The sequence below is a fragment of the Apteryx mantelli genome, chromosome 18 (assembly GCF_036417845.1).
Source record: "Apteryx mantelli isolate bAptMan1 chromosome 18, bAptMan1.hap1, whole genome shotgun sequence".
Lineage (NCBI taxonomy): Eukaryota > Metazoa > Chordata > Aves > Apterygiformes > Apterygidae > Apteryx > Apteryx mantelli.
In genome coordinates this window covers 19,332,226-19,472,312 of record NC_089995.1, presented here as the reverse complement: position 1 = coordinate 19,472,312, position 140,087 = coordinate 19,332,226, and the positions used below count along the sequence as shown (strand labels likewise).

Below are 140,087 nucleotides of genomic sequence, written 5' to 3'. Positions count from 1 at the left end.
TCTAGCTAGGATCAAGCACCTAGAGCTTAGATTTGTGCTAATATGTTGTCTGAATTTTCATGATCCTATATAGCAAGAACCTTGATTCTGTTTCTTACCCAAAGTGCTGACAGCACTAATCCCCTAAAAATACAATATAATTTTGTTCAGTCTGCTGTCCTGTTTGCCTGTCATTATATTTAAAGCTTCAAGTGTTCTTTGGTGTTTTTTTGCGGAGGGTTACATCTATCTGTCTTGAGAGCTGAGTTTTCAGTTGCTAGCTTTTCATTTATATTAAAATAATTAACTACATAAATGCTCTCTAGCTTTATGCAGAAAGGCTCTGTTAGCTGGTCTGCAGCATGCTCGCTTTAATCAGAATCACAGCAGGACTACCTTATAAACCTGAAAGATTTAGTGCCCTCTGGGGGCTAAAAGTTCCCAACCTGCTGGGGAACTGAAATTCCCACTTTGAGGCCTGTACTCTTATTGGACCTGGCAGGAGATGGACACTGTCACCTATTTCATCTACATTTTTTTTTCCTATCTGTCTAGCTTTGAATCAAAATCAAGAGGAATCCAAAGTGCAGTAAAAGAGTGGACCTTGCATTCATGAAAGTGTGATGTAATTTTTATGACTGTAGACAGAGGGACTCCCAAAGCAGAAAAGCTGGGTCTTCCCTACCAGATAATATTTTATGAAATGGATTGGATGAATATTAGATCTAATAAGGTTATAACATTATCTACAAGGCAACTTAAGCAGCTGATAGAAAGTAAAAATATTTATCCTATTGTTTTCATTGTTCTTAGCACGCAGGCTCCTGTTAGATAATAATGAATGAGCCTTGTTTTCCTGTAGTTATAGTGAATAGAGTACTTCTGTTTCGACTTGGTTGTCCTTCAAAAAGAAGTTAGGGAGACCAAATTTCATATCCTTGCAATTTTTGAAGAGGGAGAGTGTTTTCTTCCAATGCAAACGCTTTCATGCTTTTCTACCTTAATTAAAATATGAGATTAGGGTTAGTGCACTTTTTCTTGTCCCTGGCAAGTGACCTTAATTAGAAATTGTCAAATAAAATAATAGGTTGTTCCAAGCAAACTGTAAAGGTACATGCACTGCTTAAATGGGTTCCCAGCCTCTGCATAACTGCAGTAAGCAACAATACTCTTGTCCTCCAAACCCGAACTGGGGCTTTGATTCTGCATTCAGTGTGAGCAAACTTTAGACTGAAGGGTAGGAGAAGTCAGGGGAAATCGGGGTACAACAAGAATTCAAAATAAGCTTGTATGCTAGGTGGGTAAAAGAATTATCTTTGACTTCTGTATGCTTGAGTATATTGGTCTTCTGTTTGTAAAGCAAGAAGCTGTCTCAGTTGTCTTAGTTGATTTCGGATCCTTGATTTCCAGTGAAGCTTGTCTGCTTTCGGATCCTTGATTTCCAGTGAAGCTTGGCTGCTATATAATCAGTGGTCAGTTCAGTTTGGGCACTCCTTGTCTTTGAAACACTTGAAGATGTTTTTCCCATGAATCATGTTCATGGATCAAACAAGGTAGGATGTTGACATAGCCCTTGGTAGAGTTATTCTTCTATTCATTTGATGTTCTGTTTCACTAAATTGATTTCTCTTCCAGTTTTCAGAGTTGTTAAGTTGTTAAGTGTAATCAAATCTTTTGAACAACTTGTGAGAATTTCCTCAGTAAGTAGTGTAGTTTTGGTGTTCTGGTTTGCAAGGGTCAACAAAGGTTTGTATTCATTCACCTTATTTTTCTGCCTTTAGCCTAACAGAGGGACAAAAAGACCCCGTGATGAAGAGGAAGAAGAAATCAAAGCACGGAGGAAACAAGCTAGTGCACGAGAACATAGTCGCCACCGAGAAGAGGAGTCCGTTGCACTGGAAGAAACTGATGATGATAAGAAGAAGCTTCTTCAGATAATTGAAAGGGATGGAGAAGAGGAAGAGGAAGAGGTAAATCACTAGTGGTATGTGGGAAAGAGGAGGCTGGAGAGAACAGTTGTCCTTTGTTCAAAGGAATTTTTTGTCATAGCCTAACTCTTAAGAAGAAAAATAAATTGTCTATACCTGTTTGAATACAAAGTTGTCCCTTTTCTAAGACAGATAATGCCAGTATAAAACTCTTCATATTTGTCGTTATATTTTTCTCACTGTAAATAATTGGAGGGAAAAGAAGAAAATATTTGAGAAGGTATATTAACAATGAGAAATAAGCAATAACTAAATTACTTCTTTGTGATTTACATTTTTTGTTTGGATGATGAGACTAACTGATCACTTTCACATGCCACATACAGCTTAAGGTTGTGGTTTTACTTTCTTAGTTATTCAGTAATTTAAAACAGGGCTTCCCAAATATATCCTCTGAAGGTTTAAAGGGGGAAGGGTGGTTTTTTTTTTTTAAAAAATCTTTTTTTTTTTTTTTTTTTTTTTTTGGAAGCCTAATCTCTGTTTTGTGCTAAGAATACCTAATCACCTTCTAAAATGTGTGGTTAGGAAATAGCTTCTGTATTCTAATTAGTTTTGTTATTCTCATCAGTACACTCAGCCATCCAGCTTCTCCCACTCTCCCCCTCTTTCTAGCCATGCAGCAGCAAATAAGAAAACGTTCTTCTGTAGAAGAAAGGTCTTGGGTCAGAGGAGGGGGGTAGCAGCTGTCAAGGGTAAATGATTTCAAGCCTTGGAGACAGAAATCCAATGCAGCACTGGCCTTTCTGCCAAGGGCCAGGGAAAAGATCACTTTATAAATGTGACACATGGATTGGTATAAATCTAGAAGATATTTGCTTCCTGCTGCCTGTGTCCTGTTTGATTAAAAAAAAAAAAAAAAAAGTGATATTCACCACTGCAGAATCATGTGGGTTTGTAAAATATCATTGTCCTTTGTATACAGCATTGCTAGCATTCGTCTCTGAAATCTCCCATGTTTTTTTGATGTTGAACTATTGCCATTACAGTTGTTGCTGATAGCTGAGAAAGATAATACAGGATTTCTTTAGCATTTGAGCTCCAGGATGAATGGATATAGCCAAAAGCTCTGTTGACTGGCTAGTCTTGTGGATTCCTGCAGTGTGCAAGTCCTTTGTGTTTGTCAAGTACGGTTTACGCATCCAGGCATTTTAAGTGATAGAAGTCCAAGGGTTCTTTAGAACCAAAATCTTGTGTTTATTATCTTGGAATGTAGCTTATGTAGGTGCCTTCAAAATGCTCTTTTATTTCAGAGATACTTACTATATCAGTAAATTTGATGGAAGGAAGCTAATCTGTGGGACACTTTTAATACTGGACACATCTTAAATACAAGATATAGAGCAAACTGTAATGGATGTAGTATAGTAGAATTTATTAAAGAAAGCAGAGAATCGAATAAAATAAAAAAGGTTACAGTGTCAGCATCTGTGACAGTATCTATGCGGACTGAAATTCCATTGTAGAAAGAATATAGTTTGGGGACTATAGTATTGATTACTTGAATGGGATGGTGATGTGAACTGCGAAGTGCTAAGGCAGTTTAGAGTTGAGAAAGTAGGAAACCCAATAATAATGGAAGACTATCTTCATATTGCCTAGTGTTATTATTGTAATGGGGCCTGCTGGAGGAATTTAAATTTTAGATCTCATAAAAGATTGTTGCTTAGTCACTAATCAAAGAATCCTCAAGAGCAGAAGCAACTCTTGATTTGATCCTGAACTGGGGACGCATAACTTAGGTTAAGATGCAGAGGATCTTTTTTCTTGTCATTTTTTTCTATTTTGAGAATTTCTTTGTAAAAGTGATTGTAACATAGCCACATTCAGCATACTTGTAGAAGGGGGAAGAGGTTGCACAAAAAAGTTTTATATCAATGTTTAATTGAACAGGAGAATGTAAGTAAATGCCAATTGAGAAAGACTTCAGAAGGACTCCAAAAGTAAAAAGAGAGCACAAGAGCTTAAAAAAAAAAAAAGAGAAAAGACTTTTATTTTAAAGTGAAAGCTTGTCACTTGTGAAAGCTTGTCCAAGTGACAAAGTGAGGAAAATACAAAAGAGCATAAACTCAGGGCAGTTAAATGTAGACCTACAAAAGGAAATGATACAATAGAATTCTGGAAAGAAACTTTCTATTTAAAAACTGCTAATGCAGATTTACTGTAATATGTCAGTAGCAGAAAGACTCATGAAAAGCTGATGGTGCTGAGGGTGCTAATTAATAACGTAAGTGTAAAAGATAGCTCCAGGAAGATGGGCCACTGCAAAACACTAAATTTTTTCATTTGTATTCAGTTTCAGAAAGCATAGTGAAGCTCTTCTGGTTCTCTTACAAAGAACCTTCAGTTGGTAAACCTCTGATTTATAAAAACCCAATTTACTAGGGTTTGCTCTGGGGAACTTGCTCTGATCAAAGTTGGAGCAAATCAATAAATGAATGGTAATGGTGTATGAGTTTTGTCAGCTTTCTACAGTGAGACTTCCAGTGATTACAATTTGTTCCTTTGCTGTATCCCTAATGAATCTGGGCCTGTACAGTCTTATCACATCCAGAATATTGATTATTCTTCTGCTTTTTGCCAGGAAGTTGTTCCAGCCATCCAAATGTTAAGCTCTGTGTTTTGTAATTTAATTAGGAGGAACCTTTGGATGAAAGTTCAGTGAAAAAGATGATTCTCACCTTTGAGAAGAGGTCTTACAAAAACCAGGAGCTGCGGATCAAGTTCCCTGACAATCCAGAGAAGTAAGATCATGCTCAGCCCCTCTGTACTGCCCTTTCTTCCTTTGCTTTGTTTCAGCCCTAAATCAATTTCTTGAGTGTACAGATGTTTCTGGTTACATTAAACTTATGTAATGGCAGTTAATGCCATGTAGTTCTTATGAACTGTATTTGAAACTAACATTGTTAATTAAAAATGGCATTATTGGAAAAGTTCTGGTTTATTAAATTCTTGCTGTTTATATGTTAGATTGTGAAATTTCAACACTAAAATTCTAATTTGTTCTTTGCCTTTTGAGAGCACAAAAATTGAATAAGGTTTTGTAAATTTTCTTTTTTTCATTAGGTATCTAAATAAATGGCCTTGTTCTCAAAAGTGAGCTAACTAGCTGTTCCCAACATCAGTCTTATTACCAATTGGCAGGAGAGAATGATCAGCCATGCTGATCAGTATGTGATAGTCGGAGAAATCTAGAGATTTTTTTATTTTATTTTTTTTTAATATATATGCAGGGTTTTCTCTGTGTAGTTACAACTTCTTGATCTTTTTTTGGAAGTTCTATAGCTTTCAGATTTATGGAATTGGACTGGATCTACTTATTTACTCTAAGTATGTAAATTATATCGTAGGAAGGGTTATACTACTGTGTGATTAAACTTTACGGGGCAGCAGCAGGACAGAATGAGGCACAAACTGCTTATAGCGAGCTCTGAATTCAGTAACTCTGAGGTGACCAGAACGGCTCAGAACGGGGCTGTGGTACCTGGGCGCCCGAGTCTCGCCTGGTGCCTTGGGGAATGCCTTGCTCTCCCTGCTGAAGGCCTGTGTCCGCTAGGCACAGCTGAGGTACTTCTTGCCTCTTCATTAACAGTTTTTGTCTTGCATTAGGTTCATGGAATCTGAGCTGGATTTAAATGACATCATTCAGGAAATGCATGTGATTGCGACTATGCCAGACTTGTACCACCTGCTGGTGGAGCTGAATGCTGTGCAGTCTCTCCTTGGGCTGCTGGGCCACGACAACACAGATATCCTTTATTGTTAAAGCAGCTCTCTTGTGGGAGGCTTTTTACAGACTTTTCTGTAATCTCTTATATCCTAGTTTCAGAGACTACTGTATATATTTTTCTCTTCTTTCCCACAGCACTGAATTCATGTCCTTTTTCAAGTAAAAGCTTTCTTTGTTCAAGTAATACTGAGTTTTTTCAGTGGTGGTGTTCTCCTTTCTTGTTTTATGAACTTTTCATCTAAGTTTGAGTGGCTGTATTAGAGTATGGCTAGATGAACAACACAGGAAAAACTAAAGTATTGGCTTTGCAGCATATCTGACTACCTGTAAACTTTTACCTTGAATGGTCCCCAGTAAAAGTGAAATTGGTTACCCCTTTTTCACTGAGGGCTGAGTTGTCTTATGTTTTCAGCCACTTACCATGGACTAGCTCACTGTAATTTTACACCCTAATTTATAACTGTGATAAATTCTTCATGTGTTCATATATTTAATTTGGTCTTCTCAAAGTTTGAGTTTGTAGGTAGCCCCTCTGGTTATATGAATATCCAGAGATGTTTCCATGATGAATCAGTTCTTGTTTCACTGAACCTGACCCTACGTGCAGCTGTCTCTTGTTCCTCTTAAGATCTGAGGACATCTCAGAGAGAGATTTCAGTCTATACTGTATGTTAAAGACTCTGGTAATCCTAAACAAGGACAATGTTGTTTTTTGACTGTCTTGCTGCCTCGGTGCTTAGCCTTCAGCTGGTAAATAGAATTATATTTGGCTTACCATTGTGCAGAGTCTTTAAAAGTAAAGCTCAATCTGTGTTGCTTTTAAAATATTCCACAGTAGATTAAACTGAAAAATCGTGCCATGATTTGAGAGATCTTGTGTCTGTGTCCTAACAAATGTTAGTGAATGAAAGGAGCAGTAAGCCCAGTGGGAAGCGCACTGGACTTGGGACTTCTGGCGGCTTTTCTTTTTACCTTTTGTCACTTCATGACCTTGGGAAAATCATTTAATTCTTGACTTCCTTGTATGCTCTGTAAAGAGGTAGATGATGCTTGCCTGCTTTTCTGAGATGTTTTGAAATATGCAATATTAAAAGGCCTGGTAAGTGCTAGCTGTTGTGGTCTGCTGCAGGGATCTTGGTTTTCTTTTTTTATCACTTTTCCATGTAGTACTATGTACTAAAGAAACCATAATTCATTCTTTCTAAGTGTGCAGTGATTAGAATATAAAAAAACATTTCGCTGCATAGCAGTTTCCGTTACAAAACACTATTTACATGTTTGGCTATTTTGACTTGTGGCTAACTTAACCTTGGTAGAATGCTGATTTCTGCAAAACAGCAAACACTGCTGCTTGCCTTATCTGTGATCTATAATGGAAATTATTCTCAAGTAAATGTTTGTTAACGATTTACTATTTTACAGTGGGAATTGCCTGCTATGCTAACCAGTTTCACAGTCGTCATAGTTCAATATTTTATTCTTTTTGCCAGACCGCAGGCTTTTTGTGTACTATGTGCGTGGCATTAAAAGGTTATCTTGAATTTGTCATTTACAGAGTAAACAAACTACAGGGATTTTGACTGGGATAGTAGGACTGGTTCATAGCACCCTTAAAAGCTGCAGTGTACAGGAATACACCTTGCTTTATCCTTTCAGCCATGAAAAACCATGTCCAAAGGTCATGGCTGCTGTTGAGGACTTGTCAGTGTTTTCACTGTGAACTTTTTTTTAAATTGGTTTGCAACTTGCCTGTCAGTTTAGGGGTAGAAATTTGGCCTGTGAACTACAATTTTGGGAGAAAAAAATATTTCTTGTTATAAAACTGTTGACGTGTTTTCAGATATGTTGGAACCACGACGGAGGCTGTAGTAATGCCTTTTTTATGGTAATGCTGCTGCTTATTTACAGAACAGAAACCCTGTTGAAGTGAAGCATCTAGACCTATAGCCCAATAGGGTACAGCTCACGTTTTCTATTGACTTTTTAATAAAAACTTAATGGGAATAGATCTTAAAATGAGTTCTCCTAAGGGAATACTAAACAAGTGATTTTTCAGGTTTGATTTAAATTTAGTGTCCTGTGGGACTAATGCAAGGAGAGAAAAGCAATATTTGGGCTGGGGGATGCAAATAATCTGCTGAATCAAAGAATCAGGTAGTTCTACACAGAACATGTGAATGGAAGATGATTGCCAATAAGATTTAATTAATGAAAGTCAGGAAAGCCTCAAGTGAGGTCTTGTTTTTCCTTCTCCTGAATTCTTTAGGACCATTGACATTGTCATTGGAAGCCTCAATAGAAGCTACCTGGATAGAAATGCCCTAGAAAATGGACTCTCTTCTGGCTGCTGGAGGGATTCAAGTGCAGTTGCATAGTAGCTGGTCAGAGGTCAAGTTACACTTAACCATTTAAAATTCATTCTATGGATACAGCATTTATGTTCATGTCTTAGATGACCTGTCTTTAGCGCTAAATAGTATGAATGATTTTAAAAAAGGACTTCTGACTTGGTGTGGCTTGGCCTTTCTTCTAGGCTGGGCTACAGAAACAATTTCCTGTTGCATTCCTGTATCTCCTGTTACATTGGGTGCCTGTTTAGAACATTGTTAAATCATGGAGTAGTGTACACCGGATCAGAAACCTCCAGTGTCCCTTTCCAATCTCCTGCTCAATGTAGGACCAACTTCAAAGCTAGATCAGGTTGCTTAGGGCCATGCCCGACTGAGTTTTGACATTCTCTGAAGATGGAGATTCACCCACCTATCTGGATGTTTCCAGTGCTGTGCCATTTTTCTGAAGAGTTTTTTCTTTATCTAGTTTGAATTTCCCTTGCTGCAACTTTTATCCTTTGTTTCTCATCCTTTACTGTGCACTCTGAGAAAAATCTGGCTCAGTCTTCTTTATAGCACCCATTAGGTAGCAGTAGCCTTCTCTTCTATGGGTTGATCACACCCTGTTCCCTCAGTCTCTCCTCCTATATTATGTTAGCCCCATGACCACCTTATTTGTCCTCCACTCTACTCAGTCCGCTATATGTCCCTTTTTTGGGGTAGCCCAATTCTAGATGTTGCCACGTGAGTGCCAAGCAGCCAGTAAGTTCTCTTGACATGCTGATTTTGCTGTTGCTAATGCAGTGCAGTATGTGGTTAACCTTTATTGCTGCACTGGCACACTGCTGACTCATGTTCAGCTTGTCCACCAGGACTTCCAGATTCTTTTCTGCAGAGCTGTTACCTCTGCAGCCAGTCCCCAATGTATGGAGTTGTTCCAGCCCAGATGCAGGGCTTTGCATTTGTTGAACTTCATGCAGTGTCTGTTGGCCCATTCCTCCAGCTTCTGTTACTTAATAGTTGACAGATGTGACTCCTTGCACAATAAATGTAAGGCAGGTTGTTTTCTCTTTATTTGTTTATTGAGTCATGCCCTAACTTGCTTTTAAAAATTGCACCCTGATACCTTTCAACCACGTTTTTGTATAAGCATAAGTGCCTGTGTGCCCAGTAAGGAATAACCATGCTTCTCTTTGATTCCTGATGGCAGTTGTAGGTGGAAGTGATAGGGCAATCATCTGAAGATGCATCCACCCATTGTGAAAATGTACAGATAGCTTTGGCTTGGTTAAGGATTGCTGTAGAGTATAAAGAAAGTAGTAATCATACTGATGTATGTGTTCTGCAGTGCCTACACGTAGGTTAGCTTGGGATTGGAACAGGCAACTTTATTACAGGATTTCCTGAGACTAGATAAGTCAGGACTGTAACCTTATTAAAAATAGCTGTATTAAAATACCTTTCTTATTGCTGCTTGTGTGTCTGAGCAAATGCACAAATAGGAGACCTGGGAGGCTGGTTTGTTAGCCTGTGAATTTTAAAGATTCATCACAAAATTACCATATAGTACATGCTGAAAACTGCATATCCTGTTCTACCCCAGTGGGAATTGGGGAAGATTGATCAGAGTGTCTGAGAAAATAAGAAAGTGGGGTCTAATGAGATGGAATACGTCTCGTTGTACAAGAGAGCTATGTAGCAGTCAAGGGAACCATGTGTTATGCAGCCTGGTGTTAATGAGTGAAAATTGGGCTGGCAGAAGCTATGCTGTTCCTGTGAGTTACATGGTTATAGGAGCCTGCTGTCCTAATTGGGCCAGGCAGAAAGGGGTTATCACTTTTGCTTCATGCAGTGGCCTTGTTAGGTGCATGCTGTATCAGGTTAGCAAGGGTATCACTGAGAGGATAATACCCAAATCAGATTATTGTAATGCATTTCTCTGTGCTTATATTCCGTCTTGATAATGCAAGATGGTGAATAGTTATACCAGCTCTAGAATATTTGTTTTTAAAAAGGTCAGAAAGCAAATATCATCAAGCAACAGTAAAATTGCCTGACACAGTGAGCACACGATGACATTTGTTTTATCATTCCTAATTGTTAGCATTCCTTGATTTATTTATTTATTTTTTTTTAGTGTTCCTTAAGCCTGTCTTCTGAAGTAGTCTCTATGCTCTTGGATCTGCTGTTCCTGTGCCCCAGTTGTGTAATGCATTACCAATTGTTCTGGATCATGGCATGAGCATGCTGGCCTAAGAACAGAGAAGTGCTATTATGATGTTAAATGTGTCTGTCTCAGTGTTGGTTGTCCTTAACATCTTCCACATGTTTCCATAGCTGTGGTAGACTTGCTTCAAGAACTGACTGATATAGATACTCTCCATGAGAGTGAAGAAGGAGCTGAAGTCCTCATAGACGCTCTAGTAAGTAGTAAGCTCTAGCTTATTCTGGATGGTTGAACAGTGGCTGCCTTATACTGCAGAGCAGTGAATACTCTGGAACTGTCACGCTTTCCACAGCCGTGGTTTTATGTAATACTGACACCACAATGAAGTTACCTAATTCGTGTGTCTGTTTTCTTATAGCCGAAATGCTGTAATTGAGGCTCTGATGGGTTTCTTTAATGTAATGCCAGAGTTTGGGGAGTAGGCTGTTCTTGCAAATTGTTAGACCACTTCCTTTTTTGGAAGGAACATGCTCATATTTCAAAATCTCTGTAGGATGGGGGATTTTTTCATACAGTGAGGGAGAATAAAGCACTATCTCTGACTTGGATAGTGGTCTACTGAAAATTGAAGCTTGTTTGGCATTTTTCTTCCTCCTTTGCAGAAAAGAGTGATTTCTCTTCACCCTAGAAAAACTGAAATCTGAGGCAGAGCTCAGGTTGTTATCTGAAGAACAGCAGGGCCACTGTGATATTTTAGTCTAACCTCTTGCATAGGGAGACCAGCAGACTTCTACCCAGTAGCTGTTGTTTCAAGCACAATAATTTGTGGCTGAATTAGAACGTCTGTTACTATAGTGAGGTTACACTTTTTTTTCTTGTGTAAAAAGGAAGAAAAAGCTTGAAGGCTTTCAAGTAATAAAGCTGATACATTTTAAGGGTGGGGGAGAGTTTAGATTTAATGATCCTTTTTGCCATAGAGATTAAACAACCTATTTTCACTAGCATTGCAGAGTCTTGCATGCTCTCTGCCTAGTTAATATTCCTGAGCGCCTCTTGCCTTCTGTGCTGATGGACTTCCTCTTTTCTTGGCATTTGTGCTGGGTGCCTTCTGCTGTTAGACTTGAGAATGCCGAAAAGAGCAGAAGCACTTTGCAGACAAGCGATGCCCAGGAAAACTGAGGATCTACATGTCTGTTCTCCTTTCAGGCAGCTTCTGCTAGTGAATTGCTGCATTTGTGAAACATTCTGAATCAGTCTTGTTCTGTAACTATTATGTTGAAATTGGAAGACAGGGAATTATGGGTTTTCTTTTGTTTGTTTTCTTTATAGAAGATCAGGGTGAGAAGGCTGTTTTTCTTCTACAATCCTTCTAGTCCAGTCACTATAATGTTGCCTTCCAAAGGTTAATTACAGTGGCCCTGAGCCGAGTTCCTCTAGACGGCCTCAGGGCTATTCTTAATTACTATCCCTTGATGGAAAGATTGCTGGATGAATGAAATGGAAGAGAGGAACTGGTAGAGAAGATGTTTACTACAAAATGCACTGAGAAATAGTAAATCAAACAGAAGTTCTTCCTGTGTTTTCCTTGTCACCAGCCCACTGATAATAGCCAAGTTTCACAGGTTTTCTTTTTCTCTTTGAAAGAAATAGGTCAGCCATATCTTGGGAGAAATGTTTAGATATCTGCTTTTTAGATGACTTTTTTGGTTTTTTTGTTCATTGAGAAAGTAGATATAATCTTTTAGGTTTTCTGTGAAGATCATTGCATTGCCTTCCACAGCAACTGGTACCTATATTTTTCCATGGCTTCATCGTTCAACATTCAAAGACAGTATTTTGAATTAGAATGATAGTTTAAACTTCCCAGGCTTGCATCTGTGATGGAAAGCTCACCAAAGTCATAGTGGTCTTCGTCCCATTCCAGTTTTAAAAGCAGACAACCTGTACTAGATTTTTGAGGGGGCTAGAATCTCACTTGCAAATGTAGATTCCAATTCCTGCTGTTGATCTGTTGTTTGCGTTTCATTAGCTCACTCAAATCAACTTGGTATATCCACCTTACTAGGATTTAAATGCAAGGCTGGTGATCATGTAGGTTTTGGATTTAAATATGCATGTGTGACCAGTTTCTTCAACTTTATCAACCTCTTAAGATGGAAGATATAACAAAAATGCACATAGACTAGCAGTAAACAATTGAAAGTAGGAGAACTGCATGCAGAGCTGACAGCTAGCTAATACTTGGTGGTTTGTAGTGTCTAGTGCTTAAGAATTCAGAGGGATTATAAATCAGTTGGGGTGATTCAGGGAATAAGACTGTGACAAGGTTCATATTTTTCCTCCAGATGTTTTTGTTTCATGTGAAACACAATTTTCTAATGAAGAAAAACATTGTGATGGATTTACTTGATGAATCCTTTGCTAGCTCTGAGATTTTAGAGCAAGATTGTTAATATCTCCTGATCAGAGTCATGTTTGGCAGAGTGCTTCAGTAGTGATTACTGATTTTTCTGTTTGTGTGTGTGTGTATATAATCTGTGTGTATATATATATATATATGTATATTTTAATCCCTTTCCAGTCCCCCTGTTCTCCCTCTCCCTCATCTTACTTTTTCGAATCCTCTTTCTTATCTTTCTCATGACCATGGCAATTTAGGTGGAGGGCCAGGTTGTGGCCTTGCTGGTCCAGAATTTAGAGCGCCTGGATGAAAGTGTAAAAGAGGAAGCCGATGGTGTCCACAACACACTTGGTAAGTGGGTGTAGTGCAGCATCTTGCTTCTTTCTGTATTTTGTACAAAGGGAGGTTGAGTTATCCCTCTGCTTCCCTTCCTCCCTTGCCTTCTTTCTCTTGAACTGCCAGCACTGAAGTAGAGAAGCTAGTATGAATTTCATTCAAGCACAACTTTAACTCACTCATAGTAAAGCATAAATCTGTTGAGCTAGCGTTTTTGCGTGACTGCTTCCAAGGTGCCTCTTCCCAAAGCGATTATGTAAGAAGGTGCTGATATACAGATGAAATTCTGTGCATCACGCCAAAAAGTTTATTTTACTCACCATGTATTTATTCTATATTCAGTACAGTTATGAGAGCCGTTCATGTCTTAGTAATATATTTAACCTTCAGGTGGTAAAAAAAAATTACATTTTATAAGAATATATCATTATCCCTCTGCTCCCCAGTCTTAACTGTCAGCACAGTTACTGTTTTGCAGTGTGTTTCCATTAATACTCAGACCATCATCCACTCCTTTCAGTCACTCAGGATGGTAATTCCTTTGATTCCTTATGTGTCTGAGGACTGGAAGAATGAGAGATACTGGAAGTAAGAATTTTGGAATTTTTGCTGATGCTGTTGTGCAGGATCAGCTCTTGTTAGTTTAGGCTTGTGCAGTGGAAATTGCTACTGGAATAAAGGGAAGATATCTTAGTCGTCTTCCGGTAGGTGTTGGTATCACACTGTCTGAAGATAGAATGTGTTAGCAATGAAAAAACTGAGACAGTATCGTACAGCTGAGCTTAAGCGTCCATCAAAACCAGATAGCTTTGCAAATAAGATAAGTAACTTTGAAAAGAGCAGTGCAGCTGTAGGAAGGACCTGGCAAAGCAGTGCTGATACAGGTGAAGGCTGAACTGCGGATGGGGGTGCGGGGGGGAAATGAATGTTTTCTGTGTCTGTTTTCTCAGCAATAGTAGAGAACATGGCAGAGTTCCGACCAGAGATGTGCACAGAAGCTGCGCAGCAGGGCCTCATGCAGTGGTTGCTCAAGAGGCTGAAGGTGAGCTTATTTTCCTGTTGCCATTTGAGAGAGTTCATAATAAAAACTGACAGACCAGTGGTCTGGAATCTAGTGTATTTGAGATAGCCTTTGGCCTTTAATATTATGCCAGACACTATTATTGGCTCTTTTGGTTTGTATAGGTTATCTTTCTTTGTTACAACATTTGTGAATACAGTGAATTCAAAACTCTCCTCAAACTGGAAAATGTCCCTTTTAATTAATTATAAACTAGCAAAATTGAAAGAGCTGACTTTGTATAAGAAGCTCCACACAATGTGGTTTAAGTCTGTGAGTAGCAGTGATCTGATTTTTGTAGTGTTTGCCTGGAAGAATATCTGTAATGTTGTGTCTTCTTGAACACCTTTGCTTTTTGCCTGTTTCTGTGGCTGTTCTTTTTGGTAATGCATCCCTGATGGTGCCATGAGAACTATAGTCTTGCCGTTATTGCAGAGTTGGACACTTGACAGCACTACAAAACATCTCTTGGGCTGCAAGCAGTGATTTGATTATCCTGAGTAGCTGTGTTACCATTGTGTTCCTAGCTCAAGCATCAACAGTGCTAGAGTGCTGCCAGAACCTGCCTTCCTTTTGTAGACTAGTTAGTATGAACTTAAAACACCACTTAAATCAAGCCAGGTGGGGGTTGTTGCATGTGTTGGTAGAAGCCAAGTTAAGGACAAAAATGAAGTTACACTTCAGGGCTTGTATTCTGTGTTTTTAGTTTAAATGGACATACTTTATCTCCTGTGCCTTGTCTTACATTGTAAACTTCCTATAATAGAAAGTGTCTTTGTTCTGTTTGTGTGGTTCCTCTGTAATGGATTTCTCATTTATGATTAAGACCTCTAGGAGTGCAAAAAGCTGATCTGTAAGCAATGAAACTAATAAAGCCCATTTTTCATATGCATTTATTTCCTACACCTCTAACACATTCCTAAGTCTCAAGTGTTGTCTTTATTCATCTGGTGCTGTTGGCGGCTTTTTTTCTTCAATGAGCTCATCTAATTGCCTTTTGAATTCAAATATACTCTCTGATATTCTTAGCATCCTGTGCCAATGAGTTACACAGTTTAACTCTGCCGTGTATGAAAAGATACCTAAAACATTCCCTGGAAGAATATTCTAGGAAATGAGTTGATAGTTTTACTCATTTATAGAGTTACTGAAGAAAACTTAGTGATCAGATTCTGGGCTTTATCTGAACTTTATTAGCAAGGCATTAGGCACTTCCGCACTTAAATATCTTTGCGGTTAGGCATCTGAATGGCAAAATATATTCCAACAGTTTTCTAAGCATGAAGATATTCGTCTGTGCCCCTTATGTACTTATTAGCAAAAGTAGCCTGTAATTTCTGACTGCTGGTAGTAATGTAATTATGTTTCTTTTGCTTAAAACCAAAGAATAGTTAATTTTATTGCAGGCAGGTATGTACTGAGTGCAAGTCTGCTGTCTGCCTTGTAATTTTTCTGGCTGCTGAAAGACTTAGAAACTTGGGAAAGCAAGATAATCGCAACTTGGATTTCCCTGGTTGATGCAAGAGAACATGAATGTTTAAGGCCTGAGAAACTTGGTGCTGAATGTGTGTATTTTCTTTACTCTTTTGTGTTCATTTCATCGGTGTTTGGGGGAAGTGTGATCAGGCAGTGTTTTTCCTTGCTTACAAGATGTCATTGTGGAGGGATGCGCACTAATGAAACCTCCTTCAGTAACCTTTGCTTTTGGCAGTACTTGGTTTTGCACCTCTCGCCCTGACAGGCATGTGTTTAGTATTAAACCCCTATCTTGTCATCGGGGTGGAGCGTTGTGATGCTGAATGCTGTCTGTAGGATGAATTTTAAAATCAAGGTTCTGTCTGGGAGTTGGTAAGGACATCTGGCACACGGCATAGGATGTGAATTTCCATTTTCTGCCTACATTTCAAGTTGCATAATTGTATTCCGACTGTCAGAATTGCCTCAGAAGTTCAGATGGAGAGCTTGATAGCTTGCTTCTCCAAACATGAGCCTGGTTTGAATGATGCTTTGTGCAGTGTTCAGAGAACAGAACATTATTTCCTAACACTCGTCCTACGATAGCAGTTGGTATGTGCTGTAATAGGAGCCAATAGAGTTGTATAGCACCCAGCACCTGCCACCTTCCCCCTCTTGTACCACCTTAGAAGTGGTATGTAAATACCATAATCCATAGAGTTGTTTGGGATCTTTCAGAATGAAAAGCTTTATTTTAGAGTCCATACTTTATGGCATTTTGGATCTTCCTGCTTTTCATGTTTTTATGTTGCATGATGCTAGTGTATTGTGACCCTTGCTGGGGCAGCAGATTGAGATAATTGGCCCATATGTAGCTGCGTGCAGCCAGGTTCACTCAGTCAAGCTGTGGGTGGTCCTGTATTTGACAGGGGGGAATGCGGGTGACAAATGGTATATTTTAAGCCTAGCGCCTATTACTTTTTACTCTTTTTCTCTTGAACAGTGGAATACAAATAGCTAGTTACTGATTTGGTTTCATAATATGACTTTTTTTTTTCATTTTTGAATGTGGAAGAGATGTATGAACTGAAAGCTATGCTGCTGTGCAGACTAGCCCTGTCTCATGTTCTTCTGGTTGTGACGTTGTGGTCCTTATCAAAGTTTGAAAGCTACTAGTTAATATTACTGTTACGTGTTTTCTGGAATTCAATTTTTGGTGACAGGTGCAGACTTTCAGAATAGGGGTAAGCCCATGTACTTATGTAACAGTAATGGAAAATTTATGACAGGAAAGAGATTTTCTTGCAAACAACTGGATCCTTTTTTCCTCAAGCTTTTTGAGCCAACTCTGGCAAACCTAATTATGTAGGACAGTGTGGAGGATCAAAGTTGACTTCTCCCCCAACCCCGTCATCCCTGAATCCATGAAAATTATTATTATTTTGTTACTGAGTCATATGGCAAAATTACTGCTGTTGTGTTTTGGTTTAAACGTTGCTCATGCATTCAGTGATTTGATTAACATATTCTTCAAATCCAGTCAAACATAAAGTGTCCTGATGGGTTTCTTGGTCCTTCTTTCACCAACAGGCTAAGATGCCTTTTGACGCCAACAAGCTGTACTGCAGTGAGGTGCTGGCTATTTTGCTCCAGAATAACGATGGTGAGACATGCCTCTGACATTGATATCCTGTTAGGATAGGATCCAGGCTTGTTTCAGATCATGACAGTGCTCTTCTGCCTTTTAGCTTCCCTTTGCTTGCTCACACATTCTTTCTCTCTCTTTCTCCTTCTCCCTGTCTCTCTCTCACTCTGTCTTCAGCTTTTGTACTCTGTCAAGCCATATTGATTTTGTTTGCTGATGTATCAGTGTTAGATGGCTGTAAAATCTGACAGTTAGCTTCATTTTTCTCTCTCCATTTTTTTTTTTTTCCCCCCTCCTGTCTAGACAACAGAGAATTGCTTGGGGAGCTGGATGGGATCGATGTGCTGCTTCAGCAGTTATCTGTGAGTAATTTGCAAATACCCTGTCTACCATCAAGAGACTCACAGGCTGGGTGTGAGGGAGTGGAGCAGATCCTAGGTGTAGCACTGTCCTAGAAATCTCTAGATACTGAAGCACAACACTGCTTTATATTTAGCAGTGGCATAGTGCCTGAATAACTTCCACGCAAGCTTATTGACTGTGGTTGGTGAGGTTAATCCCTGTTTTACAGATATGAACGTTGAGGTACACAGAAGTTAAATGATTTTGTTATAACTATACAGAGAGTTGGAGATAGGGTTAGAATTTGGCTGTCTTTGACATTCTCCACGCCCGATGCCGGGGTGCATTGCCTCTATGATTTGAGCTAAGCGTAGCTAGTATGTTCTTTGCTCGCTTTTATTTCTTGAGCAGATGGTAGTATTGCCAGTAAGTTAGGGTGCTGTAGAGCAGATCCTTTGGGCATTATGCCCAGTAATAATAGTTTTGTGGTTTGTGTAATCAGTGAATATGCCTTTCCCTTTGGAGGCCCCCCGTTGTTTTTCAAGTCGTGTATTGAACTGCTGCTCATTTGGTATACAGTCAAGGCAGGAAAGGGGCAGTAGAACTGCAAGTGTGAATGCATCAGTGATATGTGTGGTTGCTGCTCTGATGACTGTGGGCTTATGCTTATCAGATGCTGAGGGCTTGTGATGTAAAATGTTCATGTATACGCTACATCGGTGTGGACCACATTGGGCCCTCCACTTTGGGGGAATTTTGTTTTGTTCTTTGTCATACAGGTGTTTAAACGACACAACCCTAGTACAGCAGAAGAACAAGAAATGATGGAGAATCTGTTCGACTCTCTTTGCTCCTGCCTAATGCTCAGTTCCAATCGTGATCGTTTCCTGAAAGGAGAAGGTCTACAGCTGATGAATCTCATGCTTAGGTACACAGATAACTTTGATTTTTCTCACCTGCTTTTGCCCTATCAACAGACGTTCTGGCTAGATATTTATATTTTTCCCTTTATAAAATTTGCGTGTGAATAACAGTGTAGGTCTGTCTGGCAGACACCCAGTAGAAAGAATGCTATAGGTCAGGCCACTGATCCTCTAAGGATTTAAGACTCCTGTGAGGGTAGGAGGGAAGCTTGGGATGTTTCTAGGGAGAATTTTTTTTTTTTCTTTATTCCCCAGTTCAAGTTTCACGGTGTTGTGTAGCTTCTGAGATGGTGAGTTTGTGGATGTTAATACAAAAATTGCTTTTGTGAAATGAGCATAAATGTGCTCTGTCACACCTTGAATCTCAAGTGCTCCTCTGCTACCTCTTCATTTTTACTTCCTAGCCTGGTACTGAATTGTATCTTCTCTGAGTTGACTGGCTTCCTCTAGACCTCCGAATTGCCCACAGCAGGGGCTTTGTCTCACTTTCCCTGGTGTTCTAAGCTGCGTGCAGTGCCTGGTTAGCAAATGCCAACAAGAAATGATGTATTCCTGCGGTGCATGGCTGGGTGATGTACAGCAGCAGGGAACTGAATAAATAACCAAACGTGGATTATTCAGATAGGAACGCTGGGTTTTCTTGAGGCTAATTAAAGAAAGCCTCCAAAACTAAGGATGAGAGGGAAGCCTCCCTCTGCCACTCATACTAAGCTAGCCTTGCAGAACTAATTACTTGAAGTTCTTCTGCCATGTGGGTGGGACTTAGCGTTTCAAATTTTAATAGCTTTTTTCCCTTTTTTGGGCTCTGCTGTTTACCATCCTCTGTACCAGGGCTTCAGCTGGAAAATTATGACAAGAGGAAAACTTCTGCCTGGACACTTCCCCCCCCTCCCCCCCCCTTCGTAGTCATGAAGGAATTCTGAGGAACAAAGTGTGATTTCACTGCCAGCAACATCTGTGCTGCTGTTCAGCCTCTACATAGAGCTGAAGTTCTGAAACGTTGAACATGTGAATGTACAGTTGGAAGTAACCCTGGAAGTAGGCCCCTGCTGTCATAAGCAGTCATGCCATTAGTTGCATCCATTGACATAAACTGTTTTAAGATGGAATATGGATGTTTTCTGATCTCCATTGTGTCTAATTGAAGAGTTTTCTAAGACCTTAGTCTTTTGATGCTTAGGAATCTAATTTATTCTCCAGTCTGTATGAGACTGGTAAAATGACAGTGGAAGGAAAAAAAGTTCATAGAATATTTTTTGGAAGTTTTTATCACTACTCTTGTCTGATAAGCAGGGACTATGCTGACAATTAGATTTTTTTCTTTTTTTCCCTCTAATCTAGTTCTGGTCAGTAGAAAATTTGAAGTTGTTCTTACCTGGCTGTTTGAGCAAATAATGTGGGTTGATAGGCTGACAGATTCTCATCCCCAAACCAGCTTTCTTTTTGGCCCTGACTTGTACCACACTGCAAATCTCATCTAGAGTGAGCAGTGCCTAGTTGGACATAAAGGGAAAACTTCTCGCTCCTAATGATGCTTTCAGATTAGGATTGAAAGTGTTAAGAGGAAACCCTTATCGCTGATATGTGGTCTTCCTCTTTCCGCGAGCTGCCAACCTCTTTTTTTTAGTATTTCACACTAGTCATCCTGTTGGCATGCCAGTTCACTCCTGTATCATAATACACAATGGTCTTTTTTATCTTAATATTCATAATGGTTGAAATTTCAGGATCCTGAACCACCTAATCATGCATGTAATTTAAAACAGGTGAAAACAGTGAAACTCTGCATATGCTTAAAGCTATTTTCATACTTAAAACTTTGGCTGAGTCAGTCACAATGCTAGTTTCCTGTCCCAAGTTTTTACTTTTGATAGATGTGATATTTATATTTCCTTATCAGTGCTATAAATTTGCTTCCAGTAGGGATTACACAGACACAACTGTCTGTGTTATTTAAGTAGTTAACTCAGATCTTCAGAACTGCAAGATTGTGGTGCTTATCTCTAATGTGTCTTGGCATCTCTTGGAAACTAACTTTTCAGGTTTTAAGTGTTTCATGTTTTGACAGTTAATTAAGTTAAATTAAGTAGTAAGAGAACGATGTTAGAGCTAAATGCTCTACAGATCATCCATTTGGGATGATTAAGGTAAAAAGATGGTTTGTGGTGATGAATAGTAGCAATAAGATGCCGCAAGAAGGCGGCTACATTAGGAGGAGAAACGTAGAACATCTCAGCTGCTGCCATGGAGGTTATGTGCTTACGCAGGTCTTGGTGTGGTCAAGGGTAGAAAGCTCTGCTGGACGTAGTGCCTTCGCTAAATAATAAATAAATAAAAGTGCTGTGCACACTGGTTACTGGCTGTGTGAATTGGTGAGAAAAATAGTTTGAAAGCTTCAGGGGGTGTACTCTCAAATGCCAAAGTAAGATGTGTCTGAAAACTGGCACTGCAGGTTTTTTAATGTTTTAGTAACAAGAAGGTGTTAAATGGCTATTACATAATCTTGGGGAATTTTCTTGATGTATGTCTGGAAGCTCTTACAGTTGCTCAGATTTTCTTGGACGCTACTGCTTTGGTAAGTGCAGGCTAGCATTGTAAGTAGGGGTCAACCTTGATAGCTGTGGTCCTGAGAACTTCATGGGAAGATCATACTTCTGTACCTTCTTGATATCTTAGTGGGAAACAACAAAGAAAAGAAATGTCATTCAGTAGTGATTGACTACTTCATCCATAAACAGGACAGAATATTTTTCTCTTCTGTCTATATCCTCTGAAGATTGGGGGGAGAGCTGTTTTTTTTTTTTTTTTTTTTTTTTTTCCAATTTACTTGAAGGAGGTTAATCATTGTACCATAGTCTGTGCAGATGAAAGGACAAATAAGCAAAGCTGAAAGTTTATTGATGTGAAGTAGATAAGCTGTATGAGAATAGAGATACCAGGCTTGAATCTGCATTACTGTCTTAGAGAATGTAGTGTTCTGTATCTAGTGCTTTCAAATACATTTAGCGATGCAGCGTTCCTGCATAGTTGTTCTGTTAATGGTTATGTGCACAGAACTTTAGAGAATTGTAGCATCTTTCAGCTGAACATTTAACTTAATGGATACTCAAGAGAATCCTTTGGGCAATAAAGTAAGGAAAATGGGACTAGTTCCCTTTATGCTGAGATTTAAACTTATGTCCATCAGCAAAAGATGCAGCTGTCTTGTGTGAATTTCTACTAGTTTATGGGGAGCCAGAAGTGGCATCTGAAAATGAGCATGATCCTGTTCATGCAGTTTGCATGCCTGACCGTAGAAAGCAATGACCTGGACTTGGTGCTGTGATCTCTGATTTGCACTGTTGAGGGGGGCTTGCAACAGGCCCTGGGAGTGCAACGTCAGAGAGGACCAGTCAGGCAGGCATGTGTGAGGTAAATAAAAGCGTCTAGGAGAAGACCAGATTAAGAAGGGCAGAGCTTGTGGACAGTAGAAAAAAAGTAGACAGTATTGAAGTAGGATGAGAGCAAGGATATATGCAATTATTCAAGGATTCACATCTCTGCAGCAGTGGAGGCTTGTTTGTTTTATGTAGTATCTTTATCAAAAATAAAATGTTTTATCAATAAGGTGGTAGCCACCAGCAGAAGGCTTGTGAATTTAATTCTATGTGACATTTTTTCTTCAACCACAATTCAACTTTATTTTATTTTTTTAGGTCAGGAAGCACTTTTTACTACTCAGTCTCTCAGCTCTGCCTTAGCAACCTAAATGCAGTTTACCTTAAAAAGCCAAAAGAGAGAGAAACAGAATTTTAATGTCAGTTTCCTTGCACACATTGACGGAAGCTTATTGCTTTTGTTGTAAAATTGTGTTATGGTTTGGAGGAGATGCTACCGCTGGATTCCCAGGGGAGGTGTCAAAAAGATTCCCTGTTGCACAGGAAAAATGCTTCGCGCGCTCTCAGTCGTTAACTGAAGGCGCGTGTGTACGCATGTAGACAAATGTAGCAAAGGCAGTTTGCAGAAGTTTGCATCACTTGGACAACGTGATCTTCTATTCTAAAGCTATTCAGTAGCTTTTCTTGACCTCACAAAAGCATTTGCTGCCTCTATAGCAAAAACAAAGTGGGAATGGGCAACTCTGTACTGCTCCCCAGAGCTCAACTATAGCTATTTCAAGGTATATTTTTCATGATTATTAAAATCCTTTTATGTTTTCTTGTCCTGCTGTTCCTAATCACCCCATAGAAACTTAGAATGTCTGTGCACTGAATCTTTTGGTTAATTAAACAAAACCATTTTCTACAGCACTTGTCCAGCAAACCTAGTATTTTGCTTTTGTTAGTATTTTGGAAAGTGAGAGATTGTGTTATGCTACTGTGGAAAGTCCAAATAGTGTTACTATCTCCTCTTTTTAAATTAATAGAAGTACCAGAAGAGTGTTCTCGAATACAGTGGTATTGAAAGGAGAAAAACAATGGTTACTAAATAAAGTTGTAATTCAGAGTTCTCTGTTAAGACTGAGGTCACTCCCCATTTGGTGATACTCACGTATGCTTGTCTTTGAATTAGTGTTCAGCTAAAAGTTGCTTGTGACTTCAATAAATGCAGATGAGACTAAGATAAACTGCTTGCCCTTCAGTAGAATAAATATTTCAAGTAAAATCAACTCTAGACAGTACAGTCAAACAGCTATTGATCTCTAAAAGCCTGAACTTAAGCCCAATGAATATTCCAGAGTTCAGCTCTCTGCAGCCTTCCTTAACTGTTGATCAATATGCAATTACTTGCCCTGAAAACATTTCTTATATTGTCTAGCCAAAGGAGTACTTTATTTCTAGCTTCCTGTATAGGAAAGGTGGTGTATATTGTGGGGGAGGGTATCAAACTCTTTATACTATTTTATACTACTCTTCACTGCATAGTTAATAGGTAGAGCTCACTGTTGCACAAGATTTGAGTTGAGTTTGATACTTTTAACAACCACTTAATGCCCATCAAAAGTATCGGTGGTTGCAGTGGACAAAGTAGCTTCTTTAGGATAGGATGTTTATGTGAAGTTTGCATGTTGTTATGGGTTCACAGAGACAGGTCTCTAAGGGGAAGATGTTTTCCACAACTCTCTGGAGCTTGGGCTTCAGAAAGCTCTGGGCTGCTTTGAAACTTAATTTTAATCTGATGCTGCCCCTGTCGTGACAGGAGGCTGCTGATGGACGAAGCCTGTGTAGGGAGCTGCTGGGTTCTTCTCCGTGTGCCGTGTTCGCACGCGAGAAGGCTGGTCCCGCACCGCGGGGTTTCAGGGGGTGCGTGGCCGTGACGGGTGCGCAAGGGTGGCTTGCGTACGTATGCCAGCCTCTTGGCTACCTCCTCGATGAGAGGACTTGAGTGATGTTTTGTTCTTTACAGTTTCTTATTCCACGCTCACCAATAAGAACTGAGAACCTTACAGTAATGCCGTGTAGCTAATGTGTGTCTGAGGATAATTGTTCTCTCATTGTCTCCCTAGGGGAAGAGCACATCTTGTTTCTGTGGGGATTTATTTTTAAAATATGCATATAGCTACATATTTGCTAGAGAACAAATTGTCTCTTGGAGAAAAGAAAGAGGAGATTACTATGCTTTTAGAGTGGAAGGTGGTAAGGCTTGTGACTGTCCTATACCTAAGGAAATTTATTCCATGATTGGACTGGCCTTTGAGAAAGCTGTAGATTCTCATTTTTCAGTTCACATTAGCTCCCACTAACATTTACCTGATCCATTCATTTTATAGACTGTGTTAGTGGCTGCTTTTTCATTTCATGTTTCACAGGGTATTTTACATATTCTCTTGAATTAATTATAAGTTTTTGTTTCTTATTTGAGAAGTATAGATTTTTAGACATGATTTTCAGAGTGTCTGTCTATCATGAATATGAATTGCCAACATTAACATTCTGAATTTTTATTAAAGCAGAAAAGGTGAAAATCTATCTGCTTGCCTCCAAACATGATTTCTGGAGACAGGATTTTCTTCAGTATAGCTGATGTCACTACCAGCAAGAAAATCTTGGAGAGTTCATTGCTAATGTTGTCAGCTGTTGCCTTATAAATACCAAACTGGGATCTTGGAATGTAATGACAAGTTTTACCTCAATTTCAGCCCAGAGTTACCTGATGGAATGGTGATAAGTGATTATCATTGCTTTTGTGTGGGAAGTTTATTTACATTTATTTTTAATACAAATAGTTATCTTTAAGCTGGTTCATTGTTCTGTGATATCCAGAAGGGTGTAGGAGATGTACTTTTTGACCCAAAACATTCCCAGTTCTGTTTTTGCAAATCAAAATTGGATATAGGCAACCAAGCCGACCACAATACCCTCCATTTTGAAAACCAAATTCCCATCCAGAAATAGTCTCATTTTAGAGTTAGTCAAATTTTCTTCTTTGGCAAAAGAAATCTCTTTATGATAACCTTGTATTGTGGGTACTTCGAGATGTCAAGGATGACTCATTTAGAAGTCTGTTATTATGTTACAGAAATAATTTTGTGCAAACTTTTCCAATAAGCATACAGTTAATAAAAATGTGTGTCTCTCTCTCTCTCTCTCTCTCTCTCTCTCTCTCTCTAAATATATATACAAACACACACACACACACACACACACACACACACACACACACATATAATGTCCTGTAAGTGTGTACAGGTTTGTAGGGCATAGCTTCACATAACTGTGACCTTTGTCAGTGGACCTTCCAAAGCATCCTAGTACATGGACTTTTTTGTTTGTTTGTTTGTTTTGCTCTTCTCCTTTCATGCTACTGTGAAACACATGTTACTGTTTTCAAGTCAGAGGATCTTTAAAGACAAAGGATATTGTTATGGGAATGCTGGAGAAATAATGGTAGTTTTCCATCTGGTTTTCAAATGTCATAGATTTAGAATTGTTGTTTTAATGATTTCTGGCTTTCCTGGTTTGGAATCCTCTCCACCAGAAATTGAACTAAGCTTACTCTTTCAATAAATGGAATTATCATTAATTCTAAATCTGGATCCTTTTGGTGTGACATTATTTATCTTGTGTACCCAACCCAATTTTCCCTGCCTGTTTTGTGCTACTATTTGTAAGGTGGTGAAGAAGTACATCTGATATACCTAAGAGAATATTTTGTCCTCCACCATGGTTTTGAAAAGAAAGTATTTGTTGATATGTTTTGGCTTTGGCTTTGCTTAAAGCTTGTACTTCATACTTGTCTTTGTCACATTAATTTTCCCTTTTTGTGCTGTCTTATTGAAGCAGTAGTTCAAAGCTAGTATAAACTGGCTTTGATCCAAAACTCCTCATGTCCCTGAGATGTTTAACTGAGGCTTTCTTTCACAGAGAGAAGAAGATTTCCCGTAGCAGTGCCTTGAAGGTACTGGACCATGCCATGATTGGACCTGAGGGCACAGACAACTGTCACAAATTTGTTGACATTCTTGGTCTGAGGACCATCTTTCCACTCTTCATGAAATCACCCAAAAAGATAAAGAAAGTTGGAACAACTGAAAAAGAACATGAAGGTAGGCCTGTCTCTAGATCCTTCTTGTTGTGATGGAAGAATGAATGGGAAGTAAGTATCTGCAAAGCCTGCCAATAAGGAGATAATGAGTAAATCACCAGTCCTTTCATTGCTCCTCCTGCGGCTTTCAAATCTAGAATAGCCTGTGCATTCGCTGTTGCAGTGCTAGCTGTTGATGACACAGCTGCCCTGCTTGTTTCAGTATCAGCAGTTCCTAGTGATTCCATTTCATGTACTGTTAATAAGTTATTTTACTCCTGCACACTCTGTTTGAAGCTCTGCCTCTTTGATGCAAAACTCTTTTGAAAAGAGTAATGAGGCAACTACAAATGTCATCTCAAAAACAGTGTTTTCCTGGCTCTGAGCACTGAAGTGTGACTCAATGAGCATCAGGCATTGCAGAAAAACACTACACACACTTAAAGTTCCTCTTTTCTACTTTTTTTCCTCTCTCCCCTGGAAAACTCTGCTGTAACAGAAATCTTCTGTGGAGTGTTACTGCAAGACCCATAAGCTGAACTGAATCTTGGGTCAGTCCCCTCCTGCTTCTGATGATATTACCTTTTTCCATTTTGTTAATAATTGACTACATTTTGGAAGAAAGTTTAAATACTGCTAACGTTGCTTGAGATTTTGTGCCAATTCATTACTATAAAGGATGAATATTGTCAAAAACTGAAAGAGGTATGGGTGGATCTCAGACTTGCCTAGTATCCATCTTTAACTATTGTGGTAACCTGGGGGAGAACAGCAAGGGAACAGCAACAAAATGGGATCTCTAAACCCAGATACAGTGAATTAGTACAGTCTTAGCAACTAAGTTATAATCAGATGTCTTGATATTCTCAAAAGCAAAAACAGAGAGAGATGCTGCCTCCTGCAGACCTACACTGAGCACTGGACTAACATCAGTTGCTTTCTCTCAGGACTGGGTATCTTCTTTCTTTGACATAGTGAGTGAAAAGCTGCAGAGCAGGTGGCGGTTCGGGGTGTGAGCCTTGTACTTCTTCTGATTCTCCCTAAAAGAAGGGGTAGTATTGAAAAGTGATAGATTCAGTAAGCAGCTGTTTTCTTCTTGAAAAATGTGCCAGTGGTGAGCTGGTAACAATACATTTGCTTTAGAGCACCAACATTAGGAAGTTGATAACATTTTATTAATGAAGGCAATGGCTTGGCCAGACAGCTCCTGGCAGGCTTGTTTAGGCTGTAATAGCTGCAGAGATGAGCTCTGCATCCTGAGTACCATGGGACTGAGAGGTGGAGATGATACAACAAAACAGGAGCTGGAAACACTGTGGGTCGGGTGGGTGTGCGTGTCTGCTATTGCTGCTTTCCTAGGGCATGTGCTTGGGGAGGGAAGGTACTTGCCTGCAGCCCGGCGCCACGCGTGGTAATGCTTACACAAAGGTTGCCAGTTCTGGCTCCCTTATCTATCTTGTATTGTGTTGCTTGTCTTTCATGGATTATGGTGAAGGAAGAAACGCTGTCTTATGTTACTGGGATTTGCGTAATCAAAATTGCAGAGTGCAGTTGCACTCAGATGATGGATTTAGGGGATGTTTTGAAATCTTAATTTGAAGTAGGAAAATAAGGCTGTTTCAGTCTTTTTAGCTCAGGCAAGAGTACGAGCTTCAGAGCAGAGAGATCTGGTCTGTTGCCCATGTCATTAACTTAATTTTTCAGTTTGGGGAAGTGAGTTAACCTCTGTCTCATCTGTTTCATCTGCAATCTCCAGATGAAACAGATATTGCCATCTTGGCTACTGTGAGGATTAGGTAGTAGTTTGGAAAGCCCTACAGAGGGGTCAGGTTATTAATTATTTGTGTTAGAAGGAAAGTAAATCTGCCCTCTGTAAAGCAGAGCGGTCCTTGCAAAGTACCTTCACATCATACCTCCATCTCATTAATACTGAGAAGAAATGGAGGAAATTAAGATGAGTCCAGAAATCAGTTTTATTAAAATAAACTCTCTCTAAAAAGCTGTGGTAGTAAGTCCAATTTTCTTTGTTTTGCATCACTGGGCAGATGAGTTAGTGAATTTATAACACTTGAAGTTAATTGAGATGTTTAACAGGGTTCGCCTGGAGCCTGTCAGAGGCATTGTCCTGATGTGCATATAAGCAGCATAGTATATACCCTTACTTGGCCAAATGTTGCACCAGCAATACAGTAATTATTCTGTGCTTGGGGGCACTGCTGTTTGGTGGTCAGCCGTTATAAGCTACTGATTGAACAGGAATACTAAAATGAATTCTTAGTGCCCACTTGTTTTAAGGGAAATCATACAAGTCTAGAACGATTGAGAATTAATGCCCTCTGTGCTGTGTTAATTCTAGGAACACATTTTTTTCCGTACATCTTGTTTATTTAGCAAGAGGAATGCTAATTGTCAGTCTCTCCTTGTCATCTTTTCTTGTAAAAAAATTTTCTCCTGTATTCAAACTCTCAAAAACGTGATGATCCTCTTCTGCTAGGAAAGTGTTCATGTGTATGTCAAATGAAGAAACATATTTCTTTAAAGGATTAACTGGAATGGCTTTGTAACAAAAGTACCAGTATTTAAAAAAAAAAACAAACAGCAATTTAAAGGCCTTTGCACTGTGAACAGATCCACATCGCACCTGTTGCTATTGAGACTGCATCCAGATAGTCGTTAGCAGTTACACTGCAAAGTATGAAAACCTCAACGGGCTGTTAACCTGAGAGCCTAATTACGACGGCTTAATTGACAACCTTGTTAAAGTGCTTTGTCGTTGGGTGAGGCATCAAACAGCTCTGTCGGTAGCGTTTGTCCACCGAGACGCAGCTGCTGAGCCTGTCTTAACGTTTCCTTTGTTTGTAGTTCCTAAGTGCTGTCAGGTTGCAGGTACCACCATTAGCTGGGGCTCGGTGGGCCCGAGGCTGCTTTAACAATAGTTAGCTGTAGAAATGCTCCTCTCATTGGATATCTGATGCTTCATCTTTAGAGCACAAAATGTTTCTTATTTTTTTGATGTTGATGGGAAAATACTCTTCCCATTGTCTTTATTTTAAATAGATATACTAGTAATGTTGTTTTTCACATGGGAGATAATGTGTAAAGTAGTGTTTATCTTATTGTCTTGAAGGTCTTGTTCTCGATATGAGTTTTTTTTCAATGTGGCTTGGCCAGCTTTCATTTATTACAAAACTTTATAATCCATATTAAATTTGATTAAAAAAAATAAGAAATACATTATAAGAAGTTATTTCTAATGGTGTAAAGGTGCCAGTGCTGGGTGAGGAGTAACTACATTTTAGTCCTAAATTTTGCAGGTGCTGTCAGTGTTTAAAATAATTACATAGGGTAGCATGTGACCAATTTTAATCCAAACTGCAAATATTTAAGCTTTATATGCATTTATATAATTAAGGAAAAAGGGGAAAATTTCCTTACCATTTTTAAGTATGATTTGAGCCTAAAGATTCGACCAGCGGTGTCTAACTGCCTACACAATTTACACCTGAATTTTGCCTGATTGGACAGATCGTGATATATGGCAGAGGGTGTCAGGTTGGGGAGAAAAAGAATCTCATATGAAGCAATTTCATTTTTCTGAGGTAGTGAAGCAATTCAAACAGAAATATTTTGCAATTCCAAACCGAAATGTAAGGGCTTAGAGTTTTCCTCTGTCTGTGGGGTCAAAATACTTTTGAGTATCCAGCCCGGCTGGCCAGTCTTAGAGAGACGGGCCAGTCGTTGTACAAAATAGTGTTTCTTTGATGTGGTCTTGTGGGTGTGATTGCTGGAATCTCAGCCCTGCTCAACTGACAAAATTATGGGGTAGAGCATTACACTTCTAATTTTTGCTGAGGTCAGGGAGCAAATGGTTGTATTTTTATATGCTCTTTTCCCAAGGAGCAGAGTATCCTTTGCTTGAGCATCCTCCTCTATTTGCTGTAAAGACCACAGAAAATAGATGAAGTGTATTGAATTGATACTTGCCAACTTCTTAAATATGTACTTGCGTTTTATAAATAGTGAGTTTCATTAGTTTTCTCAAACAATTGCAGCCTGAGTTACTTGGCTGACATTAGCCAGGCCTTCTTAGATACTGCTTGACATTGTTTGGAGCAAAGGAAAAGGAGAATGAAGTAAAGTAGGTGATGGAGAATTAATGAGAAGTATTACTGCAGAAGTGCATGTTTGATTCTACTAGAAGCTCAGTGTTTGTTTTTATGATTGACTGCTCCCTGTAATCTTACTGATTAAGGATTATGGTCCCTCTGCAAGTGTAATCCAGACAGGCTTCAAGTTGGCGACCGAACACAACATACAAGGTACAATATAGCGTAGCTTTGCGGTAGTCTTTTGTTGGCGGATAATGTGCAGGTGAGTAATATATGGGAGGATAACATAACCTGCTTATAGTGAGTATTGATAGAAAGATAAGAGCCAAATTTTGGAGAAAAATGTACTCTTGATCAGTCTGAGACTGGGACTGCATTAGACACTTAGGAGATAATTAAAAATGTGTGATCTACCATGTTAAGGGGGAGACCCATGAGTTCTGATGGGGCACCTGAGAAGAGTCTGGCTATTATAGCTTTAGTGAAACTAAGATGGAAAGGCAACGAGACAAGTATGTAGCATCTGTGATTACAGAAAATAAAAGTGAATTTGGGTCTGGGTAATTCTTGGGATAAATCTAGGGTAAGATTTGAAATAATGTTTTTTGTATTGTAAGCTTTGAAACACATTGGGAGATGCTGCAAGAATGTCTGTTCCTGAGTGCTGAAATGCTCACCATGAAAATAATAAAAAGCATAAACTCTCTTTTGGGGGAGGGGGCAGGGGGAGTAACAGAGAATTTCATCTGGCACAGAGCTAAGAGTCAGACAGTGTATCTTACTTGTCCATAAAGATAAAAGGATTTTTGTTGCTAAACAACACCAACAACAATCTAATGGAAGTGTTGGATGCTAACTTGAAATTCTTGGACAGCCTCAGTGAGCTAAAAATGGGAAAAACAAATTCATGGTGAATTAGAGAGTCTGTGGTGAAGCAATTGTAACTTGTTTGATAGGGCGTATATTCTCTCTTTCTCTGAACAATTGTTTGGACTCTAGTTTTGCTCACTTGCAGAGTCTAATGAACTATAAAAGGATGTTTGCTCAATTCATCTTAATTTAAATGCCTTCTCTTGACTTAGATGTCAGTTTTACTTAAGAAGACTTAATTTGATAACCTTAGAACTAGTTCAGCCAATTTTCAAATGAGAATTTCTCTCACTTTGTGTTTTTTGTTTTTTTTTTTGCCTCTTCACCCTCTTAAAAAAAACTCTTTTGGAGACATATAGCTATACATTTCCTTTAAAAGAATAGATTTCTTACTAAATACACTCTTGCTCCATTGTAACACACACTGAAATGTAGCAAAGCCCTTAGTTATGTAGCAGGTATTCATTCCAAGTTCCCTGGGCATGGAAAGAGTGAAAAGGCTATAGAAGAATGACCTGATAAAGCTCATCTCTATTAAATGAACACCTTCAGTTAGCCAGAAGAAAATATTTTTCATTGGTGGTCTTCTGAAATGAATACCTACTGAAGGCATCAGTCCGTTTAAACAGGACTTTATTATGTCGGTTTATTTTTACCATTAACACTCCAGAATACAACAGGAATTTGTTATTTGAATGAGTCATGATGCTGAGTACAGTGTTAAATTTATCTTAATTAAATTTAACATTCTCTGTTACAAGAACATCACAAAAATAAATTTCCAACCACTGAGGAAAGAATTTTGACTTATACTCAGCATGATAGTTGGATTCCAGCTCACGAGGGACAACATGTGCATACCTTTTTCAGCCTTTCTGGGCCTCAGTTTACATATTGGTAAAATAGAAGTATTTCTTACTACTGTCAGACGAGAGTTTTCACTGCAAAACATTTTGAGACACTTGGGTGGGGTTCTCTTTAAAAGTGCTAAGTATTAATGCATGTGAAAAGAGGTAGGCATACTGGATGCTATGGCATTTAAATAGCATGTCCTTAATTCCACTTGCAATTTCATAATGCACCAAAAAACGAGTGGGGTGCGAGAGTGGCAGGCCTTCCATGACTCTGCAAGTTGCATTGCAATACCTTTCTTTGAATGCATTTTGTATACCTCAGTAAGTGTGGAGAGGAGAAACTCCAGAAGTCGGCTCCCTGAGCACTCCTCGTCTCCTTTGGATTAGGCTGGGTTGGATGCCTAGCTGGATCCCAAAGTGATTCGGCAGTATCGGCCTCAGTGCTTCATGGGGGCTTCTTTCCTCTCTCAGCTGGGGAGCTGCGTTATCTATTAGCCTCTGCTCTTGGTGATGGGATGTATTCTTGGCATAGGGAGGTGTGTTTGAGCTTCTTACAGACAGCTTGTTCTCAAGAAAAATAGGCTGGCCTCCACTGAGTGAAGCCTGTGGGTTTGGTGCCTCTCAAGTCTTGATTTTAAATTCTTCAAGTGATGGCAGTTTCATCAGACTTCCTGATAAACTGCTTCCAGAGCTGATCATTATTACTGCTGGGGGGGGGGGGGGGGTTGATTTTGTTGTTGTTGTTATTATTCTTGTTATGCTAAAATCTGGAGATGGAGTAAAAGACTGTCAACATGGAAGTAACATCCTGTAGCAGATGCTATTTTGTTAACTGCTTTATGTTTCGGAGACTAAAATCACAGAATCTTTGCTCATGGATTGTTGTCTTCTAACAAAGCAAATAGTATGGTAGAGAACACCGAAACAACTGAGAGAAGAGGAAAAGCAACTCATGATTACGTGTTCATTAAAAAGAAAAATGACCCTCAGTGAATACTGAGTGGAGGGAGGGACACGTGCCGGAGAACTCGCACAGTACGTAGTAAATATCCCTTAAGTCTTTTTCAGGTTATAAGTATACTTTTTATGTTAGGAAATCATTGCAGCTAATGCGTGATAACTCATTGCTCAATCGCATTCAGACGGTCAAAGATGGAATGGATCACTGAACTGAAAGTTAAGATCTAATGCTGTTCTAGTTAATAGCAAACCGAGGTCTCTCTACGCTGGCAGTCGCAGTGCGGAGAGGAGATAATCTGGCTGATCCTGGCACAAGCACGCTGATCTGAGCAGGACTAAATCAGACATGTGGCGTTCTTTGCAGTGGTCACACTGCTTCTAATGTGTCAGCAAACATGTTTAAATCTAGCTGCAGGATTTCTCCTGTAAGAGCAGTTAGTGCAAGCGGCCTGTCCTTAGGATGTGCTAGTTCTTCCTGCAGTTTTTGGTGGCAAACAGGCTTGAAGCCCCAGAGTTTTGTGCACGAATCCATGAAGGGTAAAAGTTTCTGAAAGAAGTGGCTTTTTTTTTTTCTTGCACTTTCCTGCTCCTGATTAGAAACCACAACTTATCTTAAGAGTTCTTTACAAGGCAGAAGGCTTTTAAATTTGTTTTAGTGAGTTCATCAGAATATCTTTCTCTTCCACCAATGGCTGCTGTCACCTCTCTGGTTCCCAGAAGCGCGCACCTTCCTGCCTTTCTCCAGGAGGATGCTCGCTTTTATCTGCGTCAGTATTCCAGTGGAGTGTGCTTGTGCTCGGCTCTGCCTGGGAGAGCTTCCTCCCCTGCTAGGCAGATGTCCGTTATAATGAAACGTTAAAAAAAAAAAAAGGGGGGAGATAATAAAGGCAGAGGAGTGTAATGTTGCGGCTTGATTTGACAGGACCTCCTGCTGTTGCAGCTGCCAGTGCCAGCCATGGAATAGATTAATCTGTATTCCAACACACCACAGCTGAAGTCAAGATCGATGTAATTAGGGTATTTTAAACACTGCTTGCATTCTAAAGTCTTGCGTGTCTGTCTGGAGTGGAAAAGGCTCTGGAGAGTCCAAGCCAATACTAGTCTAAGGAGAACTATTGATGCAGATGGAGCATATGCAGCATGACCTGCCTAGAACAAACGACGCAGTTCGCCTTGCGTATCGCGCTGAAATGGGCAGGGCCCGACGGCACCTCGAGTTACAGGTACTTGCTGGATAGGAAAGAAAACAGTGTTATTCAGTAATAAGAAAGAGAAGTTTTTGTCTTCATGTATACGTGAATTTGCGAGCTCCTGGGGTGTTTATACTGAAAAAAGTTATTCTCAGCTGCCAGCTGATAACTTTCTTCTTAGTAAAGGAACCTTTGTTGATGCTGTGTCTGACTCTGAGTTTCTTTTTTATTTTATTTTTTTCCAAAAGAAATACGCGCGCACACACACACACACACACACACACACACACACTCACACTCACACTCTCTCGGTCAGTCAGTGGTAGAACCTGGGGATAGGCAGCAACCTTTGCCTGCAGCCTTGTCCGCTTCCCTCCCCGGCAGCAACCCTTTCCGGGCAGAAGTTCCCGGTGCAGTCCGAGTTGGTCAGGCTGCCCGAGGGGTTCCTGAGGGTCGTCTGCAACTGGAGGAATGCTAAAATGTGGCCTGAGAACAAAGCTGAGCAGCGGCAGATTTTACTTTGAGGGATTCAGAATAGCAACGGTTGCTAATCCTTTTCCAAAGATCCCACTGAGAGCGAATACAGGGGTTATGCTCTTTTGTTTTTAATTTTGCATATATGAGATGTATATTAGCGCAGTCCACTGGAAAATGGCAAGATCCCCACGTCTGCAGAAAAGTGCGTGTTCCCAGGCTAGCGCCTCTTGCTGCTTACTGGTTATGTAGATACTTTAACCCATCAAACAGTGGATTCAGACACTTACTCTGTAGTACTTCTCTTACCCCAAGATTTGGCTTGATTTTTGGCTAATGTTCTTGTGGTTTTGCCACATAGATGTTGGTGTTTGTTTGGCCATGAATTGCATTACAGTGTAATTGTGACTGGAGGGGTGGATATGAACCCCACTAGTACATTTTAAGAAGCTGATCAAGGAAAAAGTTTAGTTCAGAAACATTTCTGTAAAATAATTTTCAAACATTTGGGCCAGGCAATTATGTATTTCCTGAAGTGATGTGTATAAAGAATAACCTCAAGCGTTCTTAAGATACATACCTTTCTTTAGGCTTCTCAGTAGTTTTAAGGATTTTTATTGATAAACATATATAACCATCTGCCTGTGAGCACCAAAGCAAAAATGATGGCTAAAATGTGTTCTCTTGTGAAGGAACATTGAAAAAAATAATGAGGATATACACCATTGGTGAGAATACTACTACTAAAATACAGTGTCAACACTTCCCCCTAAACAAAAGTTGGGGGGGGGAAGGAATGAAATATAGAGGAGTAACAAGATCAGTTTTTGTCTGGAGTATATATTTTATAATTGGAGGCATTCGCTTTTTTTTGTCAGAGAAGTGATTAATATAGAACTTGAATGACTTGTATGAATACCCTTGTAGGGAACAGATGCTTGATATTGGAGATCCCTTTAATCTAGTGAACAGAGGCAAAACCAGCCAGTTGACTGGGAGTTGAAGCCAAAGAAATTCAACCAGGAAATAAAATGCGAATTTTAAACAATCAGTAGAACCAGCTATTAGAGTAGCTGTCAAGGGTGAAATATAATTTAAACTAACTCTAGGCAAGGTGTTTCTTTAAAAGGTAAATATGGGTTTATCTGGAAACTGTAGCCTTGATGCAGGAGTTGCTTTGTGAAATGCTTTGTGCAGTTGTGCCTATGGTATAAAAGAGGTTGGACCTGATGGGCACAATGTTCCTTTCTGGGCTAAAAAACCCCTATGAAAATAATTCCGTTGTTTTCACTCTGTCACCAGATCTGTTTGTGTTTCCCAGCTCGTGGTCCCACCTCCCTGGGTACTACTAGAAAAGGGACCTGAAGGTCAGGAGCCAATGCTCAGTGTGGTGGTAGGTTAAAAAGACTTTTTCTGTTCCCAGAGTAACTGTGCTGCTCAAATACCTGTGACAAGTCCTTAAAGGAAAAGAAGGGAATGAGAAGCTCGTCAAAATGGGAGAATGGGTCATTGCATATTAGGAGAGACCGTAATAGCTGCATGGAGCAGTCTCTGACCAATACCCTGATTTTTCCTTTTTACTCCAGGCAGAGTAGGTGAACCCTAGTAGACTGGAACTGCTGATTTCCTTCTAAAGCAGAACAACATCTGTTAGGATGTATTGGGGGGGGGGGGGACGACAACCCACAAACCCCCCCCCCCCAAAAAAAAAAAACAAAACCTTTTTTTCATACTTTTTCACCTTAAGAAAATAGAATCTTGCAAGGACTTTGGAGGCTTTTGCAGTTTTTTGTTTTGTTTTTAATGTAGACATCTAATTTGATATAGTTCTTGTGGAATAACTGTTTCTCTGCAGCAAGAGCCTGCACTGACATATCCAGAGCCATCCTTCACCTCCATGTTATCCTGTCGAAATGACAGAGCAGCTGAATGGTGCTGGCCACCAGATAAACCTGTTATCTCCTCTGCTCTTCCTGCCAGCAGCTCTCCCAATCTCTTTGGTACATGAAAAATTGACACCACCTCAGGCAGAAATCTGTTTCTAAGGAAGCTACATTTATAAGTAGCTAATGAAATGGTGTGTGCGCGTACGTGTATATATCCTCTTCTGTTTGCTGCCCTTCCCTAGTATGCAGATAATCTATGGGCAGACCCACAACTTGGGCAAGCGGCACTTTAGCCTTTGAAGGAAAGCTTAAGCTGGCAGGTAATGCAAACGCTCCGTGCAAACAGGTAGATGCCGCTTGTTCTTTGTATGCTAGTGCGATTGATCAAGGCTTCTCGTGGCTCCAGGCTAAGCAGCGCTGTGGAAATGCACGTTGAAATGGTTTAATGGCAATAAGATGATGATCCCTCTCCTCTGTATATCATATTTTTCCTCTCTGAAAATAACAAACCTTGGCACCCCTTCCTCCCTACCCCCACCTTAGGTGAGGAAATTTTTGTAGCCGCTATTTTTCATCAGTCTTAATCGACAAGATTAAAGTGAAGACATCTTGGAGCAGTTACAGTTTTGAATATATTGAAATATCTGAAACATGAGGTCTGTACTTAATGCAGACTTGTAGGCAGAAAGCAATACCAAATGATTTGGCAGGGGAGAGAAACTGGTGCCTCTGTCATTTGCTCTGTGCCTTTGTGCTCGGTTTTATTTCCCTATATTAAAATCATGTACTCTTTGATACCCTGCATCATTTCTGATGTTGGCATATGTTTTGCAAATGATTTACATCTCTGCATATCCTGTGCCCTTGTAAGAGTGATGTAAGGAGTGCAAATGAGTGCTGTGTATGTCCCACAATACTTTCTTTTCACGGAGGAAAACAAGACACCTTTATCTTCTATGGGTTCCTTCTGTGAACTCAGCCTTGTTTCCAGAAGTGAATCAGTTCCTGGGTGGGTTCCCTTTGCCTTTTTTTTCTTTTGTTTTTTCTTTTTTTTCTTTCTTTTTCTTCTCTGTCCAAGACATTGTTCACTGGCAAAATGAAAAAGAGCCAGAGCTTGTGACAGTTGCAACTTGAGGGCTTGGTTGGAAATATGTTTCAAAACCAGTATGATTTTATACATGCCTTTTATATAAATTGCATATAAAACTGGTGGATCCTTCTGAAGAAACAAGGACACAAAAGCACTTTTTCTACTTCCCTGAAGTCTGGTAAAGCTGAATACTAGTTTTTAAAGAAGCATAATACATCCTATAAGCATAAAGTTTTGGAACAGGGCATTTTGCTTCCTTGCTTTCTAAAGCGAAGAGCTCAGTACAGAGTTATGAAATGCTCTTTTGCCTGAACTCCTTGAATGTGTTCACTGCTTTGCAGAAACTGGCCTTTGATAAGGGAGCGTACCATATTTTGTTAGTAACAGTCTAGGAGAGATTCTGCTGTGATGTTTGTTCGAGAGGATCTTCTGAAAGAATCTTGCAAGGCATTAAAGAAGCAGTGCTGGGTGGCCCTTCAGGTACACCCTTTGATAGCCTCTCTATTGAGGGACATCTGCATTCGTAAGAAAAGAACTACTTAGAGCTCTGTCCTGCTGTTCAGGAGGAGACAAACATTGTTATAGATTTGAAGCACTTGGTTCAGTCACCATTCAAAGTGAAATTTTGGTTGGACATAAACACAGATGTTATCTTGTACGTGTGCTTGCAAAGTTGACTCTGCTTGGCTCCAAGGTTTGTGCTGTAAAATATGACCCCCCTAGGTGGAATCTGGAAGACTGTATAACAGATTTATTTGATCGTTTCTTGTTTATTGTGGCATATTCATATTCAATTCACCAGATTTTCTGTAAATAAGAGTGCTTTGTTTGAGGATTTTTGTCTAGCTAATAGCAATTAAGTCTCTGCAGGAACTGTACACTGGCACAGTTATTCCTTTCTCAAGCTTTTCTATTTTAATAGCTGTTTCCTGCTTGGTGACCCAAGGGTGATTTGAATGACAGTATCAGCTTCCAAATGAACCCTGGTTTGGGGCCAGTGTTCCTTTTAGCCACAAGGGAGGAAACAAAGTGCTGTGCCTTTAGCTGTGATGGCGAATGCCAAAACAGAATGTGTGCTGCTAGGCAGGTATGTCAGCCTGGGGAGCTGAACTGAAGTAGAATTTGTGCTTTATTTAAGTTGCTTTTCTCAGGATCGCTGTTGTTAAATCAGGCTTATGCCCAAACAGGATCAGTGTAGCAAGTGTATTACAGTGGAATCCAGAAGAGACCTTTCTAGTTTGGTTGTGATGGGAGAGGAGCTGTCTGTGTGTTGTCTGTAAAGACAGCTTACTACTTAACTCTCTGTTCTGTCTTCTATCCCTAACGTGATTGGTAAGAACCAGGCTTCCGCTTACAAACAGTTGCATACTGGAGTGTTAGTAGTAAGTTTAATGGCATGTTACAAAGAAAATAAGCCCCTATTTCTGATCTCAGCATGCAATTTTCATTATGTACCTCCAGAACATGTCTGTTCCATCCTGGCCTCCCTTCTGCGAAACCTGAGAGGGCAGCAAAGGACACGGTTGCTGAATAAATTCACAGAGAATGACAGTGAGAAGGTGAGTGTGCTGAATATTTGTTTGCACTCTCAGGGCTAACAGACTGGGGAAGATGCTTGATAATGGCAGGATGCCTATGTACACTTCCTAAATTACTAAAAACAGTTGTTATATCTGCCTATAAAGAATTGCATGCACACATGCCCTCCTTCTCATTCCCTCCTTCTCATTCATGTTGTTGTCAACAAACAGGAGAACTGGAAATGCCTTTAGTGCTTGGCCTCCTGGGTCATAGATGCTTTTGTTTCTTGGTGCTCTTGCATGTGATAGTCATGTTTCCCAGTCCTGGTTGTGTGTCTCTCTTGAAGCCTGAGCACATAACACGTGTGGTATTACATTGCGCTAGCTCTGTGGGACCAGGGAAGTACGGAAAGGTGCCAGTTTTTTCTAGTGAAGCTCTCTTGCAGAAAGCTTAGGGATTGCTTTAGTATACACTTAACATTCCCCATTCCTCTCCTAGAATGCACCATACTAGCGGTGTTTAGGAAATTCTTCCCAAAATATTTACGTGGTGGTTGATAGATCAAACAGCTGCAACACAGCAAACAGCAGTTCTTACAAACCAGTAATTCCCATGGGATTTGTAAATTCTACCACTAAGATAATATCCCTTCCTCTGTATTCCTCCTCAGTGCGTTTTTAAAGGTGTTCAGTTGCAGAAAATTTTCCACTACTAGAAAGGTTTTCAGTTGCTTAGTCCAGTACAGTGAAGCTCAGGAGAGCCATAACACATCTGATACATTTAACAGATGCTTGGTCATATACAGCATAGGCAGAAAGGTCCGTTTAAGAAACCAGAAGAATTGGAGAACCACAAAACAGGAGAGCAAGCAAGCTACGGACATGTGTCTATTTGTTTCTGTTTAGCTGGAGTTGATAAGACCATATTGTGATATGGGATTCCATCCAGATGCCTGCAGACTCAGCGTGCTCCTCTGTCCAACACTTGCCCCATCCTCCTGTAACGTGCTCGTTCTTGTGAGTGACAGAATTGCCTGTTATTTTGTGAAGACTGCAGCTGGGAGGAAAACAACATAGCATGAAGGATTAAGGATGATTGCATTGTTCTTTTATCTTGCTTAGGTCTATCTCTTCTGCGCTTGCAGGTTGATCGGCTGATGGAACTGTATTTTAAGTACCTGGATGCAATGCAGGCAGCTGATAAGAAGATTGAAGGAGAGAAACATGTATGTATTACTTTGTTCTATGCATGTTGCTAGCTCATGTCTGTGATACCTCATTCTCCTTTCAGTTCTTAACTCTCTTGCAGTGACTGAAGGATTTCTTTTAATTTAGCTTATTTGACTTGGCTCCTTTCTGCATGGCTTCTTGCAAACAGCTGAATGTAATCTCAACAATGGAGTGATACCCAAATGTCGTCTGTACAGAACTTCTGGCGCAGCCAGATCATTCTTCTGAGCCAGGCCTTCATACCTGTGCTGACTGTTATCTCTTAATTCCTGTTGCCCCACTCTCCAACTTCTGGTTACCTCAGATAAGACTGAGGTACTTTACAGCAAGTTCTCCTGGGTCATTTCTTAGAGTGGATTTCACTAGGAGGGCCTAGATCTATGCTGCAATCTGCCTTTGCTTTTACTTGGCTGAAATCTGACTTGGTTTGGCAGATGGGGAGTAAGTGAAATGCAGTGAGACAATTACATGATAATGTTCAAGGCCTCCTACCCTGGTCTTTAGACTTCTGATCAGCTGAGGGAAGGCTTCTATTTTGATTAGTTAGATGGGGCTGTAGCCAAAGTCTAGTGTGCTCTCTGCACACCAGCAGTGAATCGTTTTGAATGACATGAGCTTTGGTACCACATAGTACTTTCTTGGAACTGAAGCTGGAACAGACTTTTTGAAAGAGAATGAGCTGCTGGAGTCAGGAAGCAGCTTGCAGAGCTGTTAGTGAGTTTGGCCTGCTGCCTATGAGATTATCTGTGTCAGCGCTGAGGAGGGTGTGAAAGTGATTAGCAGTGACGGAGAGCAATCGCTGCGGGCACTCTCCGGTACGCAGGCGAGCGCGGTGGGCCGCAGGCTCCCGCTCCCCCCAGCCTCTGACAAACAGCTGTCTCTGCAATGCCAAGGCTGTTTCACTGGGCACCGGCAAACATTCAGAGGGCATTAGAGCTCAGCAGCATTGTTGCTGCTCAAAAAGGCACAGGGGTGAGTGATGAATGGAGTTGCTTTTGCTGCCAGCATTCAGGCTCCATATGGACAGCTGCAGCTTCACAAATGAATGGTGGCTGGAAGCAAACAGCCTTTATCCTTTCCTGTTATCCCTCCACTTTCTATTCATCCTTCTTAGAACAGAGCAAGAAATTATTTATTTTTTACATTTCAGTGTTGATGTGTGTGTTTTAGAACTCGGAAAGCAGAGCTAATGCTTCTGGCTAAACTCTTGCAGTGTATAGGCAGCTGCTATATGGAGCCCTTAAATACAATATGCAGAGCTCATGTGTGTAGTACCTTTGATCCAAAAACATCCTGAAGCATTCTGCAAATGTTAACACCTGTAGCAAACAGCAAGCTCAAAGCAGGGGGAGTGAAGGGAATTTGAGTCTGAAAAGGCTTATTTAGAAGCCCTTTAATTAGTATATATTTAGTATATAAATTTATGTAGAAAATGGGTTGATATTATTTCATGGATTTTCAAGCATCTATTTTCATAGATTAAACTGAACAGGAACTTCCTTGTGTGCACAGTAGGACCACGAGGCTAATTTGACTCTGTAAGGTTGTATAGTGCCTCTCAGATTCCGACCTCTCACATGGACAAGTTGAGCTGCTTTAGGCTTGGCTGTCTCCTAAGAGAGACTTTGGGGGCTATTGTGTCCTTAGAGAAGTTGTCCCACCATGGCAGAACTGTGCTTAGTTCTGCTTGTGCTGTGGCTTGCCGTGTTTCCTGGAACATGGCAAAATGTGAAACTGGAAGAACTCGGATTTTCCTCTCGCACTCAGAAGGCTGTTGTGCTTTTGCCCCACTGAAGGGCTCTGTAGGCTAGAACGGCTAAGATAAATGGATCTCCCAATTCTTCTCTTACTGGTGCTAATAATAGGATTTAGCCTTCTACAGTGTATTTCAACAGAGAATCTTAAAGCATTTTACACGGATTATCTCATGCTGCATGTCACCCCTGAGAAGCAGGTTTGTACTTTGCATGTGGAGGACATCTGTTTTTTTGTGTGTGTGTGTGTGTGTGTGTGTGTGTGTGTGTTCTTTTTTTTTTTTTTTCTCTCCAAAGCAGAGCTGTTCAGAGTCTATCATTAGAGACTGGAAGACTAGAAATTTGGAGCACTAGTCCAGTTCCAATCCTGATCATCTCTAAACTCCCCTGATGATACTAAGCATGTCACTAAGCTACTACTTTTTGCTTTATCTCTCAACTGTAAAAGGAGGATACAGATGCTTTCTTCTTTTGCAGAGAAACTGAGATTAAATATACTAAAGTATGTGTGGTGTGTTTGTTCTAGTGACAGGTCCAGGCAAGTGCCATAGACTTGAATTATGTCTAGTACATTCACCGCATCCTCCACAGCTCCGCTTTTCTCCCCAGATGAAGTGATTCCCAGCAGAACTAAAATCCTCTTCTGTTTCAGCATCTCATGCCATGAGTTGTCTTAAAAAACTTATTATTATTATAGTTGCTTTGTAAGGTCTTTTAAGCAGGGAGTGCGCCATCACAAACGTTTTGTACGCTATCTGATGCAAGGGTCTCCAGTGATAGGGAAGCCTACAGCAGCAATATATATATATTTTTTCTTGTTCTGTGTGTACTGGCAGGGCTATGACCTAGTGAACAGCAGGTCAACAAGCTACTTCTTTGAAGGTCTGTCTGGATATTGCCCGAGAACTCTCTTCCTTCCTAAGATAATTCAGTGCAGCAGGAATGGGCCTATAGGTTTACCAACAAATCTTGACGTAAAATATTGCTTCCTGAGAATGCTGATTCTCTCCTTAGGTGGAGGAACTTCCATATAGGCATAAAATTGTCCTTCAGTCTCGAAGAAGGTATTGCCTTTATGACCCTCTGGATCAAGTGTAGAGGAAATTGCTCAGGAACTTAGCTACCTTCCATTTACCAGAGTGCATCTCTCAAGGGAGGCCCAGAGGTAGATCACTGCATTTCAGAGGTATTATTTCTGCTTTCCAAAAATAAATCGCCTTTTTCTCCACATCCTGAGGGGAGATAAGAGTACTGGACACAATGTGCATGAAGTGTGGTGTTGAGGCTCCTTTCCTAGCTTGGAATGTTTTTGGAGTATTGATTGCTTTGTTTTGTGGCTTCCCAAAATGGTCAATGGAAAAAAGCGTGCTGAGGTCTGAAATGGTTCAAGTGGTTTTCTCATGCAGAAGTAGGCAAAAACCATGATTCTGTCCTTCAGATCAGGGAATTGTCTGTCTTTGACAGGATTTATGGGACACTTTAATGTTCATAGTTTTTGCACATGAATCATTGAAATGGATGACATGAACACTTGATCCTATAAAAACTGTGCTTTGTCACTTGGGGACTTTTGACCTTCCTCTTGCAGTAGAGGACACAGTACCAAAAAAAATCTGCAATACAGATCCTCTCCTTTCTTCCTGACCCAAAGAAAATGATACCTGTTTAGATTTTATGGGTTCAGCTTATAAGAGAGAGAGATTCAAGGCTGATGGACAGAGTATCCTGGTGTACATCTTGCATTACAAGAAGTGAAAACCTGATTATGCAGGGAATGACTGAAGATATCATACGTGACGTTTTATGTTTAGTAGTGCAGCTGGCACAATAAGCTCCTGCTCTTGCCTTCTCTCCCTCCATTCCTTTTTCTTTCTTTTAACTTGGCTTATTTTAGTGATCTGGTTTATAGCCCAGCCCTTCAGATTGTTGCAGTGAAGATGTGGGAATGAATAGCTGACAGTTGAAGGGAGGGGAGGAATTTCTTAAGCCAGATGCGCTACTGAAGAAAGATTACTATGAAGCTAAACTCTGAATCTGGACAGTGAGGCAGGATGTGGCCCAGGAGGGAACTTCCCTTCATCTTAGTGTTATCTAGTTGTTTACTTCTGTGGAATCTATTCAGAAGTGGTCAGAGGTGATAACTTAGCGATTATCCTAATTGCCATGTGAAACCCTGGAGTGGAGTCCATGTGAGTGTTTGTTTCCAACACCTGATGCCTGTCTTATAATTTTTCTCAGAGTTTTTAGTTAATGAAACCTAGAAAATATCAAAGCCTTTGCTTATGAAGAAAATATCTTGTCCTCTCTCAAATTCTTTAATCTGTTCTGTAGAAGATACAAAGCCCTATGGCTTTTAACTCTGTCTAAAATGAGACATAATTATAGGCAGTAGCAACAGCCTTAGTGATTCTAAAAAGGGCAGGAAAAGTCAGGAGATGGTTTAATATTTTTATAGTTTTGCAGAAAATTATGCTCAGCAGGTTTATTCAATAAAATATTCTCACCAGATACTTTGCACTATAATGACTTACAAATTACATGCTAATTGTGCTACAGTTAAGTTGTTCTATCCTTGAAAGAGAGGGATGGGACTCCTAGCATGAAGGCAATGTCCACAGATTTGGATAACTTAAATAGTAATTTGTATTAACCTAGCATTTGAGTTCAGTTTAAAAAGACTGAATTGCCTGGAATTGAATTGAGGACAGGAGCTAATATAGGTGGGAGGGGGTGGGTTAATGTAAAGTGTAAAGAATATAGCTCTCTTCACTGGAAGGTATGCAGATTTTGTAGTGTGGCTGCATTCATACTATCTGTACTGTGAGCTTTTTCAGGAAAAAGCCGAGAAGCTGAGGTAAGCTTTGAACTAAGATTGGTGGGTCTTTTTAGATGTCATGACTGCCATATCACGGCTCCGGTTTCTTGCTGCTGATGTTGAGCTCATGCTTTTGCAGGAGCTGCTGCTCTGTTTCTCCTGATTCAGTAGAGATGGTATGCTTTGTAGCAATCACAATGAGTTTTTCAGCTCTTGCAGATTGGCTGCTCAGTTTACAGATGCTCAACTATGTTTCTGCTTGTAAGGCAGAAATGAACAAAGCCCTTCTCACAGCAGACAGCTCGGAGTGTGGCTCCCGAGAGCTTCTTGGTCACCTTGGCATGACCTGTGCATCCCTGCTCTCCGGGTTGGAGTAGAGCCTGTGACTTGACAAGGGCTCAATCCTAACCTTTCTGTGTTTCAAGAAGTATGGTGGTCAGTGTGCTGATTAGATCATGTGGTCTCCAGTCTCTGCATGTGAACAGGGCTTCTGGGGAAATCATTGTCCAATTACACTGAGATGCCAGAATGCATAAAAAAAATACTGAGTCTCCGTAGTGATCCATATTTTTCAAGCACTAACATGCAGATTAAATGACACAATAACCTTCTTTGATATTACTTTATCAGACTTCAGGCACTTTTTTCAAAACCTCCATGGATTTGCCAGAGCCCGGCTTAATGCTTTTTAGAATCTTCTAAAACACTTTCTGCTAGGGGAAAAGATAAATTACTGGAACAGATTCCTGGTGTCATCTTGAAAGTTCAGTGTAAACAAGGCAATTTGTAATGCACTGGGAGACATGGGATAGGTTAGGCATTCATGGGACTGCATAATTAAAGCACAGTGCCTTTACTCCACTGCATTTGGAGAACTTAACATCATACCTCAAGGTCTGCATCTGGATGGCGTCCCTGGGATGTTCTCGGTACAGCGCTCGTCGATCACAGTAGTATGCAATACTGTGGCAAACTTGGAATTCCCCATTGCATATGGCATTTTTATGCATCAGTGTTATCTGTCTCACCTGTTTGCTTTAGATATTGTTCCAGCTTGCTTTGAGATGAGGTGTCTGTGAGCTGAAAGCAGATTGCAACCTTTTTACTTGGTCCTGGACAGTCCTTGCTATAATAGTCCGATTTCACCCAAGGTTTCTGCTTGCTCCTGCCTTGTTGCAAGTGTCAGTCCCTTTCTACTGCATGCCCTTTTTGACCAAGGGCTTAGCAGTGTCCTCAAATTTAGCTATTTGCTTGTATTTTGAAAGTGCCTCCTGAGCATGGCTGACTTCACTTGCCTGTCCCCCATAACACCAATAGCAAATAACAAGGAGAGAATCTGTACTTGTTGGTGTAGGAGGCAAGTTATGATAGCTGTTCTCATACATGAGCCATTCAGAGCCTTCTCATCTGAGATCTGTGATCATCTGAGTGACTTTGCTGTCCTACTGGGTGAGGAAGTAAAAATAGGATCCTGTAGGCATTCTTTATGGTCTTGGATAGTATCCATCCATTCTGCTCTGCTTCTGTCAAGTTTATCTTTACCTTTACCAGGTTTTGCTGGGAAAGGTGAATTGATACATAATGAAGTGAAGGATGCAGAGAACCTTTTTGGGCCCTATTACAGCAACTGTGAAGCAGATGTGATCTCTTGCACAGTAGCGGCAGATCCATTGTATCTTTAGGTTTCGAGTCTTCACTTGATGCCTCGAGGCCTGTCAGTCCTGCCTCATTACTGTGAGAGAAGCTCATTTTAGCTTCACAGAAGCCCATCTTATTGCTGTCTTCTCCCATCAGCAAGGGGCATCTCAGTACATATTGTTGGCAGATTAGAAATGGCATCTGAGTGCTCATTTGGAGGTTAGCAACTTGACAGCTTTGAGAGAGAGACAAAGTGGAAAGGTGGCTATCTGGTACTGTACTGGGAGACAGATTAACATTTAAAAGATGGTTTTGTTTTAAAAAAATAAAAAAGACTAAAAAAGCACCTTAAAACTGTACTTTTCTTCTAATACCTATCTGCTTAATTTACTGGCACAAAATCTTGCTTCTCTGATGAGAGGGGCTGTTATAGCTGCTGCCTTCTCCATGTAATCAAGACAACAGTTTCCTGGATTCTGCTCCTGTTATCATCATGACTGGATCAGAATACAGAACAGAAACAATCTTTGTTTTCTGCTCTGGTGATTCAAACTTCTTGCCTGTTGAGGTTTTTATGTTCAGGAATTTAACACTACCAGGCACAGTAGCCAATATGCCTTTGTGTGGTGAGTGAGCGAGCACTGATTTTGGGAACGAGTGCCTTGTCCTCTTTCTTGAATGAGGTTTTTGGATATTTCAGTTAGTGGCTTCCTATCTCCTGCTAGCCAGACTCAAAATTGTTTCATTTTAGAGATCAGATGTGATCACTGTCATTCAGTTTGACATGGATGTAGGATGAGGAAAGTCACTACTCGCACAAAATTGGAATTCTTTTCACTGGAAAGAACTTCCATGCAGGTTCTGCCCAGTCATGCCTGTGCCCGTGATTTTGAGAGCTTGGAGTAAATTACAGTTATGTATAATGCTGAAGTCTGAAGTATCTGGTGCTAAAGCATCCTGTAGTACAGCAAATGCAGTTGACTTTATGGCCTTGATAACTAGACACTGTTTTTAAAATGCAGCTTGTTCTTCCACTGGCAAGCTACATTTTTGGGAGGAGAGCAAAAGGATTGCCTTATGTATGCCGTAATCTGCTTTTCTTTCTCTCTTTTGGGGGACAGCTGTAAATAGCTGTAATTTCAAGTCATTTGGGTCTTAGTTGGACTTCTGCATGACAAGTGTCCATTGCATTCTCTTCAGTGAGAAGTGTACAGGGTTAACTTTTCTTATTGTGCTTAACAGACTCTACCTATAATCAAATTAGAGCACTGGCCTTGAAAAACAGGAAAACTTGGTAGTCTAAATCAGCTTTGGTACTGGTGACCTTGTATGTATTTGCCTGGAGCATGTACATGTAGAGGAAGTACTTCTTGTTGAGCATTACAGATAGAGTGCTCTTGCTGGTGGTGGCTTTAATAAGAAAATATTGCTCTGTTGGTATGTGCCCACCTGCCAGACTGCTGCATAATAAATCATACGAGCTGCAGCAAGCTAGCAGGGACTGACAAGCTGTTTCCTTAATTTAAAAAAAAAAAAGGAGGGGGGCAAAAGGTCATGTGTGACTTCAGTTATTTTGGTCTGTTGGTCTCCATGAAAATGGATGGCAGGTTCACTCTTGGTGGGCCTTTCTCAGGAGAAACTGTTCTGAGTTTATTGCCAGGTTGGTTTTGCCGGTGTTTTGAAGAAGATGCTCTGTTTGAACAAGAAAAATGGAATGACCTCTTCTATTGTACACTTGGAATCCTTTTGGGCAGCTTTCTCTCTAATGTAATAGTGTATATTCTCTAATGTAATACTGTATATGCAGACAAAGAAGGAACTGTAGCCGTTCCCACAGAAGCCTGTGGTCCTCCGATAATTTATACCAGCTGAAGGTTTGACCTTGTTAGTATTCCTAACAAATGAAGTTGGAAGAGCAAGACAGGAGATGGTAAAACTGTATTTGTGCAGAATCTGTTAGTCCTGTTTTCTCATTCATCAACTGATAAGAAATCCAGAATTCTGACAGATTTTTGAGTCTGTTGGACTCATATTCTGCATTGCTTAATAGCACCCTCAAATGGCCAGTAAAAGAGCAGGTTTTTTGTTCCATTTTGACAAAACTTATAAATAAATAAATATGTTGGCTTATTCATATTTCATATTCACTGTCTCTAATCACTCAGTTTAGAAAATGTAATTTGTATGTTTAAATTAAAATTTTAATTTGCAGATGGACACACTTCACAACCAGTGAAGGCAAAAGTTCATTCAAAATTGAATTAAATGTTTTGTGAATGTAAATGAATTAATAGTAGTACTCTTTTGGAGAGAAATTCATAGATGTTAATGTTTTGGTGAACAAAGCATTTCTTAAGAGAACTTGGATATCACCAAAATTTTGCCATCCTTAAAGGAAAGGATTCTGAGAGACAGTCATCACAATGAAAATAATGCGTTGCTTTACAGGACATGGTACGTCGGGGAGAGATAATAGACGATGACATGGAAGATGAATTCTATCTCCGTCGCCTGGATGCTGGTCTCTTTGTTCTACAGCTCATTTGTTACATCATGGCAGAGATCTGTAATGCCAATGTTCCCCAGGTAAAGCTATCGTACAAGGTCAGCAGGATCACCTGTGTTTCCATTCATGATACAAACAAGGCTCTAAATCCTTACATATGTTCCCTCACTGAATGGTCTTTTCTTAATTCTCTTTGGAGGGTAACATCCTATTTATTGCCCTTGTGTCCATACAGCTTCATCAGGTATAGCAATTAGGAGGGCATTAATAGGTACAGAAGCTGATCATTTTCATTACTGAGTTCATGTAACCTTGCTCATGGCAGATTTACAGTTTGAAATGGAAGCACCCTGTTTATATCACTACTGGGAGAGTAGTGGAAGGGGATGTTTTCTGAGAAAGTTTTCCAAAGGCACAAACTAAAGCAGGTGACTTTCTTGACCCATGCAGAATACTGCATCTTTGCTGGTATGAACATGTTGGTGTTTGTGAATGTTACACTGTTAGGTGCACCTGTGCTGCATACCTTCCTGAATGTTCCTAAGTAGGTGCTGTAGGACTGTGGACTAGGAAGGCTGAGCTGGTATCTGTGGCGTTCAGGGTTGCTGCTCTTCCCTCAAAGAAAATGGAAGAAAGTGGGATTGTGTGTGGGTTTTTTTGTTGCATTGAAGATGACTTTCTTGTCTTTCCTGTCCCCGATTAGATTCGTCAGAGAGTCCATCAGATTCTGAACATGAGAGGCAGCTCCATTAAAATCGTTCGACACATCTTAAAGGGTGAGTTGAGGTGTTCCTACTCATGTGTCTCATGCATCACTATTCAGCATGAGCCTTCATTTGTAATTCTTCTTGACTTCATGAGCATCTTGGGCAGCAGTTGAGGAACATTCTGAGATCTGGGCAGGGCTGGAGTCACCTCTTTAAGAGGCACCCTTTACCTTGGAGTTAGGGCACTTGCTGTTGTCTGATGTCAGTGCAGTGTCACGTAACACCACCTCACTCCATGTTACCATCAGCCACACTGACTTGGATTTGCTGCTGACATTAAGGCTAGAGTAAATATTTAAGGGAAGTGTATATGCATGCTAGATGGAAGAATAGTGGAGTTTCATCTTTCATTAACATGGCTCTGCACTTCACTATCTGCACCATATTAGTATCCATTGTGTATTTGTCTTGTTCTTAATGTCAGATTAATGTGGATTATAGCTTTAAAGTATCCTCTATAGCTTTAAAATGTAGCTGTTGTGATTCACAATCCCAGTTTTAAAGTACTGCTTGTTATTTTTAATGCTTGTGTTGAATTAAAACAATGTTTATTTGAGCTCTGGCTCTCCTCCGTAGCCTGCCTTCCACCAGCAGAAACAGCCAATTGAACTTGGGAACAAGAGGACAGGACTTGGAACTCTCTCCGCAGCCCCTCCGCGCTGTGGGCACTGGCTGGAATGTGCCCCCCGCAGGAGATGCCTTTCCTTGTTTAGCAGCGGGTTGTTCTGGGCCATGTCTGCTTCCGGGAGGCTGTGCTGTTTTCTGTGAGGGGTAGGGAATCTCTCTCTCCCTTCTGGAGAGGAAGGAAGCTTGGCTGTGTCTGGGGGGGTACTGGGCTCTGGGTTGCGCTGTTTGGATTTATCTGCTTTCTTTGGGGATAAGAATGATGTGCTCAACGCTGGGAGGGAAAGGCAGGGTTTTTTTTCCTGCAGATCCTCCTTTTCCTTCCATCCCATATGCAGGAAGGAAGAGCAGGATCAGGAAGCTGGCTGGTATGAAGAAATTAAGTTTTCTGACAGTGTGAGATTACCTGCAGTTATAGGCAATGTTTAATGCCTGCTAATGAATAGCGTAACTGGATAGGATTTTTTTTTTTCTGCTCTTTATTGTGGCACTTGACAATTTCTGCCTCCAAACTGTCCATCGCCAACTTGGTGCATGGCACATGTCCTCTTTTAGATTCCCAAGCTTGATCTGGATCACAGGTGCCTGAGGGATTTGTCTGCACACCTCATGTTTGCTACTTGGATTTGTTGATTTACATATTAAGCTTACCTTGCTGAATTGAGGCAGTTGCATTAAAATTGCATATGATTCCCTCTTTCACAGGCAGTGTGACTTGCATTGTGAAGCTCTCTTAATGGCACTATAACATCTTACAAGTTGCTTATAGAAAGTATGACTTCTACAGCAGTCCTAGTAGTCTCAAAATTGATGTGTCGTTGTCTTAGAGGCCACAAATGGCATGTTAATAATACAGGTGGTGGATACAGCATTTGAGGCTTTTTTTTTTTTTAACTCTTCCCCCACCTCTCATCTCAGTTTTAGAGACTTGTGCCATCATAGGTGTCAATAACCCTACAAATAGATTTGTTGGTGGACCCCTGTGAAACGATCGCACTTCTAGCAAGTAGGAATAGCATACAGCTTATCTGCAGTCCTTGCTGCTGAAACTTAGATTTGTCAATAGTTATACACCTATGTCCAAGTATCTTGTTGGTGTAGATTCACCAAGTTAATAGAAGTTACACCGTGGACAAATACTTGGCTCTCCAGAGGACTGAGATGGTTAAGCACAGCTTGCCAATTGGAGTACTGGGCTTGGTTGTGGACCGTGAAAGTGTGCCACCCAGCGAGACTGCGGGTCCAGTGGGGGATTTCAGAAAAGTTAACTGGCGCATGGAATGCAGGACTCTATTCCAAATGACTGAGAGTTTGGTACTGTATCAGTATCCCTTGAGCCTTGGCTGAAACATTTCCAGGCCAGTTTTCAACTTGCTCTCAGAATAGATGAGGGCTGGTTTAATTTTGCTTTTCATTGTGTTTTGCTCTTCAGTTTTTATTTTCTATTTTTGCATACTAATTAGGTGCTTGGTTTTTAGTTTGATTTTTATGGCCTACATATTCTCCATGTTTCTCTGGCAACCTGACAGCTGATGGATCCCTTGGGGTTTCTAAGAATTACTTATGATGCGAGTGAGGCAGCAGGGCTGTTTTCTTATGGTAGTACTTTCAAGAGGGAGGAGTGGGCAGGGAATAACTGAAGGCTCATTAAATAAATTTCTGCAGGCTGACCAGTCCTCAACAGTTTCTTTTTCTTGAAGATCAAGCATTGCTTACAATAGGATGGTTAGTTTATTCTTTGGAATAAAATGTCTGGATGGCGCTTGCCTTGTCTGGGAGGATGTTTGTGGGGTGGAAACTGATCTTCATAACAGGAAATGCTATCTGTGTCTTGAGGCAGTTCTTGGTCTCCATCTCTCTCATAGAGAATGGAGTGAGGCACAAACCTCTAAAAATAGGGATACTTGTCCTTGGAACGGGATAGCGTGCTGTTCATTACTGATCTAGAGAGACGCTTGTCTTTTGTACCTTCTCCCCTTTGCTCACGTTCTCCCCAAACACTGATAACGCTCACAGAGTTTGAGATGTCCTGGGGAGCTGTTGTCAGAGGAGCCATGTAGGAGTTAAGGTACAGAGGTCTATATCCAGAAGTACTGATGTGTAATGTCTAGTTAAACACCTGGCTTCAGTGAAGGTAATGGGCACATCAGGGAGCTGGGAAGGTGGAATACCTATTGAATGTTAAAACCAAACCTGGTACGTGTGTAATCAAAAGGAAAAGGTAGATGCTTAAGGATTATGCTAAATTTGGCCTATAGTCCCTCAGTATGTGCAGGCTTTATAGTTCCAGTATCCATTACAAGCTTCAATATTTCCCTATTGATTTTGACTGTTCTGTAACCATTGTATTTTGTCTAATGAAGCAGAAACCAATTTTGGGTCCTTTCACTTTGTGTAGCTACAGAAATGAGTAAGCTCTGTTTAACTGCTGGCAAAGAGGGAGTTTACATTTGAATTTTGCTTCTCACTGAAGTGGTGAAACTTTAACTAAAAAAGTAAATACATAAAACCTCAGTGGGTGATGATTTTTTCTTTTAAGGCTGATTCAGAAGGTTTAATGTGGTCTCTTCAAATTAGCATTAATAGCTGTTGGTAACCCAGTAAACAGTCTGGCAGGGAGTCACTGGGGTTTTAGTCTTATGAGACCTAAATATTTAGAAGAAAAAGTGCTGACCTTTTGGAAAAGACTTGAAGAATTTGTGTCTTGCGTTTGTCTGAGTGGTCTCACCGAGGCAGTAGAAGGGCAGTGTCATTAATGGCACTCTGCGATTTCCCTGCTCGAGTTCTGTGTTCAAATGCTTTCATGGTCCTTAAAGCAAAAATCTTTGCTGGGCCACAACCCTGCTGCCGTCTGTGCTGTAGGTTCTGCCACGCCGCAGAGAGTCACCTAGAGCTCCCTGTCCCAAGTCGGGGATCCAGGCCCCTTGGCGCTGTCCCAGCTCTGTGCTACCAGGCAGTAAGCTGAGAGATGAAGTCCCTCCTTTCACGTGGGTTTTTGAACTGTCCGGATGTAGTGGTAGTCAGGAAAGCGTTGCCTTTGGGCTGCAATAAACAAAGGCAATTGCAGATGCTGCATCTGTTTCAGAGGCGCTTACTCTAACAAAGCACACTGAAAGGGCTTGTTTGGAGGCTGAGCTCGCTCCTTCGTCATGCCTCCCTGAGGGAGCAAGGCTGTTCTACAGAAAGCTCTCTGATACTGCCAGAAGGTGACAGGAGAACTGGAGCTGAACACTCTCCTTAGCTGGCACTTTTTCCTGGGAAAGTAACCCTCTCTCTTCTGCACTGAATTTTTTCTCCCACAAGAGGCAGATACCAGGTTAGGATCCCGCTGACGCTGTGATACAACCCTTTGCTAAATCATGCAAATAAGCGATGGAGAGCTTCACAGCAGAGGTGAGGTCTGGGTGCTGGGGCCCTGCCTTTACTCCCTTAGCAGTACACAGATAACTCGCCGAATGTTTGGTGCCTGAGCTGGGGGCAGCTAGAACACTGTCGAATCCATTAGCTTGCTGCTCTCTTTGTTACGCTGTGATGGAGTGTTTTTCCTCCCTCTGAAGGAAGAGGGTTCCCTGTGCTTGGCCCTCTCCTCCCAGGACTGAGAGGAAGTCAGATTCACTTGCAGCAAACCTTAGTGTTACCTGCCTTCTCTTGTTACAGATACTGTAGCGCTTTATAAATATTAAAAGGATTCCTCCCAGAGGCCTTGGCAAAGAACTCTGCTTTTTGTACATAGAGAGAGGGAGAGGGAGTGCACACATGAGGGAAGACTCCCACATCAGCTAACTTCTCCTTGTCCTCACTCTTTTCAATGCTCTTATGATAAAGGCTTTGATGGAGCTCAGAAGCATGTAGCAGTGCTGAATGTATAAATATTAAAGCAAATTTCTACAGCAACTTACCATTCAGATGCTGAATACAAGCTGTTCTGTTTGTTTAGGAAAAAGGGAGAGAATGAGAGGAGGTGCAGGCTGGAAAACACTGTCTAACCAGGCAGTCTGCTTGTGATTTACTAAGATTTGTTCAGGTCCTTGCTTTTGCAGCTCAAAACCTGCTCTTCATTCTTTCTTTTTAAACCGCTTTTAAATATACAGGTTTTAGTGGCAGGAAGGAGAGAGCAGGTAAGGGAGTGAGAGCTGCCTGCTTTAAATGAATGTCAGGAAGTAGCTAGCTGCAGAGGAAGTTGCTGTCCTACAGTGTTTGGTCGTGTATGTGGATAGGCAAGCACTTGATCAGGGTCCGATATCGTCTACCTGAACGCGAGAAGCTTGCTTTGTAGTTAACTCTAAACTAGTGGTTTTTTCTTCACTATGGGTTAAGCACCCATAGATTGGGGAACTGGTCTCCTCTTGACAAATTGTATAAAAATCCTTATCCAGGTTGCCTGGAAAACAAATGAGTTAAAGGAGGACTGTTTTTTTTAATATTTATTATTATTAACAAATGTATAACAGCACCTGTTTGACCTTCTGTGATGATACTCAGTGTTAAAAGGAACCGGAAAAGCCTGTATTGTCCAGGACTGTTTTTTTCTTAGGTTGAAAGAGGCTGTTGATATGACTGTCCAGTTTAAATAATTGTCAGTGGGCTCCTCCTTTCCGGTAATAAGAGAAGTGGGAGGAATGCCTAAATTGTCACTTTCTAAATGTTCAGACTCTGGAGAATGCATTCCATCTCAAAGTACTAGTGTCTGCTTATATTTGTTGTGCTGTTTGATGATGAGAGAACAGCATGTTTCTTTTAAAGTCTCTATTCCCTACAAAAGCTCTTAATGAGGGGTCAGTAGATGTTTAACATGCAAAGCTTCAACCCTGGGGAGGGGGAAAAATCCATCAATGCTCCTTACATGAATTCCCATTCAGTTGTTTGCAGCAGACACAGATTTAGATTCTGCAGTGACATCTCTGCAACAGAAATTGCCCGTCTTTCATTAGTATCTTACTCAAAACCTGTTTTTTCTTTTTTTTCCTTTCTCTCTTTTTTTTCCCCTGCAGAGTATGCAGAGAACATTGGGGATGGGAAGAACCAGGAGTTCCGGGAGAGTGAGCAGAAACGAATCTTGGACCTGCTGGAGAATTTCTGAGACTCTGAATTGAATTCTGTGCTTCCCTCGAGAACACAGTTTCTGGGTTCTCTTTCCTTCAGCTGACCTCTTCCAACCTTGATTGCACGATAGAAGTGACGTTTCTATGAAACCACTTCTAAATGGGATTTTGGAGATATTAAAGATAGTTTGTTTGTTTTTTTTAATTCCTTGTTTGTTATTTAAGTAGTCTGATGTGAGTGAGGTTACAGATGCATGCCTTGCAGTAGGGCAGCTCCACATCTTTTTCTTTCTTTCTTTCTTTCCAAGTCAAACTCCTGTGATCAGAGCATGAAGCAATGTGACAGCATACCCCTTAGAGGAACAGTAAAGAGGAAGCCCAGATATCTCAAGAGATTGTAGCATGTTACTCCAGCCTGTTATGCAAATGAAAGTGCACAACCCATTCCACTGATGTAAACTTGGGAGGCTGAAGAGTTGGTATGTGTCCAGTTCAACTGCTCTTCAGTGGGTTGGCAGCCTCTGGCAGAGGGCAAACCAGGAATTATAACCATTAGCCATTCCTACTAAATATTTCCAAAGATGAGTCAGAATCAAAGGCATGTTTTGTGCAAGGCTGTTCAGGCTGTTACCCATCCTAAAGGGGATGGTTGAGTGATTCTGTCCAGGTTACACTCAGATGTGAAACTAAAGGGGAAGGTAAGTAATCAATAAAACACCCACACCTCCTTGACTTCTCTTCCTTTCTCAGCCTGCTTTAGGCCTTGGCTGTAGCTGTTCTGCAGAGCAGTGTTCTGATTCTTGAACTGGCAGTCTGGCTTTTTATAGCAGCAATAAGTTCAGCACTAGAAAAGGGAAAACCCCAGTAATACAGGCTTTTTCAGGTGCACTGTGGGAGTTACAGAAGGACCAAGTGAATTGTCTCTGACTTATTGATTGCAATGAAGCAGATCGTAGTTCATTTTTCTGTTGCCCTTCTGCAGTTGTAGTGTAACTTTGGATGTGAGCCCGCCAAACCCCGCCACTTCCCTAAACAGTGACTCCTGACTGGGACAAGAAGTAGCTGAGAATATTTTCCTTCATCCCTTTTTCTTCTGCTTAAGTTAATGACTGTCATCACAAAACATTGCAGCTCCAGCAAGCTGGGCCTTGCCTAATTTAGAGGGTTTGTTTGTTTGTTTGTTTGTTTGTTTGTTTGTTTTAATCTCTGAGAAAAATGCATTGTCAGGGAGGCTTAAAGGCTTCCTTCAATCATGACTTCAGTAGGCACTGCTGGCCTGGGTGGTATCAAATGCCATTATTCAGGGGATCAACATGGAAGTCATTGTTTCAGCAGGTACAAAAAGCTGCAAAAATACATTTTTGGTGCAGAACTTGTTTGAATTCCTCATTTCTTTCTTCATTTTTTTCGTTCTATTTTCAACTCCCTTTCTTAAAAAGATTTTTTTTTTCTTCTGTTGGAGATGGGTTTAGTTTTTGGCTTTATTTGAACCTTTGAATTCTTCCCTTTCCACACCATGGACTATGAATTTATGTTCAGTGCTGGTCTGCTGGTCCTTGTTTTATAATGTACTTGCATTTAAAAAACAGAGAAGAAAGGGAGAAAATATAAGGAGGGAATTTTGAGACAGAATGGAAGGAGAAACTTAATGTGAAATAAGTTTGGCTGAAAAGTGGGGGCCACGTGTCTGTAAAAAGGGGGGAAAAAAGTGGGGGTGTTATTGAAAAGAGTAATACAAACTTATCGAGTGCAACACCCAAGTTCTTAAAGTCCATTCTTTGGTCTGATTTCACTCAAGTTGCTGCACGTACGTTAGTAGATGCTTGGTCACTTCTGCAGGCAGTTGTTGAAACGGTGCGAGGTCACACCTCTGAGCTTAGCTCCTGTCATATGGGGAAGATTTTCAGCTGTGTTTCTGGCAGGAATAAAAATATCTCCCATCTTGCTGCTTAGGCTGGAGTTTTGCTTTCAGAAAGTAAATTTCTCTTTTCCTTTAATGTTTTCCACGCTGGTTGTTTTAGCCGAGTTACTAAATATGGAGCCTCTGGATTGAAAATAATTCCCTGCTGTAATGGCTGGACTGCCGGCTTTCCAGGAGCAATGCTTTTAGAGGAAGCTTAGACTGCTTGTAATGCATCCGCTTGTTTTTAAGACAGCCTTTCTTTGATTGTTTTTTTTTTCCCCTCCTTTTTGTAATTTGTTAGTTCTTCAAAGCGCTTCACCAAATCCTTTAAGTCTCTAGATAGTTCACTGAAAGAATTGGTATTGGAGCATTGGTGGTGCGTACCCTTAGCCTGCGATTATGTGGGGGTACGGCTTGTTCTGTCAGGATGAAAGTAGCTCTTAGAGCAGGTACTTGGTGCGAGAAATTAGACCTGAGCTTTAACAGCCCTGTTCTGGTTGTTCTGAGGTGTTTTTCTCCCGAGGTTTCTTCATTTGCTTGGTATCAATTGTTTCCACAGTAGTTTGTGTCAGTAAACTCTTGCCATGAATATTCATGTCGAGGGAGAGTGGGCGAAGGAGATCAAACGCTCTGTTTGAGGAAAGGTAGGTGGAGATGCCGTGACGCGCTGGTTTGCTGGACTCGCAGGTCAGCACGGAAGGACTTTCTGGCACTGCTCTTCTGGGCCTGCTGGAGGCTCGTGGTTTCAGAGCTTGGTGCTTTTCCCAGAGTCAAGATAAGAGTCCCTGTTTGGAATAGGGATAACAGGAGACCGGGACTTCAGCTTGGGTATCATTGCACATGGTGTTCTCTGTGCCTAGCGGTGCTGGGTGCAAAGGTGTGGTTGGAGCATGGGGCAGCTGCGGTCAAAAGCACTGCCCCCTTCCTAATGAGGGCTGCTGCAGGAGTACCTGGAGGCCTGTGCCGCAGTGCAGCGCGAGTCGGAGAAGGCCCCGAGGGAGCACGGGCCAGCCTCCAGGATGGGGATGGGATGTGCAATGCCACCTCCTGCCGCGCTCCTTGTGGTTCCTGCAAGGCCGTGGCCGGGTTAGTGGAGCACGGCCCTGCCCGTTGCGCTTTGTCGCACGGCTTTCCGCAGCCTCAGCCCTCCGGGGGGATAATCCTTGCGCCATGTGCTGATCTGTTAACTGGCTGCTTCGTTATCTGACCAGACGGACCATCCCAGGGACTCCCTTCAGGAATGACAGAGTGGCCTGATTGCAATGCCAGCTTACGCACCAGCGGGGCAGACTTGGCTTAGAAGAAGGAATGCATTTTGGCAGATTTTTCACTTTTTTTTTTTTCTTCCTGAGCTGAAGGAAATAGGAGATTATAAAAAGCTAAAATGCCAATGCTTACCTGAGCACAACACAATCTTTGTGTCTCTCCTTCGATAGGTAAGGATGCTCCAGATGTTGCTGAGGAATTAGCACAGAACTTGTTATTGCAGGTCAGGCTTTTATAACACAGATGAATTATTCTTTTCTCCTAATCTCCTAAGTATTTCAGAAAGGAAGAACCCTACTGCATGGAGGTTATGATCCTCTATCTGGTGGTCCCTATGTAGAGAAGGGACTGAAAGCAGCTCCTTGCCCTGTTTGAGATATGTGAAAACCTGTTATCTTGTACAAAACCCTGGTAAATCAGGGGAAAAAAAAATCCAGTGTCCCTAAGGACTGGTGCATGTTGGGGAGTCGAAGTGTTGCTTGAGGGTCCTGAATATTCACTACCTAGTTGCCACCCCATGCACAAAGGGAAGTTCAGAGCTTCCCTGCTTCTTTCTTCGCCCTCTGTGTTCAAAGGGCTGTTCATATCCAGGGGTTGGCATCTGGCAGGGGTTGGCGTTACCACTCTTGATGCTTGTGCCTGAACAACTGCCTACTCCATAAACGCTTTCAGCAGCTGAATAGTAAAATTTCATGAGGGGAAGGAGATGCACTGAAAGAGGGCGATGACCAATAAATTGCGATCTCAGTTTGGGACACTGGAAGCTAAGCTTCCCCAAAACAGACCGGTGCCTGGGGCAAGGAGTTTGCTTCATTCTGCTCCCCGGCCGTAGTGGAAGAGCCTGGAGAACCTCTTCAGTGCAGGGGGACGCCACGCACCTGCATGGAGACCATGCAGTCCTGCTGTGAGAAGCCAGTTCCTCTGGCTTGGCCATTGGGATGGGCTGGATGCCCACTTGGGCCCTCTGTTATTAATTAAGATAATTATTCAGCTTAATGTGCTGCTGCTGCAGGCCAGCTCATTTTTGCTCTAATGTTCAGCAGCACAGAAAAGCCTTGGAGGTACGAAGACAGGCGCCATGAGTCTTAGCAGCTGTGGTGAATGTCATTATTGTAATTGGGGGAGGATTAAAGGGTTGAGCGAATAACAACAGATTTTCTTAGCGAAGCATTTGTGGGTTGTAGACAGTAGGATTTGTTCTCTTGTTTAACCTGTTCAGATTTTTTTGTCCATGGGTTAAAGTTCGGAGGGCAGCGTAATCGTGGCTGGCTTTTGGGTTAAGCACGTTTGCTGCGGCTCCTGAAGGGTGAGCGGCAGGGGAGGAGGCCGAGCCCCGGCGGCAGAGGAGCTCCTGTCACAAGCCGAGCTGCTGGAGGAGACGGTGAATATATTCCTCACCGAGGTAATAAGAGCCAGGCAGCTTTGTCTTGTTCATTTACGAGCCGTTGGCAGGCCCATCAAGACCGTGCATTCCCCAGCCCACCCCCGGCGGTGGCTGGGTGCCAGCAGCGCCGTATGAAATACGAGGCAGTCCCGGGCGCTGGGAGGTGGTGAAAGATCTGATATTGGGAGCTGTAAAAACCTTCCTCAGCCAGAGATGGCAGGAGCAGCTCTGTGCTGGGGAGCAGGACCAGAGCTCGGTATGCGGCTGGGAAAAGCCTCCGTGCGGGTTTCCTGCTGGATGCAGGTCTGAGATACCTGCTTCTTCCCGCTCGCCCCCCTCCCTCCTCCCCGGGGCCGGTGGGCGGAAGGCTCCCCGGAGCCCGCAGAGGGGCTCGCGGTTTATCCACTGCGGTTTGCGGGGCGCAGCCCTCCGGCCAGCCCCGGGCAGCCGTTCCCGCGGGCTGCGCGTCCGGGGAGGGCCGGCTCCGCCACGGCAGCTTGCGTGACAGCAGCGCGCGGCGGTGCCATTTGTTGCACCGCGGAGTGTGACGGCAGCGCTATCACAAGATCTGTCGAGCTGTGATTTATGCCTTGCCGTGCTCGCCTGGCGCGAGGGCTCAGAGCCAGGAATTTTGAGCACGAAACGGGCACAAGCATTTAGCTAAGGGGGCGATGGGCCGCTGGAGCCAGGTCCACGGGAGAGCGTGTCCGTCTGGTGTCTGCATGCCGAGAGCGGGTGTTTCCTAGGAGAGGCTTCAACCAGCGCCACTGTTGGGAACCGGGTGCGGGACGGCTGGGGGGGCCTGTGGTTCCGGGGGACTGGACACCTCTGCCAGGCTTTGAGGTCTGCGTGTGGCAGGGGGTCATGGATGAGGCATCCGGGGACGTGAGGAAATGACGTGTCCAGTCCCGGTCGGTGCAGCGTCCCGGCCTCGGCGCCGCATCCCGGCTCCTGCTCTGGCTGTAACCACAACGCAGGCGAGAACAGGTGAAACTGCTCCAGTTCCCCACCAGCTGCCCAAGCAAGAGCCTTCGCCTGCGGAGCCGGAGGAGCTGGGCCTGGGGCTGGCGGAGACGCGGAGCAGGGGGCTCCCGGGCGGCTGCTGGGACTGTGCCCGCTCGTGGCTGCGCCGGCATCGCGCCGGGGCCGGGCTGCAGCGTGGAGGCAGCGGCGCGGGAGGGGAGAGAGACCAGTCTTCATCGCACCTCTCGCTGGGTCGTGTTTTCTTGTCTCTGATTGTAAACAGATTTGACTAAAGAGGTAAATTAGAAGTTAATTAGAAGGAACATGATTGATGAGGCACTCTGGCGAGGGGGAGCCGGAGCCTCGCGGGCGGAGGGGAAGCGGAGGGGAGGGCGTCTTGCAGCACGAGCGCCCTTGGCCCCGGCGCCATCCTGCTCAGTGCCGGGACGTGGTTGCTGCGGCGCCAGCGCCGGGTTGGGAAAGCGGGAAAGCGACCTGGGGCCGGGGAAGGGCTGTGTCAGGGCGTCCCGGGGGCGCCGCTCGTCGGCTCCCGTCGTGCTGCGCGTGGGGTGACGGCTTTGCCCCGGGAGCGGCAGAGCCTGGCCGGGGCGGGCGAGCGGGAGGTGGTAACGGTGCGTTCGAGCCCCCGGCGCGGAGCGGTGCAGCTGGCTACCGGCATCGGGACGGGCCGCACCTCCGAGCGACGACCCCCGATTTCCCCCCGGCGGGGGCCGGTGGGGGCCACGGGTCCCCGGGAGGCAGCGCCCGTGTTCGCAGGGTGTCTGAATCCATCTTCTGCTCGGCTCCCATCTGAACCTCTCTAAATGGGAGAAATGAGTGCAAATCATGACTGAGGAATATCTCTTGACATCCTTTACAGAGACCCAGGCTACACTAAATACAAAGAGGCACTGTCAAAATTGGGAAACAAACCTTCAGAAGCACAAAGAAGTCACTTAAACCACTGATATATATATATTTCAACCTTTGTTTCAGAGAACGCTTTTCTCATATAGTAGAAAATAACCTGGAGGGGGAAGGGGTGTTTCTTTTTTGGTTTGTTTTTTTCATCTTTAAAATAATGGTTTGGAAACGGCACTGTTGCAGAAATGATTGACAGCTGTGACAGTGTTTCTCTCCATTAGGAAATTGATGGTGGGTTTTGCAGAGGAGGAAGGAGTTAATGGACTGGAAATGAACACAAATTGTTCTCTAAAGAAATAATTCTTTTCAAGTAATTTTCTTCTCAATTTTATATTTGGGACAACGTTGCTTAGCGTGGGGGCTGCCCTTGGCAGAGACCTGCGGCTCACCGGAGCCACGGCGCAGTCGGAGTTACCGCTGCCGTTTCCTGCGGCACTGCGGGGCTGCATCCGTCCCGGGGGCGGCAGGAGCTGCTGGCTCCGGGTGTCCGTGCTCGGGTCAGGCTCTCCCTGCCCGCGGGGCTGCGGGCCTGGGCGATCCCCAGGGAGGGATCCTGCCGCCGGGGAGAGCTGCGCCCCTGGATGCAGCCAGGACCAAGTGCTGGTAGCGGTGCAAGGCGGGCGAGGGGTCGGCAGAGCTCGAATTTGAACCCGACAGCTCGAGTTTCTAGGACATGGTTCCCCTGATATTTGAGACCCTCCCGGCTCTGCTTCCCCACCTGATTTTTTTTTTTTTCTTCCTCCCCCCGCTATGGAGCGGTTTGACTGCATTCGCTTTCCTGAGTTTCCAGCCCTGCCTTCTCTTGATTCTTTTTAACACCTGCATTTTTTCAAATGCATGCTGTCTCCATGGCTCAGCTTATCGTGTCTTGGATGTTTTGTGGAAGAGAAGGCTGAAATTTTAGATGTTGGTGGAATTGTTTTCCTGCGGTGCACACAGACCTTTGCAAATAATCTAATAATGCAAGAATGTCAAACTTCAGCTGAGAGAGGAAATCCTTTTATACAGGGATTGTCAAGTCTCTAAACAAGTATCAGAAATGAGCTCCACTAGCAATATGGAGGGTATTTATTCTGCCCGTCAAAGAGATGAACAGCCCAATCCGCTCTCCTAGACGCGGGGTGCAGAGGCAGCTGTTGATATGAACATTTGCTAATAGACCCTGCGAGAGGCCTGTGTCTATCTTAATAGTTCAGCTCACCTGGCCTTTTCCAAGGTGCCCCCATCGCAGGCCGGCAGCGTGGGAAGGGCACACGGGCCATGCAGGCGGCAGAGCTGGGCAGCGCGTCGCTGAGCCCTGAGCAGCTCGGTGCATGGAGGCGCAGAGGACAGTGGTTGCGGGGGGGCCAGGTGCGAAGGCTTCACGAAAAGGCTCAAAGCTGGTGAGACACGAGGGAGCCCAGCCGATGGTAAAAGCCCATAAGGGCCTGTGGGTGACGGGGTGACCCTCGGGTCTCCAGTCACAGCGTGAAGCCAACTTCCCCCCGTGAGGGTCCTGGCGTTATTCAGTTATTCAGGCACCTTTTTCTACTCCTGTCCTGTTCCTCTCGCCAGCTAACTCTTAGAGCTGTATTCCAAAATAATTCACGTGTGGGGTTTGTTTGTTTGCTTGTTTGCATGCCTCCAGCCTAAGAGGCAGATGCCCATTTGCTCCCGAGGTGAGACGCTGGGCTGCCCCCACTGCGGTGGGGACCTGCGCTACAGGCACTAGCACAGGCTGGTCGAGGGCCCTGGGGAAGCTGTTGGGCCAAAGAGTCGGCGGCTGGGTGCGAGGTGGGTTTTGATGCTAGTAGATTTGCCCGAGGCAAGAAAGCTTTGCTGTTAAAGGAGAACATGTATTTTGGATTGCCTCAGAACAAACCTGAATGGCATTCTTATTGCTAAAATGAAGAATTACCCCTTGACACTTTGACTTTGAGTGTCTTTAACGAGTGCTGTGCCATGGCCACGTCACCATGGGATGGTGCCCTCCATCCTGGCCACAGCAAGCAATTCCTCCCGGCTCTGGCACGCTCGGTCCTGCGCTTCCCCAGCGGCAGCCCGGGCTGGGCACAGGGTTTGGTCACTTTTGTGGGCTACGGATCCCATCTGCAAGAACTGGAACAAACCGCGATGCCCCGGGAGCCGGCCCGGCACAGGGACAGAGCAGTCCCGCAGCCCACGGCTGAAGCCACAACAGCAGATGATGGAGCTGGGCCTGCAGCTGGGACCAGGCCGGGGATTAGAAAGAGGGAAAATGTCACTGTTTGCTCTTTTGAGTGCTGCCTCCAGCAACTGGCCTGGGGGCAGGTGAAACCACTCTCTGAACTGCACTCAAATTCATAAATAATTTGAGGCTAAATCAAATGGTCCCCTCACTCTTTTTTTTTTTTTTTTTTTTTTATCTCTCATCCAAATAATTAGAGAGCTTCAGTTCAGCCTGCAGCTTTGCAGGCTCGCTTTTGCAGGGCAACTACTGCATGGGCCAGAGAAAAGGCGCACACTAATTTTACAGAGTCAAAACCTGTATTCGCATGTGGAAGTGGTGTGGCTGGGGGCCTTGCTGCATCTCTGCATGGAAATGGCCACTGATTTTCTCTCATTTTGCAGATGCCCGCTTTGAGCAGAATTGATGGCATGCACAAAATTAAGTGGTGGGCAGAAAACCTGACACTAATGGAGATGAGAAATGCTTCATCCTTGAGTATGTCCCTGTGCATATTCCACTGGAACAGGAGTCCTGCAGAGGAGTTGCCACCTATTTTAGAAAAATAGCAAATTTTCAGATAACAGACCTATTTATGTCGTAAGCGCCAGCATCTGTCTAGTCAGGGAGCCACTGGCTCTGCCCTTGTTTACAGCGTACGTAAGTGACCTTCCCTCCTATCTATTTCAGATACACAGTGGTTCAACAGGACTATGTGGCTGCAATAGCAGACAGCATCTGGTCTAGTCCTTCTCACTGATGAATTAAATTTGAGGAGGAAAATGAAACCTTCCAAGTGTGCACAAGATGCAAAGATGCTTGGCTCTTCCTCTTTCTGCTGGGCCACTGCACAGGAGACTTATTGTCCGTTTATCATCCTGCTGTGGAGGCAGAAAATCAGCTGGAAATGGAACTTAATTCAGGCTCTGCATCTGGAGATGTTCCCAGTTCTAAGAGAAATTTATGCTCTCTTTGCTTCCTCATGGCATGATTTAAATATTTGATTATACAATAAAAGATCCAAGCAGGTTTTGCCCATTTAAGTGTAATTATGCAACCTCAGTATCCAGCCCCCCCATGGCTGCTACCAGGCAGCAAGGTGAGAGAAGACCTGAGGCTGGGCATGGCTCATGGCCTGGGACAAGGCACCTCATCAGTGTTTGGGGCACATGGTCCTTTTGCAGGAGGCATGCCTGTATTATATAAAACTCCACTCTCCTGCTACACCGGGAGTTCAGTGCTTTACAAAGGCACTGGTATCAGCTCCCCGTTTTGTAGATGAGGGAGCAGAGTTTGGTGATGGAGAGGTTTGGTCGGCCCAGGAAAACTGCCCTTATTTGCTTGCCCAGTCCCATCCCGGGGTGTTGTCCTCTGCAGTCGCAGACTGATGTTGCTGCAATCCAGCTGCAGGTGGGAGGAATCACTCTGCTGCTAGCGAGGCCATGGGGCTTTGCTGCAATGGGCCAAATGCTGGATATCCTCACCCTAGCACAGCAAAGGGCTGCCTTTGAAATGGGGAGACAGGTGACTCCCAAGCTTTTTCTGTAATCTGCTCTAATGGTCCTCCTTTCCTAAAGCAGCGCAAGCTGCTGCTGGCTTCCAGGAACTTTCCATCTGGGAACTCCTGAGCTCAGTCTTTGATGCTGCTGTACTTTTGATATTACAAAGTGAGACCCTTCTGAACTGCAACCAGCTGTCTGAGCAGCAGCAGATGCGAGCTGCGAGCTGCCTGGGCTAATCCATTATTGCACGCGCTTTCTCTTTCCCCCTTCTTTTAACTCTAGAGGGAGTAATGAACTTGAGCAGAGATCAATGCTATCTGGTCTGCTCTTATGTGGGCTTTATTTTGACATGCGGAAAACACTGCAGCATGTAGAACTTTTTTAAAACTATTGATTTGTAATGTCAGTATTAGACAGTGCAACTACTAAAATAGTGTGCTGTGCTCTTTCCAGGCTGACCTCAGGGGACCCTGCCTTCCAGGGTGGTAAAATGAAAAATACTTCTTCTGTTTCTGCTGGAAGAATCCTGCTGAGGGAAGGGTGAAAAAATACTGTTTGTATTTTCAAGTCCAATTTAAAGAATCTCTTTGCAGAAAAAATCTGTCATCTTATGGCAGAAAACACCTGAAATCTGATTTTTTTTTTTTTTACTGTTTATCTAGAGAGAAAATATCCTTCACATTCCTATGTAGCGCACAGATAATATCATATGAGTGAAGACCACATCTGAGACTATATTTCAGAGATGAAGCTTGGTATTTAGACTGCAGATATCCTGCCTTCAGGGTCGTCTTTACATTTTAAACTTTTCAAAATAGGTGTGTAAATTGTATAGGTCATGATTCCATCCTTCTGGGCCTGATTCTGATCTATCACAAACTATAGGTATAGGGAAAGGCCAGTGATCTCAGTAGGTTTGGCTTCTAGATTTATACAGCTGAAGTGAGATCAGGATCATGTCCATTATATTAAATGGTTTTCCTGTCAGGAACACGTTCACCATTCATAGCCTGGAAGTACGGTTGTACTTAAAAGCCCTTTCTTCTAGTGTGAGGATTGATTTTGTGAGCTTGCCTGTCAGTTCGTACTATGACTAGCAACTCTGCAGCCTGGGAACGGATGGCTGTTTGAGCCCACAACTACACAGGCTTGAGGTTTTTCACTTTGAGACAAATCTTGTATGGTCTGTGGGAGGCAATTCCTGAATACAGACTTAGGATTGTGCCCTTGCTCTTTCCTCAAAGTTTAAAAAAGTAGCAAAACCACCACCCCCCATCCAACGCATTTCAATAGTCAAAAGAGCAGCACTAACTCCTGCGCTGTCTCTGAATGGCTGCGGGGTGAGGGAGAGTCATGCAGCGTCACCATGCCTGGGCCATCCTGCGACAAGGGAGCAATGCCAAGGCTTTTAAGAGCCTAAGTAATGTTCCCTAATTATCTCATCATCTTATTTCACTATAAATAATTTATTTTCTGTTGTGGGAGGGGGAGAAGTATACCCGACAGCCTTGCTTCCTACAAAGCCCGGTAGTGGAGTAAAATGAGGGTAGTAATCACTGCTTCAGGCACCGGACCCCCCCAGGATCCCTGTCCCACTTGGGGGGGCTGTGGAAGTGGGGGTGGGCCCAGCCTGGTCCCTTTCCCGTGGGGGCTCTCCTGGGCCTGGCCTGGGCCTGGGAGCGGGATATGCCTGCAAGCTGCACACAACTCCCTGCCACCACCTCTGGCATAGATTCTCCCAGGGCTGCTGCACTGCAGGAGCTCAGTTGGGCAGGGCTGGGCTGAACCTGGCCACATCAGGCTGCACAGCGAAGGGCCAGACCGGGCTGGGCTGAACCTGGCCGTGCAGTGCTGAGCTGTGCAGCGCCATGCCTAGCTGGACTGGGCTGTGCCTGGCCAGACTGGGCTGTGACCGGCCAGGCTGGGCGATGCCATGCAGGGCTGTGCCGTGCCATGTCATGCCATGCTGTGCTGGGCTGTGCCATGCTGAGCTGGGCTGTGCCAGGCCATGCCATGCTGGGCCATGCCATGCCGGGCTGTGCCGTGCTGGGCCATGCCATGCCGGGCTGTGCCGGGCCATGCCATGCCATGCCGTGCCGTGCTGTGCCGGGCCATGCCATGCCATGCCGTGCCGTGCTGTGCCGGGCCGTGCCGGGCTGAGCCGAGCCGAGCCGAGCAGGGCGCGGTCCCCGCGGGCGCTGTCCCCGGTGCTGAACGCCCCCGGCCCCGCTCAGGCCGTGTCGGGCGCCGTCCCCGAGGGCGCTGTCCCCGGTGCTGAACACCTCGACACCCCCCCCGCTCAGGCCGCGCCCGGGCAGGGCCGCGCTCCCCCCACGGGGCCCCGCGTCGCTCGGGGATCTCGCCCGCAGGGAGCGTGGCCCGGGTCCCGTGAACCTTCCCGGTGTGGGCTCCGTGGGCAGCCACGCGTGGCCCCGGCAGGCAGCTGGGCGATGCCGGGGAAGAGAAGGCCCCGCGTGGACTCGGCTGGGTGGTGCTGGGGGGCTCCAGGAAGGGCGGTGCAGGGGATCTCGTCTCCGCGTGGGCTCGGCTGGGCAGTACCGGGGGGTCTCGTCCCCGCGTGGGATCGTCTGGGCGGTGCCGGGGGGGCGGCCCCGCGTGGGCGCGGTAGGTCCGGCCCCGCCCCGCGCAGTTTAAGAATGAAACGTGGGAAAAACTTTGGGGGTGTGCGCGGGGCCGGGATCCCTCCGCCGGGCGGGGGAGGCTCCGGGCGAGCCGCGGCACCGCCTCGGCGCGCGGCGCCCTCCGCGCGAGGGAAGAGCTCCGCAGCGCGGCGGCGCCGGGACCGCGGCGCAGCCCCGGGGCCAGGGCTCGTCCCGGCGGCGCCGCCGCCCCCGGGACAGACGCGCCCGCGCCGGCGGCAAGATGGGCGCCCTCGCCCTCGCCCTGGGGATTTTCCACTACCTGGGGCTCTACCTGCAGCTCGGCGCCGCCTCCCGGCACCCCCCGTGGGACGCCCCGGCGGCGAGCAGCGGTGAGCGCGGGCACCGGGCACCGGGCAGCGGCGCGGGGGCGGCGGCACCGGGCGGCGGATGGCTCCGGGCGGCGGCGGCGGCGGCGGCGGCGGCAGCGGCAGCGGCAGCTGCCCCGGGTGCGGTGCCCCGCGCCGCCCCCGGGGCTCGGTCCCGCGAGGGTTCCTGTTCCCGGGGGTGCGGGTTCCCAAGGGTGCCCGTTCCCGTAGGGCCGACCCGGGGGGGCCGACCCCGGGGGGTCCCGGCCCCGCTGGTGGCCGCCGTGTCGCCGCGCCGGAGCCGGGGCGCGGCGGAGCCCACTCGTGCGGGGCTGGCGGCGGGGCGGGGGGGGGACGGCCCTGCCCGGGGAGAGGGGGACGGGGAACGGGGGGCACCGGTGGCTGCGGCGGGGCTGGCGCCGCTGCTCCGGCAGCCCCGCGTCGCCCTCCGCCGCCCCGGCGGCACCAGGGAGTCGGGAGCCGCGGGTGGCTCGGCCGGGCTCTGCCGCTCCGGTCCTTGGAGCCCGGGAATGGCCTCTTTCTCCGCGGGCTGGGCTGGGCTGCCGAGCCCCGGGGCTCTGCACGGTGCTGGCCGGTGCAGGTGCACGCTGCTGTGCACTACCTTGTGCCCCTCGCCATGCATCATCGCACACTGCTGCGCGTTGCTGCGCACCACCATGCACCCTGGCTGTGTGTTGCTGTGCACCGCCATGCACCCCTGGCTGTGCATCCCTGTGCCCGCTGCCGCGTATCACTGTGCACAACACTGTGCACTTGCATCAGGAAGCAACTCGGTCAGCAAGGCTGCAGGGGCTCCTTTCCTGCCCCTGATTATCCACCTGCCGTGGCTACTTTGATGGCTTTGGTGCACAGCAAGTCTGAGGCGCTGCTTACCCTGGACTGGTTTCATCAGTAGAAATACCTGGAAAAGGGAGCCTCTTTCTGCAAACCTCCTTTGAAAAAGTCTGCTCTTGTCTGGGGGGAACTTCCCAGCTCTGGGGTGCTGAGCACGTAACGGGATGCAGAGCCACCTCGGAGGGCAGTGGTGAGATGTTCCTTGCTCTCTTTGTGAGACACTGGAGGCTTTAAACCTGAGGACCAGAGGAGCGTCTGCGGGTGTATGGAGGGTGCGGGGTGCTCCAGTGCACAAATCTAGCAATCCCTCTTGCGTAGCTCCAGAGGAGTAGGCTCGCAGCAAGCGCTGCGGGAGAGCTGGTCCCTGCCCTGAGGAGCCTCCAGGCGCGCTAGGTCTCGGGTGGCTGTGCCGTGGGGGCCCTGGGAGCACACGGTGTCCTGCAGCAGTTCGATATGTGGGCCAGTGGTTACCTGCTTGCACAGTGAAGGGATGTTTTGCCATTTGCGTTGATGGGGTGCAGGCAGGAGAATTTCCAGACTCACCAGCCTGGAGTGCCGGAAGGAGATGTGGGCAAACAGACTCCATTATCCTCTGCTGCTCCCCTCAGAAATTCAGCAATAGGCAAATAAATAGTGAAATGGTCGCTGTGAGAGAGAAGGGAGCGAAGGAGAAAAATATTCTGGTAGGGCGAGTGCGCTTAGGAGCCACATTACAGCTTTCTACTTTGAGCAGTTCTGCAGCAACTCACTTAATCACAACAGAAACCTTTATTAACGATACTGAAAAGCAGTGAATAAGTGGGTCATGTATAATAAGCCATTTGTGTTCAGTAGGTGAATACCAATTTGATAAAAGCTGTGTGTGCTGAAAACCTGTATAAATTGCTGTTTAGCAGATTGGATATTGATCATTTCATTATTCGCTGGTACGGCTTTCCCTCTGTACAGCGAGAGCACGGTGGGGTCTGGGGTGAGGAGGGAGAAAGGAGCTGGGGCAGAAGGGAAGGATTTGGGCAGGCGGGACAGCCACATCCACACAGCGCCTTACCTGGGCATCCTCCCTGCTCCCTGAGGCCCAGCTATGCTGAACCCCCGCAGGGACGAGGCAGGTCTCGCCAGCCTCTGCCCGGAGCAGAACAGCTCCCGGAGCTCACCGTCATCCCTGCCCCGCGCAGGCACCCTCGAGAGGCACCTCTCTGCACCGCCGAGGGTCCAGCGCAGCCGTGGAGCACATTCACTGTTATCTTTAACTTGTCCCCCAAAGACGCAGGGAGTGAATTGAATGAAAAATGTATCGTGAGCTCCACAGGCATCAAAGAGGGTTGTTATAAACACCTCCTTTCCTGGGTGAGGTCGGCTCCCCCATCCGACTTCCCTGCAAGCATGAGCAATGTGTTTCCAGCTCACATGGCAGAAAGAGCTGCTCTGTGAGGGAGAAAAAAAAAAAAGTCTCAGTCAAAGAAACTCCTTTCCCTGCCCCCACAACAAAGGTTTTTGCCTTTGAGCTAATATCTGGCTCTGAGTTGCGCCTCCGTGTCGAAGTCTGCCCCACGGCCCCCCAGGAGAGCGGCTGAGCTGCAGAATACCTCCCTGCCATCCCTCCTCTACAAACAGTGCTGCCTCTCTTCTTTCCTTAGGCTAGCTCCTTCAATTATTCATGCACCCCATTGCAGACAGCATGTGCACGCTGGGCTGGTGCCATCGGTTTTCAAACCTGTGCTAGCTGGGAAGCGCACCAGCCTCCTCCCCAGCCTGTCTGCTCCAGGAGCAGGGCAGGGAGAGCCATTTGGTAAACAGCTTGCATTCCCGAGGAGGAGAATCCTGTCTCCTTCCTTGCATCATTTGCAAGTGTTAGTGTCTCACCATCAATAAAGCTGCTAGTTGAATGGCTGAAGGATTGAGGGAGCCTGCCCTGGCTCCCTGGGGTGCTGCCCTTCTCCTTTGTCTCATCCTCCAATGATTATTCTATCAATTACTTTCATAAACACACTGCATTCTGCTGGATTTTTTCGTGCTTCCTGGTGGGAATTCTCCATCCGATGTGTTTTTCCTGCTGCCGTTCGTGCAGTCATTCAATGCAATTACTTCTGACACCTCTCCTCATCAAATGTCTGTGTTTTCTTTTTCCTTGAAGAGGTCTGACAGACGATAGGCCAGACACTGGGAATTATTATGTTAGGACATTGACAGCTAATTTTAATCATAACGTTCTCTGTGAGGGAGGCAGCAAATTGGGGAAAAACTGGTGCATTCCTGAGCGATCCAGGAGCCGGTGGGCAGGCAGGGCCATGGGTGTCGGGATGCGGAGGAGCTGGGACCCGACTGAGCCAGAGGCTGGGAGGCTTCGCTGCCCCCTTTGGCATGTGCGACTTTGGGTGCCAGGGATGGGTGATCTCCCAGTTGAGGACCAGGTCAGGGGCTCCCTCCCTCTCAGCTGCTTTTGGATTTTGGTTTATGGTGCAAGAAGGACTTGTGCCTCCAGGATGGATGGCCAGCCCTTCATGGGGATGGCTCTGCTTTGTCTGTGCGCCTCTTCTCCATTGCCTGGAGCCATTGCCTTGGCTGCAGGCTTAGCTCTCTGCTCCCGGCAGGCTCTGCCCACGGTGCGGGCAGCAGGGTGTCGCGTTGCCGCGTTGGTCTCGGCCATGCCAGAGCCTGGGCAGCGCTGCACGTGGCTGCCGGCGCCGCTGTGCTCCTCCCCAGCTCTGCACGGGCACCCGGTGCCAGGGCCTGCCACCACCTCCTGGGCCCCAAAACACCGGCTGGGCACCGCCGGCTCTGCGGGACGGGCGCTGGCACGCGCCTCTGTGCGGGCAGCTTTCTTCACGGCAGCCACCGATGCCGACAGCCTGTGATTTGGGTGCTCGGTGTGAGACCTCGCGGGCTGGATTTCTAGCAGAGCTGAGCTCCTGTCTGCCTAATCTCCGTTAATGCATGCTGCCAGGTGCCTTGCTCTCATAGAAATCATCCCCGTAACATAGATAAGCACCAAAACCATGTGACATCTGAAGGATAGGCTGTAAAAATTGTTGTCTGGGGTCCCTCAGGGAGCCATAGTAACAGTCCTTTTTTATTTCTTAATTTTTTTTTTTGCACTACTTATAGTATCAGATAACTGTTCTTCCTCATTCCCTTTGGGAGTGAATTGTCGGAGAAGCATTACTCCACAGAGGCCAGTAACCTGTGAGCAGAAAATCCCCTTGCTGGTGAAAACCACTTCTTAGCCAGACCTGGAGTGGGTGGAGGAGTCTCACTGTCCTGCATCTCTTTTGCAGCAGCCGTTAAAAATTGGGCCGCTGAAAGGCTAATGAGAGGGCAAGAAGTGTGGGCAGCAACCCAACCAGTAACGGTTAAAAATTAGAAATACTCACAGGTTTCAAGGTTAATTTATACTCCCTGGCAAGGTGAGCTCTGGCCTGAACACAATCACCAAATTAGTTGGATTTTTTTTGTTGTTTTTAATTTACAGTGCAAATCTGAGATGATTCTGCCGCTAATATGACAGCAAATAGGGTCAGAGAAATGGCTGTTGCGTCCCCGTTATGAAAGAGCAGCCCGCTCCCGGCCCTCGGTCGGCCGTCGCGGCGCTCCTCCAGCTTGACACTTCCATTTGAGAAAGGGCAGCTGCGTGATCGCTGGAGGAGATGGAGGCGTCTGGCGCTCGGCCGGCCGGCTCGCGGGGCCCCGGGGCTGCAGCCAGCGGGGCCTGGGCGAGGGCTGCCCCCGTGGGACGGGGCTGCGGGTCCCGCTCCGTGGAGCAGCGCCGTCGCCCGCCGGCTGCAGCCCTGTGCCGGGAGCAGCTGCCAGGTCCCGAGCCCGCAGCTGCTCCCGAGCGACACGTGCTCGCCGGTGCCGGAGCCCTGGCGCAGTGGGACCTTCCGCGGGGAAAAGCCTCCTCGCGGGGTTTTGGGCGGCAGGTGCGCTCTGCGGCGGGGATTTGTTGTTGCTCCGTTGCAGCCCCAGGGACGGTCTCAGTTTTGCAGCCGGCTACCCGAGCGGAGGCTGCGCGGTGCAATCGACGTGTCGCACGGCCCCGCTGGGAAGGGATGGGGTCGCCAGACCGCGGTGCCGGCGCCGGCTGGCCGCTCCACAAGCCAAAGCCCTTTGCCATCGCCGCAGCTGGTGACGCCGGAGCCACCCGCCTGGCCCGCGCTGCTGACACGGGAGTCGCACCGCTATGTTTATGCATCAGTTTGTTGCTGTGATGTGTTTTCGATGACCCAGGTCAGCATCCCTGGGCACAGGCTTATTAGAAGAAGGTTCATTCATAGATTTTAATAGGCAGATGGGAACATGAGGGGGATTTTAGTCCAACCTGCACAGCTCACGCCAGAAAACCTTGTCTCCCCGCAGCAGGGGACAGTGCAGGCACAACAAACTGAGCGTATGGCGAAATATTGAGTGTCCTGGCCTCGGGGCAGGCTGCAGCTCCCTCCCAGCGCTGGCCGTGCGGGAGACACCTCCCCTAGCCGTGCTGCTCTCGGCCGGGAGCTCTCTCTGCCCTCGAGCCGTGGCTTGTGGCCGGGTGCGTGCATGTTCCCCGCAGCGGCGCGGTGCAGACCCAGCCTGCGGGGATGTGCGCAGCCAGCCCTGCCCCAGGGACGGAGGGCAAGGTTTGCCACCGACTTGGCGTCAGCAGGAGCGGGGCCTCGCAGCCGTCCCTGGGGAGGGCTGAGCGCCGCTGACAGCTGCCGGCAGCGGCGCCGAGCTGGAGTGCATGGGGCCGGCTGGCTGGTTCCGCGGCTTCCTCTCCGGGGTGGCTCCATGCACACGCTCCGGAACGGGCTGGGGGGGAAATGGCTCAGCTCTTCCGGCAGCACCAGCTGCTTTTCCCTGCATCTTTCACCCATTGGCGGTGGGGGTCCTGGCGGCAGCCGCCGTGGTAGGAGCCGCGGTGGGGCAGCGTGGGTCTGGCAGCGGCGAGCGCTGGTGCACGGCAGCTCCTGTCGCAGTGCCACGAAGTGCTCCAAGGTGCTGGGACGCCACGCAGGATGCGATGGGCGGGCACGTGCCCGGCTGGACGGGCCCTGCCGAGAGAGGGGCCGCGTGCCTCCGAGCACCCCGGCCCTGCACACTGCTGGCCCCGTGTGCCCTTGCCCCGTCCCTGCACACCTGGGGCGGCTCTGGATCCGTGCCGACTCTGGAGCCAGTTCCTCCTCCTGGAGTCTCCTTATCTCCGGCCCTCCTGCAGCAGGGCGCGGGGAGGGGCGGCGTGGGGAGGGGATTAGCGGGAGAGCGAGGCTGAGCTGGCAATTAGTTCCTTGAGTGTCTTGACTCACCGAACCATAATAAACCATGAATTATGACTTGGAGCTTTGTGGAGGGAAAGAATAAGCCACACTTGATCGCAGCCCAAAACATAATAGCTGCAGTCAGAGGGAGGGGGCAAGCGGGAGTGGAGGCTGCTCTTGCTGCTCACTCCTGCACCCACCTCCTCTTCCTCTTGGCCGATGGGATTTTCCAGCCTCCTCCCCAAATCCCCTCTCTGTCCCTGTTGCCGTCCTGCTGTTTGCGCGTTGCGGCAGGATTTGAGGTCGCTGCTCACAAACGGGCTCTGCTCCCACCACGTCCTCGTGGCCCCGCGGCCAGGCCAGAAGCGCTCGGTGCCTGCTGCAGCTCGAGCCGAGCTTGGGATTTGCCGAATCAAACTCCCCAACACCTCGGTCGGTTGCTTCCGCTCAGGCTGGGGAGTGCGAATGAGCTTGTGTTTGTGTCCCCGCAGTCCAAACCCATGTTCTTGTACGGTGAGAAATTTTGCAGACCGTTGCTGCCCTTCTTTGTTCCCTGGCTGAGGGCCTTAGGGCCAGGCTTTGCCCTCCGACCGCGCGCTGCCGAACGCCGGAGCGGGGCCGAGCCACAGGCACGCGGTGTGCCTGGCCCTGCGGTCGGGGCTGCGGACTCTGTCCTCGAAGCTTTTGGGAGATCGGGAAAGTGAAAACTGAGCCGGGTTTGTGTGCGAGGGATCAGTTCCCCCAACTAGGGACCTGCCAGAGGAGTGAAAACCTGTCGCGAGCCTGATGCAGGCGAGGCGTGAGGCTGCGTGGCGGCTGCATGGAGCCGGTTCTCCGCGATCGCAGCCCGCCTGGGCAGGTGCTTCCCTTTCAGACTGGCTGCAGATCTGACGGAGAAGCTCTTGGCTCACTGAGGCAGAGGAAGAGGCCTGTGATTGACTAGTGTTATAATGATTCAGTGGGGTAAATAATTCACAGAGTGAGCTAGAGCTATAACTAGGTAATTAATATGCTTTTGCAAATGTCCAATACATATTTAATCACCCTGCAATGCATGTTTACACAAATATTAACCTCTGTGTGTGCCCACTGGTCTGTTTAAGCCGTGGCCTCTGCAGCCCCCAGGTGGTTTCGTGCCTCATGCAGGCTGTGGCTCACGGGGTGTGCTCAGCGCCGAGGAGCCCCGTGCCGCTCCAGTGTGCTGCTCCCATGCTGGGCACGCTGGGGCGATGCACAGGCACGCTGCGGGGCACGGTGCAGGGGGGGGCATGCTGGGGCGATGCACGGGCACGCTGTGGCACATGGTGCGGGGGGGGGGCACACTGGGGCGATGCACAGGCACGCTGCGGCGCACGGTGCAGGGGGGGGCACGCCGGGGCGGTGCATGGGCACGCTGCAGTGCTCAGTACACGCCAGGGTGAGCGGGAGACCCTGGAGGCGACGCAGGATGGGGGCCCCATCATCGCCTTGCTCAGGGTCTTTCTCCCCGAGCCGTTGTGGTGGGGCTTGGCCTCCTCCCGCTCCTCGAGGGATCCTGCGCCCGCTCTGCTGGCATCTGATTGCCAAAATGTTGTGCAATGGTTCTGGCAAAGCTGTGCAACTCCTGCCATCCTGCAGGTGCCAGCAGCGTTTTCCCCCCCCGCTCTTAAATCTCCTTAGGTTTGTAATTCTTGCCGTTGCCCTCACCATCCCCGCAGCTGCTGCACGCACTCCCTCCTCCCACGTGCAGGCGCTGCCTCGGGGCGCAGCTCTGCCACCACCGAGGCGGCTGCAACACGCTGCGGCCTCGGGGCTGGGAAAGTTGGCACGGCCCCTTCCAGGGTTCCCCCGAAGCGGCTGGCAGGCTGGGTCATAGGGAGCACGGGGTGACCGCCGGGATACCCTGCAAGGAAGGTCCCTGCTATGAGCTGTGACCAGGAGCGCCCTGGCCACGGCTGGCCGGAGGGACGATTGCAGGGACTCGGCACAGGCTCGTTGCATATTTTCCACCTCTCCTCCCAGGGTGACGGAGCGGGGCTGCCGAGGCAGCAAAGGCATCTCATTCGGAGAACTGCCGCGACGGCCCCGGGGCTCGGCAGCAGCCCCAGGGGGGTCACTGGAGCCACCCCGTCCTGCCCCGCAGGGCTGGTGCGAGGCACCGGGGTGAGCTGGGGCAGGGGGGGGCTCCGCACCCCGGGCGCCTCCCCGCATCCCGCCTGCCCGAGGGGACGCGCGTCCTCGCGGAGCCGGGCCCGGCGTCCCCTGCCTGCCACCAGCCGCCCGCCGCTCTGCCCGGCGCGGGCCGCCCACCCCAGGGGACGCGCTGGCTGAGCAATGAATCCCTGCCCCGGCGGGGAGATAGCGAAGCAACCTGTACATCTCGGGTTTATGAGAGCACCAAGCTGTCCCAGCAGGCGTTTTCAATTCCGTTTATCTGTGTTTCCCCATTGAGTTCATTTTATTTCCCCTGATTTTTGTTTCCTGGAAGATTTATCGATCCTGATTTTCTCAGTTTATGACAGGTAGCAGGCCATAAAGCACCGGGAGCAGCGAGCCCGTTACAGCCCCCCTCCCTCCGCCGAGGAGGACGCGGCGCCAATGTCAGGGAGGGAGAGGGAAGGCGCCGGGCGGGCAGCGTGCCAGCTGCTGCCGGAGGTGGCGAGCGCCTGCCAGGAGGGAGCAGGGCCCCGGGGCACGGCCGTGCGTCGCGGGGGCTGCCGGGCGCCCGGCCCCGCAGACGGGTCCGGAGCCCACGCTGCTCCGCGTGGCAGGGCTGGGGCGCGCTGTGCATGGGGCTGCGCAAGGGGCAGCCGCGGCGGAAACCTGCCCCCGCGCCGGGACCCCCTGCGCCGCCGCGGGGAGGAGCGGGACGCGGGGCCGCCTCCGAGGCCGGCGCGCGGCAGCGGCAGCAGGAGCCCGTCCTTGCGGCGTCTCGTCTGCCCGCACTGCCCGGGCCCGCGGTATTGATCGAGGAGGGCGCTTGGCACCACCGAAGGTGATTTTTTTTTTTAAGCTACAGTGTCCTAACGCACTTGCAGCCCGAGCAGCTGATCTGCAGGAGTGTTTGTGTGCTGGATTTTCACAGCTGCAGAAAACAAACTTCTTGCAGAGGCAATTTGCTGGCTCCCACGGGCTGAGCTGGGGGCGTGAGGGGCAGCTGCCGGAGGTGACAGGCCAGCACGGCCTCAGGATGGATGGCAAGGCGGGATGGGGACGGGTCTGCCGGGCTGATCATTAGGTGCAGCTCTTTCAGCCACATTTCTACAAAGCAGCCCAACAGCTCCCAGCCCGTTTCTAGGGGTCCGTGTGGGGCGGGGGGCACCTGAGCCTTCCCCGTGCAGGACCCCTCCTGGGGGGGCTCCGGTGGATCCCGGTCTGTTCCGGCTGCTGCGGTGCAGGCGGTGGAGATGGGCTCGCTCCGTCGCTCCGAACGCGAATCCCCGTCTCGCTGGCTCTCAGGCAGCGCGGCGGGCTCGGTGCAGGCTGGCGGAGGCTCTGCATCTCTGACCATGCCTGTGTTGTCGTCCCCTCCCCTCCGAAAGCTCGACCGGTTATGACTCGCCTCTGGAGGGTCCCCAAACTGTCCATCACTTTCATAGGCCATTCAGAAGCGCCGTAGCCAGCTGCCAAATCACTGGCTGATCAGAGGGTAATATCATAACAGCCCTAATTAAAGCAATTCTTTATTTTAGCTTTGCCAGCAGCTGCAGGTTTCTCCTGCAGGTTTGCTCCTGCCCTTTGCTGGGCTTTTCTTTTCCTCGCCTGCAGAGGCAACCCTTCCCCGGCCGGTCCTCGCCCTGGGGGTGGCGGGGGCTGCAGGCACCTCCCGAGCTTCTCTGTTCCTCTGTCCCGTCCACCCGGGGTTGCTCCACGTGACGCACGGTCACCTCCGACCACAGCGGGAGCCGTGTGCGCTTCGGCAGCTTCGTCTCTGTGATTCAAGCCTGCAAACGGTGCAAAGCGTGCGCAGGGCTGAGCCGGGAGCAGGAGGGAGCAGGCAGCTCCTCCTGCCCCCACCGAGGTGAGCCGGCACCGGCGGCGTGGCCGCGCTCCCGGCCTCCAAGGGCACCGACTTTGCGGTTATTAGAAATCCACTGAGCTTCTCCAAATATTGAATAGAGTTTAAGTAGCAATTAATGTTAAGCGAAACTTTCGCTCCCAACAGGCAGGATTTGCAGCCGTGGGGACCGTTGCTGACTCCCCAGCCCCAGTTCTCCCCGTGGCCGGGCAGGTCCGCGGGCGCAGGAGCCTCCGGACGCGTCCTGTTCCTGCTGCGGGCACATCCGAGGCCGAGCGCGGATGCCCTCCGCAGCCCTGTCCCCCAGGGGTGCAAAGGGAGCGCGGCGGCAGCGCAGCGGGACGCTGCTCTGTGTGCAGCCGAGCCCAGCCCCGGCTCCGGCACGCCGGCCCCTCTCGCGCCACACTGCTGCCAACCGCAGCTCCTGCGGCGAGGCGCTCTGGGTGCTCTGCCCCAAAGGTGATTAGCTACAGTTATTAGCAGCCTTTATTGCTTTCTGTGTAATATATCCAGTGATCTTTTCCAACTGAAAAGCAGATTGAAATGTGTACTTCCAGCTCCAGGCTCGCCTGCTTTCTGGGAACAGGGTCTTGCTCTCCCAAAGCATCTCCACGCCTACAAAATGGGAATCGCCGTCAGAAGCGTGGGGATGTGCTCTGCAGCCCAGCCTGAGCCGGGGAGCTGTGCAGCGGGACCTGCCTGCTTAGCGCAGGCCTTTCTCGGACGGGGCTCCGGCGTGGTGGCGGGGCGAAGCCCAGGCCAGGGGGGGTTTCTGCACAGGGCCGGGGCTGTGCTTGCTCCCGCCTGAGCTGCGGGAGGGAACGGAAAACCAGTGCAGGTGAAAAGAGCTTCCAGGGCGGGCAGGTCCCTGCACGTGTGGCTGCACCAGCCGATGGTGGCATGGGGACGGGGTGACGAGGTGGCTGGGCAGGGGCAGGGGCAGGGGTAGGGGCTGTCTGGTTGGCAGGGGCAGCACCGTGGCCAGGGGCACCTGGGCTCACGGGGGTGAGGGGATGCTGCAATGCACGGGGGCAGTGAGGCAGAGGAGGGGGATGAAGGGCTGGTTCGTGCAGGGAGGAAGGGGGCTGTCAGCTGGTGTTTACCGTCTCTCTTTTGCTCTCCACTGCCCTTCGCTGGGTGATTTCGTGAGCTGTGTGTTAGGAGTTTCCCGCCTGCCTCCTGGCTCTGCGAGCGGGGCCCAGAGCGGGGCGCTCCCTGCTCCAGAGCAGCCTTGCTTATCCTGGCTGGAGCAGCAGGGCCGCAGCCCCCCGGCTCCATGAGAGCGCCGCATTTTGGGTGCGTTCGTTGAGGAGTCTGGAGGGCTTGGAGGCAGCAGCTGGAGGCAGGCGCTGCCGGCTCGCCTCGTCCTCTGCTCCGGCGCGGGGCACCTGCGGTTTGGGGGTGGGATCCCGGTGCCGGGTCCGCGGGCCTGGGAAGCTGGGCCTGGAGAGGAGCCAGCGTCTCCGAGTGCCGCGTGATGAGAGCTGGCGGAAGGATGAGGCCAAGGACGAAGCGGCTGCTCCCAGGGAGCCTCGTCTGAAATGGCCTCGCCGGAACAACGGGAGCTGGTCGCTGTGCGGATCCACGGCGCAACGGAGCCGGGGAGATCGGCACCTCTGAGGCCATCGGGAGCGTCGAGGGCATCCTGGTGCCGACGCGTGCAGCGGGGCCGGGTCCTTGGCTGGAGGCTGGTCCGGCTGCCGCTGTCACAGCAGCAGCTCCCAAGGGCGCTGGGCGGCTCCAGAGGTTCCATCTCCCGGCTCCTTTGGAGGGTGGTGTCTTCAGATGCTCATTCCCATGGGTGAGGGACATCCCCATGGGGACCACGAGGTCCCTGGCACGAAGGGGACACGGCTGCCATGGCGAGGACATGGAGGTGACGACCAGCAGTGGTGGCAAGTCACCTGCTGCGAGCAGGATGGGTCCCTGGGAGCTGCCAGTGCCGATGATTGCAGCCGGGGCCTGGCTCTGTGGGGAGCAGGTGTTTCAGATACACAGCTGGAGGGAGATGGCATGAGAAGAGATCCCAAGACCAGGTTTTGCCCCTGAGAGCCCGTCTCCCTAAAGCTGCCGTGAAACAAAGCTGTGAGAGCCCCCGGCCCGGAACGCCGTGCTGGGACACGCGCCAGCTGGGAGACCGCGTTCGTCCCCATCGGAGCGGCGACGACCGACCACGACTGCACCAGCCGGAACAGCCCTCCGGAGGGAGCTGCCGCTCCGCAGGCTGGACACTCGCCCGGGGTCGGGATCGCGGCGCCCGGCTGGAGCCCTCCGGAAGCTGCCCCGGGAGGCCGGGTCCCTGCCTGGCCCCATCCGCCGGGCTCGGGGGCACCTGCGCCGGGTGACGCAGCGCTGCAGCCCTGGGCCCAAGCCCTGCAGGAGCTTCCTGCAACGCGGCTTCTTCGGGCCGGGTGGGAAACGGGGGCCGACGGCAGGGCGCTGGGTGCCCATGCCACAGCTGGCCGTGCCCAGCCGGCTCGGCGAGGGCTCGCACGGGCCTGTCCCGCTGCACAGGAGCGTTCGAGACCTCGCATAGCCGCATCCCGAGCGATTTGGGGTTGCCCGAACCCTGCCTCGCTGGGCGGCAGGGGGCTCCCGGGCACGATGTGCTTCGCGGGGAGGCCGGGCTCCACGGCATGGCCGGGTCCCCCAGCGCCGCATGCTTGGGTTCGGGGCGCTTTGAGGAGGCCGAGCCCTGAGGTTAATAGATCCATACACTTCCCAATTAAAATCTGAAAGAAAGGAGGTGTTTGATTCAATCAACCCTCTTCTCCACTCATCTGCCAAATTTCAGTCTGTGCAAGCTGATTTTAATTGTGTTCTGAGTAATTTAGACATGGGCTGGAGACCTCAGGCTATCCGCTGCAATGTCTGCTCCTTAAACTTGATAATTAAAGCAGACTCCCTGGAGGACGGCTCTGGAGAATGTTACCCAGGATGCGCGGGAGAGGCGCGTTTTGGGTGGCCGAGGGAGGTGGGCGAGGGGAGGTGGGCGAGCAGTGGGGTTTCTGCAGGGGGGGGTCCCGGCCGGGGCTGTCGCCTCTCGGAGCAGGGATTGCGTGCACAGGGCAGCGAGGCGCAGGAGACGCTGCGGATGCAGGGGACACCGCGGCTATTCTGCAAAGGGGCTTCCGTTCACGGGTCGGGCAGCGGCAGCTCCTTGCAGCCGGCTCCTGCGGCTGTGCCGTGCAGCGTTTAACTAAAGCCATAGCGGTGGTTAAGGACAAAGCTGCCGTGCATTAACAAGAACAGCAGACAGGGCCTTTGAACTGGGAGTTTTTGTAGGAGCCGTTCACTAAGGAAAGTTCTCCCAGCTTGCCTGATGTCACTTGCTGTCACGTAGCTTGATGTCAGCCGGGGAAAAGGAGGGAGATGCAACCACCCCGCAGAACTGGGGACGACGGCAGTGCAGCTGCAGCCAGGCTCCCGGTGTGACCCACGTCCACGCCGGTGCTCTGGCAGGGTGGCGAGGGGCAGTGCCCGGGCTCCTGCCATGGGGGACACGGGAAGGCAGCATCAGCTCCTCTCTCCTGCAGCCTGCCCGGCTCCTCTGCAGCTCTTCCCGGGCGGAAGGGACAGAAATTGCAGCAGTGCTTTGGAGAGAGGCTGGTGCAGGCAGGAGAGCAGAAGCATCCGGAGGATTTGCGAAGCTGCAGGGGCACGTGGGAAGGGGCGGTGGGAGTGGGAGCCGCCGGCCCCACAGGGATATCAGGGAGCAGGGAAGCCTACTGGCTGCATTTCCTGGAAAAGAAAAAAAGAGCACTGAGGGGCCTGGAAGGTAACGTCCCTGTTAGGCACTGGTTGGAGAATGTGTGCACAATTATCGCTTAATCGCTCCAAGGCAACGGCCCCAGCACTGACGCGTCAGGAGCAAGGAGCAGCCATTTGCCATGTGCCGAGGAGCCGCCGGAGCCAGGCGGCCCGGGGCCCTGGTGCTCCGCGCAGCCGGCTCGGGCGGTGGGAGCTTTCGCCCGGCCCGCGCTGCCCCGCGGCCCCCGGGGCAGGAGCCGTGCCAGGAGCCCCGCCGGGAGGCCGGGGCGCTCACTAAGCCCCTTACGCTCTGTAGCTTCCCCAGTTCCCCCGCTAAGATGGATTAAAGGAAAGCGATAAGGATATGGGATTTCCATGCGTCCGGAGGGACAGAGAGATATTAAAGGTATTAACTCTTCTGTCCGGGTGATAAGGAGCCGTTCTGAGCCTGGCTCAGGGCTCAGCGCGGCACCCCAGGGATTTGCGGGCCCCCGGCATTCCCGGCGCCGGGGCTGAGTGCCGGAGGGGCGATGGAGGGAAAGGGGCTGCGGGACCGGTCCGTGTGCCGCAAGCCCTCGGCGGCCCTCCTGGGGCGGGAGGGGGGTCGGCAGCCCTGGACCCGCCGCGCCGCCTGCAAGGTCCCGGCCACATCGGGGTTTGGCCCCCGTGGTCCCTGCGGAGACACCGCCGTGCATGGAGCCGCAGGCCGTGACAGCGATGTGTCCTGAGTGACCTGCGCGCCGGGGCTGGCTTTACGGAGGAGCAATAATCTCTCCAGAGGAGATGAAAAGAATTCTAATTACATCTGCGAACAATATTTGTTTTGAGAGAGGAAAGCAAACCATATGGCACGTGGGAGACTGTTTGGGGGCTGCATTAAACAAGGATTTGTTTTTCATTTATGCTCTGATTTAAGCCGAGATGCGGCCGACCATGTTTTATTTATTTATTGCATTTTGGAGGAGCAGGTGTCCTGCTCTCGCTCGAGGCGGGAGGGCGCCACGAGGCGACGCTCAGGGCCTGGTGGCGTGGGGACACGGGGGACCGATGGGCTCCTGCTCGCTTGCTTTCCTGGTGCTGGGGCTGCTGCTTTTTGGAAAGGCGCCAGGGCCTGAGGCTGCCCGCGCCGCGGCTGGGGCGAGCGGGGCAGGTCTGCAGGAGCCAGCAAGGACCTGGGGGTGACGGGAGAGCCAGGGCCACGGCAGCGAGACTTGTCCCTCGAGCAAGGCGAGCTGGAAGGGGCTTTCCCGCCTGCCGGGGGCCGGGATCGGCTTTGCTGGGGAAGGAGCAGTGCCACCCTCGCCCGCGTGGCCGGCGGGCGCCGCATCCCCTGCTCTGTCTGCCCGCAGCCCTGTTCACGGAGACCCCGCATGACATGACGGCCCAGGCCGGCGAGGACGTGGAGATGGCGTGCTCCTTCCGAGGCAGCGGATCCCCCTCCTACTCGCTTGAGATACAGTGGTGGTACGTCCGCAACCACAAGGACTGGACGGACAAACAGACGTGGGCTTCCAACCAGGTAACGCCCTGCTGTCCCCCTGCCCTGCATGTGCTGCTGGAGTGTGGTGTTCTCTCGCGAGCGGAGCCTTTCCCGCACCATCCCCATCACGAGCGGAGCCTTTCCCGCACCATCCCCCTCATGAGCGGAGCCTTTCCCGCACCATCCCCATCACGAGCGGAGCCTTTCCCGCACCATCCCCATCATGAGCGGAGCCTTTCCCGCACCATCCCCCTCGCGAGCGGAGCCTTTCCCGCACCATCCCCCTCATGAGCGGAGCCTTTCCCACTCCATGGCACAGGGCTGCACAGGCTTCGGCTGCGCCCGGGACCGGCCGCAGGGCTGGCGATGCCGGGCCCATCCCGGCTGCCCTTCCCGGTTAGCTCTGGGCCCACGTGGCTGCCCTGGGGCACGATCCCAGCCAGAGGCTTTGCCTTGTGCTCGTGCCTTCTCCCACCTCATCGCAAGCGTGTCCTCTGTATCCGTCCCTTCATCTTCGTCCCCCACAACCCTCCCTCCTTCGCCCCATCTCTCCGTATATCAGTCCTGGCAAACAGCTGTCTCTTTATTTCTCTTTGTGTTCACATGGAGATAAGGGCCAAATAATGGAAAGGCAGCTTTAGGTATTTTAATGAGCCTTTATTATTGTGTCTTTGGCAGTGTGCTGCTCCTGGCGTTACCATAAATTCAGAGAAGCGTCAGGGAAATGCTATCGCTCGGGAGCATTGCTGTAGGGCTGCAAGGAGGAGGGCCGGGGGCGGCGGGGATGCCTCTGCCCGGAGCGGGCACGGGCCAGGCTGCGCGGCGCCTCGGGGCGGCGTCTGCCGGGAAGGACGCAGGGCCGCCGCGCGGAGCCAGCGCCTTGGGAAACGCTCCCGGCAATCCGGGGGGTGCCAGGCTGGGAAGGAGCTGCGGGAGCTGGTCCCACGTGCGGTTCCCGCTGCCCCAGCCAGCCCCGCCGGGGAGGCAAGCAAAGCCCTTCTCCTTCCTCCTCCTTGCCCTCCTCCCGCGCCGCCCGGCCGAGTTCCTCTCCCCCTTCCCAGGCTGCCTTTGAAGCGCGTGTTATTGGCCGAGGTGGGAATTAGTCTGATGATAGGTTTTCTCCCTCCTTCCAGCCGAACTAATGGTTTCTCGTCTCCTCTCCGGTCTCCCGCCACCCCCCACCCCTCTCTTCCCGACAGCTAAAAGCATCGCAGCAGGAGGAGGCTGGGAAGGACGCGACAAAAATAAGCGTGAGTTTCGACAATGAGTCTTGCGAGGACTTTAATCGAGGGCACAGCTGTAACTTTTTCCCTGCAATGCCGGTAGTCAAAATCGCACGGATCTGCTGGGGGGGGGGGGGGAGTGTATTTTGGGTTCTCTGGTTTTTCCCCCCCCCCTTTCTCTCTCTGCAGAGGCCCCGCATGCCGGACACCATGGGCAGGGGAGGACGCGCCCGGGGGCAGCTCGCCGAGGGGCGCGTGGGGCTGCTGTGCGGCGCGGCGGCGGCGGCCGGGCGAGCGGGGTCGGCTCCGAGCCCCAGCTCGGCAGAGCACCCCAAGGGCGGGCGCCGGCGCCCCGTGCGCGACGGGCCGCGCTCTGCGGCTTCGCCCGGCTCAGGGCGGCAGCGTCCCGGGCGGCACAGCGCGGCGGCGGCACGGGGCGCCTGACAGCCCGGGATAGATCTTGTTTGATTTCTTTAGGCATCTAAGGAACAAGTTTACACTAAGGAGGAAATAATCGAATTTACTTACCGGATTAGAATTCCAAAGCCGTTTAGGCTCACGTGAACAGAATGAGGAGACACTAATTAGTTAAATAAAATAAACGCTCTTGGCCTCGCGCTGTTGCAGGCGGGTGCCGCTGCCCTCCATGCCCGGCGAGGCCGGGGCGCTGGCATCTCCTGGCTCCTTACGGGGCCGGTTTCACGGAAGTAGAACAATATTTAAAACAATTTAACTGCCTTGGCCATGATGTTGTGTGGGTAGTTTTTTTTAGTTTTCTCTTGTTAAGCGAGTGAGAGGAAGGGCAGGACACGTGCGGCGAGCGGCTGTGCTGCCGTGCGGCGCGGAGCCCAGGCTTCCCGGGACCAGGGCTCGCCGGCACCGGGACCAGACCCTCCGGCCGAGCCATCGCTCCGGGCGACTGGCGATAGGGCCGAGGCAGGCAAAGTGCCATGAAAATCTCGGGATTTAGGGCATTGTCTCTCTTTTCTCATCTGTGGGGATTAATGCATGTGAATTCCATGGCCAGTAACGAATTCCCCAGGGAGACAATATCCCCTCTGATCGGTTCGGTTCGTTGCTTCCCGGGGTTTGAGCCCACGGTTGCCACTTTTCCAGCGACGGGCCGTGTAACACTCCGAGAATTAATTCCCGAAGGCTGGCAGGTGCATCTGACCTCCTTCCCGCGCTGACACCTCCCTGCCTCCCCCCGCGCTGGCAGCTGGGTGCTGTGACGGTGCTGGCAGCTGCCGTTCAGCCCCCGTTTCCAGCACCGAGTCCCAGAGCAGCCCGGGGCCGGCGCCGGCGCGGCCGGAGGGAGCCGGCGGCAGAGCCAGGGCCGACGCAGGGGTCGCGGCGCCGTCCCGGGGCAAGGTCGCCTGCTAACCCTGCCATTGCGTTTTTCAGCATAATTAGGCAGTTAATTGCATGCCGGAATGTAATCAATGCATGTGCATGTGTAACTATGATTTATTTCGGAGCAGTCTGGGTGTGACGCTTTTGCTGTTTCCTCTGGATCAAGCCACCAGGGAGAGACCTGACTTTAAACCTTTTTTTTTGTTGTTGTTATTTTAAATGTGCTTGATTATTAAACGTTTACAGAATTGAGAAGATAAATGAACAGGGACGAGACAACACCACAAACGGTCTGATAAAATGTGCATAACAGAAAAAGAGCAAATTGACTGAAAACAAATGGCAGCATAAAACAATATGGAACGATGTAAATCATACGCAGAAACCATCGCATTAGGCACCCCCTTAGCCATTTTTTTTATCCACCAAAACATACTTAGTCTAATAATAAATAGCGTGTTTTCCTGCGAGGAGCCCCACGCTCGGATTTCGTGCCAGCACGAGTGACCGGGCAGCAGCCCCCAGGCGGGGGGGAAGCGCGGGACGCGCCGCGGGGCCGGGCGGGTGCTGCCAGACCGGCCCCGGGGACCTTCCCCGTGCTTTGAACAAAAGCTTCTTCCAGAGGAGCTGGTATTTCCGAGCTGCAGGTTTTCCAGGCCCTCGGGAGCCCATGTGGCATTTCGAGGGGAGGCAGAGAGAAAAACTATCGCAGCAATTTGGCAGGCGGTAGCAAATGCAACATTTCTTCTTCTCTTTTTTTTCCTTTGAATTGTTTAAAGAAATGTGGTGTTTGGCCGAGCCGTCGCGCGTTGGAAAGCTCCCGGCAGGGCAGCGCTGTGCCCACGGAGCGGCCACGTCTCCCTAGGGCGGGCAGTGGCGGTGGCCCCCGGGCGATCCCCCGCCACGGCGCAGCCCCCCGAGCGGCTCCCCCGGCCCGGCCCGGCCCGGCCCGGCAGCGGCCACTTCGCGCCTCCGAGCATGAAATGTCAGCGCTTCGCTCGCAGCTGGGAAGCCGTGAACATTATGAGCGGTCGTAAAATTACCCGGCCCTGCGATAACTCAGCCGCAGGATGAGGTGCCGCGACCTGCTGGGCAGCGGATCTGCCGGCCGGCCGCGACGCCTGCAAATTGGGCTTTGCTTTTCTTAGTTCTACATTTCCCAGCCATTAATTTCGTTAAGTGACTCCTTGTTCTGCTAATACAAAGATTTTTTTTTTTAAAGGTCCTTTCCTATTACGGCCTTGGTATTCTCGCACGCTCCAGACCGGAGCCCTGTGTTCACCCCTTTCCCAGGGGAATTAACCCAGGCGCCCGCTGCTGCAGGATGCATGCTCGCATCGGGCCCGGCCGCGCGCGGGGTTTCACGTGTGCGTGCAGGCGCAGGTGCTCGCGTGCGCTCACGGCTGCTGCAGCGCGGTCGCGGTGCCCCCAGCAGCTCGGCCCAGCGGGGGCGGCCACGCCGGGGCCCGTTCCCCGCTGCCGCCCGGTTTCGGGGTTGTCCCCGCTGCCTCTTCAGCAGGGAGTTTGTGACTCGCCGGCTTGCGGCCTCCAGCCCAGTTTCTAAACCCCATAAAATCTTCTGCTAACAAATGCAGTGGCAAGTAGAAAAATGGCCTTTGCCATCCAGTGTGATTATAGGGAACGGAGCCAGCGGCCTCAGGGCGGGTTATAAATCTGATTTATTGACCTAACCCAATAGCAGCTGCAGCTCTGGCTAGTGAGTAAGTCTTAAATTTCATTGGGTGATAAATACTGAGAGCGAATCAATTTGGTAGAAAAGCTAATTAGCCCGCGTGGTTCTGCATCGATCTTCGAGGACGGCTCGTCCGGGAGCGCGCCAGGGCTGCAGCCTTGCCGCGGCTGGGGCGCCGTCGCGGGCAGGGGCCGCACGTGCCCGGGCTTTGCTGCGTACCCCCCCCCCAGGGGGGCGGCTGGGGCGGGAGGGACGGAGGGCCCCGGCGTCCGGGGCTCCGGTGCCGCCTGACCCCACTCTCCGCTCTGCCCAGGTGGTGAAGGTGGTCGGCAGCAACATCTCGCACAAGCTGCGGCTGTCGCGGGTGAAGCCCACGGACGAGGGGACGTATGAGTGCCGGGTGATCGACTCCAGCGACGGCAAGGCTCGGCACCACAAGGTGAAGGCCTACCTGCGGGTGGAGGCGGCGGGGAGCGACGGGCACCCCCAGGACACCCAGCTGCGGGGCGCCCCGCTCCCCGACCCCGCCAGGCCGGGCTCAGCCCACGCGCACCACCACCACCACCAACACAAAGCCAGCAAGGAGCTGAAGAAGCGCTCGGTGGACGCCTCCTGCGTGCTGTAGCCAGACGGTGCCGGAGGGGACGCCGGAGCCCTGCTGCCCCCACCGGCTCCTGCCGCCCTGGACTCTGCAGCCGCGCGTCGGAGAGGGGCACGTGCTGCCCCATGCGCCCCCCTCGCCCGGACGCTGCCCGAGCCCTCTCCTCCCGCTGCCGTGCGGACACGGACGTCTCGGTCTCATCCCACGGTGCCGCCAGGACTCGGGTGCCGGAGCAGGACCATTTCCACGTTGGGAGGGAGGGAGCCCCCGCCGGGGCCGGTGCGGCCCCCTCTGGCCCCGCTCGCCCCATCCGGCTGGCCGGGCGCCCCGCTGCTTCGCCCTGCACCGCTAGCTTCTCTTGCCCGCAGCGAGCCCGGCTGGGCCGCCCCACGCGGGGCTCGTCCCCCTCGTCCCCTGTCCCCCATCGCGCTTCGCCGAACGACCCCCGCCCGGTCCCCCCGCAAGGCCTAGTTTAGTTGCTCAGTTTGGCAGCGCCCCGCTCGGTTGCGGCATCCCGCCCCGCCGCCGGCGCCGCACATCGACACCGACACCGACACCGGTCCCGGCCCCGGCGCAGCGCCCCGGGCAGCCGGCGGCGGCGGCGTCCCAGCCCCCGGAGCGAGCGGCGGCCCCTGCCCCCCTCCACCCCCCCCCCGCCCCCGTGTAAATACCCCCGGGGGGGCGGCGGGGCCGCAGCCCCCCCCCCGCGCCGGCTCCCTCCGCCCCGCCTGTGAGCACCAGACCCGCTGCAGCTAATAAAGTTCCTGAAACGACGCCGCGGCGGCCTCTGTCCTGTGCGCGGCGGGGCCGGGAGCGGGGCCGGGAGCGGGGCCGGGAGCGGGCGGCGCCCAGCAGAGCCCCGGGCTCGGCGCGCTTCGGCGGCGGCGGCGGCGGCGGCGCTTCGCCTGCGCGGGGCCCGACGGGCGCCAGGTGAGCGGCGGCGGCGGCGGCAGCGGGGGACCCGGGGGGCGGCTCGGCTCGGCGGCACCGGACCCTCTCCGTGGGGCCGAATCCTCTCCGTGGGGCCCGGGGGCTCCCCGCGGGCCGGGGTCAGCCCGGGCCTTTCGCGCTCTCAGCCCCCTCGCACGGCCGCGTCCCCCCCCCGGCTCCCTGCAGCCGTCGGGGAGCTGAACCGGGGCAGGCGCCGGTGGAGCTGCGGTTACCCCCAAACCCTGCCTAGCCGCGGGCACGGGCCGCTCGCCCGGCAGCTCTGCGCTCCTTCCTCCCAGTGCAGCCCCCACGTCGGGGCTCCCATGGGACCCCATCCTGGGGGGGTTGGTGGCACCTGCGGCCCCGCGGGACGGCAGAGGCGCTCAGACCCGGGCCGGGGCCGCGGGAGCCCTCGGCAGGGCCGACCTCGATGGCGCCGCACGTCGGGCGAGAGCTGGGCCGCGTCGCGGAGTCCCAGCGGTGCCTTGCGGGTTATTAATCCACGCAGCCCCGCCACGCTCCCCTCTCGGCGTGCTGGTATTAAACAATTTGTCATGCGCTGGAGTAACAAAAGCAGAAGCCCTCGGCCCGGTGCCGGTCAGCGCCAGCGGCGGAGGAAGGAGGCGGCTGGTAACCAAGTTTCCCCCTCACCACTCGCTGTGGGTTTCGCTCGCAGAATATGTGGTCGCGCAGCAGAAAGCTGTGCAGAACCCCATAAATACACGGGATACTCTGTCAGGGGAGAAATATTAACCGGCCCCAGGGAAAGGGGGCTTTTGTTGGAAACTCCGCTTTGCCGCAAGCAGCAATGAGCGCTGGCGTGTAGATCTTTCCCCGACAGCCTCTCGTGTTTGTGTTGCACTCTGATACTTCTTGTCAGGGAAACATATCTCTTGGGTGGGAGGAGAGGGAATGGGAGGAATCAGCCACCAGTGCAATAAAAACAATCTGCAAAGGAGGAAAAGGAAGGCTCGGAGCTGCTCTGGGGAGGGTAAAAGGCTGCAAATCTCCTCAAATGGAGGGTAAACAAATTGTAGTAATTTGTGAAACCTGGAGGCAAGCTTTTAAAAATAGCATCTTTTATTGGAAGAGATTTGTTTTGCTGAGTTATGTGGAATTTGGGGGGTGGGATACAGGGACCTGGACGCCTCCCTGGACCTGGCCACCAGGGTGCGTGGCTCTGTGCAAGCCCGGCCCGGCCAGCCGAGCGGCTCCGAGCCCCACGTCGTGCGTGCGCGGGGGCCGTGCGCCCCACGGGCCGCCGCCGTCACCCCCAGCCTCGCCGGGGCGGAGGTGCTGCCCCGCTCACGGCTGCCCCCGACCCCTCGCCCCGGTGCTCCCGCGCCGCTGCTCTGCCCCGCGCACGGCACCCAAACGCCTCGCGGTTTTGGTGGTTTCCCCATGGGAACGCTGCTGGCGTTGGGAGCCGCGAAAGCCCGTTCAGGGAGGAGGAGGAGGAGGAGGAGGAGGAGGAAGAGGGCACAGCAGGCAGGGGAAGCGGCGAAGCCCTCGCGCTCGTTTGTAAATGGACCCAGCTTAATATGCAAGTCACTGCTGGGGAAAAACCAAGCCTCATGAAAATGCCATTTCCACACAGTCACTCTTCTGACCATTATCCCACTTCAGACAAAAGCAATTTACTCTGCCTGTAATAAAGCAGGGGTGATAACGAAGCCGGGAAGAGATGTGACAGGCCGCCGTGAGTGAGACGGGCCAGCCGCCCGTCCCTGCTGCCACGGCACAAGCACAAGCGCAAGCGAGGAGAATTTCCAGCAGAGCCGTGAAGCCTGGAGAAACCATTGAGCTGCCTTTGAGGGCAATAAACCGGGCGGAGAAGCCGCGTATGGGAAGCCTTGCAGGCCTGACGGAGGCGAGCGGCGTGTAACGGGGGGGGGATGGCACGGACGTCGGCCCCGGCCGCGGCGGCATCGACCCGGGGCAGCGGGCAGCCGCCGCAGGGGCGCGCGGTCGTCGTGCGTCCGCTCGTGCAGCGAACGCGCCAGCCTGCTCCCGGCCAGGCGCGCGGCTGTGCCCAGCGAGCGCCGCAGCAAGAGAGGGGCCTGGGGATCCGTACGGGAAGGCGCGTTTGCCCGCGTGAGAGGCAGCGTCCGTGAGCGGGGAGGGGAGTTGCGGGAGGGACACGGCAGCGGGTCCTGCCTCGTCCCTGATGGGCACGGCGAGGGTTTGCGCCCTCGCTTTGCCTTCCGGATGCCCCCAGCGCCCCGAATCCCTGCCGGGGTGCTGCGGACACCCCGGGGCTCTGCGCCGTGCACGGGGTGCGTTACCCTGCGTGCGCGCGGTACCGATCCCGAACCCCCCCTTGGCTCCTGCCCCGAAGGCTCGGGAACGACCTGCCGCCTTGCCGTGACGGCCCCGTCGGACAGGGGCTGACGAGCGGCAGAAGCCCGCGAGCCATGGCAGCGTTTTCTCCGCAAGCCGGGAGTTAGTGCGTGGCCTGCGCCGCCTCCCGGCGCAGCGGGCTTTCGGTGGCGAGTGCTGGTTTAACCCAGAAGGCAGAAGGCTGGTGCATTGGGTCGCCAGGAAGCCCATGCTGGAACGGCAGCCTGAGGCCCCCGTTTCCGATCGATTGATGCAGCGGGTTCCAGTTGTTCCTCTGCCTCCAGCCCTGTTGCGCAGGGAGGATAGCAATTAAGAGAGGAATTGGGAAAGTTCCCTTATTGCTGCGGCCCTCCTGCCACCTGCGCTGTGCCCGCTGAGAAAGCGCGGAGTGTCCCCCCCCCCCCCCCCCCCCCCCCCCGCAGCTGGGGAGGAATCGCGGTGGGTGCCAGCACGCTCCTCCTTCAGGGTCTGCAGCCCCGAAACGCCCTGCCCGCCGGGGACGCCTCCGCTCACGGCGCCGCGCGGGAGTCCGGCCACGGGACCCGCCGACTGCCGTGGGGCCGACCGCGCAGCTCTGCCCGGTGCTGCCCCGGTTTTACCACTGCGTTTGCTTCAGGGTAGCTGGCGAGCGTCTGGATTTGGAGCAAGCATTGCTTCTAGACAGATCTCCTCGGGGAGAAACTGCTCCCGTTTGCTCCCCAGCCGCTTCCCCTGGTGCTGGTAACAGGGAGCAGTATCATGTCCCGTGCTGCGGCTCTTTGGGGCTGCTCGGAGCCAGGAGCCGGGCTTTGGGGCTGCTCGGAGCCGGGAGCCGGGCTTTGGGGCTGCCCGTGGGGCCAGGGGACGGCGGCAGGGCCAGGGGACGGCGGCGGGGTGTAGGGCTGCCCCGGGGGGGCTCTGGCATCGCAGTGACGGCGGGAGCTCACCCCTGCGTTTCTGATCAACAAAACCAGCCTGTGTGAGAGCAGGAAAAAGGTGTCGTGGCTTTCCGAGATGCACGAAATACTTCTAGCATCTACCTAGCATCTCCCGTCCAGCCTGGCGATGCCCCCTCTCCTCCTCTGCTCTGCCCGTGGCCGGACTCGTTCCCGAGCGGCAGCCCGGGGCTTTGGGCTCCCCTCCCGCTGCGGTGAGGGCTTGGACCTCGGCACGTCGCCCGTGTTTCCTCCTCAGACGCTTCTCCCCGAGTCCCGCAGGCCCAGGGCGCAGCCGTGCGTCACCGCGGGGGGATTCGGAGATGCTCAAGGCGATTTGTGTGCGTGGGAGGAAATGGGAGGGTGCAAAGGAGGGGGACGGAGAGGCTGTTTGGACCGCAGCAAAGGGAACAAGCGTGCGCAGAGGACACGCGGGAGCAGCGTTTGTCCTTCGGTCTCTTCCGAAGCTCCTCGGAGGGAGCCGAGCACCACTAAAGTCTCCTCTGTCTTCCAAAACCTTTCCACCACAGAGGCGCATCCTGGCTCCACGTGCAGCAAAGGCGTCGGGAGCACCGGCACCCCGGAGAGCGAGACTCCGAAGTGCTGAATCGATAACCGTCGCCCACCACGCTAAACACTGCGCTTTGCTTTAGGGAACGGGGAGGGGGAGCAGCTTTTGTTCATTTTCCTTAATGCATCAGCTCTTTTCTTTTGTTTTAATGTTGGCCAGCAGCTCTGTGAAGAGGCTCTGCAGCGCTGCTGGCCCCAGAGTAATCATGAGAAGCGCTGGCAGGGAGAGAGCAGCCTCCTTTTCCTCCTTAAACTACACTGATCTGTGCTTCTCTAAATCTTGCTGCTTTCCTCCAGCCCCTCGTGCTGCCGGCGTGGGGTAGCGTGCCCGCAAGGGACTAAGGTCTGCTTTGTGCTGCGTTCAGAAACGCCGTGCGGCTGATGTGCGCGTGAATCGCTTTGCCTGCGTCGCTGCTGCTCGCGAGCTGGATGTGGCACCGCGATCCTCTCGCAGAGGGAAAAGCCGAGGGGGCTGGAGGAAACGTGAGCTAGGAACATCACGCTGACGGGAGAACGGGTCCCACAGGGCTTGGTTTGCAGCCTGGCCCTGCAAACAGCTGTGCAGACTTGACTGGGAGATACAGAGCAGCGGGTGTGAGGCAGCGGTGGGGTCAAGGACTTCTCGACGTGGCACTGTTGCTCTTGAGCCCCATGTCTGTCTTGGTGCGTGATGATGGTGCGCCTTGGTGCAGACACATGATGGTTGGTGTCCTCAAACACCCCGCTAGATGTGGTCTGCAGGATCACCAAGACTGGGCTAGAACAGGATGATTTTTTTGGCGGGTGTTTGGCTGTGGCAGATGCTCTGGTAGCACTGTTGTGCTGGGTCTGTATTGAAGGGCCCTCCCGACTCTCCAGGTAGTCGGCAACTCCGGGTACTGGTGACCGTGGGGAGCTTTTATTCCCAATGTATGTGTGGTTTATAGGCTCAGTTGTCATGGAAGAAAAAAAAGATCATATCATGCAACTGCCTGTAAAGCACCACAGCCAAATTTGGGGCGAATACAAAAGCTACATGCCTGTTGGAATAGTTCTGGAGAGAGACGGATTAAAGCAAGGAAGTTGCCTTCAGGAAAGGTGATGTAGCCTCTGAGCTCTGCAGCACGAACAACCCTGAGGTGAAGCAGGCAAGGTTATTGGCTGTGCCACACCGTTGTTTTAGTCAGTTCTGAAGGATAACAGCAGGAGACGTGCTACCGAGTTGCCTTGTGGTTCTTAGGGCCACATAAAGCTTCTTAGAGGTCCTGTGCTAGAATAGAGCAGGTGCTGCACTAGCTTTGACACCCCCAGCAAACACCTAGTGACAGCCAGAAATGAGATTGCTGGCTAGCGTTAGTCAGATGTCATTTGGTTTTATGCTTTTCCTTACAAAAACATGTCTAACTTTATTCTGCAGGAAGTTAGAATAAAGCTTGTTTTTCTTTTAAGCTTGCCTTATGTTTCAGCTGAGGTGAATCTAGCAAGGCTGGGATGCTTCTGCTTCCCAGAGGTAACAAATTCAGGCACAGCAGAGCATGTGCAGATAAATCATTTGTCTTTCTGCAGCTGTGACAAGCCAGTGAATCCCGGTAATAGGAGGGGTGTTTCTCACCAGCCTGGTTTGGGGGCTGATTTGCAGGAAAACGGTTGAGGTTTCCCATAGCAGCGTTAAACTTGTACTTCTCTGGCAAGAGGCGCAGCCCATGTCAACCCCATGCTGCTGGCAAGAGAGAGGGCAGCGAGAAGTGGTGAGTGGAGAGACCAGAACAGATGGTTTGGGCTGAAGCACCGAGTGCCATATCTGTGCTGCTGGTTTGTCATGTGTGAGTTCCCCCGAGAACTAAAGGCAAACTAGAGGCAGGTTTGATGGAATGTGTGTATCTGACAGATGATTTTTATTAAGTACTATAACAATCCAGAAAATCCTGCAGCAGCCCCAGGAGTGCTTTGAAGACCAAAGGTAGTATTTCACCTTTTTGCCTCTCCCACCTCCCCCCATCAGGTCAACTTTAACGGTTCCTTTGTACAAAATCCCACCTAAAGTTAAGCACTTGATATGTATTAAAAAAGGGTAAGGGGTAAAAGCTGAACTGTAGCTCTGTCCCACTTAGTATAGTCACTGAACTTGTGTTTTTTATTGGAAAAACAACCAGGAATAAAGTCTGAACACAAACAGGAAGGAAAGGGGAAGACATATCAAAAGAGCGTGTGTGTGTGTGTGTGTGTGTGGAGAGGGGGTATCAGCAGCAGTCCCCTTGGTCCCAACAGTTGAGACAAGTTTTGAACAGTCACCTGGGATCCCTAACAGTGATGCACAAAGCTGGTTACATATAAAAATCACACTTTATTGCATTGTTTTTCTTATTTTTGAGCTTGCTTCCAAGTTTACAGTCAAGAATCTGTCCTTTTGCTTTACTAGCATAAAACTTGCACAAGTGTGTGTCATAAAGCAGCCTGGTGTCAGAAGTCATTCTGGATGAAGCTGACAAATCCAGGAGACGGAACAGTCTGAGAACAGCTGACCTAAATAAAGCAGCATCTGTGGACAGTCTCCAGGGAATGAGTCTGGAGGACTCGGGAGCTTCATGACAACTTCCAGATGAGCGGTAAGGCCAGTTCCTTGGTTCTGGAGTGAAGTCCCCTGTTGCAGGAGCAGATAGGAAGCAGGCCACAAAGCAATATTCTTCCTCTCCATTTACCACATTGCACTATACCCATTCAAGCAAACAGTCATGGCCCCAATGCACTCAGACCACATGTCAGTCTGCGTTGTCTGAACACCTGCACATATACTTGGCAGGCTATGCTGGGGTACAGGCAGATACTTCATCTAGTTCTCCTTGAGTGTTGGTATTAAAAATCTGAGAGGTCTAAGAAATAAGCTTAAGAATGGCAGGCAATCTGGAAAACAGGCCTTATGGAGACCAACTTAAAAAAGCCCTTTCTATCTAGTTTTACCAAGAGGTGAAGAGATGACTTGACTGGTGTCAAACGACTTGTGGGGGAGAGGTACTGGAGCAGGTGTTCTTCAGAGTAGTGCAGAAAGGCAGAAGAGTTTGAGCTGGAACCTGAAGCCTGACAAATTCACATGGGAGACATTCAAATTCTTAACAAGGAGTACAATTAACCAGGGAACAAGTTATCTGGGAATGAGGTGAATTCTCAAATGATTTACAAGTTGTAAATCAAGGTTGGCTATTTTTTCTAATGTTCTGTGTTCTGCTACAGCTCAGCTGTAAGAGAACCACAAGCAAGGAAACACAATCCATTTGTGCAGTCTCACCAGCTGGTCTTGGCAAACAGTAAATTATAAAAGAACAGACTCAACGTTTCTAAGAGGATATCAGGATACTGTTGCTCCTGTCAGTAGTGGTGGTGAGGAATTTATTGGAAATGCAACTTTTTAATTTTTGTTTTTCATGTCAGCTGCTATCAGAAAAAAGTTCTTATGTACCCCAAAGAGAATTCTGTCCCTAAGAAGAGTAAAGACCAGAAAATAACTTTCAGCTTAAGTTGTCAGATCATTTTCCAGCTATGAACAGAAGGGAGTATCACAGTTTCTCTATTGACAATGCAAGGAGGCCAGACAGCAGCCGCATTAACTCCCCAGAAGGGAGTTAGGGCTGAAGGGGTAACACCCAACGATCAAGTGTAGACAAGCTACTGCTGGAAAATGACTTTCTTTTCATACTGAAGAAACAGATGATATGACCCTTGGATTTCCCTCCAGCACTGTGTGCAGGGAAGTACAAATCCAGAGGAATCAGGGCAATGTATCTACCTCATTCTCAAACACCCTTTGTATAAAAATCTCTGCCCATGGGGAGGTGTCTCAGCCAGTATACCACATTGGCAACCTCTCCTTTTTCCCCTGGAATGATTCAGGGCTTAAATGATGGGGTTTTCCCCAGGTGAGCACTATCCCAGCAGTTCCTCGTTCCCCTCTCAGCTCCTGCATGGGTCTGTCAAGGAGGAGATGCTTCTCGCGTGCCAGTCTGCAGCACTGCACTCTCTTGTTGCTGCAACATCTCCAACAGGAACAGCACGTTATCGGTGAATTCATTCCGCTGCCTTCCCATTCCACCTAGCTTCACGGGACGGAGGCTGATATGTGGGGGCTCGTACAGGTGAGGGCAGCAGAGCTCGTTCAGGAGGAGCCAGGTGGCGTCGGGGTCCACGTGCATTAAGTGGAGGAAAACACTTTAGAAAGAATGGGAAGAAAGGAAAGGAGAGTAAGCAGAAGGCTTTTTGTTTTGTGCCCAAGAGGGTCATTAACAAACGACTGTGGAAAGCTTTGACATTGTCTGTAACCTTTGACAGCTGAACAGATTTGGAGGCTCATTAGGCAGCCATTAAGATGGTTTCTGTGCCCAAGAGAAGACTACTTTCATGTCTACTGGAAAGTGGGAGAAAATTAGTTATTATGCTAAGCAGTACATTATTGACATCAAACAAGGAGCTGGTGAATAACTGAGCCAGGCTTCAGACTCAGCATGAGGTCTCAGCGTCACAGGAGGGGGTACTAAACTCAGAGGACCGAATCTTCTGTGGGTGAGGCTCATGGGGGCTCAAGGGTAGGCAGCAGAGCAGTGGCCTCTTAGAGCAGGGAGGGAGGACCCCAGGGAGGTCTTGCTACTGTCCTGTGGTAAGCACAGGCAGGTGGAGCCAGGTCACTGGGGAGGTGTGTAGCGGACTCGCAAGCGAATGCACAGAACTCTCTATAAAGCCAGCATGGCTGAGAATAAAAGCACTTCCAGCTCAAACAGAAAGCAATAGTGCTTTGGGGCTGCTGCTGGCAAAAACCTTTCTAAATCGGCCTGTCCTAACGGGGGGCAAGTGCTGGGGAGGTGACTACAGAGTACTGCACATACTACTTACGTTTGGACAGTCTCTCCCACAGAGATCTTAAGAGGTTCTGTGCCTTGTGCATTACCCTGTCTGGTTTCTGGGGAGTGAGTGGTCAACCCAGCCAAACTTCTCTCCCTTTCAGAGGTGTTAAAAATGAGGAGTTTTGTGGACAGCCATCTAGGCTAAGTCACAGGAGAGTTGAATGCTGTACTGGGGGGCTTTACACTTATGTGAGGTCTCTTGCTTCAGAGTCTCTCCTCAGGCTGAGTTCTTATTAACTGCCTCCAAGTTCCTTTCCTTCTGCAAAGCATCTTTCACAGAGCAGGATGTTTTTTTTTAAATAAACCTTCATTAAGAATAGAATGGAGGAAGAGAGAAGTGACAACTTCCAATAATGCTTTTTATTGCTGTGCTGATGGCTTTCACTTTGAATTTCAATATGCCAGGTAAGATGGGGGATTTAACTTTTGAGTAGGCACTTCACACTTCTGACTCCAATTGTGAGCTGCTGTAACAGAGATGCTGCAGATAGGCTTGTTGAAGAACAGGAAGTTTCTAGGAGCAAAAGAGCAAATGGCTAATTTGCATGAGTTACACTTATTCATTCCTTTCTGCCAGTTCTTGTTGTCAGTAACTTTTGGGCTTGGCTAGGTTTGTGTCAGGATTTGATGCACAGAAGGCACATTGGGCTTAACTGGTTATTAAGCTCCCTGGCTGTGCCATGTACAAAATTAAACTAGAGTTTACAAGATGCCCTGCCAGCACTGTGAGGCCTCATCCTGTATGGCGCTAAGTACTCTGTGCTCCAGTGGAGACTGAGCACCAAGGGTACTCAGCACTTACCAAGCTTATGAGCCAGCTTTCCAAGACCTCAGTAAATGCCTAGCCACAGATCTTCAGGTGTCTAGCTTCCACTGAAATCAATGGGCCATAGAGGAGAAAAACAGCTGGGGGGAGATAATACGAAAAGAAATTGGAGGGGAGACCTGCTTGTTCCCCTGTGAATTACAGGATAGAATTCCTCTCTAAAATGAAAACCAAAGACTATCATCTGCTACAAAAGCCACACAAAAACAGGCCTGATGGCTGTCAAAACTTTTATGAAGACTTTTATCCCTAAAGTGAGCTTGCTTCCTATCTAGAGCAGGCAGAAATCCTGTTTAGAAGTTCTTATCTCCTCTTGTGCTCTGAAAGGGAGTGGAATGCCATAGGTAATCTGAAAAAGTGAAGAAATGAGATGGAGGCACTAGAAAGCTCCTTCACCTCTTCACAATAACCTCACTGAGGTATGACTCACTTGTTACTCCACGAGCAGCCAAAGAAGTTGCCTTTGTCCGTCTGCTATTAACCAGTTGCCTGTCTCTCCCAGTGCAGGTGTCTGAACAGCAATGAGTGAATACGTTGCCACTGTGAGCCAGTGCCTGCTCCTGAGGGTACCTGCAGTCCCTGTCTGTCATTCCCAGAGGAACACAACGTGAACATGCTCCAAAATGATAGCTGTGCTTGGAAATGACTGTATTGGCAACAGTGCCTTCTTTCTGGGGGATGGCCGGACTCAGGTGAATTCATGGGGATCTCTGTTCCCCCAGCTTTCTATTATTGCAGTTATGGTGACTGGAAAAGGGAGAGCTGGTCTGAACGGAGTGCTAGCCTCCCATGGGTGTCAGACTGAGCAAAAGCGCAAGCAGGCTCGCTAGGGCAGGGTCTAGAGCTTCCACCTGCTGAAATCCCTGTACTAGCTCTCCAAGCCCTGGCAGCTGTCAGCGCTCTCCTGGCCCTGCTGGTGCTCACTTAGCCATGACAGTGTGAGTGTACAGCTGCCCACCTGCTAGGAAACAGCAGGTTCCAGTTGTTTTCCCCTAGCTTCCGAGGGGCTGCTGATGGTGGGCAGCTGCAGAGAAACAATCCTCACTCCTCATGGCTGGGGCTGATAGGAACAGCCAGTGTGGGGAGACTGGGCAAGAAATATGAATCACTGGGAAGTAAATATGGGAAAAGAGAATGTTATTCAGCTGGCTTCTGCTTTTCCAGCACATATATAACCTTACTTCTTACATTCAGAGCAAAGATATCCTGCTCTCCAACCTCTTCCCAATCAGTTGCTCCAGAGAGAGCAACCCTCAAGAGATTAGCTGCTCTCTTGTGCCCATAATGGCCTAAGGCATGTGATTATCTCCTGATAACCTGGAGTGCTGTGCAGCTTAAAGAACAACTTGACTTTTACATTTTCAAACTAACTCTTAGGTAGTTTCTAAGCAACCTGTTTCCATGGCAAAGAATCCTGGGGTTAATCCAGGTTTGTTTTCTGTTGTTGCTTTTTTTACTTAAATATAATTTTATTGAATTTTGCTTTGTGCAGGTGGCTGTTTTAGGGTTTTTCAACCCAGCTTGCAAATGACAGCTGTCAATAAGTATCCAATAAACTACACAGTCAAACCAAAAGAGGTGTCTTTAATGCCATGTAATCAACTTCGGTATCTAAAAAGGTCCAAAAATAGCTCCTGTTTGTTCCAGTTGTACTAAATAACTTGTTCTATTGGCACAAAGTGGAGTTAGACTATTCTGTTGCTTTGTTTTTTCCCAAGGTCTAAGCAAATCTAAAGCAAGCAGGCACAATGTGAACAGACTGGCAAAAGGACAAGTTTTTCTGACTTTTGCATCTTTGCTGAATGTTAACTAGACACAATTGACCACAGACTTCAGTGACAACTGAGAAAAAATATTTCTGCATCCTGGGAAAAAAATAATCTATATCCAGGATGTTGACCAAAAGGTCATATGGTAAATTTTACAGGCTGTAAAGACTTATTAAAAAGAATTAAGTGTGTTCATTTCAAAACAGCCACTTCAAACTGAAAAAATGCTGAACTGTTCTTTCTGAAAGTGGTGATGTGTGCCAATGACAATTTTTTAATCTCTTTTCCTTCAGTTTTGTTTTGTTTTAAAAGTGAGAAGTCTGTCAGGGATGATGCAAATTGATAAATTGATCAGAATCTCAGTTTTTACATATCGTGACTTTCAGTTTACAGCATCTCCCCCTCTGCCTTGTTCCCTATTCTTACCTCCACCACAAAACTCCTTAGCAGCTCAAGTGCCCCAGCCACTTTACCCACAGCTGCACTGGCTTACTTTCAATAAAAGCAAAGATGTAACTAGTGTTTCCTGGCTTTCCCAAGCTCCTCTTCAGTGCATGTGTGCAATTACTTATTTATTTTTACAAGCTTTGAATAATATTCCCCTCCTGGAATATTACCAGCAGTCCTTTTACAATAAAGCCTGCTGTACCATTTTCTCTTCCTCAGACATACTGGAGCTCATTTCTTCCCAGCATCCATTTCTGCCTGTTGAGTATTGCACTACGCTGCATATATCACATTCACTTACTCCCACTGGTTCATCTAATAAAACTACAGGGCCCACAAATGGGATTAAACAGCCTCCCTGTAGCATGATAACATCCCTGGAAGACAGACAAAGCTCTTCCTTTTGCTTTCTTTACTTATTTTTTTTCTTTTCCTCCTTTAAGCTCCAGCACCTTGGCCAAAAGTTCCTGCTTAGCCCTTTATGTGCCTACAGAATCTTCACTTCAGAATCAAACTCAGTCTATTGGAGATACAACTGGCTTTCATAAGAGCTGACCTTGTTCCTGACAGGTCACAACTCATGGATTCAGTTAGAATCCACTAAGGTGAGCAATAGCGACTACTTCTTGTTGGGAAATATCAGTTAGTATAAATCAAAATGGCAAGCTGATTCCAAATATCTCTTTACCTTGTATGATTTCTGCAGTGATAATGCTCGGTTGTCAAGTGACTTATGTTGGCACTCAGGCTGTGGGTAAGATTATTTCTGTTATATCTGTTTTTAGCAGCATTTAAAATGCAGAATTTTTCATGCAGCAGGCTGATAACTTTGCCCTTGCCTAAATACAAAGGGCCTTCCATATGACAGCCTGAGTTAGTTTGCAGGATTATTTTCAGGCACATGGAGAGCAAAGAAAAGGAGTGGGGCTTATAGGAATCTGATGCTTAAACAGCTGGAGAAAGGAAGCTGAAGTATAGCTGAGAAGTGACTCTTATCATGGAACTATAGCTGACTGTTATGGTACAAACTAATTTTGACTGCTGCAAGTCGAAGCCGCATATCATGTGTATGATAGTTAAAAAGTAAAAGTACTGCCATATATGCACGGTTAATATCAGGCCAGACATGATGCGTGTCTTGATGCATGTATGTGTCTGGGCAACAGAGCTACCTGAGCGAGCTGTTCACAGAAGATCTTGCTTTGTTCAATGAAATATGTAATGTATGGTACATTAAAGATGGGGGGGAGCAACGTGACATGTGGCAGTTTTCACTTAAAAACAAAATAAAAATATTACACAGGAGAAAATTACTCTTGCCTTGAGCTTTTTTCCCCTTTTTCTCCAACCACAGTGAACTTGCTTGACAATAACTTCTAATGACTCTGTCACATCATAAAGCTAATTCAGTATTTCTCCCCCCACTGCTGTTAAATTACACAGCTTTTAGACTACTTTGTTGTGATTTAAAAGCTTAAGATTCCAAATATCTAGATGAATCCTGGTGTTCTGCTTTGCTTACACAGAGGAAAGGTATATTGTATTAAGGGTATACAGTCCTACAGCTAAGAAACCCTTTGCAGAAAGAACACTACTGAAGCCTGCTGCGATGCAATAAAAGCCACTAAGGTAAAAATAAACCTATTCTCACCAGCTCAGGAATACAAACAAAGGTACAGCTACAGCTTCTGAGAGCTCTCTCTGCCTGAACTGCTGCCCAACCACACAAAAGCTTTTCACACCTTGCACACCCCTGGGAGCTCTGCACTCAGGTGAAAGGCAACTGATAGTTTTTCCCTTTCTAATAGTCTGCCCTCTGAACTCTGCAATGCTTGCTGAACCTGCTTACAGCTGGCTTCCTCTCCCGTTAGGGGAAGGGAAGGTTAGCCACCCAGAGAGAGGGTGGCATTTACCCCTTTTACAGCAGATGTGTTTTTCTGATGGTTCTGATCCACATGGATAATTTAATTTTGAACAGGCTTTACTGTCTGAGCTTGCAAGGCTGCCTACTGTTTGGTGTTTCTCTGTTGGTGACAAACAATGAGTTTTGAAAAATACTTCTGAGAAATTCTGAAGTCTTAGGGAACATTCTTGATGTTGGTGGGCGGACCTTGTTGGTTCTGGTGCAACGTTGAAGTCTAGGAGATAGGACTGAAAGAGGTATAAAGCTCCCTTATAAAGAGTCTCTGCAGCAGAGGGGCTGAGGTGATGACACAGCAGTCACGGGGAGGGGGGCGGGAAGGGAAACAGAAGGGTAACAGAAGTAAATCTCAGCCTGCAGAAGGTATTAAGCATGAAACCCACTAGTGATAGAATACATGGGAATGTCTGACACATTCTCCTGTATAACTGTCTTCCCCTCTGCAGTTTTATCCCACCAATGGGCCAAGAGTCCTAAGAATCCTAGTTTACAAGGTGGTTGGCATAAAGCAAGTAGCACATCTTTCTGTCCCCAAATGAATTGAGAGGTAATTTGAAAATAAACTGTAATTTTTGCACAAGCTAATCTCTATAGCTCATTTTGGTAGTAACTGCTACTTCACCAGAGAAAGGGGTTAACTTCCGTGAGAGGCTTTGCTCTACGGGACTCAAATATGCTGGGGGGAGGAATGGGAAAAGGTGTAAAAGAGAAGGGGTTACTGTGCTCTCCCTCCCCACACTCCTTGTACACCTGATGCACCTGCATTTAAGATATATTACCTCTGGGCAGCTTCTTGCAATTTCATGGGTTGTTTGGCGCTGAGGTAGATCAGGCAGGCATCTGCCACTTTATTCAGGTCACTCTCGCCTGCAGAAATGGAACAGAAGAGAACGGTAGGAGGTAACCTACTCAGCTGCTGCTGCCTAATAGGCTCTGCTCTAAATTGGCAGCAAGTGGCTTCTAAGCCTTCCAACTGTCTGACCCAGAGCTCTTCTGACCTGTCCCCTTGAGCATTTGCCGCAGAACTGAGAAAGCAATCAATGGCATTGAGAGAGGACAAGAACAACTAACCAGCAGACCTTTTCCCTCATCAGAGTTACATCCAAAAATTTGCCCCAGGAGAATTTCAGTGGTTTGTTCAGTAGAAGAATGTAATGTGCTGCATTTAAAGGGTCATCCAGAGAGATGCCCCAAAATGGAACCAGTCAACTTATCCTGGAGGCTTATCTGGGCTCCAGTTCTTCAGTTAATTAAGAACAAAGCATGGTCCAACCCACCTGGCTGCAGCAACCCAGGAACTTCACTTTATACCCATTTCTCATGCATAAGTGAGATGAGCAGTCAGATTCTACAGCGTACTGGGAATCTTCTCCACCCGTTTGTTTCTTGGGGAGTAAAGTGACCATCCCCTTTTTATAGGCTCTCAAGGAGGAGAGATTAATGCCCAGCATGACCTGAAAGGGATGAGGCTGGGGAAGATCAGGAAATCAATCCTATGGGGTAGCAGAGGGATGAGAAGCAAGTACAGGCTTGGTCAGCTAAGATCAAAGGAGAGAAGTTAAGCCGAGCAGAGATCTCATGCTACCTAATACTTTCCTCAGTACTCACCCATGTCTAACTTCTCGCACAGAGAACCCAGTCCCTGCAACACAGCCAGCTGTAACTTGAAGGCAAGTGTGTGGTTGTACACAGGCCCAGCTCTGGCACTGGCTGGGGCTTGGCTGAGAAGGGAACTGGCCAGCTTAGGCAGGACATCTTTGGAAAACCTTTGCCTCAGAAAGTCCCCACACTTCTGAGCCAGGGTACATAGCACCTAAAGGAGAAACACCAGTTACTGAAGGATAAGTACAGATACAAGTCTGAGTAGGCTGCTCAAGAGTGCTATGCTCAGCAATCTTCACCAGCTCTGGGGGATGAGACATTCTCCCTTGATAGCTGTTTGCAATTGAGAGCAATGTGACTGTACCTGCCACTACTTCCATAATGAGCAGTAGGTGCATGCTTGATGGGGAAGGCCAAGTGATCTGCATCCTGTTCTTCAATTTCATATTGCTAACCTCCTGGAACTGCACTTCCCTCCTCAGCACAGTCAAGGAAAGAGTAGAGTGTGAGGCCTTATTCAGAAATGCTGAAGAAACTTCTGATGGAAGATGCCGTTAAAATATAAATCACCTTTGTGGTTAAAGCAGTCCATCTTCACAAGCATGCCACAGAGCAGAAAGGCCAACTCATCACAGCATAGGGCACCCAGCACTATTGGTGTGTGCCCAGGATAAAAAACAAACTGGACTAGAGAAGAGCCTTAAATACATGCACAACTGAAGGGCTGACCCATGGGGCCAATCCACGTGGCCAAAACCTGGTTCTCTTGAAACTTCACAAAGCTCATGTATGTGGTCTTAGCGTGCAGGACTGAGATCTTGGTTGTGTTGTATTTGACTTACACTGATGCTATACTTCTTCTTCTGAGATTTAGAAGGAATATACTCTTGGGATGTTTCTCATAACAAAACCCAAATGCAGTGCTACTTGTAATGATCCCTTGAACTTCTCAAGTGTTAATCAGCTTTTGTGTAGTGGTCTCTCCATTCTTCTAAGGCAGGTACATGCAAGGTATGGCTACTCTGAAATTCTAGTGTATGGCTCCTGGAATTTGGGGCACTGAAACTTTCCTTTTCTTCATACTGAAGGACTCCAAAATGAATCTCATTCTGCATGGCACAGAAAGCCCTGTAAAACTGTGAGGCTGGCAACCTCAAGTAACATGTTTTATTGTCCAGCTTCCTGATTCAGGAAGAGAATGCTGTTAATTGACAGAGTCAGGAACTCTAAGTGTTGTTATTATAAAGCTAAGTCTTTGCTTTAGGTACAACTGCAACTTCCCCCCCACCAATGCCTCAATCACAAAAATATCCCTCCTCTTCGGACTAAGAAGGTGGGGTGCTTCTAAAGGGGGTTGCTGAGACTGTGGTTCAGGCAAAGGATAAGCTGCACTATACAGTGCCTCCAACAGCTGCTTAGGCTGTAAAAGAACTGTTTTCCCCTTCCCTGTAATAATAATTAATATTGCTATTTCCCGCAGGAACAGTATTAAGGTATGATCTGTGGATAAGCTGCAAGAGTGGTTTCAGTCCACCCACTGCAAGGCGGTACCCCTCTGTTTTGAGACACATTTAAAAATGACCCTACGTGAGTGCTTCTCATGCAGGCCATAGCAGTGGCTTAGCTGCTTGCCTTCTGAGCACCAACTTGAAGGCTGTTGGCAAGGATTCACTGCTGTACCTTGAAGGCTCTGAGCACTGCCAGAGGGTCATCGCTAATCAGCCGGGTGACAAGAGCTGGCCAGACACGATGAGCCATGGGAAGCAGATGGTTTCCATGAGGATGCAGGACAGTTACACAGAGCTCCAGCACATCCAGAACCTGTGCACGAGGGGGTAAGTAACAGACTTTCAGACTGCTGCAGCGCCAGAAACACCAGGCATTCAGGTGGATCCCCGGAGTTACATCAGGGAGCAAGGAGGGTTATAAAGCAAAAGGATAGAGTTTTACCTCAGTATGAACTGGGATCAACCGAACAGTGCACAGAACCCAGGCCTATTCTGAAAGCTACAGGTAGCACAGTGACATAACTCATGCTGGGCTACAGGGGCTGGGCTGGACGAGGACACAATTTCTGGCCTGATTTTGCAGGCTGAGCTATGCACTAGGACCCTGGTGTTGCTACAGAACTCCAGCAGAATCGTCTAGCATGACTGCAGCCTCTGTGGTAAGAATCTGGGTTATGCCTCGCTGCTGCATTTTCTGTCTTGCTTTGCACTTTAAAAGGAGGCCACCTTCAAAGGATTTTTCATAATTAAAAAACCCAGACTTTCAGCCCTGCTTATCATCACCCTAGAAACTTCTGAAATGTTTATCAGTCTCTGCACTACAGGGGCAGAGGAAGGGGGGATGGGAGGCCTAGATGGGAGAAAGATGTTTCTCCTCCAAAGACTGAGGCACGAGACTTAACTGTTACGAGCATCAAGGAAAGATTCATGATACGAAGCCACCACTGAGACTGCATTCAGTCTGTTCTGCGAGTGGCTGCCAGGCTACTCTCGGAAAACTGTCTCCCTTTTTCTTGCCAACACTTGAATGGTCTGTCCTGAATAAGCATAAGGCAGCATTAACCCCATTACAGCAGGAAGCCCAACATGCATCACGTACATGCTGATGAACCACCAGCCCCCTTCGTGGGCACCACCTGTCCCCTCAAAGCCTGTGTCTACTAACCTTTAGCCTCACTCGGAGGTTCCTGTCAGATAACAAGTGGATGCACCTCTCCATCACATCTTTGGCCAGTTGAGCGTGGCTTGGCAGTGGAGTCTCTCCTTCTGTGTCAGAGTTGTTTGGCTCAGGCTTAGCAAGGGGGGGGACCCCATCTGGAAAACAAAACCACGATAATGACTTGAAAGTTCTGAGAGATCCCAATATCCACCCACAACTCTTCTGCAGATTCCCAAATTAGACCTTTGGCATTTTTGGTTTAGGTATAGTCAAGTCTGTGCTTGAGTTCTGCGAGTTAAGTGGCAGATTCAGTGAGAGCATGGGACTGGGGAAAGGATGGTTTGCTTTCTTTACTGGACAGTGTAGTTAGCCTGACATTTGCAGTCTCTCCTCACCACAGACTTCTTTATTTCCCATTGATTTTTATTAAAAATGAAAAGCCTGGGTATTTAAAGATGAAGTATTTAAAGGTCAGGATTGCAGCACAGTCCAGTAAAGAGACAGTAAATGCTCCCTGTATGAATGTCTGCAGGGCCTGCCAGGGCCAGGCAGGAAGGAAGTAGTGTCATCATAAGCCAGGAAAGAAATGGTACAGGGATTCTCAAGGTGAGGGGAGGAAGATGCAATAGGATTTTGGAAAGAGGCAACTTTGGGTCCTGAACCTCATGTGCAATGCCCTATTATGAGGTGAGGAAAAGCACAGGTTTTTTGTGTCTGAGAGCTAAAGCAAGCCTTGATCTGCAACCATTTTACCTTCTTTTTTTGTTTGCTTTCCTGAGCACAGAACTAAGCAAAAACACCCAGTAGCACCTTATATGGGCTAAAGTCTGCTCAAAGCGTACCCGAGATGGCCAGGAGTGTGGTAGTATTTCAGCCTGGTCCCAAGTCCCCCATCTGGCAAAAGAAAACCTCAGAGGTCCCTGTCTTTCCCTAAGTTGAACATACTGTTCCCCAGTCTTGTACAGTACAGACCTGCCTCCTCATCATCTGTGTCAGGGAGATTGCCCTCTGCAATCTGCTTCTGTCTGACATAGTCAAGGAAGAACCGCTCCACTTCTTGCCTTGTCACAAGCTGCTGCTGCTGCACCTGGGACAAAGTTCTGCTCCGCCACTCAGCAGTCTGCCCTTGTTGGTGTTCCTCGCTGCAGGATGTTCCAAACCACTGGACTGCAAAAGAGGAACTGATAAGTCACAAAGCAGTCGTGATCCCCTCCTGCAAGTCAGCAAGGTACCACAGATTCCTTGAGAGAAGAACATGACTTAAATCTCGTGGGACTGAACTGCAGAATGAGGTACCAGCTGTCAAATCACCATGACCTCCCTGATAGTATAAGAAGAGAATGCTAAAACCCTGATGTAGACAGGGATACACCCCATGTGCTCCTACAGAACACTTATGGGAGGAGTAAATCCATCCTTTCTGAACTGGCACAGGCTATGGTCCTACAATGCTGAAAGTCAGTCAAACAGGAAACTGGCTGTGGATAATGACCACTGTCAGCAATCTTTGCCCGAGAGCTGGCCCATCAAGCAAAGCACAGCTGTCACCATGCTGCCGTATCTCATCTACTTGAAACTGCCTTTGGAATGTCCCATTGTAAGTTGAAAGGTCAGAGACAAGTACCCTTAGCGAAAGTAAGACTGAATTATGCAAAGTAAACATCATTTAGATACCTAAAGCTGCCATTAATGAGTAGAGGACCCTGAGGAAAGTGGAAGCCTGGTTATCATAAGACTGATCAAGTGTAGACAGGACATCTTGGATGACATCTTCCACCAGCGGCAGCAAGCTGACATCTGAATGCCTCAGCATAGTGTCAAGGACCCGGGAAGCATGTGGCTGATGTGCCAACTGGCGCAAATTCAAGGAAATCCCATTCACCAGATAGTCAGAGTTCTCATTAATCAAACACTGCAAGGAGTCATAACTGCAGGCCTCACATATGTCTACCAGTGTCCCCATTGCAGTCTCACTAATGAGTAGAGTCTTGTCACCAGCCTTTTCCAGCACAGGGTAAAGAGCTGATAGTAGAAGCAACCGGAAGTCTTTCCCTAGGACAGCAGCAAAACAGCCGATCCCTTCCAGCTGGATACAAATCTGCCAGATGTTCCCATTCATAGTGCGGGTAGAGAGGTGCGGGTCTGAGGATGGAATAAGAACGCTGCTGCGTGCACTGCCTGGACTGGCAGGAAGTTCTGAATGCTGCACGGAGAACTCAGTACCAACTTCTTCTGTATCAATACTAGTGATCAAATACCAGTTTGCCTGGTCTGTGTATTCATCAAGAATGGATGTTATGCTCCCTTTGAGATCGTCCATGTTCACTGAATCTTCCCTTTCATGAAGGACATCTACCCCCACTCCAGCAGCTCCTGCAATCAACTCATTGAGGACCATAGCAGACTGCTTTCGGTACATGACAGACTCAGTGTACAGCCCCATGAAATGATCCACAAGCAAATACAGGTTCCCATAGTAGCCAAGAACCCGACAAACTTGCTGAAGGAGCTGGAAAACTTTCTCCTCTGTGAAGAAGCGGAAGTACTTCTTCTGACACTTTCCCTTCTGCAAGCAGCCCGAAGGTTCGTACGAGCTTTCAGAACCCCAGCGTCGGTCTTCCACAATCTTCACGTCTGTCACATCCAACTCCAGGACTTGCATCAGCGCTTTGGAGAGACGGTGGAGGTGGGCTACAGAATTGAGGACAATGTTAATCTTGGGGCCCAGCAGCTTCAAATAGCCAAGTAATAAGCTCAGAGTAGAAAATTTGCCCTGGTCATCCTGAGAGTTCATCAGGCGAGGAAGAGCGGTGGCAAGGGAATGGAGGTTCTCTGACAAAACATCAGCAAGAGCCCTGTTTTCTGCTACTATCCTCTGTTCTGCAATGCTTTGCAGAACCTCATTACACCTGTTTTGGACTTCGCTGTTTTCATCATTAACCAGCCCAACCAAGGCCTTTAACAGATGACTGAATGAGTCCACCAGCGACTGCCGGCAATTCTTCATTAAGTGATGGACAAGTTCTACCAGCTCCAGTTTCACTTTCCAGTGGGGGTGAACTGAAGAAGATTCAACTATCTTATGCATGAGGAGAGTGAGTTTTTCTGCAGTACTTTTACTCCAGTCAGGTCCTCTATGGATCATGAGTTCTGATATTCTGCTTTGTTCCACTGACAGCTTTTCTTTATTCTTTGGGACTCTTGATAGCTGTTCATCAGACATTACTAAGCCAACAATCTGGTAGAAGAGTCTGATGGCAGAAACAGTGATTGTATGGCCTTGTTTGATGTCTCCAGTAATAACCCGAGATAATGTAATAGAGACCCCAGGCAGAAAGGAAGCAAACAAATCCCCGCATTGTTGTGCCCCATCTTCATCTAGGTGTCGATGCTCCTGGCAGTCACACTGCAGAATTAGGACCTGTAAACACTTCAAAGCAGAGATCTTAATTTGCTTTGCTTTTTCTTGTTCTGCTAGGCCCAGAAGTAAAGATACAGCAAATCCTAGGAGAGGAAGGGTGGAAGGTTGATACAGAGACAAGATAACATCCCCATAAGCCGAATGCATCAGGGTGTGCAGCGCTTGGATTACAGCCAGCTTTAACTCCTCCGACAGCAAGGCTGGTTTGTTCAAGGCAGAAGGGGGAGAGAGGCACGTACAGAGCTCGGAGAAAAGCTCCTGCAGGAGCTCTTGCTTCTTCACGCAGGTTGCTGCGAGGACGGAGGAGATGCACTGCACCACGCTCTGCACCAGGCGCTCCTGCTTGGGTCCCGGCACCTTGAGGGCGAAGCGCAGCGGGAAGAGAACGTACTCCTGCAGCTCCTGGAGAGCCGGGGCGCTGACAGCCCCGAGGCGGGCCTGCAGCTGCGCCACGTTCTCCCAGGTCTGGGCCTTGGTCAGCTGGACGCAGACGGGCCGCAGGGCCCCAAAGGCCTCCTGGGGGGTGTCAAAGACGGCCATGCTCCGCGGCCGCCCCTCCTGCGGGACAGGAAAGCAGCGCTCAGAGGCTGCGGGAGGGCCGCTCCGCTCCGGGGCCTGCGAGGGCGCCGCGCCGGGCCGGGCCGGGCCGAGCCTCGGGGCCGGGCCCGGGCGGCCCCGGAGGGCGGCGCGCCTACCTGCTCCCGTAGCGGGGCTGCCACGTGCCGGAAGTGACGTGCCGAAGGCCCGGGCTCTCGGCGCTACAAAGTGCGTTCCCCGGAGATCGGCGGGGCGGAGGTGCTGCGAGAAAGGTCCCGGGCGCGCGCACTGCGCATGCGTGAGGCGGCGGGGGGCGGGGCGCGCCTGCCTCTGTGGCGGGCTCCGGCGAGGCAGCTGCGCATGCGCCCTGCTCCGTTCCCCCCTCCCCTTTGGTGCGTGCAAACTGTACCGGCTGTAGCCGTGCCCCCCCCTTTCTCCTCTGACGATCCGTAGGATGCTGCCCTTTGACCCGCCGCGGCGGGGTGAGAGGTCGGGCGGCCATCTTGTGGCGGTGGCGGCGGTTTGTTGTCGGTGAGGCAGAGTCGCGCCCTCCCCCGCGGGCGGAGCAGGCCGCGGCGCCGGCCCGGCGCCATGTCCTCCTTCTCGGAGTCGGCGCTGGAGAAGAAGCTGTCGGAGCTGAGCAACTCGCAGCAGAGCGTCCAGACCCTCTCGCTGTGGCTCATCCACCACCGCAAGCACGCAGGGCCCATCGTCTCCGTGTGGCACCGGGAGCTCCGCAAAGGTGCGCGGCGCCGGGTGCGGGGGAGGGGGGAGGGGGTGGCGGCCGCCGCGCCCCGGCAGCCGGCCCGCCGCTTCCCGCGGGGGCGCCTGTCCCCTCCGGGGCGCGGCTGGGGCCTGCGGGCGCCGTGACAACCCGCTGGAGCTGCGCGCTCCCCGCCGGGGCGGCCGCGCCGTCTGGGCGAGGGGCGCAACGCCCGGGCGGGCGGCGGCGGCCTTGAGCTGCCCGTTGCCGAGCGCCGCGGCGGGTAGCGAAGGGCCGGTCCCGGTCCTGTCGGAGCCCGGGGCGGTGCGACGTGCTCCCGCTGACACCTGTGGGGCTCGGCCAGGAGCGAGACTTCAGCGAGTGGCCGGTTTTTTCTGATCACGGTCTTTGAACTCATTGTTTCAGCACGCTAAAAACTTTGTAACTTGTGAGAGGTCTCAGAGTTACAGTTTAACAGGAGCATCGAGTGCATGGAGAGCGTTTTGCGATGACTTTCTGTTAAAGCCTAGAGGAAGTTCAGTGCACAAATTAATATGGAGTGGTGCGCACCGTTAAAGATGGTGTTTATAAATATAGGAGGCTAGAAACTTTGATAAAATAGCGAAGTTGAGGGAGGAGAGAATGCTCAGCCATCTTGCTTTGCTGAGTCTTCACTGAGCCAGACGGCTTGGCTGTAAAATAAAGATATGTTGATTTCTTTTTCTCTGTATGTCCTTAAACTATCTGTGAAAGTGTTTTGTTGGCTGTTTTTCTTTTAAATTCCTTTTATTTTTCCAATAAAGAATTGCACTAGAGCACTAGGAGGTATGCAAAGTAAAACTGGCTATAGAGATATGGAAGAATTGTTTGGTAATATCATCCAGAAATGTTTTGTGCTTTCTTCCGCTGGAGATTAACTTAACTAAAGTCCGCTTTTGTAAGTGCTGGTAACTTTCTGAAAAGCTTCATAATGAAGATAAGACGACTGCCAGTGTCCCTGTTGATGTTCTGTCCCTGAGGGGAGCTGTGAAACCAGCCAGCCTCTTGTTAAAGTGGACCTTCTCACCCTCTGCAGCCAGCAGTGCCTGACCCTTGTAGTGTACGATGCTGTGTGAAGTCCTAATTGGAGTATTTTAAAACACCTTTCCTGTGACTGTTAGCTGTTGTCACTTATAGTAAATTGAGTATGAATTTTTGAAAGATCTGAATCGGATGTGCTGTGGAAATAAGCTTGTTTGCTTTCTGACTCGTGTATGCATTTTCCAGAGAGCCGCATCTCCTACTGATTCTGCCCTTGGTAAAGTAGAATCTGATGGCGTCAGATTGGGAAGATTATGATATAGGAAGCAAACTTAAAGCTGGTGTCATAGAGCATTGTCAAGAAAAATGAGTCTCTGCAATAGCTTTCTTCTGCAGTTTCACTATTCCTTCTGTGAATCTATCTTAAATAATTCTATACAAACTTTTTTTTTTAACACTAAATTTATTTTTCATTAAACAAGTTATGCTAATTTGGTAGGTTGGAACAACTTGTTTTAATTTTCAGACATGTTTAAGGCTTAATTTTTACACAGCTTTCTTCAGAGTTGAGGTGACTGCACAAAAAGTATCAAGATCATGATTATTTTATAAATTATTTGGAAAAAAATAGCAAAAGCAAGGAGGACAAGAACTACTTGACTTGAAGGCCTCTGGTCGCCATTGCTATGATAGTAACATAGAAGTATTTTGAACTCTTTAGGCTAAAAAAGTATAAGCAATTCTTAACAGCATGTGAATAATGCTAGGTGAAAGAAGTGAGAAACAATTGCAAACTATCTCTTTTTCCTTTCCTAGCAAAATCGAGTAGGAAGCTTACCTTCCTATATTTAGCAAATGATGTCATCCAGAACAGTAAGAGGAAAGGTCCTGAATTTACTAGGGAATTTGAATCTGTTCTTGTGGATGCTTTTTCTCATGTTGCCAGGTATGTTGTTACATCACTTTTTAACTCAAATTTTCTCTCTAAAGCTTTTGCACTCTTGTTATAACAAGTTCTTTTTTTCTTCCTTTTTTTTTTTTTTTTAAATTTCAGGAGTGTTTACACCCCGTCTCTAGTAGAAAGTGGACACTGACTACTTTGTGGATAGGAACTGTTTAGTATTAATCTTTCTCTTGGGGGATACTTACATAAAGTTATGAGGGGCTGATTCACAAACACTTCTGCTCTGCATGCAATTCTTAAGTACTGTACTTTAATTCTTATTAAAAGATGTTGCAGATCTGTTCAAAGATGACAGTTACACCTTACTGACATTTAATAGTTGTATGCATTTTTTTAAAGCTACGTAATGATGACTCTCCTCTTTTCAGAAGATTTTAAAGCAGATCTGATACTTTTAGGTCACTGGATTCTTGGCAGTCTTCTGGTTTGAGTGTAGTTTCTTTTGCATTGCTTGTTTTAACAGCTACTGGCTTCCTTGTTAGCAGAAGGTGCTAACAATTTTTATATGTAGAAGGAGGGAAGATGTGATGCAGCTGCCAAAAAATGGGCTACTATTTAGTCAAGATTTTCTCTAAATAGCATAATAATAATAATCTCAACTAAACAACTTTAATGTTATGTGTGTTTAGTGGTATCCTGTTCTGGATAGCTATCTAACTTTCAATGTGCTGTATAAGTACATTTAAGTGCCTAATGATCCAAACAATCTGTGTTTTTTAAGTAGGATGTTATTGACTGAAACAATTGTTTCAGGTTAATACTTTAAATAGAAAACCTGGCAACTTGGAGGTATTTTAGTAACTTTTTTTGCAGATTCTGAAAGATACCGAGTTTCTTCCATCAAAATTTTTCTGGCCCTTCCCTTGGGGTGGGGCACTTTCAGGCAGTCCTTGGTTCTAATATAAGGGGAAAATTGGCTTCAAGTGTGTTTTGTACAGTTTATGCCAGAGAGTATGAGAGTCTCTTCAAAAGTGCAAATGTTGCAATAAGTGCAGCTTCTAATTTGGAAGATGCTTTCTTAAAACATTTCTTATGTTTTCAGCTGAACTGTAACCACTTCTTAAATCTTTGAACAGAGAAGCAGATGAGGGCTGCAAAAAGCCCTTGGAACGGTTGCTTAACATCTGGCAAGAAAGGAGTGTGTATGGCAGTGAGTTTATACAACAGTTGAAACTTTCTATGGAAGACTCCAACAGCCCCCAAACTAAAGGTGAGTGTGTGGGGGGAGGGGTGTGTGTGTTGTTTTTTTTTGTTTGTTTGTTTGCCTTAATTAGTGCATGCCTCACTGAAAGATTAACTGTGAAAAATTGACCTCTGGACTTCTAAAGTCATTGAGTCATTGTCAGAGTTGATCTTGGATAGTCCTCAAGATTGTCTTGAGAGAAGTCTATTTTGTTTGTTAATTTTTTAAATGTCAAGTTCCATTTTGACAGTTTATTGACTTATTCCCAGCAATGAGCTTAACATCAGGTAAATTCTGACTCTGTGCATGCAGACAGAGCACTCTAGGGCTGCTTTTTGATGTGAGGCTAAGTCGATAGGATGCAAGGAACTGTTGCTTGGGAGTTAATTGTCCCACTTTATATGTATGAGAGTAATCAGCTGGGTTATTAAAATGGTTTATTCAATATTGCTTGTGCTTTTATTTTCATATTAATTTTTTGTTTTGCATAGTTGTTATGCTTTATTATGATTCAACAAAGACTTTTTAATAAATGAACATTGGAATATATGCCCAGAAGCTTATCTGGTCTCTTTTTTTCTTTTCTCCAAATGATGTCAGCTGATATAATATAATAATTTTGCATCATTTAATAACCTTAGAGCATCATGGTTACAACCTTATTGCTGCAGGAGGCAGGTGTGAGAAACAGTGTAAACTTCTTGATTTTACTGTACTTTTCTACTTCTCTGGTAGGTACTGCCTCTTCTGTCATAGCATCTGAAATTTAACTGATAGTACTGTAAAGAGAAGAGAGTAGGAGGATACCTAGCCTATTGAGGGTGAGAGTCATTAAAAATTAAGCCAGTTCCAGTCAAGAGAATCTTTCAGTCTCAGTCTTTTCAAATTAGCCAAAATCAGATTGCTGCTTGGCCAAATTTTGCCCTGTTCCCCACAGAGGTACTGACTTCATGGCAGACTTGACTTAATCACTAGTAAAGTATTCTTATGCCATTCTTAGCTGGTGGAAACAAGTAAGATGCGTGTAAACACTTTACTGGGTGATAATGATAATTGCACAGTATTAATCTGAAGACATGAGCAAAGCATGTGGAGTCATACATCTATGGCTACAGTTTTGTTTTTTAACATGCTGCTTTAGGCAAAATTAGCGAGTGGGTCAGCTCTAGCAACTTACAACCGGTACCTTCCACCTTAATGTAATTAATTGTAAAATTCAGAAGGTATTGCTCCCCCCCTGCCCCAAATGCTTGGAGGTCAACTGCCTGAAGGGATTCTCTCTTCCATATGGGGACATGGAATGCACATGACCTCCCAAGTGAGTCTCTGCCATGAGCGGATGGGAAGGTGGAGGGGTGTTCTGGGAGCGCTGGAACATGTACAGTCTCTAAATGAAAGTTCAAATTTGATGACTTTTTCTTGATTGGGCATAGTGCTTAAGACACCTGTTTGTTATGAAAGGACAGAGATTTTGCATGCCTGAATTCTTGTTAAACTGAATAACTGAGTGTTTGAAACTGTTGATCTGCTAAGGTACCTAGAAACGTATCTTTTTTTTAATCTTAATAAAATGATGCTCCTTGTTCAAAAAAATGCTGATACGAAATCCAGGTGAATTGGCAATGACCTGTTGCTCAGTATCATCCACTGTTCTGAGTGGTGGTATCTATCAGTTCTGCTGTTGTTACCTTCTGAACTTGCAACTATTTGTACAAAATCAAACTCTTCCTAATTGTAACAGAACTTTGTGGGAAACAAAATGAAAAGGAATACAGATGTTATAAGAACTTTATTGTGCACATCATGGCTTGAAAGTTAGGTTTTTGTCTGGGTAAATGGACTTTTTTTTGAGAGAGAGAGAGAACAGTCCAAACTTTTTCAGAAGTGTGAGTATTGCTGCCTTCTTGTCAACTCATTGGAAAAAAGAAATTGTGATTTTTTTTAAATAAGGGAAAAAGAAATTTGAAAAACTCGGAAGAATCCTCTTGAGTTTTTCTCCTTGTTTTGACTGGCTTGTTTTCAGATTAAGTTTGTAATGGTAAGAACTAGTTTCATATTGAATTTTAATGACTTTCTAATATAAGCTGGTGTTTGTCCAGTTTCTGGTGGGCAATTATCTATGTAGCAGAAGTCTGTTTTCAAGCTAATAGAAGATGCATTATTGTCCATCTTGCTTGTTTTACAGACACATTTGCCATAAAAAAAATGGAATAACCATAGTACACCACTTTTCAAAAAATAAAAATCTGAATTCCTGGTTTTGCATGCTTCCGGAGTAGACATAGGTTAGAAGTAGGTAGCATTAGTATCTTTAGGTAGGTTTAACATTGTGCCATTAAAACAAAATTTTGAAGCTTCTTAAGAGTATCTGTTGCTGTGGTAATGAATATACTCTTCTTAAGCCTAAGATAGGGCAACAAGTCTATGCAGATAAAGCTGCTTTTTAATGTTGCAATGTGTGAAAGGCCTCTTAAATTACTGGGCTGAGTAGGTGCTGCTTTCTGAACAGGATGGCTCTGCCTGGGTTCAAGCGTACCAGTTCTACTTACAGTTGTGAAACTTGCCAAAATAAGAGAGTCTTGTATCAATGAGAAGAGAAATCTTTAAAGCTTATCTGTGCGTGTCCTAATGGTGCAGCCCACTTCTTGTTTCATTAATAGCAAAGCCTCAGATAAACGTGTATGTAGTAATTCAATTGGAAGCACATGCTGGATACCTGCCATGGAACCGAATGGATTGCATGAATAATGAAGTTGTCCCGTAAGGCGGTGGGCGGGAATTACCTGCCCTTTCTAAGCATTATGTTCCCTAGCATTATGTTCCAAGCATTATGTAGTTTTTACTTCCTTAGAGTGATGCAATTTAGTACCATATCATAGTCTTTCAGGTTCGTTAAGGAAACATGCATACATATACAAATAAACTTTTGAATACTGATATCTTTATTTATAGGGATTTCAACTCTGAATGTATTCACTAAGCTTGCATTTGCTTTCTCATTCTCTTTTTTTTTTATTTTTACAAGGTATAGGGAGGAGAAGAACCCATTTATCTTAAGGGCTGAAAAAAATAGGTCTGTAGAGATTTGATGTAAAATCATTTGGTAATATAACCTATATAGCTGACATGTTTTCATTGTCGTTTTAATAAGCAGTTGAAGGAAGTCCTTGAATGTGCTCTGATGTGGGAGTGTCACAAGATAAGGTAGAACGGAACTGTTGTTACCCATCCTCTGTGACTGAGCTTGTATTGCAAATTGAGGCATAGGGAGTAAGACCCGTATTGAAATATGGAGGAAAAAATGTCAAAAAGGAAAACAGGGATGCTTCCAAGAATAATTGAAGTAAAGGCACCTGGAGACAGGACTAGGTATCATTTTGGAGCAGATCAGTTCTAGTTATGCTTGATGTGGGACAGGCTACCAAAGAATGTATGTTGTAAGAAGAACTTAACAATCATGAATAATCTAACCCTTAAAATCAAGGGGTTAGAGTAGTTGGAAGGTAGACTGAAGCATTAGGTTTCTCATATTTTGTTGTTGTCTTCTGGTGTTCTATGATGGTGGTCTTTTTTTCCTTCAGGAAGATTAATTTTTTACTGTATTCAATATTTTGTCCTAAACTGCTTTCCTAAAGTGTCCCTTTTTTGTAGGCTTCGTGTTCCAAGGAACCTGACACAAGTGTGGGTTTTTTTGTTTCGTTTTTCTGTTTTGTTACGGTTTTGGGAGGCTTATTTTTGGTTATGCTGGCTGAGGATGATAGCTCTGCCACTAGGTAAACAAAGCACTCAAATTCAGTTGTTCTACCCTTCAAGTAAACAGTTATCTTTAGAACTTCAGAAGTAAAAACGTCTGTCTTAGAACTTTGGCTGTTATTCCAGATCTGGCATATCTATTTGAATGGAGTTTCTTAGCATGTTACCCTGTAGACAGAAGCTTCTGCTCATGCAACTTGTCATAGAAGCTACAGATGTGTGCTTAATTGTCAGAAAAAACTCATGGCATAGCTATGCCAACACTGGTAAATCCTCACTTAAATTAAGGACTGCTTGTTTTTGTAAAAATATAAACTTGTGTATGCCCCACCAGTGAAATGCATTAATCTACATATGGAATTTCTTAGAATACTGTGTAGCTACTTCTTGGATGAGGAATTAAATGTAACCAAGCCCTCATAACAGATGATAAGGTGTTCATTTTAAGGGTTGTTTTTGTTGTTGTTCTTAATCTGAAGACAATATAAAATCACTCTTTATAACAGAGCAAAGTTTTAAACTTCTGGTTATTCTTTTGAATGCATGTACAGATTCCACTATTGGTTTCTGTATATTGTGTGTGTGAGCCTGGAATGAAATCAGAGAAGTCTGTTTACCTCTAAAACCGATCTTCAAGGGAAGAGAACAACAAGGTGAACATCCTAGATGGGAAGAGCTCCTCCTTTGCCAGTTTACAGGAAAACTCATACTTTGTTACTAAAGCCTGGCCCACCATACACTATAAGCCTCCTCAAGCCACCAGGGTGATTTGAAGACTGAAAAGTCAGTTGGTGGAGAAATACATTTACAGGCATCTTTGGATGCTTCTGACACTGCGGCTGTGAGATCAACAACCACCTGGAGTTTCACTGCAAAACCGTTATGGCAGCAGTTGTCAGTCATTTTGGAGAAACAGTGCTTTGCTCTTTGAAGGCTTTTAGGGAATAGTTCAATTTCGAGCTATGAAGAAGACCCACAAGAAGCAGGAAAGCTGACTTCATCACTGAGCAGTGGCTTCTCTACCTTCTTTATGTGTCAGTGTCAACAGTGGGCTGTTTAGTTTTCCTGGAAGAAACTGTCCATCTTCTACAAGGATATCTTGCTTGTTTCAGAGGCTGCATGTTTGATACCACTGTTAAATTCTGATCAATTTTAGATGCTCTTAATGATTTTTTTTTTTCCTTCTTTTGATGGATTTGAGAGTTTTTTCAGATGTGTAAACTGTAACAGTTAAATCACTCGTGGTTAGCAGATCTTCAGAGCTACCTAGGCAGGATCCTTTGTGACTTAAGCCTGGCTTCCTGTTCTCTTTCAGAGGTCCCTTTTCATGATAGCCTCTTGTATTTGAAAATAGATATATATATTTTTTCTATTTTGGTGAAATAGAAATGGTATTTCCAGAATTCTTTAGAGAGGTCTTCTGCTGCCCTTGTTTACAGGTCCAAGGAAGATGTGGTGCCCAAAATGTTACTGTAAAGCCAACTGCTCTGTCTAGGCTCCTTTTTTACTAGGCACTTAGTCTCATTAGCTGCTATTCATATTCTCAGGAAGTTGTGACTTTTCCAGCACGCCGGCTAGCTACTGATACTTAGGTCTGCAGATATTCATGCACCTGTCTTCTTTAGAGTCTTTCTCATCAAACTCATTTAGTCTTGTTCAGACAGAAAATTTGACTGAATGCTGAAGCTTCTGTGTTAGAGTAGCAAGCATGAAACTGTTTTTTGGGGTAGACCAGTGGGCAACACAGCAGGATCAGTTCAACAATTCTCCTTCGTGTTTTCACTTTTGTATTCACTGTGGTCGTTCACTCTTCTGTCAATTGCCTTCTGTTTATGTTTTATTGGTTAATTACTTTATACTAAGTACATACAAGTCATAAATATTCATGGCACATTGTATTGAGGCTATGTAACTTTAAATGCTCTCTTTGGCCATTTTGTGGTCTGCATATTTTCTGTTCATTTCTACATGTGGTTTTTTGCAGACCTTAGTGGACTGCAGCCATTCTTCTTGTTAATCTGGTATCTTATTTGCTTATCAGTCATATTATCAAGAGCTCTCTTACCTCAGTTGTATATGTACAATAACCATATCATAACTTTTTCTAGCCTAGACAGCTTTACTTTAGCATACATCAAAAAATCATCTGATTTTTGGATAACTACTTTTTCTGTGCTGCTTTGACTTCCATAGTTAATCTGATCTCTAACAGAGATGCATTTTTGTCTACCTCATGAAGATCATTCAGCTTTTTCCCACATTAGCAGGATGTGCAGCACCTCTGACTTTCTCTCCATTAAAATAACATTTTTTTCCAGCTCACAAGGCAAGCAAAGTTCAGCATTTAAGGGCATACCTTTCTGTTTGCTTCCTCATTAGAGTAGGGCAGACTGATATCATTTTAAATCAAGAATGATCTTGGATTTTTCTGTGAATTGGTATACATATTGACTGTTTCCCTTGAATTCCATGATTATCTTGGTAAGACTTGATTCCATTCAAGAGATATTCTTAGGGCTCTGTCCTAAGCTGTCTTACAAATTACTCTGACTCTTCTGAGTTTTGATGACAAGTCTGAAAAATGAGTTGTTTTCTTTTGAAGGCTTCGTAACTGAATGAAATGCTGCATTAAGACTTCTGACTCAAAAGATAGCTTGAAAGGGAAAAGCCAGTTTAAGGCATGTTATGCTAAGGTTCATTCAACCAGCAGTGTCTTGCTTTACGAAATTCTTATTTCTGCAGTGTTATAGGTTACCTGCTTGGAGATCAGTTCCTGCTCTGTCCACTGCTGATGTTGCTGTTGCATCTTGTTGCAGAGCTTCAGTTTGATAGAACTGTCCTGAGGTCTTTATTTTGATGGAGAAGCAGAAGGCTGAATAACCAGCAGTTATTTGTCCTTTAGTTGTGAGACCACAGTGAGCATACGCTTGGTGAAAAAATAATTTGAATTTCTTTTGTTCGTATGTATCTTAGGATCCATCTTCCATTTCTACTGGTAGGGAATCCTTACCTACATGCATAGTATTAACCAGAGATTCTGAGCAGTGTTGAAGACTTGCCATTTATTGGCAAATAGGGCATTTTCTTGCCATGCCTGTTTTCAGTGTAGAAGGTGCAAAGATGTTCAGTGCATACTGCTGATAAGACTGTATCCTTGTGCTTAGAACACATGCGTATATAGACTTGTGTGGGCAAGATTAGCCTTCCCTAGCTGGTGTGCATTTGAGCGTTTGCAATATGATGCCAATATTAGAGTCCATCTGTGGTCATCCTTCTCTTTAGAGAGGCCTAATCATCAAAGCATCTGGTGTAGTGGTTGGTGTTTTTCTAAGTAGAGATAGTTGAGGCGTGTAGATCTGGCATCCAAATGAGTTGCTTATATGTGTCTTCAGTTGCAGAGGAGAAGAAGTCTTTAAAGCGGACTTTTCAGCAAATACAGGAGGAGGAAGATGATGATTACCCTGGGAGCTACTCACCCCAAGACCCTAGTGCTGGGCCGCTTCTGGTATGTCTGAAGGGTCGAGGGTGGGAGAAGTTTGGAAAGTGACCTCCTGTGTGGTACAGCCACAAGATGGAGCTGCCAACAAGTAAAATACACTTACTGGAGAAATTCAGTTGGGGTTTGAGATCAGTATGTAATGGAACAGATTCTTTTTTCATATTAAAATACTGCAGAACATCTGAGTGATTTCAGTTGTTTTAAACCAAAGTCTGAATAGTGCTACCAGTAAAGAATCTCAAAGGGCTGCCAGAAGAACAGGCCATACTTTAATGCTTCCTAAGATTGGTGTGTGATCTCTCAAACCCAAAGTTGTAACAGTTAAAACTAATCTTTTTTTGGGGGGGGGAGGGGGGAGGGGACATATGTCTCTGTGTATATTAAAAAGCTCAACCTTAGGTGTGGAGTTGGTTACAAAAATCAATTTTGAAGACTTTATTTTGAGGCTGACATGTTAGTGATGTGGTAATGATAGGAAAGGAATGAAGAGGATCATTTGACTATTTAAGACTGCAAACTGAACATATGTTAAACCATTGTCTATTTGAAAAGATAAAAAGTTACACCATCCATCTGGTAGACTGTAAACACTGAAAAATAAAAATAAATTGCGGTTGTCAAGGAAATGAGTGGAGCTTTTTGTTTTTACCTCCAGATGCCTTGCAGCTTTTGGTTTCTCTTGATAAACATTGTGTTTGTTGCTATTGGAAATCATTAGCAGTCTGCAAAGAAGGACTAAATATTAGACAGGCAATGGACATCTTTAGTTTTCTGATAAAGCTGCAAGACTTCCATAATATATCTATTTAAAAGTTATTTTTTCAATGTTTTTATTAATTTTCAAACTAAGTATTAAATTGGAGTTTAAAAATCAGTAGTGTTTACAGGGCTAGCCTTGCAGTTTCAAAAACCACCTCTTAAAACCTTGGATGGTGTTCTAAAACACAGAAACAGAACACTTTTCAAGGAATCTCCCTTTCTTTCTCTCTCTTTTTTTTTTTGGGGGGGGGGAGGGGATATGGTGGGTCAAGGGAGGTCCTTTTAAGGCAGTACTCATCCCAATTCTTCTTATGCTAGGATACCTTTTGAGTGTATTTATTTATACTGATGCATTTTTCTCCATGCACTGAGAATAGCTGAAAGATGAAATTGATGGGATACAGCAGAGTCCATTTTAATTGCAGTGTGCTTCTGAAGGCCAGTTTAGCTAAATGAGGAATATCAATGGGTTTACTAAAGGAGGACAATATAAAGTCTGCTTTAATAGGGATATTTTTCATCATAGTCAAAGTTTATAGTAGGTAACCAAGTATGAAATTCTAAAACTTGCAACTATGAAAAGCTGATGGACAGTATTGTTTAGATTTGATACAAGTCTTTCTCACTATGTCAGAGTGTACCTGTAGAGTTGAACAAAAGGTGCGTGTATGCTCCTGTTAGTCTAAATCTAAGAGAAAGTGTCAAAGAAATATTCAAGATTAAAATAAACAGACCAAATCTGATGCAAAGCCAAGGTCTGATTGTTGTTTTTCAAATTGGTGGTGGTCTTTTCAGCTTTGTCTTAAATGATCACTTCTCTTAATTGGAATGAAAAGTTTTCAACTGCAGAGTCTTGAATAATGATGATCCATTGAATAATGATGTAATTACACATAAGTTAATAAATACGAGTATATTGTAAACTTAGTGAATACTCTGTGTGTTAGAAGAAACTGTTTAAAAATTAATTGAAAAAAGTACTCCAATAATGGTTGCTTTCAAAGGTAAGTGATCTTAGAGGGTAATGCAGTGTCCATATCCACAGGAAATAGTGTAGAAGTTACCTGGTTTTAATGATAGCCTACTTGTCTTTCCATCTGGTAGACTGAGGATTTGATCAAAGCCTTGCAAGACTTGGAAAATGCAGCATCAGGAGATGCAACAGTGCGGCAAAAAATTGCCTCCCTGCCTCAGGAAGTGCAAGATGTATCATTACTGGAGAAAATTACAGGTATGAAACTTGAAGGTGAATGAAAATGGGTCCAAAGAATAACTTAAGAAAAAAAACAACTTTGATTTCTACATAATCATAATGTATAGGGGGAGTAAATTTCAGTTTTTGTGTGCTTGTTTTCTAATTCTTGGGTAGTTAATAGGTCACAACCCTATGAAATATAATTGAAGATGAAATTCATATACCTTCTTCCATTTTTTTGGCTTAGACCAATCTGCACATTTACAAAGGTTTTTGTGCTTGGAGAACATCAACAGCATTTTGCAAAAATGTAGAGGAAATAGAGGCAGAGTTCTCAAATGGATGTGTTTGATTTTTGAACACCTTGACTATTAGGCATTTTAGTGAGTTTTATCAGACTGTGCTGAGTACACATGTATTCCTTCACAGCTGCAGAAAAAGAAGCTCACTACTCCCATAAATCTGACAGTCTTTATTTAAACTGACTTTTGCAGTTATATTTTAAAAAGTAATCTTAATAGAAGCCTTTAAAGGTTTAATTGATTTGACTCTTGTTCCTGAAAATAGTTTAATTTAGAACTCATTATGAACTGTCACTTATTCAGTCCTCTATAATACACTATTGCTGCGTCCAGTTGTGAAGACTAGCATGCGATTCCTATGTTTGCTTGTAGGGATATGTTAGCAGATACTGAGAGAAAAGAGGAAGTAAAAAGTGCACACCATGTTTAAATGTTAAAACCCTCTGATTTAAATTAATTAAACCAGAACTTTAGGCTGCACTTTCAGAATTTATCTGTTATAGAGAATATAGGTTTTTTTTAACCTCTAATCATTGACATCTCTGCAAGAACAAAATACAGCCAGTTGCATCAGTGTCTGAAAAGCAGTTCAAGTTGTTAGTCTTGCCTATTTTCTTTATATTCCTTGTGTTTAGAATTCTATTTTCCTATCAAGCCAGGGCCATATTTATGAATGAAATGTTATTGTGCATGTGCTTGGTGAATTATAGCCCTTCTGTCAAAAGATAAAAGATTTTAAACTTTGTCCTGTAAATTACCAAACACTTTTGCACGTAGACAAAGAGGCAGCAGAACGTCTATCGAAGACCGTGGACGAAGCATGTCTGTTACTAGCAGAGTACAATGGACGGCTGGCAGCAGAGCTGGAAGACCGGCGCCAGCTGGCACGCATGCTGATCGAGTACACGCAGAATCAAAAGGATGTATTGACAGAAAAAGAGAAAAAGCTAGAAGTGAGTACTGATTTAAAGCAGTGCTGGCAAACTGATTGTCTCAGCAAATACTCCCACTTGACTCCTAAGTAAGGTATTTCTGTCAGTGAAGATGACTCTAGGAGTTATCTTTTCATTTGGAGTAAAACAGGGGTAAAGAAGCAGTGTAAAAACACTGAAGAAAACAAATCAGTCCAAGATGTTTTGCTGCATGTGGACATGAAAGGCCCAGAACTCAAAACTTTGTAACAAAAATTACTCGTTTAACAAACATTTTTGTTTGGTTCAGATGCACCTCCCCCTTTTTTTTTAAATGAAATTCCCATTTCCAAAAAGTCAAGCTCCCCTTACCATAAGCAGTTGATTTGGTTTTTTGTTTCTTTGATTGTTTTTTGTTTGGTTTTGGTTTTTCTTTTCTCTTTTGCCTATGGCTGGATGCCTTTCATCTCTCTTCCCAGTCCCTAATTGATAAGCAGATGCAGTTTAAATGAGATCTTCTGATATCCTTTAACAGCTGCTTTTACCAACAACTTCTGTAATCAAGTATAAATTGGGCTGATATCAAAAGATGAAGACTTGCATTTCATGCCATGGCTCTTGCGAACAAGGAGGGCAGGAGATTGTGTAAACATGAGAGTACTCTAACTGGAGCTCGGCCTCGGCCCCAAGTCCTAGAGTGAGTACGTAGCCTGTGGCAGACAGCCATTTATCTGAAACGTTCTTTCTCAGAGGAAGTTTTTTCAGCACCGCACCCTGGGAGTAATATGGAAGTTTAATTAATGATTTTGGTTGTATGTCACTCTACCATCTGTTAAACTGCCCCGTGGTGACACATTAAGGGCTTTCTCTACGCTATCGGCTGCTGATGATTATGAACAGCTGTTGGGTGGGACATGCGTTGCTGTAGAGGACAAAGCCTTCTGGAAGGAGACTGTTGTAGCGATCACACGTTCTGTTAACTGTCATGACAAACCTTACCTTCGGACAGCTAGGCGACGTTGTTTGAGGTAAACTTCATTTTGGATGTATTTTTTTGTAGTGTGTCTTTATGCTATAGTTTCTGAATGTCTTGTAATTGTGAACATGTTGCCTTTCCAGATTTAAAATCAGAAAGGCAAGTGCTGATGTGTTCAGGATTAGTGTTGATAGTTAATAATTTTATTAGCTTGTTTAGCTTAAATTTCTTCAAGCATAATGTCTGTCTTATGGCTGAGTCATTAAAAGGTACTTTCAGACATGGATATGAAAGATGTCATAAAGTAGATCATGTTTGGCACATGATTTATTTGCTGAATACTAGTGGAAGTCTTGGGTCAGGGTTTTTTTCTTTCTGAAAGAAAAAGACACCTGTCTAGTAGAAGCAGATATATAATAGACTTAATCCTTAGAAAAGCAAGAAATGGGTAGCAAAATGCTGCACACAGACACTTTAAGAGGCCCAGAACAATCCATAAATTTTAGTCTGTTTGAGGATATGCAAAATTAAGAAGTTTGCAGTTACAATGTTAAATTAAAATTTCTAACTAACTGAAATGCTGTGGTAAGTGTATTGTTTTTGTTTTTGAAATTCTGCTTTTGGTAAGGAATGTTATTTAAAAAAATGTTACTGGGGCGGAGTTGCAAATTAAGCTTTTAACCAGATGAACTGAACTACTTTGTTCATAGGAATAATCCTGCTGGTGGTGATGGGCAAGTTGCTTGTCTACTGTTAAGTGTAAACGTGCTGTTTAATACATCAGAAATTAAAGAATGATCTTATTAAACATCTGGTTAGGATAGTATCTTTGTCACTCCACCAAAACGAGGCGGTCTTAGTTCTGTAGAAGTTGCAGGAGATGCCACTCTTAAATACTTATTTAACATGAAGGCATAATTCATGTTGCCTTCAAATAGCAAATCTTAGCTGAGGAATATTGCCTGATTAAAGCACTGCATTGTTCTTGACTTACAGAGGGTTAATAAATAGTGGAAAATGTTGGTTACAGATATGGCATACTATATCTGCTTATCAGTTTTGTTTGAGTCTTTGATGCTCTGGCAGTAACATTGCTGATAAGGGCCAGGATTTTTCTTTGTAGTGCTAATAAGCATTTTAATAGAAGTATCCAAAGTCTTGCAGCAATTAGGAAATGTATTAAAAACACAAACATTTACTTAAGCAAAGACTGAAAGAAGAAAATAACTTAAAACAGTCTAATTCTTGAATATCTTCTCATAGTATGTTTTGATCTCTTGAGACCTTTTCCATAACCTTTGGTACTATTGGCTGTAAGTTTTTTCTCTGGAGAAATAAGCTTCCTGACTCTCAAATGAGATAGCATTTTAGGTACAGATGGGTTGTTTACTTCAGTAAGTACCTTATTCCAGTCAAGGTTGCTAGATGGGAAACGGGGGCTCCTACTTAGTAATATGAATTAGGGCTTTATTCTAAGATGTGAGAAATGAGTGATTCAAAAAAATCCCTGGATATTTGTTGTGCTTGATTTGCCCATAAAATGAAATCTTTCGTTATGATAGCAAAGAAAATAGCTTATCTTACATCTTTGGAAAAACTTTTGCCATCTAAACAGCTACGGTTATTTACTTATCCTGTTAGTACTATCCCTCCTGAAACAGCAGATTCTCAAAATATTATATATGTAGATTAAGCGTATTAATTTCTAGTGGGCTAATGCCCAAAATAGTTTGCAATACCATAACTCCGGGGCACAAAACTCTTTTCATCAGTTGCAGAAAAGCTGTTTATCCAGGAGCAATATGCTGAGAAAGATGGTCTTGGACAATGAGTAACGCTTGAGCATTGGTAAAGACTGGCACGAGTGAGGATTCAAACAGCATAATGCTAAGAAACACTGGTAATTTGAAGGGAGAAAGCTAGTACAGGGCCTGAAGGTTACAACATGTGGACAAAGTCTGCTTTTTAGGATAGTAATTCCCAGGCAGCAGTTGAATAATTCGAAGTGTAATAATGAGGATCGCTTTATCGAGAAAAGATTGTGGTGACTTGATTGTAGTCTAAAAGCACTTACAAGGGGAGGAAAGTAGAATTCCTTTTATTCTGGCAGTCACCTGCAGAGCTAAATTGACCAGACCAAAGCTGATGATAAGCAGACTATAACAAGGTGTGTATTTTTAAGAGTAAATATTATCTTAGGTTAATTTACTGAAAGCTATCATGGCTTCTGTCAATATCACTCGATATCTGAACATTGCATGTCTTTTTAAAGGATGCTTCATCTCAGTCCAAAATTGTGAGCTTAATACTGCAACTGCTAGATGTTCTTCCATGGCTTGTACTAGATCAGAGCTCAGCCTAGATTCTTGCAATAGGTGTAAGGCACTAAAATCTGTTTTCAAGTGCAGCATAGGAACAAGAACTGGTACTTCCATAAAGAATGAGATAAAGTGACTTCTTATCTCATGTGAATATTTAACTTCCAGTGAAAGTTCTATGCCCCATGTGTTATTTTTGGCCATCACTGACCCTGCTGCAATTACTGAGTGCCATGAGTTGGCGAGGTTCTTTTTTTGTCCTTCAGCACCTGAGTCTGTGTAGGGCATTAAGGGGAAGGGTTGTCCTTTTGAAGCCTGTGTGCTCTTTTTGTAGATGCACGGCAGACAAATAGGGGGAAAAAAATCCAGGGAATCAATTTGGATAGAATAGAAATGTAGGGGAGATATTTGCAGGAGGAAACTTCCATGTTGGTGTACCGGATGACTGTAAAATGAAGTCAACTAACTAGATGAGACTAGAAAAATCAAGTGAAAGTAGTGCTAGAAAAAGGCAGATTCTGTGAAAGCCTTATAGCTGTCTAAAATATCTGCCGACAATATAAAATATGGAGTAGGTGGAGGGGGGTATTTCAGTCTAATGGGGAAGAGAGGAGAATGCATTCAGGATTTCTGCTTTGGTATGCAGTCAGTGGTGCTGAGTTTTTCCCCACGCCCTCCATCAGTCTTGTCTACCTGCATTTGTAAAAGGTGACATTAAGAACACAGATGTATACACCCCCTATATACTATACTATAGTACAGTGTGGGGGGGGGGGCTGTATACGTGTGTGTTTTTATATGAAAGAATGCATTATATTTAAGATTCAGTTTAGAGTAATTTTTCTGATTGTTCACTTGCACCTGAAAAAATTTTGACTTAGAATTTCACTGAGAACTGTGCAGGGTTTTTTTGTGTTTTTTCTTTTTTCTTTTTTTAATATTCGTGGTTTCAAGGCACCTTTAAAATCTGCATGTTGTTTAATCTGTGCAACCCTTCTTTGATAACGTATCCGTGAGGGCTGAAAAACCTCAGCTTCATTGTTGCTTTTTTGAAACTGGTTCCCACATTAGCATTTGTTTTCAGTTTGCTTTTGAGGTGTGTTCTGCACTGAATTTGTGAAATGGCAGATGTTTCCCTCTCCATTTTCTGACTTCTTGCAGGGACAAATTGACTGTATAGTTGTAAGAACGCCCCAAAATACTTGCTGTATTGACTCCACTGTTGCTCTTGAGCTCCGACAGTTGCTGGAAAGCAGCTCGTCCCCTTGACGGTGGAACATGCTCTGCTGGAGTCCTGAGACCAGAGCGTGAGTGATGCACTGGGCAGCTGCAGGCCTGCAGGTTTGTGGCTTGCTCTGTCAAGCAGCCGTATTAGTGCAGGGCCGGGCTTGAACTCCTTAGCCCTGTGGAGGAGGAAGGGCAGGGTAGGCTTGTTGTCAGGCTTGTGCAGCTCCCGAACATCGTACCAGAGCAGGTTCACGTCTCTTTTCAAGGTGTTATGTGGGCTGTGACCTAAGCCCAGCACGTGTCCTCACAAATCGCTTGTGAGGCCTGTGGGCTCTGGATCAGGTCTTTACTGTGTCCAGTCTCTCACTTGTGTTCAGCTGAATTTGGATGGAAAATAAGCAAGTTTACGTGTAACTTATATTTTGTTCCCTATTTTTTTCTTCCTCTCAAACTTGTGTGTGTGTTAGCGTTTGTCAGCCGCCTTCTTTGGACCAAGAAGCTTTTTATTTCTGATTGTAGTGTTTCCTTGTAAGGCTAATTCATGTCTCCAGTTTTCAGACAGGGTCTTTAAAGTTGCTTTCTAAGAGGTTTGGGGATTGTAACTGATAGGGAGAATGCTGTTTTCCCCCCTAGTTTACCTGTTAGTAAATCTGCTTGGTGGGCTGGCCAGTGCCTTCTGCCTTCATTTGGGGAAAATTGATTTATGTTTATCTGGTATGAAGTACTGGATAGAATAATGCAGCTTTAAAACTGGGTTCGTTCAAACATGACACTTACAGGAATGTGGAGGCAGATGGGTTTGGAGGCAGAAGAAAACTGCTGATACGCTAAACATGCTTCTTAAATTGGGGAATGGAAGGGAAATGCTGGATTGCTTTTTAAAAGGCAAAAAGCAATAGCCTGGGAGGAGTTCAAGTGAATGTATATGTAGCACATGATCTGGGGATCTTCCGTAGAGTTGTTTTTGAGCACAGGCGTAGAATTAAACTGTAGGCTTTTTAAATTATCTGATAAATCATCTATGCAAAAATGCTGTTGGGTGATCCTCTAGGTATTTAGTGGCTATACTGGTTAATAATCTACACTTCATTAAATATCTTATGGTTCTCATTTTAATGTGCTATGTCTGAAAATTCTGTCAGTATGTAAGGTTAGGCCTTGTGTATGCTGTTAAAATATTACTTGAGGATGAAAACAGCTATCCTTGCTTTAGAAAGCTTTCCATTTCCAGTAATTTTCTCCCAATGTGTTTCCTGTTGGTCTTTTTTTATAGGTATGCTGTCATTGTGACAGTCATATTCTAACATGTTTTAATGAATAGATTTTAAAAGTCCTGTACATAGGTTAAGTGGCAAGCAGCAAATGCCAAGGAACATCTTGCTCTATCAGTGTTATATATCTAATGTTTTAATTAGAAATTTCTACATGAATACTTTAGCATATTACTGTCAAACCTCTTACTATGCTATGTACAGTTGTCAAATTTCTGTTGAGCCTCTGGTTCATTTTTTTTTTTTCTTGACTTCTGTGGCAAATATTTTGCTTTCATATATCTGATTTAAGCTATGCCATATCAAAGCTGAGGCTGACTGACTGTTCTTCCTGTTCACTTTCTAAATTCTCATTAATACTTAACTAGATGTTTTTTGGTAGATGCAATTGCTGCGATGACTTAGATCATTATTGCTTGACCCAGAACAGGAGCAGAAGTGCTCAGTGCAAATTCTAAGCTAAAATAAAATGAAGTCCACACTGTGTAATCCAACAAGGTGAACCAAGCCATGCAACAGTCCTCAAAATTAATTTCAATTAAAGCCGAATTTATAAAGTTCAAGCAAGGCTTCTTTTGAATGAAACACTTTCATCAGGTCTTATGTTTATTCAGTGGTGTTTAATTCTGATTTTGTGTTTGTTTCAAGGACTAAATATCTAATTCACTTGGCCACTGTGGATTTAGAATTCCACATACTGAAAGAGAATGTTGATTAGAAAAGGCATTCATGAGGCACGGTGCCAGGTTTTTCCTGTATCATCCTCAAAGTCCTGCTACAGCAAAGATCTCATTATTTTGTCTAAAAAAGGCAAATAGCATCCAAATACTATTAATCTTAATGAAAGCCTACTATGCAGTGAGGCAATTAGCTAGACACGAGTACAAACTAAGACCTCAGAAAGCAAGTTTCTTTTAAGTGCACTACTTATTTTTTCAGTTTTATGAAATAGATGGACCTTATGCAAAAATCTGCAAAGGGTGCTTTCAGGACATGTCATGTAAGGGAGCTAATTGGAAAACATGATTCTTCATAAAATCTGCTTCCAGAGTCCTGCATTGCAGAATATAGTGGTGCGTGAAAAAAGAAAAACCACTGAACCTAGAAGGGGGTTACGTGTGTCTGCTTGCACGCCGTTCCTGAGTAGAGCTTGTGTGTATTGCTGAATATTAGAGATGGCAAATTCAAATAAATGTGCCTTGCACTTCATATGAAAGGAACAAGGTTTATGATTACTTCTCATTAGTAGGCATTTCTTCCCTGTTCCAGAGGGACTTCAGAATTCCCTGCTTCTAAAGAGGGGTTGTCTGGAAGTGATGGACTGCCTCCGGACTGTGTTTGCCTGGAAGGACTCTGTAGCAAGCACTGATATCCTGTCTTTAGATCATTGCTTTCTTCTTGGTGCTGCCTTTTGTTATGCCTCTCAGGTGCCTCAGTTCAGTCAGCAGCCCCCGATCCAACCTTGGTGTCCAGTCTCTTTGGTCCTTTACTGCTCTTCCGTGAATCAGCAAGACATCGATACCAGAACAGATGGAAACTATCAAGCGTAAAGGAGACGGCCTCTCTAATGCGGTCTGTGTTGTGCATCAGATCTGTCCAGCAAATGATCATCTCTTCTAGGAAATCTTGGTTCCTGGATTATTCCCATAAACATTGTTTCCTTTCCTGAACTTAGCGACCCTTTTCTGAGCCAGAGTTTTTAATATCTGTACAGCTGTTGCTACCCCTTTCTTGGGAGGATTTTTTTTTTTTTTTAACCTGGTAGGAGTTTGGCCTTACTGCTTTAACTAAAACTTTTGTTTGGAGTAGTTAATCCTGAATTATCCTACAAACAAGGTGTAATTACTTAAAATTGCACAGCTGTGGTTCTCAAGGTGACTTGCATTATTTTGTCATCATATCTGTACAAAAGTCCCTGTTCAAATTAAGAAGATATTTCTCATAACTCAGTACTCTATGGAGCTCTCAAGGTAGAGTATCCCTAAAAATGGGGTTATGCTAAGAACAACGTTTTCCTAAACATTTAAAGCTGTTAATTCTAAATCTCAGAACACGTTGCCATTGTTAATCCATAGAGGAATTGTTCCTAAACTTGTATGTTTGTCCTGGTGTAAAATGTGGGACAGAATCACGGTTTGCGTACCTCTTGGTGATTATTCATTCATAGGAGTGTTTTCTCAGAGCTGGGCTACCAAGGAAGGCATTTCAAAGATTCTCCTTCCCCCTAAATCTTTCTACCAGGAAAGAAATTATACTGTTTGAATTTAATGTAATTGTACAATCCCACAAATGGTCTTCAGCTTAAAAACATAGTATTCTAGCCCTAATTATCCATTGTAAGTAGAGTATTCTAGTCCTCCTGTCAGTTTTTCCACTGAAAGTGGCAAGGTATCAGTCTTCCTGTGTAGGTAGACATTACCTTACATCTGTTTTTACAGAATTCTCATGCATGATCTTGGCAATTTAAGCAGTATTTGAGATCTTTCCTTGGTTTATGCTTGGAATTTGCACCTTCTACCCTGTTTATCAGGCTTGCTGCTCTTGCCAGCTGTCATACCATTCTTGATTTCTCTCCTATCTTTAGCAAGAATTACTGCAGCCAAAAAAAAAAAAATCTGCTGATATTCAGCTTTTATAGAGTTTGGCATTCTTGAGAAAGCACTGCCCTTTTTTTCCTGGCTTGATATCCATCACTCTCTGACAGGGTCCTGAATTATGGTTTTGAGACAGTCTTCTGCCCAAAAAAATCAGTCTCTAAATTTAGCAACATCTACCTTCTATCTGTAAGCATTTGGTGTATAATAAATACTTTTGCTGTCTATATTCTGTATGTGCAAGAACTGGTGTTCTGCTGTCTCCCTGCCTCATGTTAATCATCAAATTGCTAGACTTCAGTAGAGCACTCAGTTTACCATCGCTCCTTTTCCCCTGTGTCAGCTTCCAAATTCTCCTGAAGAAATATGATAAATGTAGGAATGCAGACTGCTGAATCAGTGCTTCCAGTTCTCTTTATCTGCTTTTGTTTTGCATTCATGCTTAAAAATCCGTCTTTTTCTGGTTGTGCGGGGTTTTTTTTTTTTGTTCTGTCCTCTGAAGTTCACTTTCTTGCCATACTTCCCTATTTAAGCGTCATGCCTCAGTTTTACTCTTCTGTGCTGTCCATTGTCCTTCCTTTCATTAAAATATTTGTCCTATTTTGTATCGCTTAAGTAGCTAGCTTTGGAAGGTGGGAAGAATTAACTTCATCTCTGGCTGCTCACATTAAATGAAATTTTTAAAGTCTTGTACAAAATTTGTTTTATATCCTCAATTTATTTTTGTTACTCATTGAACTGCTCTTGTTTCTCTGTTATGCTTTTGAAGGTAGTGTGACCTGTCTTGCACGTATTTGAAAAGTGGAGGCATCAGGATTTATATCCTAGTCTAAAGTTTCTTTCTTTGTTCTCTGATAGTTTCCTACTAATTCCTTATGCTTTATTTCCCTTCTGAACTACTGCTGAGTTTTAAGCTGCTCTGCAGTTAGCCCAAGATCTTTCCTGATATATTGATTTAATTAACCTTGGATTGCAGAAGTATTTCTCAGAGTGGTATGACTAGGGATGTTGAGTGTGTTCTTATTTTGATTCTTTGTCTTCTGTTAAAACAGAACAAAAGGCAGGACCCTAAATTAATGGGTGCACCTTCTCTGGAGCTGCTTTTTGTTATTGTACTCTAAGCTTGTGAACAGTACAGTTTATGAAATTGGTAGAGCTTCCTTTGATTGTTTCAACATATTGTCCCGTATACATTAACATAAGTGATTGATTGTAATGGTATGTTGACTCACTGGGCCTTGTAAAATGATACAGGTTTGAAATTGGCTGTTAAAGGACATTCTAGTTCGGACGCTGGCTGGAAATTTACAGAACATGTTTATATAGCCCTTCCAGGTATAGGGATCTTCTGCAGTGTTGCAATCAGCTCTCCTGCTCTCACTATTCTAATTCAAATTAATAAAATACAGAGAATGTAAACCCATTGCTTGTAACCCTGTAGGAACTGCTCTGCTTTGATATTTGGAGAAGGTGAAGAGAATTTCCATCACTGAGAAGGTTAGAAAGAATGGATTAAAGTTGTAAACTCTTCAGAAAGATGTCCTGATTAAATGTGCGCCTAGTTTTATTTGATCTTCAAAGATAAACTTCAGTTCTCTGGTAAACTGTTCTTTCTTTGCCAAGTAATTAAAAAATCAAAAGTAAGTTAATATTACGAGTGATGGTACAGAAATCTACTCAGTATACTTTTTTAAATCCCATTGTTTTCTGCATTTTGGAGATGACATAAAAAATATATGGCATGAGCAATTAGGTAAAGACTGGTACATTCCAAAAGAAATAATACAATACCTATTTTTATATGATTTAAGTAGCTGTCTTCTGTGACTGTTACATAAATGTTTAGAATCACAGAACTTTGAAAATGATGTAAATATCAATCCTTAATTGAGCTTTTGTGTTAGATAGCTTACTTGGGTATGAATGTACTGGTCTGCTCTTAAATGGTCTCTAAGCATAATTTAACAAGGTAAGGTTGTTTCTTCCATTTTTGGGCTCCAAACTCTTCCTCTGTCTTCTCATGAAATACTACTCACTGTCACTAGTCACCTGGTCTCTTTTGGATAGCAGAGACTTTTGAGAATTGATGTATATTTCTTACTGGAGTTCTGGTGCTCAGCCCACACCTCACTTATGGGAAAAACTACTTGCAAGTTCCCTCTTTGGGTTTTTTAACTTGCTGCCTTTCTCCTTTTGTTTTCATACAATTCTGAAAATTTTAGTGATTATATTTTTCTTGGCTTCAGTCTGGATGCATCTTTCTCTGATTTACATTTAGTGATCATATGCATATTTCTGTGTTATTTGCTAACATGCCAGTCTAATGCTTACAGCTGCTGTGGTTGCTAATGAGTTGTCTAATATGATACTAATAAATACTAATAACACAAATCACCTAATGGCAATGATTTCTCTTTATTCTTGGCTACTTTCCTGTTCTTTCTAGAGAGTATCTATGCAGTATTCCTCTTTAAATGCATGCAAAAGGAAGTCTTATTTGCAGCATGCTTGAACAAATAGGATATTTTGGAATTGATCTAGTTTTTCTCTAGGATTGTGATATAGCAAATTAGGGGTTTTAGCCCCCTTGGCTGTATCCAAATAGGGTTATGGTGTCTGCAGATATGCTGTCCTATAGAACGAGGCAGTTAAAAGTGAATAATACAGTGGTGTTTTAAAGAAAAGTACACATCATGTTAAAGCTTAAAGCATCAATACAAAGTTGGATGTTGCAGCCTTTCAATTGTAAAAGCTGTCATGGCTTAAATTAGGGTCTCTCACCTCATGGTTGTGCTCTAGATACACTTGAAGATCTCTAGCTACCTCTTAAACTTTCAGAAAAATGGCAGATTTACCAAAGCAAACCAGGGGTTATTGTATTAATAGAGGAGACCCTATTTCACAACCAACACTTGTTTTTGATTTAATAACTGAAAAGGGAAAATGTGATTATCTAAATATTCGAAGCTGATCAAGTTTGAAGAAAGTGAGCATTTTAGCAGAATAGTAATAGCTCTGGTGGTACCACCAGCTTTATCAGTGGAGGTATATCTGAAGAATGCGATGTCATTATGCTGTCTTTGATGATAGCAAAAGACAGTTGCCCAGGGAAGAATACAAGAATAAAGCAACTATATAATGATGCTTCTCCCAGGGAGTTTGAATTTAGGGGCAATTTGTTATTCCTGTTGAAGTAATATATCTTGGAGCAGAATTAGTGGTTCTGGGATGCCAAAGCTTGTAGACCTCCTGTTGATATCAGGTTGTGAATTTGGGTGCAAGTGATAAGGTCTGCTGTCATGCCTGCGCTTGCTCAGAGAGCCAGGCCCTTGCCACCTTCTCCCAGAATTGTCACCTAGAAAGTATTCCTAGCTTAATTAAAAGCACTGTTAAATAACTTGTGTTTAATCCTTGTTCCCTTGTCTCTTTCCCTCAGGAATATAAACAGAAGCTTGCTCGGGTAACCCAGGTCCGCAAGGAGCTGAAATCCCACATCCAGAGCCTTCCAGATCTGTCGCTGCTCCCCAATGTTACAGGAGGTCTGGCACCTCTGCCGTCTGCTGGTGACCTGTTTTCAACAGACTAGAACAATGGTGTCCCCCAGTTTCCATTATTACCAGCAGAAGCAAGAAGACTCTGGTGTTGACTGGAAATCCAGTCTTCCAAGATCTACTGTAGGAAGGAACTTGCAGACCCTGCTTTCAACCTCTTGGCTGCTCATGCTCACCCTCTCTCTGTGTACATTGGCTCACGTTGAGAGGAGGATAAAGAGTGAGTTTTTGCGAGCTCTAAAGGGAGTGGGGATAGTCCATATAGGCGAACTTTTCTCACATTTTTCCCGTACTCTTTAGTTTCTGTTTGCTCTTAGCACTTGTTACCCCCACAAAAGTCATGAGAATCATGTACATATATACCTGGAAAGTTTTCAAAGAAAGGTTGACCATATAACATTTTTCTCTGTAAAAGTGTGTATTATTTCTGAATCAGTCTTGTCTGTTTTAGCTGGGTTTCTGAACCTCATATCTGAGAACAGTAGAGAGGCTAGTGGGCTTCCTAGGGATGCGTATGTGTGCAGATACTGTACCATGCCAATGTAAGGAGAAGGTATCTATTGAGCAATGGTGCAGAGAAATATTTTCTTAAATCTACAGTTCCTCACACTGTTGTAGGGCTGATATGAAGGTAGTTCCTATTTGGCGTGTACATAAATTGAGACTCACCACAGGCAATAAAAATAAACAGCTTTTCTTTGTGAATTAGAGATAGCTTCATAATTTACACTCTGCTGAGCAATGCAGAACTGGATATTACTTAAACAAGAGTGGAAGTAAATTTTGTTCTAGCTACCTTAGATTTATACCACATTTTTCCTCTCCATTATACAAAAGTAGATGGTCACAGAAGCTTTGGTTTAACTAGCTGAGAGGTTGGAATGGTGGATTGCAACTCGTGTTATCCCAGTGACAGGTACTGTCTGATTTACTCTGAGGAAGATTGCATTGAAAATATTATTCTATAAATTCTCTCTATAGCTTTAGTGAAGCTATTTGGTGGACAGAAGTTAAATGTGGTATAAATATTTATTTATATAGAAAATAGACCCATATGTATGCACATATCCTGTATGTACATGTGCCATGACCATGCATGTAGATATTAGAAGGATGTACTTAATTTTGTGTCACAGATTAATGTGAGTTGATTTTATTATTGGGAAAAGTCAAAAAACAAATTTAAAATAACTCTTTAATTCCATGATTCTGCTAGCTAATGTTTTAACTGCCATGGATGTAATTAGATTTCAGTTTGTGTGTGAGCTTTAACAAGCTGGACTCTCTAATCATTAAAAACCATTCCAATCTGGCTAACAATTCTGTTTAAATTTAGCACCTCTCACTATAAAACATCTTACGTTTCTGGAAACACTTGATCTGATAATACCGGTTTTGTAACACAGAGGCTGAAATTAGTCAGACTAAGTGATGTGCTGTGTTTGTGCCTCCCTATAGTCTTAAGCTGCTGTTGTCAAAGACATGAGAGGAAACCTACAGAAATGCAAAGCTTGTTCTGCGTTCTCATTAATTTATTTTACAGGGTATTCAGTAGCATATTCCGCATTCAGTTAAATAATACAGCATTTTTTGTCATTAAGTTGCTAAAAAGCTCATGTGCTTTTCTTACTTACATTTCACTTTGTCCCTTTTTTTTTTTTGTTAAACTTCTTGCACCCTTACTGCCCAGCCAAGAAATATGCTTTTCCCTTTAGTTTACAGGAAAATTTTGGTGACAGAAGTACTTTTTCCATGAATTGTGCAGCCCTTTATGGTCCAAACAATATTTAGATAAAGCACTGTATATTCTCTCTGCTTTTGCCAAAAATTAAAAACAAAAAAAACTAAACCTCAAAAACCCAAACCAAAAGATCTATTTCTATCCTGTTTCAGCTCATGGTGTTACCCTGAGGCTGTTTTAACCAGTAATTATTTTGACCATTGATTGAATGTGTATCCATTATAGGACAAAAAAAAGCTGTCATTAAAAAAAAAAAAATTATGTAGACAAATGTATTGACATCTCACACTGTTTTGGGCAGATCTTCTGTGAGAAAGCTGTATTTTTTTTTTTAACTGAAATGTTTCAATTCTTTTTCCAAATATACATGTGTGTTTTATTTTGCTTAATTTAAATGAAGTCTCGTTGTTTTTAATTTTATTTGCTTTACTTTTTGGGCAAAGGGCATCTGGTGAACTGGGTGAAATTCTCTCAAGGTTAAACAGATTTCCCCAAGGTGTGTCTTTTTTTAACAAAAGCTTAAATCTGTATATGAATTGATTTTAGGAATTAATTTAGAAGTATAGGCTGCCATTTGTGACAGCAGTATATTCTGAAATGTCTCAGATATCTATTTTTGAATAAAGAGGGTGTCGTTGAATAGTAGTGGTTTTATTATTATTATTATTTTTATTCACAATACCAGTGTTACACTGGCACACCATGGGTTTTGCTTTATTTTAAAGGTCTAAAGTTGGGGGGGGGCAGTGACTGCTGACTGGTTCGTACATTAGAGTTTGTAGGTGTGGGGTATCATTTGAACCTGCCAAATTAACAGTCACATCTTACAAAAGTTTATAAGCCAA

General features: G+C 46.3%; 4 protein-coding genes across 11 annotated transcripts in view; 3 read left to right on the top strand and 1 right to left on the bottom strand.

The window, feature by feature from the left end:
• The window catches only part of CTNNBL1 (catenin beta like 1), a 62,766-nt gene extending 7,376 nt beyond the window's left edge, over positions 1-55,390 (top strand). Inside the window, exons 2-16 of the mRNA XM_067307667.1 lie at positions 1,761-1,949; positions 4,602-4,708; positions 5,574-5,715; positions 10,352-10,447; positions 12,850-12,943; positions 13,879-13,970; positions 17,034-17,106; positions 17,392-17,450; positions 18,210-18,358; positions 25,697-25,878; positions 38,751-38,848; positions 39,955-40,035; positions 48,695-48,832; positions 49,456-49,528; positions 55,135-55,390. Coding sequence (XP_067163768.1) covers positions 1,761-1,949; positions 4,602-4,708; positions 5,574-5,715; positions 10,352-10,447; positions 12,850-12,943; positions 13,879-13,970; positions 17,034-17,106; positions 17,392-17,450; positions 18,210-18,358; positions 25,697-25,878; positions 38,751-38,848; positions 39,955-40,035; positions 48,695-48,832; positions 49,456-49,528; positions 55,135-55,223 — 1,662 coding nt within the window. The 3' untranslated portion in view covers positions 55,224-55,390. The remainder of the gene's footprint in view (positions 1-1,760; positions 1,950-4,601; positions 4,709-5,573; positions 5,716-10,351; positions 10,448-12,849; positions 12,944-13,878; positions 13,971-17,033; positions 17,107-17,391; positions 17,451-18,209; positions 18,359-25,696; positions 25,879-38,750; positions 38,849-39,954; positions 40,036-48,694; positions 48,833-49,455; positions 49,529-55,134) is intronic.
• A 12,734-nt stretch (positions 55,391-68,124) lies between these two features.
• Positions 68,125-89,085, top strand: VSTM2L (V-set and transmembrane domain containing 2 like). The gene is made up of 4 exons (XM_067307653.1): positions 68,125-68,304; positions 83,463-83,632; positions 84,793-84,843; positions 88,176-89,085. Exons 1-4 carry the CDS (start codon positions 68,196-68,198, stop codon positions 88,485-88,487), a joined length of 642 nt encoding a protein of 213 aa, XP_067163754.1. The 5' UTR covers positions 68,125-68,195; the 3' UTR covers positions 88,488-89,085.
• A 6,435-nt stretch (positions 89,086-95,520) lies between these two features.
• On the bottom strand, positions 95,521-111,448 carry TTI1 (TELO2 interacting protein 1). 3 transcript variants are annotated; one of them, XM_067307722.1, is made up of 8 exons: positions 111,434-111,448; positions 108,992-111,296; positions 108,290-108,484; positions 107,324-107,472; positions 106,331-106,471; positions 104,657-104,861; positions 103,828-103,915; positions 95,521-97,396 (listed from the first exon to the last, which is right to left on the bottom strand). In XM_067307722.1, the coding sequence occupies exons 2-8, from the start codon at positions 111,276-111,278 to the stop codon at positions 97,162-97,164; spliced, it is 3,300 nt and encodes a 1,099-aa protein (XP_067163823.1). In that variant the 5' UTR covers positions 111,279-111,296; positions 111,434-111,448; the 3' UTR covers positions 95,521-97,161. The 3 variants fall into 3 exon arrangements, with proteins under 3 accessions (XP_067163823.1, XP_067163822.1, XP_013800371.1); XM_013944917.2 differs by lacking the exons at positions 95,521-97,396; positions 111,434-111,448 and adding an exon at positions 98,447-98,599 and having other exon boundaries at positions 108,992-111,278; XM_067307721.1 differs by lacking the exons at positions 103,828-103,915; positions 104,657-104,861; positions 111,434-111,448 and having other exon boundaries at positions 97,173-97,396; positions 108,992-111,278.
• Positions 111,449-111,637: 189 nt separating this feature from the next.
• On the top strand, positions 111,638-139,882 carry RPRD1B (regulation of nuclear pre-mRNA domain containing 1B). Of its 6 annotated transcripts, none has more exons than XR_010886022.1 (8): positions 111,638-112,017; positions 113,815-113,944; positions 115,039-115,172; positions 122,291-122,403; positions 124,261-124,387; positions 125,431-125,606; positions 130,020-130,199; positions 137,387-137,401. XR_010886022.1 is itself a non-coding variant. In XM_067307856.1 (8 exons), exons 1-7 carry the CDS (start codon positions 111,867-111,869, stop codon positions 135,422-135,424), a joined length of 864 nt encoding a protein of 287 aa, XP_067163957.1. In that variant the 5' UTR covers positions 111,639-111,866; the 3' UTR covers positions 135,425-135,447; positions 137,387-137,459. The 6 variants fall into 6 exon arrangements, 3 of the variants coding, with proteins under 3 accessions (XP_067163957.1, XP_067163958.1, XP_067163956.1); XR_010886023.1 differs by lacking the exon at positions 130,020-130,199 and adding an exon at positions 126,100-126,592 and having other exon boundaries at positions 111,639-112,017; positions 137,387-137,467; XR_010886024.1 differs by lacking the exons at positions 130,020-130,199; positions 137,387-137,401 and adding exons at positions 126,100-126,592; positions 135,392-135,408 and having other exon boundaries at positions 111,639-112,017.
• The last annotated feature ends 205 nt before the right edge of the window (positions 139,883-140,087 follow it).

What these genes read in the sequence shown, in the direction of transcription:
- VSTM2L (XM_067307653.1), top strand. Translation starts at nt 68,196, where the DNA reads ATGGGCGCCCTCGCCCTCGCCCTGGGGATTTTCCACTACCTGGGGCTC. An exon ending in CGCCCCGGCGGCGAGCAGCG is followed by an intron (nt 68,305 to 83,462) that starts GTGAGCGCGGGC and finishes GTCTGCCCGCAG; the next exon opens with CCCTGTTCACGGAGACCCCG. An exon ending in AGACGTGGGCTTCCAACCAG is followed by an intron (nt 83,633 to 84,792) that starts GTAACGCCCTGC and finishes TCTTCCCGACAG; the next exon opens with CTAAAAGCATCGCAGCAGGA.
- TTI1 (XM_067307722.1), bottom strand. Translation starts at nt 111,278, where the DNA reads ATGGCCGTCTTTGACACCCCCCAGGAGGCCTTTGGGGCCCTGCGGCCC. An exon ending in ACCTCCGAGTGAGGCTAAAG is followed by an intron (nt 106,472 to 107,323) that starts GTTAGTAGACAC and finishes CCTCGTGCACAG; the next exon opens with GTTCTGGATGTGCTGGAGCT. An exon ending in TTGCAAGAAGCTGCCCAGAG is followed by an intron (nt 97,397 to 103,827) that starts GTAATATATCTT and finishes TTCTTTCTAAAG; the next exon opens with TGTTTTCCTCCACTTAATGC.
- RPRD1B (XM_067307855.1), top strand. Translation starts at nt 111,867, where the DNA reads ATGTCCTCCTTCTCGGAGTCGGCGCTGGAGAAGAAGCTGTCGGAGCTG. An exon ending in GCTTTTTCTCATGTTGCCAG is followed by an intron (nt 113,945 to 115,038) that starts GTATGTTGTTAC and finishes ATCTTTGAACAG; the next exon opens with AGAAGCAGATGAGGGCTGCA. An exon ending in ATTACTGGAGAAAATTACAG is followed by an intron (nt 124,388 to 125,430) that starts GTATGAAACTTG and finishes TTTTGCACGTAG; the next exon opens with ACAAAGAGGCAGCAGAACGT.